Source organism: Pleurodeles waltl, chromosome 10, assembly GCF_031143425.1.
Source record: "Pleurodeles waltl isolate 20211129_DDA chromosome 10, aPleWal1.hap1.20221129, whole genome shotgun sequence".
In the NCBI taxonomy this organism is placed as follows: Eukaryota; Metazoa; Chordata; class Amphibia; order Caudata; family Salamandridae; genus Pleurodeles; species Pleurodeles waltl.
The window spans coordinates 1,057,356,408-1,057,500,586 of record NC_090449.1 but is presented as its reverse complement, the minus strand read 5'-3'; positions in this window follow the sequence as shown (position 1 = coordinate 1,057,500,586).

Below are 144,179 nucleotides of genomic sequence, written 5' to 3'. Positions count from 1 at the left end.
TAAAAGTATTTTGCCGGGGTAACTGTTAACTTTTGCTGTTGGTATCTGCAGCATTTTTAAAGTTTATTTAATATTTCTCACTGTTTCCATTTCCCTGTACTGTTGAATTTATTGTTGCTGTTTTACTTTTGGTTTACTAAGGCCCATGGCTAGGCTCAGTCACCTTTTGTTTGTATATTTGTGCAATCCTGCAAGTTGTTGTTGTTAAATGGAGATTAAGGGTAACCAATCACGGAAAGGTAGGCATGTGCTCTTTGTTTTCCATGTCTCCTTGGCTTGGCATGTGGCGAGGGTCATTTTCTGGAGACAGTGTAGTTGTGTGTGTGTCATAGGCAGCCATTTTGACTTTGTCCTTCATGCCTCCTTCTTTGCTGGTCATGTAGTGAACACCATTTTGTGGAAACAGAACGTGTGTGTGTTACTGGTGGTCATTTTGTCTTTGTTCTCTATGCCTCCTTCTTTGCTAAATATGCAAAGACAACCATTTTGTGTAGCAGCATGTATGTTTGTGTGGTGATGGTTTTGCCTTTGTTTACCATGTCTCCTTCTTTGCTGGCCATGCGGGGCCCATCATTTTGTGGAGCCAGTGTATGGGTTTGGGTGCATGTGTGTGGGTTTGTGCATGTTTGTTGTATGTATGGGTGCATGTTTTTGTTTGTAGAAGCCATCTTGTCTTAGTTCACCATGTTTTCTTCCTAGCTGGCCATATTTGTGAAGCTGGCGCTTGTTTCTAATTAATAATCATTTTATTTCACTTTTAAAAGCATTTTCTAGAAGCATTGATGTTATAAGAAGCCCATGTAATTTGTGTTATTTTTTTGTGATTTTGTTTTTACCTGATATATCTATATTAATATATTTACTTGTGCTTAAGGCTGAATGCAATGGTCTGTAGTTAACAGTTGCTTTATATTGATTGATTTTTGTCTGCATTCCCCCGCCTACCATAGAGCCCCACAGGCTCCTAATTTATTTGATTTACTTGTCTTTCCCTACACCCTATAGGGGCCCCATGGGCAGCAGTCTTTCTGTATTAAGTTATTCGTTTTTTACTTGCCTCTCTTTGACTCCCATAGGGGCCCATGTTCCTGGAAGGGCATTTGGTTATTTTATATTAAATTGTTGGCTTTTTGCTTGCCCTTGCTTCCCACTGGAGCCTCATGAGCCCTGAGGGACACAAAGCATTCTATTTTTTTTGACCTGTGCATACTTCCATGGCCTACCCCATGGCCCATATTACCCTGAAGGGGCACCAGGTAGTTTTACTACCCCTGCCCACTCCCTCTGTTTTTCTCGCTCCCGATTGCTGCTCTAATTCCAGCTGGTTTCCTGCCCTCCTGCCTCCTTGCTAGCCCCTCCCATGACTACTTAGGGATGCTGCTGCATGCCCTCCAAGGAGTTATCCCTTGACCCTGGTCTTGTGTGCCACTCCCCGGTGGCCTGGCCTGAGCTGCAGTAGCTCAGTGAACTGGATGACGACTCCTTGGTCCCAATCGTCAATGCCCTCCTAGATTTGATCCCTGCCGACGCTGATCGCTATTGTTGACATTCAGTGTTTGCCTGATTTCGGCTGTATTTTTGACACTTTTTGACACTTTGTTCGTTTTGTGCTTGCTTAATTTTCTTGTTGTTCCCTGTAGGTTTTGTGTCGGCCCCCACCCTGCCTGCTCCCGCTGTATTTCCCGCTAGTGATTCCTGCTGGATTCCTGCTCGCCCTCTCACAGCTAGCCCCTCCCACCTCCCAGGACTAATTATGGAGGCGGCTGTATGACCGCGCACAGTGTGTGCTGCACTGGTGCAACACAGGTGCACCAAAGGCAAGCCGATCTGTGCCTGTCCACACATGGGCTGCGCCCAGCGCCAGAACCCCTGGCTGTCCTACCACCCATCCCTACACCACATCTGAACCCTGGCCCCCAGAGGCTGCAACAACAACTGCTGCATTACATCGCTGAGACAGACGGAAGAACCCTTCGCTTGCCATCACTGCCAGTTCACCTGCAACACCAAAACCCCCCACCACGCCTACACAGCCGAACTCCAACCCTTTGACCCAGCTCCAGTGCATGCTGCTCAACACCTGATCCCTCTGCAAGCCCACCACCGAAATATGGAATACCGTCACCACCTCCAGCCCTGACGTGATGTTCATCACGAGACCTGGCTCACACCATCCTCAGCACCCGACTTCGCAACTGCAACGCCCCATGACTACAAGACGATACACACAGACTGCACCAGCAAACACGGAGGAGGCATCAACATCATCCACAAGGAGACCCTCCAATGCACCACCCCCGAGGACGACATCTTGTCAATCATGGAACACCTAAGCTTCCAAATCTGAATCGACACAAACACTACTGTCAGAGGAACCCTAGCCTACAGACCCCCGGTCCCCTGACCCAGCTTCTGCAATGCCATCTCCAAACTCATTGGCTCCCTGGCAATCAACTCCGAGCAATACATCTTCCTTAGTGACCACAACTTCCACCTCGATGACCCCAACGACACCAACTCCGCCAACTTCCTGGAAAGCATGAGCAACAGCGGACTTGCGCACATGTCAATTAGCCCTACACATTGCGCAGGACACACCCTGGATCCAATCTTTACAGCCAGTGAACAAATCTAATTCAGCCACACCACCGAACTCACCTGGACAGATAACAGCATCGTCCACTTCACCATCGCAGGCTCACCACAACCCACCGCCTGACCCACCACCCCCACCCACAGCAGATTGAACAAAATCACTGAGACCCAATGGACTGCCGCCCTCAACACCACAAGACCTCACCACACCAAGAACCTTGAGCTAGGCGTTCAAAACTTCTCGGACTGGATCTCCAACTCTACCGACACAATCGCACGCATGAAAATGACCAGTACCAGTAGACCCAGCAAACACAGCAGCTGGTACACCCCCGAACTCTGGGCTTTCAAACGTGATTGTATGTGATTGGAGAAACAATGGCGCACCAACAGAAACCCCTCAGACCTCACCTCCTTCAAAGCTGCCCCCTGCAAATACACCACAGCCTCAAGTAAGCCATAAAAGTCGCCCTAACCACCCGCATCGAGGCTAACACCAATTGCACAAAAGAGCTCTTCAGCATCCTCAGAGAATTCACTTGCCCATCTGCCACCTAGACTACGATTCTCCCTTCTCAAGTTCTCTGCGACTTCCTGGTGGACTTCTTCTACAACAAAATAGCAGACTTCTACAGCAACTTCGACCCACAACCAACCAACCTCAGCCACCTTGTGACATACCGACAACTCCTCCAGCCACCTCACCAGGGGTGGGCAGTGAGCTCCATTCCACTGGTGGAGCAAATGGAGTTTTTACCACTCTGCACTCCACTTGGAGTGCGGAGTTCAACCAAAAACTCCGCTAGCCCCGCCAGCAAACAGTGCCAGCGCAGACAGTCTGCGTTTATGCTGTGCGGCCCATAACTGGGCTACAGTGTGCACACAGCCCAACGTTGGCGATGGAGGTGCTCGCTGTCACCAGCAACTCTAGATCCAGGCCTCCCTTCCCCAGCAGCCCAGACAGCCCAGGAGGGAGGCAGAGTGCTAGGCCGCTGGCAAAGAGGACCCCCGGAAGGACACAGGTAAGTCCTAATTTTTTTTCTTGTTTGTTGGTGCACACACTAGTGTACAAGAGGCCTGCTCAGGCCTCACGTGCACCGGCCTGCACAGGGCTGGCCGATGCACAAGAAGCCTGAAACTGCAGCTTTCGAAGCCTAAGCTGCAGTTTCAGGCCTATTGTGCACCGGCCTGCCCCTTGTGCACTCACTGACTGTACACAGGACAAGACAATGCACAAGAGGCCTTAAAACAGCAACTTTCGCTGCTGCCTGCTCTGGCGTGAATGTGCGTTTGATCTTGGAAGCGTTAAGCAGGGCTGACCCTGCTTAGCACTTCCGAGGTCAGATGCATTCAGACCAGGATAGGTGGCACTCTGCCTCTCACGGAACACTGCTGAATTACACGGAATTGTAAACCAACTCTGTGGATTTCTGCATAGTTGAACTCTGTGAGCTCTGCCCAGCCTTACTCACCACCCCAGTCATCTCAGCGATCATGAGCTCCATCCACTCTGGAGCACCAACAGACCCCTACCCCCATGACGTGTTCACTCAGGGATATAAGGAAATCAGCAGCTCACACACCAACATTCTCAGCTCATCCATCACCATGGCCACCTTCCCTGATGCCTGGAAACACGCAGCAGTGAAACCTCTCCTGAGGAAACTCTCCGCCGACCCCAGTGAGCACAAAATCTACTGTCCCATCCAATTGCTCTCCCCTTTCCAGCCAAGGTCCTGGAGAAATCCATCAATTGCCAGCTCATTGATCACCTGGAAGGAAACAAACTACTCATCACTTCCCAGTCTGGCTTCCACTCCAACCACAGCACTGAGACCGTCTTAATAGCCGCAACTGACATCACATCCATCCTAGACCATGGTGAGACAGTCCTGATCCTCCTTGACCTCTCATCAGATTTCAACACTGTATCCCACCACTCCCTCATCACCAGACTCCACCACATCAGCATCAGAGGAAATGCCCTTAAGTGGATCATCTCCTTCCTCACAAGGCGCACACAGAAAATTCACCTACCGCCCTTTAACTCCGAACCCAAGAGCATCATCTGCAGAGTCCCCACAGATCCTCCCACAGCCCCACCCTCTTCGATGCCCACATTACTCCAGTGGCCGACATCGCCCGCACCCACAGACTCAACATCCTCTCAGCTGGTGACACCTAATTCATCCTCTCGCTCACTGAAGACATCGCCACCACCAGATTCAACTTCCAGAATGCCATGACCAGCATCGTTGACTGGATGAGATCCAACTGCCTGAAGCTGAACACGGAGAAGACGGAAGTGCTCATCTTTGGAAAGAACAACTCCTCTTGGGACGACACATGGTGGCCCACTGCACTCGGACCCTCACTGACCCCTGCCAACTATGCCTACAACCTCAGCATCATCCTAGACAGCAATCGCTTCATGAAGCGCCGTACCAATGCAGTGGCATCCTCTTGTTTCCACACCCTCCACATGCTTCGGAATATTTTCAGGTGGATCCCTGCCAGCACCAGGAAGACAGTAACTCAAGCCCTCATCACAAGCCAACTGGACTACAGAAATGCACCCTATGCCGAAACCTACACCCACCACCCAAAACTACTACACACCATACAGAACAACTCAGCCAGGCTCATCCTCGACCTTTCCAAATGGACCAGCACCACTCCCCACCTCAGAAGCCTACACTGGCTCCCCATCCAGAAGAGATGGCAGTTCAAGCTGTTGATCAACGCCTACAGGCCCTGCACAACGCCTAATAGTCCTACATTAACCACCGCCTAACCTTCCACCAGCTGACCAGGCTACTCTGATCCACATCCCTCACCCTTGCACACATCCGCCGCATCCAACAGAGCCGCAACAGAGGTCGTTTTTTTCCCCTACCTTGCCGCCAAGTCCTGGAATGACTTCTCACTCCACCTCCGAGCCTCACCTTCCCTCACCCACTTCAGGAAGGGACTCAATATCTGTCTCTTTGACTAAGGCTCAGCATTCCTTAGCACCTGGATTCCCCTCTGGGGTGATAAGCCACACTTTATAAATACTGATTTTAATTATATATTTTTGCAATCTATTTTTTATTGTTATGATGATGATTATTTGTGACATGTATTCCATTGATAAAAAATGCCAAGTTTCACTCTCTTCCTTTTCATTTTTTATCTCCTGCAGGTGCACAATAGGATGCTGACTGAGACTGAGAGACGTCAGTGACTTAATTGACACCAGAGTCCATAAATTACTCTGCTACATTGGTTTGCTCATTCTGCTGACCCACACCCAGAAGTAAAGAAGCTGGCCCCAAAGAAGGAGATTCCTGCCAAGAAAGTGGCCAATGAGGGGAAGAAGACATCTCCTGCAAGTGCCACAATGGCCTCAAGCCCTCATTCTTTATCCAGCACGGTGGTGTACCTGCTGCACTTTACTCTAGCAAGGGGGAAGCTGTGTGGGGGTGGGGTGGGCTCACCCCTGAACCAACAATAGCAAACCAAATCTTCAGAGAAAGCTTGAAAGCAATCACAGCCTGCTACACCTGATTTTCCAGAGGTAGGAGCAGAGCAGGAATTTAGGAAGCTAAGCTTGCTGCTGAGCAAGATGTTGTTGTTACTGCTCTTCAAGTGGAGGAATTGGCTTAATGATCTGTAAGGAAAAGACAAAGCACTCCTGCAACTTCTCCAAGCCCCCTTTCTAATGAATTCAACATGGATTGGAGCCCGACCAAGACCTGCTATAAGAGACAAGGGAAAAGGAAGGTTCCCAAAAGCCTTGGTTGAACCAGTGATTGTGTCAAGAGAGGCATAGAGCAAGGGCAGATGACCTATATTTGACCTGCTCTCTGTCATGTAGTACCACTAACACTACCTGCTTCCATTTTTTCATTAACCCAAAAACCTGCAGAAACTGCTATATATCTACCACAGTTACAGCCAGCTCTAAATAAAGGCAAGCATGACTGCCTATCTTCCCCTCAACGGGTTCTTCAGGCAATTGTTTGATAGGAAAGGTCTCTTCTCCAGTTTGGGACTTCTGCATATGTAGGCCATATGCGAAGCACATTACAGAATGCTCACTTTGCTGCAAACCAGTGTGTGATGGTAAACCAGGTGGACTTTACCATACCTGGGCCAGTTGGCCAATCTGAAAAATAAATATGCAATTATATGGGAGGAGCAACTCACAAAGATAGCTTCTGGAGAGACAAGGAGGTGGTATGAAGAAGATGCCATATGAAGCAGGGTATGACAATGCTCATAGTGTGCAGTCATCACCTGCAGCAACCTTGGCATAGCACAAGGTAAAAAGGGATACAGTCACCCCAAAGCGTCCAAGCAGATTGGCTGCCAACTTGTGGAGGTATTCTCACCAAGACAACAGTCACAACAACCTACTATCAACTTCATGTGTTCATGTTCAGCAGGAGGAGGAGGAGGAGAACAATGAAAGAGATCAGTGTTCAGTCCATCCACTTCAAAACAGAAATGTGGACCTGTTGTCCAGCAATAGACTACAGGTGCATCACTGCATACTGGGTCTCCTTCACAGAAGTTTAACAATGGCTAGCTGCTAGTTTCACTGCTGAGGATGCTTTTTGAGGCGTTCCACGGCATGTAGCAGTTGCATTGTTCTCCAAGGAGAAATCACATCCAACTGCTAATATCATGGAAGAATTTAATCCCAAAGCTGACAAATGGTTTCAAATACAGAGGTCTCAGCATTGGATTTGTTGACTTTGCAAAAGCAGTAATATTGTCAAAGCCTTGGTTGATGGATAATATTCAGAGTCCTATGTCTAGCACGTTGCATTGAACTAATTGTGCCAGACTTCCTAAAAAAAGAAGCAGCAGTCAAAACCATGCATTTCACTCATTGTCTCATACCCAGAAGCAGCTGAGGATCATTCAGCATGCTAATAGTGCCCCTGTGAAAACCTCACTCAGGAGCTGTCAACCTGTTGGAGCTGCAGCTTCTGTAGATTGCAACACCTAAGCAGTACAGGTCTATCAATGACTACGTACTACAAAGGAGAGGGAATGCCCCTACCAAAGCCAGTAGGCTGGCAAATGGGGACTATCAGAGTGCCTGATCCAAGTGCTAGGGTCTCTTGAGAATTTGACAGGGGGAGTGGGCAAAGAAGATTGTACCAAGAACCAAGCGATCCCGTGGAGGCATATGCTGCAGGAATATTTGCAAAAGGTGGAACAAACTTTTAGCAGTGTTAATGAAGAAGCAGCTACTTTTTTCAACACCTTAATCCGTTGTGAAAACACAAATCAAAGGCTGTAAAAAGAAATAGTGTCCTTCGAAGAGCACATTGGTGCTATGATACTGAATACACTGTACCAAAGAGTGCTGGCCACTTTCCTATTCCTTTCTCAACTGTTAATGCCTGATTTTACAAGAACTGGATAATCAAGAAAGCAGGTGACATAGAAGAGGAATGTCGCAAATTTGAGGCCAGAGCAGAATGGAAGTGCTATCTTGAACCTCTGGAATTTATATAACAAGGGGATTGGATCCTTAGCACAGTTGGAGCACAGTTAAAATACAACAAGGAAACCAAGTACCTCACCTGAATGGCTTACAAAAGTGACTTTATATATAGATCAAGACATTTAGGGCCTGATTCTAACTTTGGAGGACGGTGTTAAACCGTCCCAAAAGTGGCGGATATACCACCTACCGTATTACGAGTTCCATAGGATATAGGCGGTCATTCTGACCCTGGCGGTCAAAGACCGCCAGGGCGGAGGACCGCGGGAGCACCGCCGACAGGCCGGCGGTGCTCCAATGGGGATTCCGACCGCGGCGGTAAAGCCGCGGTCGGACCGGCAACACTGGCGGGCTCCCGCCAGTGTACCGCCGCCCCATTGAATCCTCCAAGGCGGCGCAGCTTGCTGCGCCGCCGAGGGGATTCCGACCCCCCCTACCGCCATCCAGATCCCGGCGGTCCGACCGCCGGGATCCGGATGGCGGTAGGGGGGGTCGCGGGGCCCCTGGGGGCCCCTGCAGTGCCCATGCCACTGGCATGGGCATTGCAGGGGCCCCCGTAAGAGGGCCCCTAAATGTATTTCACTGTCTGCTGCGCAGACAGTGAAATACGCGACGGGTGCAACTGCACCCGTCGCACAGCTTCCACTCCGCCGGCTCGATTCCGAGCCGGCTTCATCGTGGAAGCCTCTTTCCCGCTGGGCTGGCGGGCGGCCTGAAGGCGACCGCCCGCCAGCCCAGCGGGAAAGTCAGAATTACCGCCGCGGTCTTTCGACCGCGGAACGGTAACCTGACGGCGGGACTTTGGCGGGCGGCCTCCGCCGCCCGCCAAGGTCAGAATGAGGGCCATAATGGACTCGTAATACGGTAAGTGGTATATCCGCCACTTTTGGGACGGTTTAACACCGTCCTCCAAAGTTAGAATCAGGCCCTTAATTTCATGATCAGCATTGGTTATTGTTGTTTCTTTCAATCCACTGCAAAACAATTAAAACAAAATCACTGGTTAATCGTACACGGCCTTATCCATTGGTAGCAAACCATGAGTTAACATAACCTTGATGTGCACAAACAAACAAAATTCTAAATTTATGCTATCCCAACACCAACGTGTGAATGAAATGTTTAGTTAAATAACACAAATCGCAATGACACAAAAAATAATGAGTTTGGTTCATTGCAAAATGGTAGTGCGTTCAGATGTCCATGATCCAGTAAATTAATGTCCATACTTTGTCTTCTGTACCAAAACAGTGGCAATAAGCTGTAACAGTGCCTTTTACTGGGAGAGGCCTGCTTTTTTTTTTTACACAATCCCAGATTTACAAACATCTGTAGACCTGGGAATGTGTCAAAACTGTGTGCCTTCCCACAGGAGGGGTAACAAGGAGAAATAACTTTATTTCTCCTGGTTTTTATTTTAAAAATCGACCATATGGTTGTCCTTCAAGCTACATGGATGATAACTATCACAGCGTGGAGTACTGTTTCTATGTGCTGGCTTTCTGTACACATTTGTGGTCTATCTCTTCTCAATGTGTTTTACCTTCACATCTAAAAATGTAATCAAGTTGGTGTTCTTATTAATATTGAACTGTCTGGTGTTTGATTGTTCAACCACTCATTGAATTGATCCAATGTATTTCATCAGTGTATCTCAGTCACATGATGATTTTTCCAATAAAAGGACTGTTGTTCTATATGAAGCTTTCTTCTTCAATTTGGTACAAAGGATGAATGAATGAATGGATGCATCAATCAATCTCAGCCACATGGTGATTTTTTCAAGAAAAGGATTGTTGTTACATATGAATTTCTCTTCCTTAATTTGGTACAAAGGATGAATGAATGAATAGATGAATTGATCTAATGTATTTCATGAATGAATCTCAGCCACATGGTGATTTTTTCGATAAAAGGATTGTTGTTATATATTCATTTTTCTTCTTCAAGTTGGTACAAAGGACAGAGTACAGACATTAAGTTATTGGATCATGGAAATATGACCGCAATATGATTTTGCAATGAACTGAACTAACCTCAGTGTTTTTTTGTCAATGCAATTTTTTTTTATAACTAAACATTTCTGGCCTCATTTACAAGATGATGCTTTTATGATGCTCCGGTGGTGCAGGCATCTCAGTCATATCTATTAGACGACGCTAAGCCACCCTGGTTTTGCATGGCCTCATAGACATGGAGCAACGCAAGAAGGCATTCCATGTGTGTTGCAGTGGATTTGCCCACGCAACACCTAAGGGTTTTGACACAATCCCAGATTTACAGACATTTGTAAACCTTGGAATGCGTCAAAACTGTGCGCCTCCCCACAGGAAGGATAACGAGGAGAAATAACTTTATTTCTCCTTGTTTTTTACCTCTTTCTATGTGTGTTGTATTCTGAAGCACACATAGAAAGAGGTAAACTCGTCCATTGATTGATTTTGTGCAGGAAGGTGTCCCTTCCTGCACAAAAACAATCATGCCTGGTGCCTGCGTTGGCGCTAGGCACCAATTTGTGTGCCGACGCAGGCGGAAAGGACAGGAATGTGCTGTGTTTCATTAATACCATGCATTCCTGCCCTTTCCTTTTGATGCAGGACAGCACAGCAAGAAGCCTTGTGGTGCTTCCCTGTGCCAGAAGTTGCAAATGAGGTCCTTTGTTCACAAATGGGTTTGGGATAGCATAATGTAGTATGTTGTGCCTATCAAGGTTATGTTGACTCATGATTTGCTACCAATTTCCACGTAGTGTACAATTAATCAGTGATTTTGTTGTAAGCATTTTACAATGGATTGAATGAAACAAGAATACCCAATGCAATCATTAAATTAAATTTCTTGATTATATCTAAAGTAATTTTTGTAAGCAGTTCGGGCAAGGTACTTAGGGCCTCATTATGACCCTGGCGGTAGAGAACCGCCAGGGCCAACGGGGGCGGGAGCACCGCCGACAGGCCGGCGGTGCTCCCTTGGGCATTCTGACCGCGGCGCTTTGGCCGCGGTCAGAACGGGAAAACCGGCGGTCTCCCGCCGGTTTTCCACTGCCCCTAAGAATCCTCCAAGGCGGCGCAGCTCGCTGCGCCGCCGAGGGGATTCTGACAATCCTTACCGCCATCCTGTTCCTGGCGGCTCGCCCGCCAGGAACAGGATGGCGGTGAGAATTGTCGTGGGGCCCCTGGGGGCCCCTGCAGTGCCCATGCCAATGGCATGGGCACTGCAGGGGCCCCTGTAAGAGGGCCCCGCTAGTATTTCACTGTCTGCTTAGCAGACAGTGAAATACGCGACGGGTGCAGTAGCACCCGTCGCACCTTCCCACTCCGCCGGCTCGATTACGAGCCGGCATCCTCGTGGGAAGGGAGTTTTTCCCTGGGCTGGCGGGCGGTCTTTTGGAGACCGCCCGCCAGCCCAGGGAAAAACTCATAATACCCTCCGCGGTCTTCTGACCGCGGAGCGGTATTATGGAGGGCGGCATCCTGGCGGGCGGCCTCTGCCGCCCGCCAGGGTCATAATGAGGCCCTTAGTTCCTTTGTTGTATTTCAACCTCCAGACAGTGTGGTGTTGGGCCAGAATCCACAAGCGTGTCACAGCCACAGCAGCAGCACCCACCACTAGTAACATCATCACCTGCTACCAAACCTACAGCACCTTCTTCTTCACTTCCAACATCTGCAATAGCTGGGTTTATGGATGTGGGAGGACTAAAATCAAGTGTAGAGGCACAAGCAATGCAGAAAGAAGTGTCAGCAACAGTGACACTTGCGAATTTGGTACAGGACTATTTAGATGATCTAACAGAGGTCTACCTGGATCAAGACCCATTGACATATTGACATAGGAAGAGGGAGTAGTGACTAGCAGGTGGGAATATCCTATGGCCAGTGTATTTTCAAAGCATGCATTTAGTGCAGCTGGGGGAACTTTCACAGAGAGAAGGACCAGTATTTCTCCTCAAAGAGTGGAGAGACTGATGATAATTAAAATGAATAAACATATCTTAGCCAGAAATTATAAGGTTCCAGAAGACACAACTGTGGATGAGGGGAGTTTCTTAGCCAACAAAAGTGTAGTGAGTGATCATACTCCAAGATAACCTCCTGCCCCTGTGCATGTTCACCTGCCCACACACAAATGTGTGTCAGACATTATTATGTATATATAATCAGTTAAACTTACCTATGATGTAAATATTACCAGCTAAAAAAGTAATAACCACAAAATGAAAACATTTTAAACATCACTTACCTGTCTCCGCCACCTCAAAGCCCAGCATGTGAAGAAGGCCTTCCTACTGGCTGTGGGAGACTTGCTGCTGCGGTGCGTGCCACTCTCTTCCAGTGCATGGTCCTCTTCACTAAACTGCAGCCCCTGCCAGACCTGCCTCCTGCTGTTAACATGAGGGGGAGGTGGTGATGAACGCAAAATACCACTGTAAAAACCTCTGAAAAAATGTCGGGTGTGGTGGCCATGGTGCCCAAGTGCAGCATTGGAGGGGTTCAGCTTCTTCGTCCTATGGCACACTGTTTGCCTCTGTCATAATTGTCGGGGTGCGGGAATAACAAACAAACAAGTGAGACAAATGGAGGAAATTAAAATAAAAGCACAGGGGCTTGAAAAAGAGACAAAAAGTGAAACGAAAGCTGAAAAAATGTGAGAGGTTGACAGGAATGTGATATATGGGGTTGGATGGGTTAGGGATCACAGTTAGGAAGGAGCAGCTACAGTCACAATGCCACTTCCTGATAAAAATATTCATGCAAACTCATTGTGTGCTATACAGTTTTGGGTTATTTTTGATGTGGACTGATTCATCACACCTTTTTTGCAGAAGAGCAGGGAGACACATGTTGCATACATTTTTGGGAACTTTAAGTAATTAAGTTAGCAGTAATTACAGACGTTTCGTGCACCCCTAGGTCACCTTGCTGTGCTTCCCTATGTCAACGGGAAAGGGCTGGAATGTGCCGTTTCTATGCAATACAACGCATTCCTGTCCTTTCCCACTGTGATAATGTTGTTTTGGCTGCCTACCGCCAATGCAGGCACCCCAGCACCATGGCGCAAGGGTGTGTGTGTTGTAGGCAGGATTGTTTGTGAACAGGAAGGGACACCTTCCTGCATAAAAACAATCCTGGGAGGCAAAGAGGAGACAACGAGGAGTAATAAAGATATTGCTCCTTGTTGCGTCGCCTCTGGGGAGGCATAAGGTTTTGGCACTTCTGCAGGTTTACAAGCTCTTGTAAATCTGGGGATGCATCAAAATGCATGGGTGCTGTGTGGGAACACCCACTGCAACACCCAGGGAGCGCCTCCCTTGCGCTGTCTTGCCTTACTCCATATCTATGCGGACATTCAAAGCCACACAAAGTGGCTTTGGATGGCTTGAGGATATGAGTTCAAGGTTTGCACCGCCGTTGTGTCACAAGAGGCTCAGACATATACCCCACTTTGCTCATATTTTGGTCCATTGTGCTCCGGTGGAGATCATGTGATGAAACTGCCAAAGGAGTTACAAAGAGACAAGAGTCTGAAGTTATGTCAAAGTATGCAGATGGCCTTCAAACAGATGCAGAAATGTAAAACCATGGACATTGAGCAGGATAATCATACATTTCTCACTTCATGAGCAAGACATGGAAATGAGGATTACATTGGCACAAACTGAACGCACGGCTACAACTGAGCAGAAAGATGGATGGAGCCATCACAGTTACGCTAAGGCAAAAAAATAAAATCTCACAGTTGCTCTATAAAATATCACAATAAAGAAAGAAAAATGAGAAACAGCCTGCCTTGTTGAGTGACCACACTGTTCTTTCTGAACATATTTGATGGCTTCTTAGACCTGCCAGTCTGCACTGAGGAGGACATTCATTCCCAAAGGCAGGAATCTCTGGGACTTCTCACTTGGAATGACTACATTGCATGCAGGTCAGCAAACTTAGCTTCATACTTTTCCAATATATGTTATATCAGTGATAAAGCAAATAGAACATTGAGAGACTGTAAGTATGGTAAAGCCAAGCACGAAATGAATCACAGTGAGGCCTGGCCCCACTCACACTTTAAACTTGAGAAACAAGCTGGTTTGTTTGACTGCATCTCTACCTCTCCTGCTAAAGGCTCTGTCCAGTAACCAGGGCTGCATAACAGCTCACCTGGTTACATCCAGGTGTATGGTAAAAGGTATGGAAGGCAATGAGTAAAGAAGAAGGGCTACAATGAGATGCATTGATATGATAAATATATACAATAAACAATTTTGGATGGGTTGGGATGGTGACAGGGTGGAGATGGATGCCAGGAGTCTCGGAGGAAACAAGGTATTGACTTCTAGTTGGAGAAAGGTACCAGTGGTGAAGGTAAGTCACATTATTATTAAGTACTAAAGCTAACACAACGGTTTTTCTCAGTGGACAGATAGGTCTCGGGTGTGTTTCCGAGGCATATTTACTATGTTTTCATGCAGCGCAGTCACAAAAGTAGTGAGAAAGGGAGAGAGCAGAGCAGCGCTATATCTATCAAGACGTGGCGCTGCTTGTCTGTGCTCCTGTGCTGGCACACTTTAGGTTGCCTTGCGCCAACGCACACACCCTTACACAACAGTCCAGGGGCGTCTACATGATGTCAAGCATAGGATTTTTACCTGTACCTTTAGAGTACAAAATACTGTACTGGGATGTATTTTCCCACTTTGTATGTGTGCAGTACAGTGCAGAACACATGCAAAGCTGGAAAGGTTTTGAGAAATAAAACTTTTGCCAAATGTTCTCCTTGTCTGGAGGAGGAGTATATTTTTGGCACAAAATCCTGTCTACCTGTTTTAGTAGATAAGGCTTTGCATCAAAATCCTTATGTACTACCCATGGAATACTCTCTTGATGCAAAGTAGCACAAAGGGCTACTTTGTGTTACTTTAGGGCTACTCTTGATGCAAATCGGAACTTGTGCTTCAAACAAAACCAAAACAACACTTTGAGCAAGTATGCATCACTTTTGCGATGCAAATTTAGTGTAATCTGTTAATAACTCTGCTGCTTAGTGTGTCAGTCTCTGAAACTTGAAGGCTTTTGCTATAGATTGTGTTGCCGGGGTGTGGTTCTCATTAGCCACAGGTGCACTATACACCCCCTAGGGAGGTCCAGGTTGGTGTGGACCTATACAGGAGTGGGCACACTTCCTAGACCCTGTGTTAGAGTACTCCAGGGTTGTGATATACTCCATACAACTCCACATGCATCTGTTTTCACATCTATTGTCTCCTCTTGGTTGATGGCTATGTCACACGGTCCAGGCGCGTCAGGGAAGGTTTGCATACATATAATTGAAGTGTTTCACCCCAGGCCTGTCTCCTGCATGGTGCTCATGTAGGATCTTTCTTCTCTTGTCATACTTGGTGCAGCTAGGGTGGAGATCATCAGCATCAACTTCTGGCTTCTCCTCCCTCGCCCACAAGTTCAGGGCTCAGAGTAAGTGAATCATGGTCTATTTCAGCAATTGTTGATGTGGGGATGAACATCAATGTAGTTCTTTGAGGCTTTGCTGCTCCTAAACTACTGGATCATCTCAGCTGTAACTTTTGCAAAGCCCTAGAGCAGGCTTCTTCAACAAGTAGCTTGTGAGCTACTGGTAGCTCTCCAGCTACCCGTAAGTAGCTCTCTTATGTGCAGCCCAGCCTACTAAATGTAGAAACGTTTTCTTGGTTGAATTAATGAAGGTATAACAAAACAGAGATGTATATTTGAAACAAAAAATGTGTTTAATTTCAGAATTTATAACTGGTATTTGGAGAAAAGTGGCTGAATTTCCAAAATATATTTAAAGCTGATATTTGAGCGATACATTGTGACATTTTGGAGACTTTTTACAAATGTTATATACTTGGTGCCAGACGTATTTGCTGTTGTGGCTGTTATGTATTACCATGTAAAGGCATTCCATATTAACAAAGGGCCAGATGTATCTAAAAAGGCATTTTTCGCTTCAGAAATAGCGATTTTTAAGAAATCGCTATTTCTGAATCGCAAAATGCAATGTTTCATATTTGCGATTCGGTAATAGCGATTTCTTAAAAATCACAACTGCTATTACCGAATCGCAAATTGCGTTTCCGGCCCCATTCGCACCTATAGGTCTGTAGGCCCATATTTGCGATTTTTTTGCATTTCCCAAATTGTGAATTCGTAACTGGAATTCGCAAATTTGGGAAATGCAAACCCCAGGGTGCTGGGGGCCTAAGGCCCCCTCTGCTGCACCCCAAGAAGTTTTTTCAGGACATGTAAGGCGCACTCATGCCCAAGGGCCATGTGTGCGTTATATGTCAATTTTAAAAATGCATTTTTAAAATTTGCACATGGTTACCACCAAGTTATACTTGGTGGTAATAGTGATTCCTTAATGTCAAATTCGCATTAAGGAATTGCTTGTTACATGTGGTTTAGAAATCGCAAATAAGGATTCCTTATTTGCGATTTCTTATTTAGAGAATCGCAATTTGCGATTCTCTAAACGGGCTCGCAAATTTAAGGAAACGCTATTTTAGCGATTCCTTAAATTTGCCTCTTGAATGCCTTTCATAAATACTGAAAGGCATTTTTGCATTCGCAAACGGGCATGCGCACCATTTGCGAATGCAAAACTGCTTGATACCTCTGGCATAAAGTCTTGTTTAGATTGCTGCAGGAACCAAGCCTGATCACTGGTAGCGATCTTGCATGTGGACGTTACTAATGTCATCTTGCCTGGTCTGGTCAGAGTTACAACATTGATAATATTAGTAGCTCTCAATGAGTTTCACTGAACATAGGTAGCTCTTATTACAGAAAAGGTTGGAGACCCCAGCTCTAGAGGATTCTGTGCAGTGCAAATTTCTAATTGTATTAACTTGGAGCTCACCAGCTCCATATCTGCCTCAAACCTTTTGATCTCCATGGCATTCCCTCTTCCTTGAGCTCTGACCCTATGTGGAAATTCATAGGTGCACAACTGATCCTCACCGTGCATGGGCAGGATTCTGAAATCGCTCAGGATAAGCATCCCAAATTGACCAGAGCAGAAACAGACAATTCCTAAATCATTCAAGCTTCATCGTCTACTTCCTTGTGCCTCAGTGGTGGGCTTCTCTGTGGGTGTTTCACCCACTGCCAGTTCCTTTGTGGGTGCTGCAGTTTTCAGTTCTCTTTCACTTAGGTGTCGCACTGAAGCGGTGCTTACATTGTTCTCTTTGGATCCGCTCTGAACTGTTCTGACCATCTCGGCCTTTGTTTCGTTAATATCTGATCTTTATTACATAGCTTTAGACAGCCTCTGTTGCATCTACAACACCTGGCCTTCAGTGCCATCTTCAGTCCTGCCTGACGACAAGGAAGGTGTAGTGGCCGGAAAATGTCCTCTTCTCCCTCTCACTAGAGATATACCTCCTAGAATACTACAGCACTCTGTAATGTCCTTATGTGCCATTATCTGTGTCTGAGAGATGCACACTCTCATTCTGGCATCTCTTTCACAGCCTGCACTTCTGCATCACATGCCCAGGGCTTCCAGTGAATAATAAGCTGCTGATGACGTGTGAGTAACTTGTAATACCCCTACAAACTATGTACACTCTAGAGATATCCAAGTACACTTCTTTCAGACTGCGGGGTGCATTTACTGAGGTTTCACAGAATGCAGAGAAGCAAGCAAAAAGGCTCCGCTGCATTGCATGAATTGGAGAGAGCAGAAATGTGCCATGTCTACCAGGATATGACGCACTCCTGCTCCCTCCTTGCGCTGGTGCAATACGTGCTGCCTAGCGCCATCGTAGACACTCTTGCACCATGCTGCAAGGGTTACAAACAGGATCGTCTTTGTGCAGAAAATAAAATGTGCAGGAAATGACACCTTCCTGCACAAAAACAATCCTTGAAGGCATGTTCCTTTTTCTATGTGTGATGCCAAATGCATCACACATTGAAAAAGGAAGTAATGAGGCGAAATAACAATGTTTCTCCTTGTTACTCCTGAGTTTGTGAGACCCAACAATTTTAGGCATTCCGAGGTTTACTAGCTTTAGTAAATCTGGGTTTGCGCCTCACTCCAACAGTGGCTGCATGTAAACACCCGTGATCCATGCATGGAACGCCTTCCAATGCAGGGTGACGCTATGCAGCCTTGTGGTACTTTGTATTTACTAAACCATGCAAAGCCATGCAAACAAGCTTTGCGTGACTTATTAAATTTCGGACAAGAACTGAAATTGCCTTGTGACGACTTGCGTCACCTAAGAACAATGTGAGCCCTTGCTAAATCTGGGCCCCAGTCTGGTTCCATGACCTGGCCTGAAACACACATCTCAGCAGAGTCTCGAGGCTTGCCTCATGGAACACTATAGACCTCAGTAAGGGAGCACTACTCTATGTGTGGATCTGTCTAATGATAATCTCTACAGGAGTGGGCACACTTCCAGGTCTCTTCATTACTAGACCTTGGAGACTTGATATTAGTGGTGGGTGGTGAACTCAGCTCCGCTGGTGGATTTGGCAGAGTTTTGGCACTCCGCACTCCAAGCAGAGCATGGAGTTCGGCAAAAGAAACTCTGCAAGCCCCCGGCGGAGCGGAGTTCACCAACACACCGCTCACCCACCCCTAGTTTTACATTAGTTGCACCCAATATACACATCAGCAACAAATGTGAATGGAAGGTAGCATGTGACTGGAAGAGGAGGGGTTCCAATAACCTCAGTTCCATGAGGGGTCACATGCTCACCTGGGGGAAGTGGAACAAGGAACTGGCAACAAATGGAACCCTTTGTCCGAAGAGCCGGCTTGAAGGAGATGGCTGCCAGGAGCTGGTGAGTGAGTGTGTGGATGTAGAGAACTAACAAGAGGGAGACTGAAAAAATCAACTTGAATTGAAGGGGAGAATTTTTAAAGAGGCAAAATCTAAGTTGTGAGTAAGCCGCTTAAATCGGGAGTGTTGGCACATATTTTGTGACAGAATGGAGGGGATGCCAGCAACTAGTTTGTACATAAGGGGTGAGAGCGACACACCGAGGACTGTATGGGGCTGTGGTAAAGTGCTCTATGTAGTGCCTGTGATGAAAGGGTGTCAGACAGTGTCAGACTGAATAACAATTTAGATGCACTCACAGACTAGGTGTGCTGCTAGGGTATGCAGTGATGGGTAGTAACTCTGCGAGCTCTGCCCACCTCTCCTTGATATACAATTCCATTTTGGTGTGCTGGTCCAGAAACCCTCCTCATGTATCTCCCAAGGTACATACTTACAAGACAGCTGAGTGCCGTACTCAGAAAAGCATAGACACAACCTGTAACATAGCAGGAAGCAAATTTAAAGAAGGCAATCTTACGGAAAACCAGATACAAAAATGCAGGTATTGTACACCTCTCTCTCAGCCCTAGTGGTTCATGCACAGTAGCACTGACCACCATCCCACGCATATGGAAAAACACCGCCGGAGGAAAGTCCTTCACCTACCTCGAAGCAAAGAGCTGGAACAACCTACCCATGCACATCAGACAAAGCCCACTGTTCACCATCTTCAGGAAGAACCTCAAGACGTGGCTCTTCGGATGAGGCTATGTCTGTCCTCCCACCCCAGCGCCCTGAGACCCTCACGGGTGAGTAGTTGCATTCTACAAAAACGGATTGATTGATTAAGGTAGTATCACTCAGTCTTCCTCATCCTGGGCAGGCGCAGCTCAATCCATGAGTGTAAGAAATTCTTGCTATGCATTAAATATCAATATTGGATCAATAAATGGCGATGCATGACTAATCTTCTGAACATGCGCAGGGATGATCCTCCCATGTTCTTGTGGTTCCACCTAAATCTTGGGTTGTGCAAGTGAACCCCACCTGAGAAGTGCAAAGAAGTGTGACAGTGACTGGAGGCCAATAGTTGATATGATCTTCCCTTAGGGATCTATACTCTGCTCGGTGCCGAGTAACTTACCCAAAGATAAGGAAATCTCTCCCCTCCTCGAGGCAGTCTTGACACAGCATTGTTTCCATTTCAGAAGTGACCATTATGTAACCATGTGTCAGACCTGCCAACTTCACCAAAAGCCTCACAGTGTGCTGAGGGGGCGGGCCTTGGAGGGGACTTGGCCTCATGTCAGGAAGCACCTAAGAGGCACTTTTGACCCCCCCCCCCAGCCCCAAACCCCCTCCTAAAAAAAAAACATGGTTGCTCAGGCTACTGCCGATGTCCTGGGATATTTTCACACCCATTAATGGACATTGGCAGTTTAAAGCCTCCAAAAAATGAGCTGAAAACCGCTGCCACTGTGTGATATTGGCTCATAACCTGGAGACCATGTGAGGGGAGTCAATATCGCGTGTCACTCAGCGGCACTGTGTGAGTTCACAGGTCTGATGTGTGCAGGAGGCACATGACAACGGCTCCTCATTATGTTAGTCTCTAGCCTCGGTTTCTTTCATTCGGAGGTGTTGGTCTTTCCACATTGAGAGGAGGCTGCAGAGGAAAAGGAGAGCTGAAGGGCACCTTTTATGCACAAGCATCACTTTGTCTGTTTGACCCTCAGCTCAGGCTACACCCAGAGTGTCTCACGCCCATTATATCCCTAGGTTTACAATAGTATGAAAACCTGCTCCATCAAAGTAATATGAACACGCCATGTCAGGGCATCACTGCTTCTCCAACCCTATGATCGAAAGTGAGAGGCTGTGGCTGAGGCCTGATGTGTGTCAGTGTCATCCATGGTATATCAAAGCATCAACTACAGAAACACCGTGCAACCAAAATATCATAGCCAAAATATTGAGGACCAAAATATTGAGACGGTAAGTGCATATAGGTAAGTATAAATGTAGTATTCTTAGACCTTTTAACAGGCGTCTTAAAAGTGAATATCAGATTTTCAGCCGTTTTATATCTATTTATGTTTTTTAAATTATCCTAACAGCTGCTTGTTACCTTGTCAACTACAGTGCAGCGACAGTTTGTTCTTGAGGGCAGGGGAGCATCACCACCCTGCCCGCTGCAAGCCGCACAGACAAAAATAAAATGGCAGTAAAAAGATTTAATTGCTATTTTATTTTTACTGGCAGCGTGCACCAGCCCAGAGACATGCTGGGCGGCTCCTCTGCTGCTGATTGTCAGCAGAGGACTGGAGCAATGACAAGTGCGCATCTCACTTTGGCCCACTGTTTTGCTCCGGTCAAAGTGACATGCACACTTTGAAGCTCTCCAATCAGCTGTCTTGAGACAGCTGGGTGGAGACCAAGCACAGGCCCTTAAGGGCCTGAAGGAGTGTGCAGCGAGGCTGCTCCATCCAATCGAGGCATTTCTCTCATGCTGCTTTACAGCATGAGAGAAGCATCTGGATTGGTTCGGGCAGCTCTTCGGGCATCAGAGAAGAAGTGCACAGAGGAGGATGCATAGCCCGTGGGTAAGTGCCTTTTTTTATTTTAAATGTGTAATGCATATGTGTGTAATGCATGTAAGTGTGTAGTGCATGTAAGTATATGAGGCATGTAAGTGTAGTGGTTGTGTTTATTTTGTTGTTCACTGGCTCCCCATAGACAAGAGAATCACATTCAAGATCCTCATCCACACACACAAATCCCTCCACAACACCGGCCCAACCTACCTCAATGACAGAGTGAACTTCCACACTCCCACCCGCAACCTCCGATCAGCCGACCTCGCCCTAGCCACAGTCCCCCGCATCCAATACACCACCACAGGAGGCAGGTCCTTCTCCTACCTCACCCCCAAAACCTGGAACACCCTCCCCACCAACCTCCGCAAAACCAAAGACCTCCTGCTCTTCAGAAAGAACCTCAAGACATGGTTGTTCGAACAGTGACCCTCCCTGCACCCCCCCTTGACCCCACCTAAGCGCCTTGAGACCCTCACGGGTGAGTAGTGCGCTCTATAAAAATTTTTGATTGATTAGTATTGTGGTTTTATTTGGGCCTTTGGAGGGACAGGTGGTTTACCTTGTGGTGTTTTCATTTATTTTTTTCTGAAGTGGTGGGGCACTTCACCCGCCGCACCACTTTCAAATGGTACACGCCACCCCTGCTACTGTGACACTTTATATAGAGTTGTTGCATTAACTACTAGGTGTGGCTCGGAGGATCCACAACAGAGCGCAAAGACCCCTATTACAGCTCAACTATTTCACAGAGCCGCTCTGGGTCTAGAACTCTTCACTGGCTTCGGGGAAGAAACCCATTCGCTGTAAAGCGCTGTATCCCACTCGCTGTGTTTCCCACATGAGTCGGGCTTTCTCAGGTGCAAACAGCTTCTAGCCTCCAGAACACCCAGATCAGTGTCCCATCAGCCATCCTCTCTAGCAGTCCTGCCTCTCTACCAATCACCAACAATGGGCAAACTAGAATGTTGCTTTGTTTGATGACGCGTGCCATGTATTGTGACGTCAGTCACCGTATGGATCCTTCAGGCAGTCATGTTGCTCTGGTCACACCTCTGTATTTGTGCCACAATTTTGGTCCCAACTCACTGGCTTTATCAAGGACCTCAAGTTACATGTTGGGATCAGAAGAGCTCTGAAAACAACTTTTTATCCCATGTCCCACTGACAACCAAGCAAGCTGCAGATCAATATGCGTTCACAGAGGCACCTACTTAACATAAAGTGACTTATTTGAAGAATAACACCACCGCTGCAAAGAAAACAAAACAAAATAAAAATGGTGTATAGACTATTCTAAAAAAAAAAAAAAAAAGGGATGGAACAAAATAAAACATATCATAAAGCAAAATTTTAAAATAACATATATACACCACGAATAATCCAAATAATTTGCATATCTTAATTTATCAGGCTAAACATGATGAATCTCTTGCTAAGGATTAATGTTGGCTACAATACCCTGTATGGTAAATCACTGATACACACCGAGTGACATGGTTTTGCCACACAGTCCCTTATAGGAAACCTTGTCAGTCACGCGGTGACAAGTTATGGGACAGTGATTTAAAAGAATAAATAAACATGCTGCTTTGCAGGTGTCCAGGGGTCTTGAAAATGGACACCACTCCTAGACCTTCCCAGTCATCTTTCAAAAAATTTATTATAGATATTTGTGTAGCATAGATGAGGCGCCACAGAAGAGCGGAGGTAGGTGGCAGATGCGCGTGGTTACAGTACGCTACAGAGATGTCTGTGTAGCTCAGGGGTGAGTATATAACATAATTCAATATATTTTGAGAAAGAACAAAGGAGAGGTTGGGTAGTGGTGAGTTTTGAGGCTGGTGAGGTCAGACCATGTCCACGATGAGGTTTATGATGACTTGTTCACTTATCAGCAAGACCTTTGCAGAAAGGGGAAACGTCTCCAATGTAGGTGGGGGGAACGATCTAGATCCTCCTTCGTAGAAGGCAACTTTCTTATCGTTCCCTCTAGGCTCTCCCCAACAAAAGTCATACGAGCGATGTGCAGAACAGTATGGAGAGGCCAGTGAGATGTACAGCTTGTCCCCAAGGTAGTATAGTTGTTTTTGAGTTGATGACTGGAAGGCTCTAAGGAGTTCCCAAGGTTCTACTGAAATTTGAGAAGGACTCAAATACAAAGAGTTCTTGAAGGTTGTTCACAGCTTTTGATGAGTGTCCTTCTCTGTTGGTCGTTCAACGTTCTGACTGGCATCCTTCGAAAGGTATCAGCAGCCTTCCACTGACTCTCGCTGAAGGACGGCCCAAGGTACTGTTCCTGATCCATGATCCACTCAACAGCTCTTCTCCTTAACCTTGAACAAGACAAGGATCTCACTAGCCCAAAACGCTAGCCGTCTCAGCTATTGTCCACATTTCTTGATCTAAAGTCCTGCAAACTTAATATTTATGATTTGTTGCTTTTATACTGACTAAAATCTAAGGTCTGGCATTTTGTACTACTGTTAACAAGAGGTGTTTCTGTTACCCTCAGCTCTAAGCTTCTTGTTTCATCAACACCAGGAAACCTGTTGCTGGGATCTGAACGATTGGCCATTGTGCTCCACCAGATCTCTTCGGTGAATGTTACATTGACTGCTGTCGTACTGTATACAAGGCACTGAAAGTTCATCTGTTGAGGTAATGGCTTCCAGATTCTCTTGTTACAGCCTGTGACAACCACTTGATCCTCGCACCATTGTATGCCCAGCCTATCAAGAGTCGCTTGAGCGCGATAAGTGTAGAGTTGGTCTGTCTCCGAAGCAAGATGGTTCCCTCCCAGGATCCTGACAGAATACGAAGCAGAATGCAAAGTGCCTCGAGAGCTCCCTGTGCAGCGAAGCCATTCCTCTGGCAACTGGGAAATTTGACAAACACAGTACTTGCTGCATTGTGTGCACCGAAGACTGAAGATAATTGATTCTCTGACAGCGATGGGCTAATTTGCCAACAGTATAGTATAAAACACATTTTACGCAGTCAATTACACCCAAGTGCATGGCCTATTTGCTGTATAATTTCATAAACTTGCCAGCAATTTAAATAAAAAAAAATCCATTAAATTATCGTATCATGTGATGGAGCGACAGTGCCAAGTATATTAAACCATGTGTGTTCAGCCAGAATTAATTAAATATTATTGCTTTTTTTTATTATTAACACAGTCAACCTACCCATGCAGCTCAGAAGTGGAAATAGAAAGCTATGAGCTCGCAGAGCAAACTCCAGGGCGCGGGGTGCTGGATTCTCCCCAGGGGGTGGCTTGTTAAGGGATGAGCTCGTTAGTTTAAACATTTGACTTGGTAAGTGCCCTTGTGTTGGGACAATATGTCATGCCCACCTCTGCAGTGATCCTGCATGGTAGCAAGAGTTACAGCGAGAGCACAGCGCGCAGAATATTCGTTTACTATCTACTCCTGTGTCAGAGGTAATGGCAGTCACTGCAAATCCGCCATTTTGGGATTCCCTCCTGCATTCACAGCTAGGAAAATGACAGCAGGTGTCCACATTCTTCCACTGAAGGACACAGGCTGCTTCAAATCCCCGCTTCCTGGACCACTTGCGCAGGACGACTTGTGCTTTCATCACACAGGCCAGTCCAGGGAGGTGTGGCTGACCCAGCTAATCACATTCTCTGCCTAGTAGCCAATAAAAATAGTCTAAACACAGAGACCAATTATGATTGGTTGTAAAGCAGGCTATCAGAATTTCAGAAACAACATGCTGTTTTCGCCAATCTGATTTGCTGTCCATCTAACAATTGAAAAGGGGTTTCTGTCTTTAGATTATTGTGCAGTGCATCTGAAGAGCTGTCATATGCATTAAACAAAACACACTAATTTATGAAGACATATATGGCGCAATGTACACTCCTCCTTTGCCCTTGCAGCCCTCTGCTATCTCTGGGCAAGGAGATATCTCAGGTTATGTTACTTGTTTAGAGATAGGGTCCCCTTTATCCTCCCTAGTGACACCCTTGGAGGGTCTGCCTCTGGGAACTGCGCTAGTTCAGCATGGAGATCAAGGCAGGGACATATGAGAAGGTGTTCAGGTCTATCCTGACTATATCCCCCAAGGATCTGCTGGGTTGTGTAACATGCCTAGAATCTCTGCCTGGAGAACATGTGCCAGTACATTGGTGAGAGTGATGTCGGGAGCAGGGCCTGTTGCAAACAACCCCTCAGATCCTGTTCACCTTCTCATGCTGTGAGGTTGTATGCCCCAACACTAGGGATCAGCATCACGTTTTTCACTCACTAAGACTTAGGAGCCTACGTTTTGCTCAAACTCCTTTTCATCCTCTGTCTGTCTCTGTTTATAAAGACGCTCTCAAGACCATAGTGGCCCTGGAGAATTTATCCACGGGTAGAGTAGACCTATTCTTTTGTGAAACTGTCCAGCTCATTGTTTTCCAAGGGCTCTGGTCAATCCGTTGACTAGTCCCATCCATGCATGGGCACTCCCATAGGAGATATTCCTTTCCCTGCTCCCTGTGCTGCAGCACAGGACTGGGACCCATCAGGGATCTCTCCCTGGCAGCTCCTCTCTACATGCAATCTCAACTCACCAGGAAGTTCCAGAAGACTCTTCTTTCCTTAATTCTTACCGTGGTCGCATCTCGTGAGCCCCGCGCCTGCAGGGACTGCCACTCATCCACAATCTTAGGCAAACCTAAGAACCTGTTCCTTCCTCGCAGAGCCATAATGTTCCAATTTCCTAAGAATGCTAACTGCGTCAGTCGGAGAGACATTAAACTCAGACCTGGTCTCCAAACTTACTCTCTCACACCAGTAAGGAAGCGGTCCTTACACTGCCAGGGTCACATTGTGGCACATGTTATTTGCACTTTTGGAGGCCTGTGGAAAGTTCTCAGCCGTTCACACCTGAACTGGCAAGCGGTACTATGGCTTGTTGAGGCTGCTGCTCATGAGGGCAGGATCTGCTAGAATTGATGGGTCCTTTAGCTGATCCCTAGTGCCACAGCTCTACAAGTGAAATTTCAATTCCATGTTCACTCACTCATATTCCATGGTAAGCCCATGGGGCACTTCACCTGCTACAGTTGTGGTGTGATCTCAACCAATATGACTTTATTGAGGTCCCTTAGGGTTATTTCAGACCCTTACTCACAGCAGAGCGGTAGACCAGCCTGGGCAGGGATGGAGGTTGAAAAGAGACTGGAGAACAAGCCTGTGGTTCTGTTTGTAGAGTCAAACAAGTCAGAGAAGTAAAGGATATAAGTTTAAGGTTTCATGGGGAGCTGGGCTTTGCCTGCTGAGAGGTTTCTAGCGGTGGCAGGAGACGGCATGGATGAACAGGCAAAGCGATGTTCACCTGCAAGCAGCTCATCAATAGTTGGTTTTATTAGCAAGAGGATCATTTAAGTGCAAACCAGCTGGTAGAGTGATCGAGGAACTTCTTGCACCACAATGCCAGAGGAAGCTCCTCCGGTTTAAAGTTTGCTACCACAACAGGAGTTGTTTACCCCCTGAGGCAGCTACTGCCGGCATGGCGGGGGCGCCTCATGGGGAATAATGCCCTGTGTTAGTATTCCCACCCTGCTTGAGTACAGGCTGGGAATTAACCCAAATGCTGGGAGTACATTGTCACTGTACACAGGACAACTGCTGGATGTTTCCCCCAGTATGTAAGCAATACTTTCTGGGCTGTCTGTACAAGTTCACAATGGTTTAGATGGTGGTCTTCCATACAAAGCCACCACCAAAAATTATTGTGCACCAGAAACCCTATGTTATGTTATGCTATGTTGTGCTATGTTATTTGTACTTGGCATATTGCACAATTTACTCCTAAAAGAGTATCTCGGCGCTTCGCTGTTCAGGAACTGGGCATATTAAGACATCCATGTTTTTAACAATTTCTTAAATTTAGTGAACTCCAGGCAGGTATAGATATGAAAAGGAAGTCTGTTCCAATGAAAAGGGGCCATATGGGAGAAGGATCTGCCACCGAATCTGGGTGTACACATACGTGGAGACTGCAAAAAGGCTTTATTAGCAGACCTGAGCAGTCAGGTGGGCTGGTAATGGCAGAGTCTAGCATGGAGAAAGGCCGGAAGGCCTTGTCTAGTGCCCTGGGTGTCAGGCAACATAACTCAAAAATTGGCCACTTCCTGATAAGAAGCCAATGCAGGGTTTTTGGAATGGGGACAGGAGAAGACCAAGTGGGAAGATTACAAATTAACTGACTTGTGCACAATTTCCAATTTCGCCAGCGAGGTGTCATTAGCTGCTACCAACAGTGTATTCCCATAGTCCAAAAGACTAGTGATAAGTGCCTGTACTAAGGGATTTCTGGAGGTGGAAAGAAGCCAGGGGAAAAACTTTTTAAAGAGTCATATTGTAGCAAAGCAGGTGCCAAAGTGTGCCACAAGCCTACATTTTTACATTTGGTCTATTGTCTTTTTTGGTGGTGGATGACCCCTTGATTGTACAGCCAGTGGTGCCTTTGGGAAGGTTGCCCTACTGCACATACATAATAGAGGCAGCAAATACAGAGAACATGGACAAGATCTTTCATGGTGCTAGTTGTCTCCAGTTATAAGCAGTGATTCATTTGAAATAAAAATGTGCCGGTGCCCAAAGCTCTCCTCTGAAACACACGGCTGCTGCATTTAAATGTGCAAGTACAGGATACTAAGGAAGCATAATCTTAAAGTGATTTTGGGCCTCTTTAATCCATTTACAGCTGCTCCTTGCCCCTTCAGCTCACTCTTGCAGCTTTCTGCTTTCTCCCTTTGAGAAGCTTTTCCGTCTTTCTTTGCTCCGTCTTTCCCATATGTCTTTTTGCTTGCAGTAATTGCTGTTGCAGAAAGATAAGTGCCGTGCCCCCCACTGGAAACCTCTGACTCAAATTTAGCACTAGTTATGAGGCTCCAGGCAGTGACAATAGGAATAACTCTTTGAGGAGATGTGCCAGAGAAGCTTGAGGAAATGGAGCACTAGAGCATAGAGAGACCACAGTGATCTCTACACCTTCAAGGAACAGTGTATGAAATGTTGGAAAGTAGGTAATTGGTAGTGGTAAGTATGCACCTACCACTGGCAAAAAGGCCACTAACACAATACAGGGTCAGTAAAGTTCTCAATAAATTAGCCCCTTGCTCAACCCTTGGTAGCTGTAACCAAGCAGGCAGGCCTCACTTAGGAGACAAGAGTGTAAAGTGTTCAAAAACACCAATACAGTAAATAAGTAAGACACAATAAAAATTCCACACCAATTTATAAAAATAGGTTATATTTTTATGGGTAAATATACAGCAAAACAACAAAATTCCAATGTAGGGAACCAGGGATTTGATTGTTTAAAGAAAAAACACTTTCTAGTGCTTAGAAACACAAAGCACCAAATCGGGACATCTGGTTGCGGTAGACCAGGACAAGGTCAAAGGTTGAGGCTGACCGCAATGGAGCCGAGAGCCGGATACATTAAGTGGGAGGCCTTGGTCAAAATTTTACCTTCACACTTAGAAACTTTTCTGGAGCTTTTTCTTCCAAGGGCCTTCGCTGCTCTTTACCAGGCTGAATTCAGTGAGGGTTCACCGGCTTGACTTTCAGTAAGCTCCCGGTCAAATCCTGGAAGTTGGACCTCTGGAGCTTTTCAGCGGGACTATCTTGAAATCCAGGCCGGGTTGCGGTGATCGTTCACCGACCTGACTTCCCAGTCGAGTCGGTCACCTCCTGGACCTTTTTCACAAAAGTTCTTCAAACTTCTCCAAACTTCAGGAGATGCTTACTAAAGTCCTTCTTGCAGGTGCAAAGGGTCCAAAACACAACTACAAGGGTCTGGAATCTCCTGGATGTTCCTTGAGAGGTTGGGACCACAATTCCCACAATGCATCTGGCCAAATCCTTAAAAGTCCCCTGGGTGCACACCAGGCTGGAGGCTCTTGCTGGAGATGATGCAGGTGAAGCTCTGTTAACCTGTAACTGCAGAGAGTCCACTCCTTAGTCCTTGAAGCAAGACACAGTCTCCAGGGCTGTAGTACCAGATGTGCAGTAGGCACAGTCCACTCAGACATGCAGGCCAAGGGTGCAGATCCAGATTTCCGCAGGACAGTCCTTCATTCTCTTGTAGTTTCAGGCAGCAGAACTGAGAGCAGGGGCATGAGGAAGGGGCGGCACCCCTGACTAATAGAATTTGGGGTGACACACAAGTGCGTGGCCTCTTCCTCCAATGTGCCATATTCCTGTCCCAGAAAGCACCATTCTTCCAAAATCCATGATGGCTGAAATTTCAGCAGAGCAGGCAGAGCTAACTAAACCAACTCCCATTGTGGCTCATTTCCATAGCCCTCCTCCTCCTGCCATCTGCAAATTCCTTCCTTAAGCCTAGTATTTGTCTGAGGGGCACAGGATGTGGGGTCAGATGACTTGGCATACCATGCCTGTCGTGCTCTCCTTTGAGGCTGGATGGTTTATTAACCCTCCCCCTGCTCTGGCATTCCTGTGCAGCTGCAGAGCTTCCTTCAGCAGACAGGCTCTCCCCTGGACAGCCACTTATCACCTAATCAGAGCAGCCTTGCTAATCCCGTTAGCACTGACTAATCAGGGACCTCCAGAATGCTGGATTTTGGCGCAGAGAAAAAAAGACTCATAATTTATTTTCTGTACAAGTTATTATAAATTCACCAATGGCAAAGTGAATCAAAACAAATCTTTTGGGCACTGGCATGACATTTCTATGCCTTTCCTGACAATATTTACAATCAAATACAATATGGCAATGTTAGCCAATGGAGACCAGTATCTACAATGAGCAGTTTCCCTCACTAGGGTTTATAAAACATCTTTTATAAGGACCCTGCTTATAGTTACATGGCCCCCATCCCTGTGAAACCTAGGGGATATCCTGGGGTTACCTAATATGTAAACATAATGTAGATTGTCACTTTCTAACTGCCCATAGCACCAACATTGAATTGGGACACCATTTTCATTCAAATGCAGTCTGCATAGTCAGGCTGCATTTAAAAATGACAGAAGTGCCCACATGCAAAGGGCAGCAAATCGCCTGGGCCTCTATCTTCCATGCCCTATTATCTACTAACGTCTTATAGGTAGTTGGCACCCCCTTGCCGTATTATCTACTAGGGACTTAAAGGGGTTGCCATGTGCACACAAATAAGTGCGGAAATTCTGCTGAGTGTCTAATCTCCATGCCCTATTATATAGTAGGGGCTTATAGGCGGATTGCACCCCCTTGCCCTATTAGCTACTAGGGACTTATGGGGACTGTCAGGCCAATTGTAAGGGTACCCTAATACATAGTGTATTCTACTACATGTGCGTGTTTTAACATGGCACTGGCCTGGGACTAGCTAGCAGGGCCTAGAGCACAGCCAGAGTCAGTTACCATCAGCACCTGTAAGCAAATAAATGGGGTGAACAGGGCAAAAGGATGCCTTTGCAACAGTATGCTTTGGACTTAGGATTGTGTTCATAACCTCTCTTTCATACCAGTTTCCCTTGATACAGCTGGGAGAAGAGACTTGAAAAGAGAAAAGTAATCTCTATTCATTTTTGACCATCTGGTGGCCAAATGAGTGGAGAACCTGGTTGCAAGTTGTTCATTTGGGTGGCAAGGTGTATGAGATGGGGTCAGTTGATGCTTGCATTTGGTGAGTTACAGGATAAAATGGGGCACCAGGGGCTTTATTACAAAATACAGCACATTTTCTTTGTTTGCATAGGGCACACCTTTCAAAAGGTGCATCTGTGCAAACAAGGAGAGTGCAGCATATTTCATTGAATGCGCTGCCCACCTGGCAGCCAGGTACTTGTGCTGGGGGCAGCACATTCAAGTGAAATATGGAGCAGCTTTGAAGCGGCCGCTCTGTGTTTGACTGTGCAGGCAGCACCTGCCTGCACTTTTAAGAGGGGCTAGCGATCCCCTTGCAGGCGGGTGAGTCACTTCATCCACCTGCGAGAGGACTTCTTTGGGGTCCATAGGAGCCCCTTCACCCCCTCCAGACGGCTGCCATCAGGGTGTCCGCAGAGAGTGCGCCACCTTTTTGTGGCTGACTGTGATTGCGCCTTCTGATGGCTTCTTTGCCTTTTTGCCCGAGTCTACAATATGGTGCTGGCACAGAGGTAACGAGGTTCCCTCATTTGCATGAGGCCACTCCCCAGTGCAAATGAGGAAACGCTCTCTGGTGATTGCGCTGGCACTACATGTGCACCTGCACTATCTGTATTACAGAAGGGGCGTCTTTGGCCCCTTCTGTAATATGGAAGTGCCCAGGGGATGCACAAAACAGGCACAAAAGCCTGTTGTGCCCCCGGGGCACTTAGTGTACTACGGCCCCAGATGTGTTAGTGGTTCACTTGGGGGGAATGATTTGGTACAGGCACCAGCTCTGCTTTTTCTAAGTGACAGGTAGAGGTATTTTGGAGAAGTCGGGTCTCTTTGTTGGGTAGGTAATGCTTTGGATGTAGTTGTTACCCAAGAAAGTACAGAGGGGGCTTTCGAGCCAGCAGCAATCTATAAGGTTAGGATGAAACTCGATGTGAGGTGAGATGCATTTGTAGAAAGTGAGTTCAGAAACTATTCCAGAGGACGAGGGTTGCTCTTTATTTTGCACATAACAATTGTCATACCTGAAGAATGTGGAGGGGTGTTGGGCTGGTTGCTGTAGTTTATGTGGAAGACTTGGGGTGGGGGACAAAATCATTGCTGGAGGGCTTTCCTGGATGCGGTAGAGTGCATATTTACCATTAGTGCAGCAGGTGCATTGGCGCAGGGACACAGGAGTGTAGGGACTGAGTGCAACCTAAGAAGAGCTGCTTTTACCTCTTACCCTAGGAGGGAAGACCCATTGTCCTTGTTTACACTAGGGCTTGCAACGCCCTCACAACGCCACTGCGCCGTGGTTGTTGGTTGAAGATTGTAGGAGGGTTTTTCTCTTGAAGGGAAGGTACAGGGTGGGTCCCCTTGACCAAGGAGTGCCTACTGGGGTAGGGTTCAAGAATAGGGGGTGGCAGGACAAAGAGGGCTAATGCACTAGGAAGTTGCACAGTCATCATACAGGCAGAACCTGCAGGTATGAATGGGAAGGGTTAGGTAGGCCCAAATGAGTGGTTGATTGGGAAAGATTGGATAGGATTTATTGTGCATGTGTTAATTGTTCGGATTAGTTCTGTGGCTCAGCTGAGAATGGTGTGGCTTTGTAAGTGGGGGCCTGTCACATTAAAGCAGATTTTTAACACTACAGCGTGTGGTTGATTGTGCCAGCCTTCCTCGGGTGCATCAGGACAGCCACCCAACATATCCTGCTTAGTAGAACACAAACACCCACCACCCTGAGACTCTGTTAAAGCACAGCTTGCAGTGTTTGCTGTAGGATCAGGCCTACCACACCATAATTTTATAAAATGGTGTTTTAAAATAATACCAAAGAGATGTGCCAACCAATGCCCAGGTACAGTGACCACACACTGATGTATGATTCCTAACCTGCACTTATTTTAATCAAGGAGTGCGCTGGAATGAGAATACTGTAAACATAGCTTTTCCTCAAGCAGCCGTCTGCCAGCCAGCCTTTGATATAAACAGATTAAATGATGTCACTGGTGAGAGACTTTACAGACTCAGCTGCCAGATGTCTCTCTAGCAGGCAATTATTTTTCTGATTTTTATTTGTTGGCTGGTTTTAATGCATATTCATTATTACTATCGCACTCTTCTCCCTCTCTAGAGGACACCCAGTTGCATGTAGGAGATGCCAGTATCTGCACTAGCCTCTGTAGGAGTGGATACACACGCTAATTCACACGTGGAAGTGTGTTCCAAGTGCACCCTCCTGGGTTGCACTACTGAATACCAACATTAAGAATATCGGTATACAAGAGTATCGAGGACATAATATCGAGGGACAAAATATCGAAAGTTAAGTGCATAGAGGGAGATATAGATTTAGGTCCTGATTTAAGAAAAGTGGCGCTGCAACTAGTGCAGCGCCACTTTTCATGCGCTCCTTATCGCCCCCCCAATGCCACCATGTGTGTGCCGTATCTAAGAACTCGCGCACCATGGCAGTAGTTAGGAGAATTAGCGTCAAAATATTTGACGCTAGTTTGGAGCTTTGCAGGAATAGCGTAAAAAATGTTGACGCTAATCTTGCAAAGCCCATTGAAGCCCATTGTAAATCATGGTGTGCCTCCTTTTAATGCCTGCTCAAAGCAGGCATTAAAGGTGGCAAAAAAATTACGCAAAGAAATCTCTTAGATTTCTTTGCGCCATTTTTTCAGCCCCCCTAATAGGGGAACGCCCCCTTTGCATTCATTATGCCTGCTGTAGGCATAATGTAGCACAAAAGGTTACAAAGTGCTGCAATGAATGCATTGTGCCACTTTGTAAATTTGTCGTGGCGATTTTGGCCTTGTTGGGCCACAATACCGTAAAAAAATAAATATGATGCTAATGTGGGGCAAGGAGGCGCTAGGGGCTCTTAAATCTACCCCTTAGTACTCCTAACACCACATCTACGTACCACATACTTGCATATATGTGGAAATTAGGTACAGAGAATCTAGACTTACTTACATATCAATGTTTTTTTTTCAATATTTTGTCCTCATTATTTAGTAGTCTCGATATTCTGACTTCGATATTTAGTCTGCACACCGCCTCATGTGTACTCATTGCTGGTGTAAGCATCCTCGCTTGTACTGTCCTCACTAGGTAAGCATACGTGTGCCTCCCTTGCATATTACTATTGAGGAACTCACACTGTGTTCACCAATCATAAAGGCTCACATCCATCTTGCTGGGCGCTGTACTCTGGTCTTTATCCCTCACACAGAAGGAGTTTACGAGCCACCCAGCTGCAAAAAGCAAACAAGGAGATCCAACGATGCTTGGTACACACCATGGCTCCCACTAGAGGTGGGTAAATGCAGAATCCATGTTTCAGTTTAGAGGGAAATCATTCACAGGAGCTCTCTCATGGTCCTGTGGCTCTCTTGCACTCTGACGTTTCTCAGTGACATGTCTAGTCCTCACGTCAGGCCTCAGGTGACCCTCGAGACTGTGAAGTCATATTCCAGGAAAATCTCCTACCTCCACTGGGGGAGTGAGGTCATGGCGTAAGTTGAGGGCAGAGCAGGAGTTAGCACTGGTGCCGCCCGGTGCAACAGTCGTTTTTGGTACCCCCGCTGCACTACTTTATATCGGGTCAAAACTGCCACTAGACAAAACTCAGATCCCTCTCTCTAGCAGGAACATTATTCATAGAGTTATCTTGAGATTTCCATTGCAGCCTGAAAGCTGAACGTATAAGGAGCTCTGCAGGAGGTGTTTTGAATTGTAAGTTAAGCTAAGCACAGCAACCCACTGAGGTCAGTGCCCCCCCCCCTCCAGGCTAGCGCCCTGTGCGGTCGCACCAGTCGCCCTGCCCTAAAGCCGGCTCTGTTCGTGGATGAACGTGAATGTAGAGTCCTCCCACTATTTTTAGAAAGGGGACTCCGTTTCCCTTAGCCCTAAGCTAAGAGGTATCACTTTGAGCCCCAGCACTGGAGCCGGGTGCATTTACAAACACTGAATGCAGGGACGGCTCCTCCGCAATGGCGGAGGAGCGTCGTCCCACTGGCTAAGAGTCAGCAGCAGAAAAATAAACCAATATTTGCATATCGTTTTATTTTTCTGCTGCTGGCTCATCCAGCTGCTGCAGAGAGGGGTAGGGCTGGGCCTTGGGAGGTGAGATGAGAACTTGTGTTGACTAAGTGCGCATGTGTGTTTGGACGGCCTAAGATGGCTCTCAAAACACACATGCACACTTAAATTTCTCCAGTCCGGCTGTGTACACACCCGGACTGGAGAAAGTGCACAGGCCCCAGGGTTGTGTCTGAGTGGCACTCACTGCAGCTCAGTCTAATCCTGACGCTGCTTACATGCTATGTCTAACATGTAAGCAGCGCTAGGATTGCTGGGGAGCCTCTTCTGGTGTCCCAGCAGATGCTGGGACACCAGAACAGGAAAGGAGGACGAACGAGCCATCAGGAGAGAACAGCAGCGGCGACGAATGGTAAGTTTTAAAAAACATTTATTTCCCCACCTTCCCGACCCCACTGTCATTTCCCCTGCTGCTCGCCTAATATCTGCGGCAGCCGCCACTGACTGAATGTCTGTAACCTGGCCAGAATGTTTGTAAACCTCCACCCCACTGCCGACACCCCCTTCATTTGTGAGAATGACTCGAAGAGGTTAACTTTTAATCTTTTTTATATAAGGCTCAAAGAAATTGACAAAATGAAACATGCTATTGCTTACTGAGCTGCAAATGGGAAGCACTTTTATGCTTTAGAGCTGGAAGAAGAACGCCAGCAGCAAAGACACCCATTAACAGCAAGTTTAAAGTTTAAAAAACACTTCCAGCACATTTTGTTTGCTCACTAAAAGCCATTTAAACATATTATTTCCAATTTCTACCTGTCTGTTTAATAATATTGCCACTTTCAGCTATTTCCAAGTATTTCCAAGCGTAGTTGCGAATTGATATGTATGAAAATGCATGTAATGTATAAAAAGGAAAGCCAAAATTGTTCTTTTCACATTTGTAGGAAAGTCATCCTTTACTATGCCCTAATTACCGCCATTTGTTGACAGAGTTTGGTGGTTACTGACTCGAAAAGGACCCTGGGCTTTGCTTACCAGGCTCAGACCCAGTGCTCTGTCCTCTAAAGGTATATGGCAACTGGTATAATTCTAATTGACTAAGACAACCTACCTGTAAGTCCCTAGTATTTGGTAAGCTGTTCAGGCTTAGAGACCCCAGTGGACTCAATGGACTCAAGTGTGCACTGCTTTGGTGTCCAGTGTAATTTTAAACCCAGACCTGCCTTGCAGGCTGGTTTTAAAATCAAACTGTGTCCAAATTTGAATTTGGAATTAAATGTACTTTACAAATTAAACAAATTAAAAGACACCCCATCAACACGAGAGAACTGACAACAAAACGCACCTGAGGCACACTCACAGACTAGGGAAGCATAGTGCATGCATACAGTGGGCTTACCACCTTTTCTTCCCCCCCTAGTTGTGTCTTCTTTCCTCCCCCTCATAGTTCCCCCCTCACCGGCCAGTGGTTGTAGGTGGGCGATGTTGTATTGTTGCTCTTTAAATTTAATAAAAGAGATTTTAAACATCCAAGTACAAAACTACCTTTTTATAACTTATATGTCACCCTAAGGTCTGCCCTAGGTGCCCCAAGGATAGGGCGTCTTGCTATAAAAAGCAGAGACGATATAAAATTTGTTTTATGTGTCCTGTTAAGGAAAAAGAGCCAAAGTCGTTTTTTCTCTATTGTAATGCTGCTAACTCCATAGGCTAACATGGGAAGGCTTTATTAAACCTAATAAAGTCAAATGTTTGATTGGAATTAACTAGCAATATCATTCAAAGAATGAAAATAATGCTTACAATAAATCCAACAGCGTGCAAAGGTCGGATTTATTAAAACAGTTACAGAGATGTTTTAAAACTTACTATCCTGCAGTTACCTAAAGCAGCCCTGTAGCAGCCCTGTAGTCAGCCTTTTACAGCCTGACCCAAGCTGCTACTTGAGTAGGTGTGAAGAGGCCTGGGGCTCAAACAATACAGCCATTTGGTGGGAGAAGATTTGCTTCCGGAGAAGCCAGGTAGAGGAAGGGGACTAGGGGGATAAGCTAGACTTCAAATGCATGAGAACAGCTGTCACGGGACCCAGGCCAGCCCCCCACTTCATTGATTCCCATTGAGATGGGAGCCCCCCTAATTATATTAGGAAGGGGGCTGGAAGGGGAGTGTAGTCAGATATTAGCCACACCTCTGGGTTGGAGTACATAGACACACACTCCAAGGAGAGAATGTCTCCATTTTGATATTTGTAAAAACAGTTCATTCTAGGTCACAAATATGCCACGATTCACAGGAAGTGGTCATAGCAGAAGGTGGTAACTTTACCCCCACTGGTTTGGGTGTGCCGTCCTCTTGCCAGCCAAGAATTGAGAAAAGATATGGGAGGGCTGCAGGAGCTCATAAGATCGCTGCTTGAAACATCTGTAGAAAAAGGAATACCTTCCTGAACACTTGGACTGTACCAAAGAAGGCTTGAGTTCAGAAGTGCCACCCCTAGAATGCACCTGCTGCACTCTCAAGGCTCCACAAAGAAAGGACTGTGCCTTACACAAAGAAAAGGGGGTGGACACCCAGACCAACAGATACATCAGAGCTGAAAGAAATCACCTGCAAGCCCACAAATTGGATCGTCCATGCTGACCAGTGGTAACTGATTTTTTCTTGGAATGTGCATGTGCATTGTGGGAAATTTAGTCCTAGCCACCAAGAGGCAATCCAGAGTCTTTGAACCCTTGGATGGAGCTACTGGGCATCTCCCCCCCCCCGAAGGGACTCAGAACCAACCAGTTTTAACTGTAGAAACTTTTTACAAATTCCGGCTCGAAGTTACGAGTCAAGCCGCCATCATCGATCCGCGAATTGGCCTGCCCTCGCTAGTTTCCCCTGTTAAAAGCTCCAGAGCTCCTTGCCATCAACGCCATGGATAAAGACTTTCAGTGGCTCACCGATGCATTGTGCTGCAGCAGGTTGCCATTGTCGAATCAAACTCCAGATCTGAGGAACCTGAGGACTGGATGCTGAGAGAAAAGCTCCAAGAACGACTAAGTCCGAAGGTAAACTTTTGACTGGGACCTAGTGCTCACCCTATCCGACCTGTGCTACATTGGGGTCGGCCTAAAACATTGACTTTGTCCTGGTCCAGCATGACTAGATAGTCGCAAGTGGTGCTTGATGCTTTTTGGCACTAGAATGAACTTTTTTAAATGTATTCTTTGAAAATTCATATCTCCAGTTCCCTACATTGGATCTTTTTTTGTTTTGGTGTCCTTTTAAAGATAGAAATATACTCTATTTTTAGAAATTGGTGTTGGATTTTTATTGTGTAGTGTATGTTACTTATTTACTGGTTTGGTGATAATAAATGCTTTACAGTTACCTGTCTCCTTCCTTAATCCTAACTGCTCGTTGCCAAGCTACCAAGGGTTGTGCAAGGATTAATTTATTGAGACTTGACTGAACCTTATTAGTGATTGTGGTATTATTGCTAGCTGAAGGTGCATACCTCCACCTACAAAAAAGCCACTCTCCTACAACATTTGTGTGAGATTGATAATTTGTTTTTGTTTTTTTAATAGGCCACTGACCTTTTAAGTGAGAATTATTATAAGGGCTTGACATACCTTCTTGTGACATCACTTCCTGAAAAGCCATTGTGATGTGTATATGATAATTAATCCCTCTGCTGTTTTCCTTAGCACTTGTGAGCTGGTGTGAGGATCTTTCCCTCCAACACTCTTGAAGGTTCATTCGAGTCCATGGCTGTGAAACCTATGCCTTAGTCTGGTATGGAACACACGTCTTGCACACATGAGGGGATCCCACTTAGTGCCCTGTATCACCCACTGAAGTATTAAGCCCTGACCAGCAGCAAATCGCCCACTTAGAGCTGCTCTGAGTCATCATGTCTTGTTTTCCATTCAACTCTTCTTCATCTTCGGCCTCACTGAGGATGAGTATTAGCTTGTTCCACATACCAGCAAGAAACAAACACCATACTTTGTTTTTTTTCTCTAACTTTTTAGATTGGAATTTTGGCATTCTCCTTAGAGGAAAGGGGAAGAAGATCCGACACTGTGACGTGAGCTGCAGTAAGAACAGACAAAGAGGTTTGGGAGTGCCTCGGGAACCCTATGGGCATAATGGTGGCAAAGTACTGCGAGCCAGCCGTGCTGCAGGGCACCATGGGGGAGTGGGGCTGAGGGACACCAGGGGACAGTGGGGCTGTAGGGCATTAAGGGACAGCAGGGCTGCGGGGCACCCCAGGGCTGTAGGGCGCCATGGGGCAGTGGGGCTGAAGGGTGATTTTTGGAGACTGTGTGAAGAGGTACAGCTTCTGCTCCATTCCTTTGTTGTGTGGGAAAACTGTAACAGCCATATTGCCCTTATATGCTGGGCAATGTCAGCTGTTAAATGCCCCCTCAGTATGCATCCTTGCCTACGACTTGGGCCCATAATTGCAGAATGTCGCATAAACTCAACTTACTCCATGAATAATCAATATCTACTATAAACAAAGGATGTAGGTTAACTCCTCAGCAATATTTCTGGCACATACCATTATGCAGAGCTTTAAGTGGGATGAAAAATATGTGTGTGTGTGTGGGGGTGTCTAAAAGGAGAGTGGCCTACAAAATTAAGGGAATGGTTAGAATAAATAAATTACATTTCTGTGATTCCAGTAGTGTGCTGCCCAAGTGGTATTTTAGTTTCTCAGTGAGCTCTCTGTTAATGCATCCAGATTTATAACACATGAACTAACATTGACCTAAAACCAACTAGAGCTATTGGCATTTTCAGTCAATAAATCAATCAAGGGGATTTATAGAGTGTGAACTTGTCACCCCAGGGTGTCTCCGGGCACTGGGAGGAGTCCGCGTACCTGGGCTGGCTGGTCACGGAGGTCGAAGAGCCAGGTCTTGAGCTGTCTTCCGAAGTCTTCCAAGGAAGAAGAGGTGAGCAGGTGGAGGGGGAGGTTGTTTCAGGATTCCCTGCGAGGTAGGAGAAGGAGCAGCCTCCGAGGCGTTCCTGACAGATGAAGGGGATGTAGGCCAGGGTGAGGTTGGCTGAGCGGAGCTCTCTGGTGGGTCGGTGGAATGTGATGTGTTTATTGATGCAGGCAGGTCCGGTGTCGTGGAGGGCCTTGTAGGTGTGTGTGAGGAGCTTGAAGTGGCATCTTTGCTGGACAGGAAGCCAGTGGATGGCCCTGAGGTGGGGAGAGATGCTGGTTCTTCTGGGAAGGTCGAGGATAAGTCTCGCTGCCATGTTCTGGATGGTCTGGAAGCGGTTCATGAGGTGCTTCGTGGTTCCGGCATAGAATTTGTTGCCATAATCGAGAGGCTGGAGATGGGGTCTGGGTGACTGTCTTTCAGGTCGCGATCGGGATCCATCAGAAGATCTTGCGAAGCATGCAGAGGATGTAGAAGCAGTTGGGACAGCCTTGATCTGTTTTCTCATAGTGAGTTGGGTATCCAAGATAATGCTGAGGTTGCGGGCATGGTTGGTGGGAGTGGGAGGGGGACCTAGGACGGTGGGCCACCATGTGTTGTCCCGGGAGGAGGCTTGTTCCTGAAGATGAGGATCTCTGTCTTGTCTGAATTTAGTTTGAGGCAGTTGGTCCTCATCCAAGTGGTGATTTCTGTCATAGTGTTTTAGAAGTTCATTTGTGTGGTGGAGACATTGTCAGAGAGATAGGACGAGCTGGGTGTCATCGGCATAGGAGATGATGTTAAAGCAGTGAGTGCATGCAATATCAGCCAGTGCAGTCATGTAGGTGTTGAAGAGGGTGGGGCTGAAGGAGGAGCCCAGGGAAACGCCATAGATGATGTCTTTGGGTGCAGAGACAAAAGGTGGGAGGAGGATCCTCTGCGTTTGGCCGGAGAGGAAGGAGGCAATCCAGTTGAGTGTGTTGTCTTTAAAGCCAATGCTGTGGAGTCTTGTGATGAGGGTGGGGTGGGTGACGGTGTCAAAAGCCGCTGATAGGTTGAGGAGGATGAGGGCCTCTGTTCCTCCTAGGTTGAGGAGGTGTCTCATGTTGTTGTTTGCTGCGATCAGGGTGGTCTCGGTACTGTGGTTGGGCTGGAACCCGGATTGGGAAGGGTCAACCAAGCTGTTGTCTTCGAGGAAGTCCGTGAGCTGGTGGTTGATGGCTTTTTCCAGGACGTTGGTGGGGAAAGGCAGGAGTGAGGTGTGATTGTAGTTCTTAAGCTCGTTAGGGTCAGCTGAGGTCCTCTTCAGGAGGGGCTTGACCTCGGCGTGCTTCCAGGCATCAGGGACGGTGGCTGTGGAGAGGGAGATGTTGAGGATTTCAGTGAGGGAGGCTCTGATTACTTCTCTTCCTAGGTTGTAGAAGCGGTCTGGGGATGGGCCAGCAGGGGATCTGGGGTGGATAGAGGTCCTGATGGCGATTGTGTCTGCGGCAGAGAGCTGTTTCCATTCAGAGATGTGGTGGTTTGGGGAGCTGTGAGTTGTGGTGCGGGGTAGTCGAGGTCGGTTGCTGGGACTCGAAGTTGCTATAGGTGTTGGCGATCTTGTGGTGAAAGTAGTCTGAGAGGGTGTTGCAGAGGGCTTGGGAGGGGTGGATGGTTAACTGTTTAAGATAAATGAGTAGCAACACGATTTTGTTGTCAATAATGAATATTGAAAATGTTTCAGTTCTGAAACTGAGAAACTGAATTAAACATCACTGTTACTAAGGACTGTATGCTCTACAGAGAGGCCAACGATTAGATGATAACATGTATTCTGAACCCCTTTACAACCCACTCACCAGGTACTGTGAGAAATTCTCACAAACTTCAGCCTCAACTCCAGTGCTCTTAGTCATATACACCAGGAGGCGACTCAGTTCAAAGTATGCACTTTACAAGAATAATATCCTACATGAAAAAATAGACGAACACAGCATCCTGGAAATAGGTAACCTTCTTGGGGAATGCAAACTTAAGTAAAATGTGAAATATAAAGAGGAATTAAATGACTGACATGACTTACCATAAATGTTTTTATATGTATTGATCAGAAATCGATCTGTGTTTTTGCATTAAAGTTAATGATATAAAAATAGGGCTTGATTGGGACCGTTTCAATGTGTGTTTTCAATTCGGATAGAACCATCCCAGTTAATGCCTTGCCAATGTGTCGATATGTTTACTTTATCGTATTAGTACTTAGGCATTGTTTTTCTAAAGTTGAACAGACTATTACTTCAAACTAAACCCCTTGAACTTTCACTCATGCCCTCCCAATATGCTGTTTCTAATTTAAATTTGATGCAATCCAGTTTTTCATTGTGTAGCATTACCCTAACGTTAATGCTAGCCCTAACTCTTAATTACATTTCTTTAATTTAAAAAAAATATAGTAACCTTATGCTAGCCCTAATGCTTAAGTTGAATTGAAACATAACCAACCTGTCTGTAAAACCTAGGGCTGTAAACCTGTCCCCTGCTTCTGTTGTGAGTACAAGTAGTGGGTGGTGGCTGCCTTGCGGCTGGGGAATCAGTTATAAAGAATTAGGCAGGGTAGCAACCGATGGCCATATAATAATGGAGCGAGGAGGATCCAAGGGTGAGAGGCGGGACATCACCAGAGTCAGAAACAGAGGTGTCCCTCTGAGTAATGCTCAATGTCTGTGGCACATGTGGTTCCCTCCCAGGGTTGAAATCCTTTACTTCATGGGTGAGATTGGGAAGAGGTTCCCTCTATGCGACCCTCACACAGCGGAAGGACAGCCGAGGGCATCATCCAGGCTGATATTGCATAAAGACCTACATGTGAACAGCCCCAATGATGCCCAGAAACAGAGAGGTTCTGGTTACAGAGGTCCTTGTGCCTTCCTGTTTCCAGGCCAGTGCTTAATTTGTAAAAAAAAATAAGTACCAGGGCCCTTGTTAGGAGGCCATTACAGCTTGCACCACCCATTGCCCTCCCAGCTCTGACAGACAGTACCAACACACCTACTAGCCATCACACACCTACAAGTCGCACACCGAAATGACGTCACGCGGCCGGCCTTATAAGGCGGCCACGGTTGACGAGCGCGTCTTTCTCGCGCTCACCAATCCAACCAGGGGGCCGCAGTGGCCGCAACAAGCCATTTGGGCTATTATTCTCTCGTCTTTGGGCTATTTTGATTTTATTGGGCTACTTTGGGCTGCTTTTGGACAGCTTTTGGGCTATTTTTACAATTTTTCTTTTCTGTGCATGTTTTGGAACATTTTTTTAATTTGCTCTGTGTTCAATTTTACAGTTTGCTTTTACAGCATTTCAGGGAAGAAGAGGGTGACGCGAGTGGCCCAGCAAGCCTCACGGGGGCCGTACAGGTTTGAGCTTAGCTCACCTGACCCGAGTTACTCTTGGTGGCGGCTCCTGTGGGGTTCCTGGGCTACTAGGTGAGCGGCCACCTGGCCAATTTTGTGTGGGGAGCGTTAGTGGTCCTGTTTTTTCTTGGTAGATAGGGTGGGGGCCCCCTAGATTGAGGTAGAGTATAGGGGAGGTGCCTTTTGTCATACCTGTTGGGGTCTATGGTAAATGGGCCCTTACATTAAGTGCTTTCTCTGTAAGGGGAGTCCCATTGGGGTCGGAGAGCGAATTCCTGTTTTGAGTTTGAACATGGCAGAGAAACAGTTGTGAACAGAAGAGCTCCTTGAGGCCCTGATGCTTAGGATGGAAGCTATGGACCAGGCCATAGCATCCTTGAAGGTGCATATTTCTTCTTCAGGGGTGGTTGCGTCCTCTAACGAGGATGTGCCCCAGTGGGCGGGAATACCATCTAGCAAGGCGATCCCCGCAGCTCCGAAGAGGGTGCAGGGGCAGAGGAAGGGTAAGGGCACTGGGGGGAGGCGGACGGAGGCCATCCCTGTGCAGGTTGGGAACGGTGTCAATATAGCTTCAATGCACCCTGAGATTAGTGCATCGCTGGTAGTCGATGCAGGCACGCTGGAAGGGGGGGCCAGAATCAGACGGCAGAGCAAACTGCGGGCGTTGTGGTCCCTCCACAAGACACAGTTGCAGGGAAAGACACTGGGGAGGCCAGTCAGCAGGATCTTGTAAGCCACTTGACGTCTGTATTGCCGTGGCTGTCTGAGATGGGCTTGCTGTCCACCAATTTAGTGGGGGGTCCATGGTCAGGGGCTAATGACGGAGACGTTAGGGAACAGGCGTGACAATTGGTTTCCAGGTTGGGCACTGCAAAGAGTGCCCAGGGGTCTCAAGAAAAAGGGCCAGAGTCTAACACTAGTGGGGGTTCAGGGTGCCAGCACCTTCTCCCCAACACCTACAGGGAGGTACCAGTTGACTACTAGTGCGGCACAACCGGTTACTTCTGCGCTAGGCGCGCCGGCAACCCAGACAGTTAATCCCCCAGTGGTGGTGACCTCTACAGCAACGACTTAGGTGCCCCGGAGAAGCGCAAGTGCAGGTACTGGTCACCCTTCACCCCTTGCAGACTTGGGGGATATCTGCTTGGAGCATGAACAGTCAGGGCTGCATGTACCGGTTGAGGTGAGGGAGAAGATTTGGAAGGGGGCGTACATCGATATCTTCGATTTACTGGTTGACAAAGCTGAGAAGGAGGAGGGGCAGCATTGCAAAGAGTGCGTGCATTCGAGAGACTGTGGGCATGGGCCACAAAGAAGGAGAGTCGAGGAGTCTTAGTCCAACTGGGTTAGAGCGTTCTCCATTTATCAGGACATTTTAGCTGAACGTTTCAGCGACTTAGGTGCGCAGTTAGCTTGCTATCAGAACAGGATCGTGGGGGTGCACGATGAATATGGTGGCACGGCATGGAAGGAATATGATAAGGAATTCAGAAGAATTAAGGCATAGAAGCCTTAATTGGCAAGGGATCATACACACATAATCACTTGGTTGCGTTATACCAATCGCACTCGGGCCAGGTCAGCAGCCCTTTCGTGGGCCTACAGGAACGGGCTCAGGAGCCTCAGGGGGTACTGGGGACAAGATGGGGGCCTGCAGGGATTTCAACCGGTGCACTTGCTTGCGTTCCCTGGGACATGCGGTTTTAAGCACTGCTGTTCCTTTTGTGGCCAGGCCTCCCACCCAGAATTCAAGTGTTTTAAAAAATCACGAGATAAAGGTGCCAAGAAACAAGATTGACGATTTGGGGTGCGTGGGTCGCACGGGAATTTTTGATAAGGCTTTGTCCCTCGTTAATCTTTTGGCTATGGTCCCTTGGCTTAATGTTTATCTCAACCAAGCAGCTGTGCAGGTGTTGTATCTGGGCTTTAAGGATGGTTTCAGTATACTAGCTCATGACTATGTTGGCTTGCCCCATTGTAAGAATCAGCTGTCTTTGCGTTCCAACCCCGGAGTGGAAAGTAAGAAAATCAAGAAGGAACTGGATTTGGGGAGGGTGCCTGGGCCCTTTGACGAAATTCCCATGCAGGGCTTTGTTTGTTCTCCTTTAGGGGTAGTCCCAAAGAAAGAGCCAGGGAAGTTCAGACTGATTCACAATCTGTCCACTCCAAAGGGGCAGTCAGTGAATGAGGCCATTGATGGGGCATTGTGTTCGGTTAAGTATGCTTCTTTGGACCAGGCGATTCAAATGCTGCAGGAGCTGGAGCCTGGGGCTTTGATGGTGAAATCGGACATTGAGTCTACATTTCGGTTGTTGCCAGTGCATCCTGAGGACTTCCGTTTGTTGGGTTTCCAGTGGGAAGGAAAGTATTGGTTTGATAGGTGTATGCCTATGGGCTGCTCTGTGTCATGTTCCTATTTTGAGAAATTTAGTACCTTTTTGGAGTGGGTATTTAGGGACAGGGTGCAGCATAGGTGGGTTTTACACTACTTGGATGATTTCCTTTTACTGGGGCCCGCTGGATCTAATCAAAGTGCTGGTGCGTTGGACGTATTTAAAAAACTCATGTGGGAATTTGGGGTTCCACTTGCGGAAGGAAAGACAGTAGGCCCCTGTTCCATGATTGAATTCCTAGGGATAGAGCTGGACTCAGTGGCAGGTGTGTCCAGATTGCCCTGGGAGAAAGTGGTATATTTTTCACACGTGTTGCGGACTTGTCTAAGGGCGCAGAAGGTGACACTTCATCAGTTGCAGTGCTTGGTCGGGCAGCTCAACTTTGCGCTGCGAATCATACCCATGGAGTGCCCCTTTTCTCGGTCAATTGCCCAAGCCATGTCGGGTTTAAAAGTCAAACATCATCACACCAGGCTTTCCAATGAGGTCAAACAAGATATGAAGATTTGGGAAACCTTTCTGCATGACTTTAATGGGACGGTGGTGTGGCCCAGTCTGCCGAGGTCCAACGAGGAATTGGGACTTTTTACTGATGCAGCTGGGAGCGAAGGCTTTGGGGCTATATTTGGTACAGCATGGTGCGCTCAGCGATGGCCCTTATACTGGGTCCAAGAGGGCCTAGTGGCTAATATTGGTTTCTTGGAGCTGTTCCAATTTTAGTGGCTTTGTCTATTTGGCCGGAGGGATTTCGGAATCAGTCTGTGATTTTCTGGTCAGGTAATATGTCAGTGGTTGAGTGCATTAACCAGCAAGCAACTAAGTGCAAGATGATCCTAAGGCTGTTGAAAGAGATAGTATTGTTGTGTTTAAGGTTGAATGTGACCTTCAGAGCTAAGCACGTACCTGGAGTGTTGAATAACACTGCTGACGCACTCTCCCGTTTTAAGATGCAGGTTTTCAGGTCTCACCTCCCCGGAGCAGAGGAGTTCCCAGCGCCTTTTCCAGAGCATCTCTGGCAGATTGGTGCCAAGGAATACCAGAACTCGTGGCAGCCAGCTTAGCACCCAGAATGCTGAAGGCTTACCAGGGAGCATTTGCAGCATATGTTGATTTCAGGGGTGGGGCGGTATCGTCTACTTGTTTTGATCCGGCCTCAATCTTGGCATTTTTAGAAGTTTTGAGGGCTGAGGGGAAGTCAATTGCGTGCGCCAGGCGTTACACCGCTGCTATTTCTTTTTTTGCACAAATATGGGAGCGACCCAATGGTACAAAATCATTTTTGGTAAGAAGGGCCCTTAGGGGATGGCAGCGCATTCAGGGCTCTAAGCCGGACGCTCGGTGGCCCATTGATGAAGCAAAGTTGGGGGCCTTGCTAGTCACATTGGATCATGTTTGTACTCCTCCCTGGGAGGTTACCTTATTTAAGTCAGCCTTAACCCTTGCTTTTTATGGTGCTTTTAGATTGGGTGAACTGGTCGCGCGCAATAAAAGGGACACCTCGGGGGGTCTGCAGTTGGCGAGTATTCATTGGCCGGAGGGGACCGGGTGTCTGGTGATTACTATTCCCCGCTCTAAGGCGGATCAGGATGGAAAGGGGTACCATATTCTGTTGCATAAAGCCCCGGCTAATGCATGTTGTCCTATACAGAACTTAGAGGTCTTCCTAGGTCAGCGTGCTCCAGGGGAGACGGGTATGGTTTTGGTGCATGCGGACGGCACACCACTCACTAGGAACCAATTCTCACAGGTACTCAAGCGCTCCCTTCTGGCAGCGGGTTTGGATGCCTCCGATTTTGGCACTCACTCCTTTAGAATAGGGGCGGCCACAGTGGCAGTGGCTATGGGATTCCCAGGAGCAGTGGTTAAGAGAATTGGAAGGTGGTCATCGGATTGCTACAAACGATATGTGAGACTGCATATGCTATGAGTTCATGTCCTTGACACCTCGCTTTCTTTGTACCCCTTTAGACACCCACTGCAGGTATTTGATAGTTCCAAAGACTCCGGTGCATGCAGGAGTTGCTGGTATCCTCGAGGTGTGGGTAATCGGGCATTCACATGTCCGACATGCAGGTGAACTATTTACAAGAAGTGCCATTGCGTCATGCGCATCGGAGGCTGGTGTACGCATCTCTTTCTTTGGCTGAGGCGGGCTGCGGCTCGCTCAATTAAGGACATTCCATAGTTCAATGCCTACATTAGGATACCCGTCACCGGACATCATAGGGCTGCACCTTGGGGGGTAATGATCTGGTTGCTCTAGGACACCGGCAGCTCTTCGAACTGGTAATATCTAAAACTGGTTGGTTGGCCAAAAAATTACCTCAGGCTGTCCTTGCTTGGTCGAACATGATTCCTCGTTCTCTCTGGAAGGGCGGGATCTCAGTGAAAGCCCTCAATGACTCAGTGAGAAGAATAAATAGCAAATTGGCCAAGTTTTTTCGGACTACAAGGTTGGCTGTGATCTCGCATGGCTGCGTTAAAGGAGACAGGTTTTTTCTGCAGGACGGAGTTCATCTTTCACGAGTGGGCTATGAAATGTTTTTAGAGAATATACTCACCTGGCTCTCTCAGGATGCGGGACCTCTTCCTCGGGGGGAGGCCTCATTGTCGGGCAACGTTGTGGGCCTGTGGCAGGGTGAGATCATGACTGGGAAGATAAATGGGTAACTTTTTTATCGCAAAATTGGGTGACAAGCTAATTGGACCCTCCAAGGGGTGCTGGCTGGGTAGTGTGGATGACACACAGGGGCACCGGGGGTTGCGAGCGGTCGCTGGCATCTGGCCCCTTGAGCCAACCACCCACGCATGCGCAGAAGGTCGGAAGCAAGCACTGGCCCTTGGGGGGGGGGGGGAGTCTCAGGGTGGCGGGGCGCCCAAGATAGATATCCTAGCGGGCAGCCGGGCCCCCTCCACAGCAATACAGTCTGGAAGATATGAGAACACCCTGATGGAGATCCTACCCCTGGGGTTTGTAGCGTAAGGAGGGGTAGGGTTTGGGGTATGGGAAAACAGTCATGATCTCATTCACAGCCACCAGCATTGGGTATGCAGGATCAAACGTTTTTTTAGTCAGTGACAGGAATGTGGATGTATTAGAGTACTCTGTTAAGGCTAGGCATCCCTTGAACTCTGTAAATACTTTGGGAACATGATTGTGGTTACTGCGTATAATTTTGATTAACAATATTTTGTCAATAAAATACAGCCGGGGGGTTACGACCCCTAATCCCAAAGTGAAGTACATCTAAGGTTTTAATTCAAGCTTGCGCGGGGGTGAGTGGTGTTTGGTGGTAGGAGGCCTCGGCGATACCCGGCCATAAGTATGCGCTGCTCCGGGGAAACTGACACGCCCCTTCACAGAAACCATTTTGCCCACACAATACAGTCACATATATGTCTGCACACACACCTACTTGTTTTATATATCCCTTTCTAAAACAGTTTTGCAAGTAAGCAACTTTGTTAATGTGCCTTCTCCACAGCACTGTAAGTACCCAGCAGTTCACAAGTTCAAATCCTCGTAAAACTCAGTGGGTTCCAGCGTGTGTTCTGTAATCTGCAGATCACAAATTTCAAGTGAAGTAAATAGTTAAGCGGGTCGAGCACCTAGTGCACACCTCTGCCCGTGCCACGCTGGACATATGTTTGAATTCGTGCCGGGCTCAGTCAAGCATTCATTCTTCTGGAGTCAATACAATGCAAGCTATTGATTCTGTTAGTAATAAAGGCGTATTACCCCCATTAGGGTTCCTTCTCGACCCTTCAGTTGTTAGGACTAGGAGGAGGAGAGGAGGACGCCATGAGGAGGTACTGGCCTTGGGCGCCTTTTTTCCGTCGACTCATCACTGGTGTCTTTAGTTGCACGAAGCAGGCAGAGCCTGTGAGATTTCAACAACCGAGGCCGCCGCATCATGCCCTCTGTGGCATGCCCCTCTGGCCTGGCATGAAGGCTAGTCTCAAAGTTTTAAAATGAATAATCTAGGCAGGGGCGTTTAGGACTGTACTATACTCAGTGATACTCAAAGTATGGCCTGGGGTTCGCATGTGCCCTTCTGAACGCCCACTGCAACACCCACTGCACACCCCTCTGATGCAGAAAACTATGTCGGATGGGCCCGTATTTACAAGGAGGCGTAACGCCACAAAAGTGGCATTACGCCTCCTTGTAAATATGGAGAAATGGTAAGCGCCACTGGAGCGTCACAAAGAGTAACGCTCCAGTGGTTATAGGGCCTTGTAAGTCTGGATCCAGGTGTCCAGCACCACTTAACTTTAGGAACGCAATCATTTTTTAAGACATTCACCACAAGTGTGGAAAAATAAGAAAGTCTCTTCAAAATTCAAAAAAGTGTATTTCATGAACATGCAGATAAGTTCACCTTAGTATATCACATTTTATCAGTGCATTCAGAAATGTATTTAAAGTTGATAGTTTTAAAAAATGAAAGTAGAAACATTCATGCCTCCCCCCACCCTGCTAGCAATGCCAGTAGTAAAATAAGAGGAAAGTCAGTTGTCACACAGAACTTCCCGGTGGTCTGGGTTGTTAATATCCATGGACAACCTTATAATTTATTGAATCAAACACAAGAGAAGGTTTTTATGCAGCTCACATCCTTAACTCCGTGTATTTCAAGGTGCTGTTACATATTGCAATGAACAAAACGGAGGCAAGGTGAAATTAGACAATTGTCGAGGATCACACAGTTTGGTCTAGTGGGGAAGTCGGGATGATCCAAGGTTTTCTCACTTCACATTGTGTAATTCTATTTCATTCAAATTCATTAATGAAGTTACTTACTTTTGCACTTGAATCTCTCGAGCTGCAATAGCACCCACCTTAACCTCTACCCTCACAAAGCCTTATCCCAACATGCTGGCATTAGTGCAGCCCTCGGGCACACCACAGACCACACTTTGTGGCCCCTGGGAAAATGTTTGTGAGCACCCATGCATACATCAATATATGCAGAGCAGAGGCAGGGGCCCAGCTTGGCATGTTCTTCGTGCAAGTAATGAGCACAAGTGAAATAAGGACCTGTGTAGAGCTCAGCTCACCTGTCACTAACTAGCGCACTGAAGGCTGAGAGGAAGCGCTATTACTGATATAGAGCGACCAAAGTACTGCAACATGTGTAATATGCGTGCATTAAATACTTTGCATGAAGGAGCTGACTCCTAAAATGCGCTGATCCAGCATTGGAAAGTCCTTCTTTTCTAGAGAGGTCCACTGCACCAGATGCTTGGGATGGATAGCGCCCAGCAGCCTATAAGCACTTTATAAGCCATGAGTAAATGGGAGCGGTAAACTATGACAAAGAGTTACTCTAAATAATCTTCTTAAAAATATTTGATGTGGAGGGAGGGAAACTTAAGTTACCTTTGATTGAGTGTGGCTGTATTTTTTCAACAAGCCATTTTGTAGAGACAGTATTTTAAAAATCTATTTTATAAGATGTACTATTATCATTATTATTATTACTAATCCTTTCTTTGGCGCTATAAGTCACTGGGCGCTGAGATCTCTCGCAAGGGTGACGTTTCATCTATTGACATTGGCGACCACGGACCCACGGAAGTGGCCACAACACAGGGGCTTATTTACAGGCCCGTGCGCTGCCGGAACATCACTTTCAGTGACAGTCTGGTGCTGCACACTGCAGAGCCACATCTACAAGGCCACGTAAATCTGCACTCTGTGGCTTTTCATGGCCTTGTAGCTATCGACTAAGGCAACGTAGTGCAAGTTGCTGAGTTGCCTCAAACTGCAGTAGGGAGGTGTGCCATAGGCATTCCAGTGGGTGATACCACATAATACCCAGGGGGCCAAACTAACAAGGCCCTAGCGCCTCCTTGCACCACATTAGTATAATTTTTTTTTTACGCTAATGCCTGCTCCAGGTGTAATGTGTGCAAGGGGGGCGTTCACCCACAGGGAGGCAGCAAAAAATGGCGCAGTGAAATCTGCAAGATTTCACTGCATATTTTTTTCTGTCATTTTTAATGTCTGCACATTGCAGGTGTTTAAGTGAGGGGCCCATTATAACCTATGGGCCCCCCTAATGGCTTGCTGAACTAGCACCACAGTAGCATCGTAAGTTTAGACATTATTGTGGTTACGTGCGCCATGGTACGCTGTATTGTAAATATAGCGCTACCATGGTGACTTTAAGGGGACAGAGTGTGGTGCAAGAAAAGTGGCACATCAGGACTGATGTGCCACCTTCTTGTAGATCTGGCCATCGGTATTTGACACATTCCTAGATTTACGAGATTTTGTAAACCTGGGACTGCGTCAAAAGCTTACGAATCCCCAGGAAAGGCGTAAGGGAGGTGCAATGAGGAGAAATAGTATTTCGCCTCGCTCTTTGCCTTTTTTTGTGTGTGCTGCATCCTGCAGAGCACACAGAAAGAGGAAAACTCTTCTCGTGATTGTTTCTGAGCAGGAAGGTGCCCCTTCCTGCACAAAAACAATCATCCCTGCAACGCAGACACACTTGCACCATGGTTCAAGGGTGCCAGTGCTTAATTTGTAAATTAAAAGGTGCCGGTGCCCAAAGCCCTCCTCTTAAACACGCGGCTGCTGCAATTAAATGAGAGAGCACATAATACTGAGGCAGCGTAATCCTGAAGCCATCTCGGGCCTCTTTAATCCATTTACAGCCACTCCCTGCCCCTTCAGCTCGCTGTTGCAGCTTTCTGCTTTCTCCCTTTGTGACGCTTTTTCGTTTTTCCCTTCCTCCGTCTTTCCCATCTGTGTCTTTTGCTCGCAGCAAGTGCTTGGGGCAGAAGAATAAGCCCCGGCCCTCAAAAATAAGTGCCGGTGCTCAGCAGCAGAAACAATAAGCCTAAATTAAGCACTGGAGGGTGCCTGCACTGGCGCATGGCGGCTGATTGTGCCCACAGCAGGGGAAAAGGGCAGGAATGAGCCTATTCCATTGACACCTTTTATAACGCAGGGCGGCGCTGCCCCTGCCCCAAAAACCTCGCAAATGACGCCCAGAGTTTATAAAGAGCCCGTGACTTCCTGCTGATTCAAACAGGGGTGGGATGGAGCGAGGTGGGGCCAGGGCCGGGCCCAGCACTGATTTCATAGGCACTGCGCCTCGAGGCGCCTCTGTGCCGTGAAAGGGCTGACTCCGGCCCATCAGGTGGGACTCCGGAGCCAGGCGCAGCATCTCTCAGCAGCGAGAAATCTATCATCTCTGTAAATATTACACACTGTTATTAGGGAAACAGCAGAAAAATAATCACGTACACGGGAGTTAATTAAGGCTTAAAGAAATGCTCGCTTTCTCTGGCAAAAAAAATGTTGTTGCAACAAGGAAACGGAACACGAAGAGGGCGGTTGGCAGCAATATTGAAATGCTAATGGCTAAACATGCTCGTTTAGGAAAAACTAATCAGCAAAGACGCGGCTAATGGAAAGGCGCGGGGAAACCGCTAATGCGGCGTTCAGAAGTTGCTCGCCCTCAAATTAAGAGGTGCGCGACTCTGGGTTAGTAATTGTAACTTGGGGGCTCAGAGGGTGTCCCGTCGGCCTTTCCCTTTCAAGTGGGGCATTTCATTTTAAACGCTTCTTCTGACTCGCCCTGCTGCCGATCCGTCGCTCCCAACCAGGACGTAGTTGCAGGGGTTGATGGGTAACTAATTTCCACGGCTGCCCAGGTCCATGGGTTAGGTGCTACTCCAGGCCAGGTTTTTTTCCTTTGAGTTCTGGGACTTGTAGTCCTGTTTTCTATTGAAATAAACACCTACAACTCCCAGAATTCAAAGAAACAACATGGACTGCAGCAGCACATAAGGCATGGACCTGGGAAACTTGGCAGGACTGTGTGAGGGAGGGGCGCTGTACCATCCTACCCCTGGTGGCTGTGCTCTGACCCAGGGCAGCAAAGGGGAACCAAAAGTATCCCTGGCAAAAATGCTCACCTAAACCCGCCATCTTCCACTTCTCAAGCAATCTCTCTCTCTCTCTTCTCCCTCTCTGATCGCTTTTTCTCTACCTTCCTCCTCCACTCCTTTCTAGAAGCTTCCCTCGCCTGCTTCAGTTAACCTCAGAGAGCCAGTGACAGAGGCCCCAGCAGAGACCCTGTGACCTAGTAACTGCCCTCCGGGCTCCAGGGGGAAATGCCCAGTGCAATAAAAGGCCTGTTCCGGCCTGGTCCGTCCAGTGGTGTGACAAAACTTGAGGGGGCCCCCTTGCAAAGTACATGGTGCCTCTACTTCCACCGGACCCAGTCAGTGCTGAGGGGGGCTGCTTGAAGCTTGGAGACCCCTCTGCACCACAGGGGTTGCGGGGACTAATGTTACGCCACTGGCTCTGACCTGAACTGTTATTTTCGTCCAGTGATATCAACAAATTGAGTCCACTCAAGGTGAGCCACGTTTCCCAGTAAAACAGGAGGATGTTTTTGCTTTCAGGGGCGCACAGGTGCCCCCGACCACAATTGAGGATATCAGTTGCCTTTTCCAATGAGGTGTGGTGGCTGAGCGCTGGTGACCGCTGATTCTTGTCTCAGTGTTCTCCCATTAGAATTGTCTGTCCATTTAATGCATGGTGTCAAGCGAAGATGTGCGCTGGTACAACATGGTCCATCCATGCAAAGTTGACTTCAGCCTTCCACGGAGGCGAAATCTGCACATAGACATTGTTCCCTGGGTCTCTCCGTGGAGACTCCAGAGGTGCCCTGTAGACTGTGTGTTGACATCCACTCCAGCCAGTCCCTGGACACTACTTTAACCCTTTAACAGGAAGGAGGCTCAGGCACAGTGCCATCAGGGTCATGGTCTACCAACCCTGCAGAATCGTGTCTGACCGTATTGGCACTGGTCAGATGGAAAGGACAAGACCCTTGGCCATCTCATACCAGATGGTCTCCTTTTGTTGCTGCTCCGTAAAAGCCAGTGAAGACGCGCTCTGGCCTGGGGGGCTTGGGGGGGTAGGTCTGCAGGGCGGGACGAAGGTCACTTATTTTCCCTGTCCGTGCCTGCCATTCAGTGTGGACTTTTTTTTTAAAGTGAGAATTGGGTGTTTATTTTCACAATAGAAAAAAGTTTGCAGAGCTGCAGGGGCTTTCAACATGTACACACTCAGCAAGCCTTTGAGCTGTGAGGAGAGCTGTGGTGGCGACGCCCCCTGCTCAGCATAAAGGTTCCTACCAGGTAGCCAAGGATTACTTGGTGTGGTGGAAGGTCCTTCCCCAGGGTTGTGGAGGTCACAGGCCCTCCTCTGTCGCGGGCTGTTCACCCACATTTAAATGACTCCCTCAATCAAGTCAGAGATTGCATAAAAAACCCTTGAGCAGCCGATACCCATCATGCCTCTTGGCACCCTTCGGCTCTACGAACTCCTGGAAAGATGCACCCTGGCCTGTCTAGGACAGGCTTTAAACTTTGAAAAGAGTACATTTTTTGACTGTTCTAACTGGTACTCAATCTACAACATAAAGAGCCTCTGCACATCAGCCAGGAGAGACATTCTACCAAAGACAGGGTCATGTCAGCTACTGTCCCTCTCTGACAGTCGAGATCAAACCACAGACACTTGATTACTCTGCTAGGACTGCTCGGAGAAGAGGCAGCTGTCCTTACTCAGTGTGAGGGAAGGGACTGATTGCCATGAAGACGAAGACCCAAGCAAGACCAGATTGACCGAAGCCACTTGTCAGACTTTTGAAGATAACCAACCGGAGACTCAATCTTGAATCAGTTGTAGGCTTTATACTAAGAGATGACCTAGGTGCGGTGCTCCTTCTCCAGCCTGTGGATAACTGCCTGGCGATGGAACACTCAAGCCATACATCATAAGGCACAACAGATCACTCCAAGGCATTCTGCATCACCTAAAACATATCATGCTTAAAGTTACAACATGAACATACTACATGCATGTAGTTTTTGTACTGGAAGGGGTGCCTCCCAGTAAAGAAACTATGTTATGTTATATGTGTGCTGTACAATTTAGCACTCATGCAAAGTAGGAAAAACAACGAGAAATTAACATTTTTTTTGCGCTGCACCTGCCTCAAGGAGGTGTAGGATTTTGGCACATATCTCTGTCTATGCTTCTTTGAAGATAGAGATTTGCATCAAAACCTAAGAATGGTTGCATGGGAACGCCCAGGCATCACCCATGGAGCGCCACCTTAGCACAAAGTTGCACAAGGCAGCACATTGCATTACTTTGCATGAATTTAGGATACTATCCAAAGCAAATACAGATTTGCATTGGAGAGTAAATCCCACCTCAACTCCTTACACTGGGTTTGCCTTAGAAAAGTAGATCAACTCTGGGGTAAAACATTTGTAAACCTGGTTCTAAGTTTTTGGACATCATGATTAGGACTATACTATATCACAGTTCAGCACACAAGGCACTCATACCTTAGTGTATCACACTTCAGCATCCCAGGGCTTTAGACAATTATTCCTTAGTACATCAGAATTCAGCGCACACATTTGTTTGGACATCATGCCTTAGTATATCATACATCAGCACACTAGGTATTTGGACATCATGTCTTGGTGTATGAGTCTTCTACATACTAGGCTTTTGGGCACCACTCCTTAGTATATCACTCTTTGGGACATTAGGATGCTTTGCCTGTACGTATGTATGTATTTTATGAATATATGTGGTATTCCTGTAGAGCGACCTAGCCAAAATGCAGTGGGGTGCTATACATGTTTAAAGAAAAACATAGTCAACTAGTGAAAAGAGAGGTAGCTGGTTTGTGGACTGCTAATCTGTAGTGATGTAGTGTTCTTTAAAGAGGAGTGTCTTTAACACTTTCCTAAATTGGAGCAGAATTAGGGCAGCCCTGATGGATACAAGTATTTTGTTCCAAATCCTGGGTGCATAGATGGAAATGATATGCTGTCTTGTTTCTTCTATTTTACACACTTTAGTCTGCACTCTGATGGTGCCTTGCTGACAGGTGCGCCAAGAACTACCAGAGATTAGCTTGTTTGGAAGTTATATTGGGCTGCTGCCCACATTGGCTTTGTACATGAAGCAGCAGTTTTTGAAGATGGTGTGAGCCAGCAAGTGGAGCCAATGGAGTTCTATCAGGATTGGGGTGATGTAACCATATTTCTTAAGGCCTTGGATGAGACGTGATGCTGCATGTAGGCTGTCCCTAATGGGTGTCAGTGGGACATTTGAGAGGCCATGCAGGGTTTACCACAATCCACATGCAAGAGTATGAGGATTTGAAAATCAGCCGTGAGGAGGATTTCCAGAAGAAATGGCTTCACTTTCTTTAGAAGAGAGAGCTGGTAGTGTCTGTCTTAGTTTTTGTTTTGGCAATGTGCTCCTTGGTGGTGAGGTTGATATAAAGAGTGAGTCCAAGTGACATAGCATCACTTTAAAGTTGGGGTTTGAAACTATGAACGTTCATGTCATTGAGCCAGGTTTGCACTGTTTCTTATTTGTTGTTCTTGTCAAATAACAGGAATCCTGTCTTGGTTGGGTTGAGCTTCAAGCGGGTGCTTGAAATCCAGATCTGTATGATCTGTAGGCAATATTTGATTCCCTGGATATCTGAAGCAGGGGAGGATTTTAAGTAGAGTTATGTCAGAATTATGGTGACTCCTGATACTGTTATCTGTGAGTACAGCACCAAGTGACTCCAGGTAAACGTCTCAGATTACAGGGGACTCCATGGAACCTCAGGGGGTGGTGATATGGTTTTCTTTTGACCTAAGGTGCTCATTTTAACAAACTGGAGTCAGCTGGAAAGGTAGGAGGAAAACTTGTGATGTACATTGCCGGTGAATCCCATTTAAGATTCCAGAGTTTGTATGAGGGTGAGATGGTTGACTGTGTCAAGGCAGCTGAGAAGTCCAACAATATCTGATGGTAGGATTCATCTTCATGTGAGGTCATAAGGGCTTCCATGATCTAATGCTAAAACAATCATTTTAGAGAGCAGTGACAAGACTATTTCTCGCAAAGGTGAGAGAGAAGTTTCTATGGATGGGGAATACAGACTCCCTAAATAATACTTTGATACAAAAGGGTACACTCTACCCGAAAGTAGAAAAAGTTGTGAACCAGACATCAGCAAACCCTAAGGTTTTATCGTTAGACCCTCACTCATTCTGTTAGTGGCATGCATTCTCATTGGTTCTCATCCAAGTCCCTTAAAAACAGAATGGGCTCAACCATATTCCAGGGAGCACTTTGTATAATACCTTTGCTGTTTGACTTAAAAGAGATAAAAATACCTTGAACAACCCAGGAATCCCTTTAATAACGGGTGTCAGATATGGATAAAAACAAATGCGATGGATAGGCTCAGGGATATAATGATTCTATACCCTATTAATTAGTCAAAATGTTTCAGCCCTATCTTTCAGAGCCCCTTGGGGCCAGGGCTTTCATCAGGACTAAAAAGTGCCCAGGGTCACTTTTGTGTGTTTGTTGAGGTGGTTGGTTTGTCAACAGGGACATACAACATATAACACATAAACATAACTATGTAGGGTCTACTTGGTCACTAAATGAAACCTTTTATCCATGTTCCCTACTTTAGGGACGTAATGTGCAATATGGAAGGAGATATGCCCCTATAGTCAAGCAGTCTTTAAGGGTGCCATGTCAACTCTGGAACCTATGACGGCCCGTTCGCCTTCTGCCGCAAACAAAAAAACCTAAGATTTCCTCATGTAGGGTTCACATCCTTTTTTATTTCCGGGGTATGATATACCTTTTTCTGCTACAGCATGCATGATCTAGCCATCTGGGATTGTAACATAGTGATCTTTATACTGCAGCATGATAGGGAGTCAGACTGGTAGTCATGCAGAAGATGCTTGCATTAAAGTGCTCTTGGAGTTGAACATAGACTGCTTTTTTAATGATCTTACAGATGAATAGTACGTGAGTGATGGATGGGCTGGTATTTGGCATGATCTTCAGGGACTAGTGAGGTTTCTTTAGGATTGGGGGGATGTGGTCTGTCTTGAGAGCTTCTGAGCCTTGAGTGAGGGAGGCTTTGACAATGATGAGTAGGGGTGAGAGCGTCCTCAGAGAGAACTTTAAGGAAGAACTAGGGTAAGACATCATGTTCATAAGAAGTGGCTTTGAGGGAGCTGAGTATCTCAGTGGGATCTGCATAGGGCTTTAAAGGGTGAATATTGCAAGATTCTATGGAAACTGATGAGTGCAAGAGATGAAGCGGACTTGATGTTGTCAATGAGCTGTCAGATCTGCATCTTTCCCCTGAAGAAGTTGTCACTTAGCCACCATTCCTTAGCATTTCTTAGCATGAATTGGCATGTTTTTCCTGGATCCATCAAAACGTTTTGCTTTTTCATCTTTATGGGGAACACATGTGATCTCCATTGTTTGCCAAACTGCGAGCCTGATTCCCAAAGGGCCTCTGCACTTGTGGCACAAGGCCCAGTAGTCAGGTGGAAGTCTACGCACTCAGGGTTAAGTCTGCACAATAAGAATCCTCATTGCTGAGATTTCAACCCAAGTGCAGAGACTCCTCAATGACTGCGGGGCCTCCAGCACGAGTGCGAAGGACCTTTGTGAATCAGGCCCACAGTTATTTTCCTTAATCCACCTCTTTGGCATGATCCCCTTGTTGTAGGGCGTTAGATGGCTTAAGTCCTTTCTTTCGGATAGGATCCGGGCAGTTACTTTGCCAGCTTATGATTTTCTACAGAATGCCCTGGAATGTATTCTCCCACCTACCTCCTTTCTTACTCTTATAGTTTTGAATATGTATCTGGCTCTGTTTGCTTAACTCAGAAGATCCTTAGATTCCTTATTCAACATATATGCTGATAGCATAAATCCTGATCTGTTGGGCCAACCCTAAAGCAGACCTCACCTTCAACATCCAAGCCTGCATGTTGGCGGTTTCCGCACAACTTTTGGATAGCTTTTGGAGAATGCCTTGAAGTTGAATTCCTACAAGAGCAAGGTGCTTTTGATGGGTGGACCTCCCACTATCTGGCCCTGGTGGTCAACGGTACTTGGACACCCTCCTACTCCTACCCATGAGATATGAAATCTCAGAGTACTTTTTGACAGTTGTCTGTCATTCATGCATTCATTCAAAGGAGTGCCCACTACCTGTTTCTCTAACCTCTCATATGATTCCTGCCGCTTCTCCCTATGGAAGGTAGTAGTGCATTAGTACACCTTGCTTTCTCCTCTCGCTTGGACTAAGAAGCACACTATATAGGACTTCCTACGTTTCTTCTCTCTAGGTTGCAAATCTTTCAAAACAATACCCATTTTCTGCCAGGTCCAACACTTCTGTTACCGCTCATCTCTCTAGGTTTCACTGCTTGTTATTTGATGAGAAACTCGTGCTCAAATCTCTCAGCTTTCCCAACACTCACTTCACTCCCTCAGCTGACTTTACACACATAGAAATGTATTTTCTTATGTGCTGACACACCCTAGGATCTGTCTCTCTAGTACCATTCCTTGGTTCCACAGGTCCCATATAGGAGGACTCTCTTTTTGGACAGAGCTGGCAATCTGTGGACTTTCTTCTTCTCTCTTCCAGAATCATCTTTGAACTTCTGCTTTGAAAGAACCTGAAAACTCTGTGTCCTTTCTCCTTATTCTTTCTATTTCCAGTCTGTGTCAACTGCATTAAAGCACTAGGAACCCCTAAGCAACAGTGCGCTCTACAAACTCATTATAAATAATCAATTAGTTCCTTGTTCAGCTATTGTTTGGGCCGTGTGAAGCTGCTTCCAGTTGTCTTCAAATACAAGAGCCCCCTCATGGTTAGTGACATTAGGGAGCACCTTCCTGGTCTTTTTTGATATCCTAGGATTTCCCACCAAACTAGTCTTAGGGCCTGATTTACAACTTGAAGAACAGGTTACTTCATCACAACGGTGATGGATATCCCATCCGCCGAAATCGAAATCCCGTTGAATATAACAGGATTTCTAAATCCCATAGAATATAATAGGATTTCTAAATCCCACAGAATATAATGGGATTTAGATGTTGGCGGATGGGATATCCGTCATCATTGTGACCGAGTAACCCTTCTGTTGAGTTCTAAATTAGGCCCTTAGTACCTTTAAGCCTAACACAGTCTTTCATAATTTAAGTAGCAGTAACATGTTCCATTTGTAACTTTGACTGTGAAAAATGCACACGGGTCTGCCCCAGGTACCCTGCCTGCATGTTGAGCATTGGTGCCATTTTTGTACAGATGCCCATCCCTTCAATGCGACATGTAACCTAGATACACACAGATACCTCTAACACCTGCTCACCAACAGTTGCCCTAGTTTTCCAGGTGTCTGCTAACTGAAGTGCCTTAACAAGAGGATGCTTGTTTTTATATAGAGCTTCATACCACAGTTTTTTATATCTAAGCATTTTAAATAACAGTTGGTACTTCATCCTAAATTTATTAGAACTTAATTTAGTGACCTTGGAAGAATGAAAGGCTCAGTCAGCCTTACTTGAATTTAATTTTGTGATTTACAATTTACACTCAGATGTCACTAGGGAACAATTAACCCTTATAGGAATCGTGAGGGATAATTGTACTACAGGTATCTTGGGCAGCATAACTTAGAAGATGTACACTAGATGGAAACATATAGTTGATTATGTTTAAACATTTAGTACGAATACTGCAGACAATAAATCCTGATCAGTGATAAATAAATTGGCTGGCATATCAATTGTGGCTGAGATTTGTCTCTGTTTATCGAGTACAGTATTTCTTTTAAAAGGTGTAAACATAATCACCTCTATGTTTCTTTCTAGTGTATGTTTTCCAAATGTGTCAGTATGATAGTTCTGCTGTGATCAGTTAAGTGTGTGCAAAATGTTTAATCTTCTGGTGGAATTGGGCGAAATAAATTATTTTTCACTTCGTTATATTTCAGAAGACTTATTAATTTATCGCCTTGCACCACTGGGAAAATGAACCAACGAAATGTTTCTGAAAAAACAAAAGTCATATAATTGTTTTCTTTCTTGCAAAATAAATAAAAAAACTGTTAAATATTTGAAAAATGTCACTCTGAAAAACCCTATTTTCTAGATTCATTCTCCTACGGTTACTTTTCAGGTCTGGTGCTAGTCAAGACCTTTTGATTTAAAAAAATATGTATATATATGTATAATAATAGACTTACTATTAGGTGTGGCTATTAGCCATGCCCTTTTAATTCTAATTAAAAATACAATAAAAATTCGTAGAATAGACTTTGAGCCAGCTGGTTCCTACACTGTTGTTGGTATGCAATTCACGTTTTGCGTTCGCCCATTACAACACTGGGCATCGGGGCAGCCCACTTCTACCACTGGTTACCTTCACTGTGAGTGACTGCACTGTGCTCTTTCACAAGGAGCACTTCCGCAAACAAGCTAGTTCTCTTCAGTGCCATTGTTTTTGCTTTACTTAGTTGCTTTGGTGTTGCCTTTATGTTTAGAGTCTGATGTGATAGAACTACACTCTCTACCAGTTTACAATGTTCAGCAAAGGGCTCATTCTAGCTCTATCAGTTCCTGTCTCCTGCTAATAATGTTGACAATTCTTTTGAGTGGCCTCTGTTTCTCTGACTGCTGCTAACTTACAACATACCAAATTGTGTCCATTATTAACTGCTCTTCACAAAGTTGTCCATTTTCTAGTATGCATGTCTTGCTAGTATACATTTTAATTGATGACTACAGTTATACGTGTAAACCAGTTTAGTCTGTTCTGCTTGAATGGCATTCTGGTTCATCTTCAGTGCTCCTATATGCCCTGTTCATGTAGACATTTAACTATTACATTGTTCATTTTAGCTCTGTAGTCTATCTATCTATCTATCTATCTATCTATCTATCTATCTATCTATCTATCTATCTATCTATCTATCTATCTATCTATCTATCTATCTATCTATCTATCTATCCAACTGTCTGTCTGTCTTATCTATCTATCTATCTATCTATCTATCTATCTATCTATCTATCTATCTATCTATCTATCTATCTATCTAATTATCTATCTCCTGTCATCTATCTATCCATCTATCTACATTTGCAGCTCTGTCTATCTACCTTTACAAATCTATCTATCTATCTCTCTATCTATCTATCTATCTATCTATCTATCTATCTATCTATCTATCTATCTATCTATCTATCTATCTATCTACGCAACAACACTATCTGTGTAACATGATTTATTCAGCCCTCTCTATATATCTGTTTCTTTGCAAGCCTCTCTGTCTATCTTTGAATGCCCCTTTGCCTTTCATTGGACGCCTCTCTGTCTACCTGTCTTTGCAAGTCTCTCTATCTATTTGTAAGAACGTTTTACAGGAATAGTACTAAAAGCATTAGCAAATGCAAGAGGCTTGCTGACAACACCTAACCAATTGGCTTTTTAGGTCTGGTATTAGCCAAATAGATTTTACTGCAATTATGTGTATAATATGGTTACCTGTAGGGGTTTTCAGCCAGACTTCATCCATTATGGACTTCATCCATTATTCTGTTGTTGCGCCATTCATATGTTTCTTTCAGCCGCTGCAGCATGAATCGTGCAGCAGTGGGTTAGCACACTTCAACCACTGGCTGATTTCACTTTGAGTTACACCGTACTGCCCTTTCCCAAGGCGCACATCCCCACACAAAGTAGTCCCCTTCCCTCTCAGGGACTGCTATGGTAGTGTGTGCTTTTGGAAGCCACCTTATTCAATGATTTTTTGTATAGATTGATGATGCCCCTGTTGCCTCCCCAACAATAAGGGTTTGAACAAACCTTAATGGAATAAACAAGAATTGCCGAAGGCTTGACGGCCAGTGCCAGATGTATTGGCTTTGGCAATGCTTGTTTAACTTTGCAAATGTCAGTAAATTTGCAGTTCTTCACACAGTTTCATGAATTGTGCAAAGTAAAGACCTGCAGTTTTACAAACCCCAGACCTAAGCTGCACATTTCTATGTGTTATCTTTTGAAACACAGCCATGTTAAAAAATATGACCATTAAGTTACATTGCATTTGTTATGTAGGCCACTATGATTTCAGACTTATACACATAGTTTGCACTGTGCCAGTGTTCAGAGCTCATCCCTCATTACCGGCATCTGAAAGTGAAATACGTGACACTTTCTGTGCATCCTCCCTTAATGGGATAACCCTCTCACTGATATGAGGGTATTTCAAGAGTCAAATTTAACTCATGGTTAAACTTACTTAAGAGTGCAATATATTTCTTCTTTTTTGATGAAACATTTGAGAAAAACACACTCTCAATAACCATATTTAAAGTTGATATTTTTTAACCTACTTTGAGGAAAGTTTTACTCAGAATATATTTATACTTGCACCTTGTTTCTGTCCTATTTTGTCCTAAAATGTCCCCTGGGGGCTGCGATAAATATCCCAGGATCACCTCCAGGAAGTACCTGAAGGCTGCTCAGTGTGTCCAGGTTTGTGTGCTGCTCAGGTTGGCAGATGATGTCTTTGTAAACTGTTAGAAATGGGGTCTCTAGTTGGCAGTGGTTTGCACCCTGTCCAAGTAGGGACCCTCACTCTAGTCAGGGTAAGGGAGTCACACACCTAAGACAACCTCTGCTCACCCCCTTGGTAGCTTGGCATGAGCAGTCAGGCTTATTTTGGAGGCAATGTGTTAAGTATTTGTACACACACACACACACACACACAGTGAAAACAGCACACAAGTACTCCACACAAGTATGGAAAAATAGCCAATATTTATCTGAGTAAAACAAGACCAAAATGACAAAAATGCAACATACACAAGTGAAGATATGAATTTTTAAAGATTAAATACCAATAAAGAGCTTAAAAACACAATGGTTCCATCTGGGGCTATCATGACGTAGTTGACGGAGTAATTACCAACAGTCCGACGCCACTCGCAAGGGAGTGAGGCGCCGGTCATGAAGTTGCACGGACCCCCAGGTACAGTACCTTTGAAAATGATGAAACAAAGATGTTGCAAGGAGTCTGGGGAGGAGGGGTGAGGCATTGCTGAAGCAGGTGTGGTGTCGGTGAGGTGAGGTGTTGGTTCCGTACTGCGAGGCAGGGGAGGTGAGGTGCTGGCTCCTTATGGTTGCAGGGGAGGTAATGTGGTGTCAGTGGTGAGGCATTGGTTCCTTATGATCCGGCGGGGTCAATGAATCTCGCGGGTCAAGGTGCCGTAGGGCAGTGGGGCGACCTCTCGGGGTTGCTGTCACAGCACAGGGCCACAGGTGACATGGCAGAGATAGGTGTCACGGACATCAGAGACACGGCACTCGGAACTCACAATGTCGCAGGACTTTAGAGGCGCTGGCAGATGAAGTCTTTGATGTCCCTGAGACTTCTAACAGGAGGCAAGCTCATTTCAACTCCTTGGAGAACCATGAAAAGCAGGATGCAAAAAGCAAGTCCAGTCCTTTCACTCCCAGGGCAGAAGTAGCAGCAGCAGCAGGCCAGTACAGCAAAGCAACAGGCAGTTCCTCCTCAAGCATCCAGCTCTTCTCCCTGGCAGAACGTCTTCAGTCCAGAAGTGTTCTAAAGTTGTGGGGTCAGGAGTCCAATACTTATACTCATTTCTGCCTTTCAATTAGGCAAACTTCAAAGTAAAGTCTTTGTAGTGTACAAGACCCTGCATCTCCCTGTCCTGGTCCCAGACATACTCCAGGGGGTTGGAGACTGCTGTGTGTAAGGACAGGCACAGCCCGATTCAGGTCCAAGTGTCAGCTCCTCCATCCACTTTAGCCCAGGATGACCCACCAAGATATGCAGGATACACCTCAGCTCCCTTGTGTGACAGTCTAAAGTGAATTCACAAACAGCCCAACTGTCACCTTCACCTAGACATGTATTCCACAACAGGGCAGACGCACAGAATGGTTAAGAAAGAAAATGCCCACCTTCTAAAAGTGGAATTTTCAAACTTACAATTTAAAAACCAACTTCACCAAAATATGTATTTTTAAATTGTGAGTTCAGAGACCCCAAACTCCATAGCTCTATATGCTCCCAACAGGAAATTACACTTAATGGATATTTTAAGGAAATCCCCATGTTATCCTGTGGGAGAGATAGGCCTTGCAATAGTGAAAAACAAATTAAGCAGTATTTCACTATCAGGATATGTAAAACACACTAGTACATGTCCAACATTTTGAATATACTACACCCTGCCCATGGGGCTGCCTTGGGCCTACCTTCAGTGTGACTTATGTGAAGTAACAGGAAAGGTTTGGGCCAGATCGAACTGGCAGTTTAAAACTGCACACACAGACACTGCTGTGGCAGGTCTGAGAACTGTTTACAGGGCTACTCATGTGGGTGGCCCAATCAGTACTGCAGGCCCACTAGTAGCATTTGATTTACAGGCCATGGGCACCTCTACTGAACCATACTAGGGACCTACTAGTAAATTAAATATGCCAACCATGGAGAAAACCAATCACCAACCAATTTAGACAGGGAGCATTTGCATTTTGGCACTGGTCAGCAGTGGTAAAGTGCCCAGAGTCCTAAAGCCAGCAAAAACGAAGTTCAGCACAGGATCATAAGAGGAGGTCAGAAGCCAAAAAGACAGGGGAAGCCACACCAAGAGTTGACAGGTCTAACATAAACCTTTTGTGGAGACACCTTCTGTAGCAGAAATAAAAGACTAAAAAATGAAAAGTAAGCAAGAGGGAGGAGGGTAGAAGTGTGGGGTGTGGGGGGATAGTGAACAAGAATTAATGTGCTGCAGGAATAGTTACTGCGATGGAAGAGTTCCCCTCAGGCTGGGATAGTCACGTACATGACAAGAGATTAGGTGCCGAGGAAAAGATCACTTGAAACAGCAAGAACTCAAAGGGGAAAATGACATTTTGAAAATGGAAGCCACAGGGGACTCAATATTCCCAGTTTCATGTTTGAGTCAGTATCATAGCAAAGATGCCATTGGTCCTGACGAAAGCAAGGAGAATAGCCCAAATGGTGGCTGTTGAGGTAGAAAAATACAGCATTGTCAGGGTTCAATGTGTCCCTGAGGGCTCTGAGCCCTGGTGCCACTGCACCTGTTTCACCAATAGCAGCTACGCCCCTGAGTAGCTCATCCATTGTAGTTTTGTCATTGCATTTTGGGATTTGTAGTCCTGTTTAACCTGTTATTAATATAGGACAACAAGTTCAGGGCCTGGGGTGGCACTGGATGTCAGTTTGTAAAGGCCCAGGGCCTCTGCTGTTGCCTCTGTCACTTTCTTCAGCTCCCCAAGGTTGAATACAACAGACACAGGGGGTAGAGAGACAGAGAGAAAGAGGATGGAGAGATATACTGAGGATGGATGGAAACAGAGAGGAGGGAGAAAGGGAGTGGGGCTGGTTTGAACATTTTGCCAGTTTGGACCTGTACAAGTCTTAGAGCTCAAAGAAAATATCTGGACTGAATGCTCAGGCAGGGAGCTGGGAATCTTCCAAGCTTTGCAGCCCTCTTAGTATGTATTAGTGCTTAATTTGAGCCTGTGATTGCCAGTGAGGCCCACCAGCACTCATGTTGAGGGACCGGCACTCCTCGTTGGACATTTCCCAAGGGTAAGAGAGGGAGAACGCACAAAGGTGAAAAAAGGACAAAGATAGAAAAATCATCACAAAGATAGAAAAAAGGAACTTGCAAGAGTGAGATAAAGGGGCAGGGACAGTCTGGAAGTTGATTAAAGAGGCATGAGGTGGATTCCGGACTACAAAGCCTTGGTATTCGGAGCGCTGTTGCTGCTTGCAGGCTTCTAAGCAGAGCCATGGACACCATCACTTACTCTTCTACAAGTTAGGCACTGGGCATGTTTGGGTGTGTCATTGTGCAGGCATGTGTGTGCGTGCATGTGTGCAACAGCTGGAGGTGGTGAGCAGGTGTCCAGAGTGATTGTTTGTGGTGCTAGATTGTGCAGGGAGTTGAAGGAAAGAGGTCAGATGTGCTCAGTTTTTTACGTCTGCTTGTGGCAGGATGGGGAGCAGAGAGTGCTTGAATGCATGAAGGGTGTGGGTGCAGTTCAGTGTCTAGGCTAGGTGTGTACAAGACATAGGGGTGCCCAGGGTGGATTTGTGGTGGAGGGGGAGCAGGGGTGCATGTAGCCTGAGAATGTGTGTGTAGTATATATGTGTAGGTAACGCATCTGCTAAGGCCAGTCTTATATGATGCCCTACACTCGCCTAGAGTGTGTATTTAATGTGTGGGCAAGAATTACATGTGTGTGTGGGTAGGCGTATACTTAGGGTGAATGCACAATTTTTAAAGGGTTGTAGTTAGGAGGAAAACAAGAAACAGACATCCACAGTAGTTTGCTTCACAAAGAGGGCACAATAAAAAGACATAGGGGCATATTTACAAGAAAGTAGCGCATCGGTCCCAATGGGCCACTTTTCTTGCGTCATCCCTGCCCCACCTAACAACACTATGGTTGCGCTGTATTTACAATACAATGCACCATGGCAGTCGTTAGGACAATAGCATCAAAAGTTTTTACAGTATTGCGGCCCTTTGCTGCACTAATGTCACAAATGTTGACACTAGTGCATTAAAGCACAGGGAGGACCATTAATTAAAATTGGTGCAAGGCATTAAAAATTATGGAAAAAATGGCGCAGTAAAATGTTATGAATTCCACTGCACCATTTTTTCAGGCCTCCAGGTGTGAGAACACCTCCCTTGCATACATTATGTCTGACACAGGCATAATGTGGCGCAAGGGGTTGCCAAGTGGCGCAATGCAAGAATTGCACCGCTTTGTAAATACAACGTGGGGGGAAATCCACCTTAGCACTGCCTTAGCATAAATAAAATTATGCAATGGTGGTGCAAGGTGGCGCTAGTGGCTTGTAAATACGCCCCATAGGTTTACATGGATGGAATGAGAGCAATTCACAGGGGGAAGAGAGAAGGGAAGAAAAAGATAAAGAGGAGCAGGGAACGCACAAAGGGGAATAGATGGAAAGAAACGGAGAAAGAAAGAAAACTGATAGGGAAAAGGTAGTAGAGAGAAGGGCAAGAAATGGGGAGAATAGAGGCCAAGACAATATGGGAAAGAGGGAAAGACAGAATGAGAATACAACACAGAAAGAGAGAGTCAGAGTTATTGAGAGTGAAAGTGGACATTGAGAAATAGAGAATGGAGGCAAGAGAGACCGGGATGAGAGAAAGAAGACGGAGAGAAAGAGAGATTAAGGGGATACGGTGAAAAAGAAAGAGTGACAGAGAAGAAAGAAAAATTAACAAGAGAAAGAGGTTAGGAAACAAGCTAGAAAAAAGAAAGGGAACAATAGAAAAGGGTGGGAAACAGATAAGTGGAAGGGGGACAAGTAAGAAATGGAGAAGGAAAGATAAGGGAGAGAGAGAGAGAAAGAGGAGCGAGAGAGAGAGAAAAGAGTTTATTTGACAAATAGATTGCCACTAATATGATCGAAGATTCTAGAGTCCTTGATTTTTTTGTCAAGACTGGAGGCTTATTATGCTTCTCTAATCTTGATTTATTTCAATAGCAGCAGTCAAGAAAACTACAATTCCCATGAGGCTAGACCACAAATAGCCAATGAGAATGGAAAACGTATCGTAAGACGCACCAATCATAACATAGGGTATAATACAATCACCCTAGTTGACTGTGAACAGCCCTCTTTTCTTGCAGCTCGCAGTCAAGATAAGTACTTCTTCACATATTTTCCTGATTAATAATATTATCGTATTTCCCTTGTTGTTGTTGTAGGCTGCTTTGTAACATTCAGCTTAATACCATTGCGCTCCTCCGAGCGCGTTTCCTTTGGCTTGCGGGCGCGGGCCCTCCACACTTCACTAATGGCTTAACGGTCGCTTCTTGTTGCAAAACGTAACTTCCCCAGACCATTGCCCAGCCGTTCACTTTCTCGGACCAGAAAGACGCTGCTCCTCACGGTTGCTTCGCATTTCTCCTCAGCTTGGGTTTCCTCCTTCGGCCCTCCTCCCTGTTGCATAGCCGGGGGAGCGGCCTGTGACTCCGCCTTCTGCCCTTGCCTCCCAGCTTCAGTCAGGAAAGTTTCACGCCCTGTGGATGACATTTTTGATAAGGACTTTAGTTCCTATATTCATAACTCTGTGGAACAGGCCATTGTAGCCTCTATGAAAAAAAATGGGAAAAAAACCTGGAAACCTCTGTAAAGAGTATGGTGACAAAATCTTTACTGGCCCATTCTGCAGGGGATAGCAGAAAACGTAAACTTGAAGTTATGTCATCTTTCAAATCCCACCTTAAGGTCACTCCTACTGCCACTGCATTGTCTGGTGAAACTTCTTCACCCCAGATTGAGGATTTGAATCCCCTTAGGCCTCCTTCTAAGAAGGGGAATTCTGTAACTACCCACTCCAAATGTAAGTCCAAGGTTAAGCATTTACTAAGCATGCCTAAACAAATTGTGACTTCACACATTCCTGATATTGATGACGATATGGGTGACACGGGATATGGATGATGCTTTGGATATTTGGGGATCTAATGATCCATCTTCCCCTCCTTCTAAGAAACCTAAGTTAGCCTTTTCTTCTACTGATTCTTTTGCAGCCAAAGCTGTCCTAGACTCAGACGGCACACCCATGTTTGACCCTTCCCTGCTTCACCATCCCAACTCAACAAAGTGGTTTCCTTCTTCCCATGTGGGTGATTATATCGCTTCCAGGCTAAGACTTCTGTTAGAGAAGCAGACAAGGGCTAAATTAAAATCTGAATGCCGTGGACCCTCGTTGTCTTCCATCATTACCCCCGCTCCTTCCACTATTCCAACCTCTACTTACCTTCTTTTCGAAATTTGGAAAGGATCCCAGTAAGGGGATAGACAAGGCCTGGTCTAATTGCCAGGACAAGTTGCTGGACTTGGTGGGTCCTTTGGCCCGTATTTTTGATATGGCAGAGTCAGCCAGAATAGAAAATTCAGACATCGATCTTCTGGACCTTTCTCTATGGATTCAGAGGGCTTTTTGTCTCCTGGGAAACATAAATGCTGCTATCACACATGAGAGAAGGAAAGGTCTTTTACTAAAGCTAGATCTCAAGCTAGCTAACTTAGCATCCCTTGACCCTGGCATTAAAGTGGACGGACTCCTTTTCAAAGACTCTTTCATTAAGGATCTTAGCAAATATGTCTCTACTTTTGCCTCTATTTATAAAGCGCAACAATCTGTGAAGAAAGTTTTTAACCAGCGAGTTTTTGCAAGGGCCGATAGAGGCAGGAGCCACTTTACCAGCCGTTCCTTTTGTTCGCAACGATATAGAGGCTCCTTCAACTCTTCGTATGGAACTCAAACATTCAAGCCCAATTCTACCTTCAGAGAGGTAGAGGTTACCGGGGTCGAGGACAATGCAGCTCCAGGATCAGCAATCTGCAAGGTAGGTCCTGTTTCTGCCCTTCCTCCAGTACGGTTCGTCTTCAATTGTTTTTGGAAAAATGCAAACGATAACAGCAGACCCGTGGGTGCTGAATACAACACAGGGTTATTTAATAGAATTCTACTCCACTCCATTTCAGAGGTTTTTTTCCTCCCCTTCACGCTTTGCGACAGAAATGTACACCCTCATTTTAGAAGAGATCAGTTCTCTTCTCTCAAAAAATCCATCCAACTCACTCTTTCAGACCCTTCAGGTTTTCTAAGTTCCCTCTTTCTGGTACAGAAGAAAAACAGAAAAATGAGACCGGTGATCACTCTCAGAGCTTTCAATCAGTTTGTAGTCAATCTGCACTTCAAGATAGAAACAATAGTACATCTAAGAGACGCTCTCCTCCAATTCAATTTCATGGTTCGCTTGGATCTGCAGGACGCGTACCTTTCCGTTCCTATTCACGCAGACCACAGAAAGTTTCTCCAATTTCAGTGGCAGGGAAAAACATACCAGTTTTCTTCCCTTCCATTCAGTCTTTCGTCAGCACCTTGGTGCTTCCCAAAGATAATTAAACCAGTGGTAGCACATCTCAGATCTCTGGGCATCAGGTTAATTATGTATGCGATGGATTAAACCCAGATCTGTCACTGGGGGTGAGTGTTTGAAAGTTTCAACACTCTGTCTATCATCCTTTTCTGTTGCTAAAGTTGCCCTAAGTGGGAACGGTATGCCCAGTCGTGGGTCCCTTGTTCACTGTGCCACTGGATTCAAGCTAGAACGGCTGATGAAGGGTGATACCCTGAAACCGTTCCCAGGATGCTTGTTTCCGGTCCAGTGAGGACCTGGCCTGGCAGTTCGGGCTGGACTGTTCCTAGGGAGAACAGGGTCAAGACTGATTTGCATTTGGCTGGGGCCAAACTGGGGTGGCATAGTGAGAAAATGAACGATGGATTAAACCCAGATCTGTGACTGGGGGTGAGTGTTTGAAAAGTTTTAATACTCCATCTATCATCCTTTTGTGTTGCTAATTATGTATCTAGACAACATTCTTCTAATGAACTGAAATCATCATTCTCTGCTATATCATCTCTAAACTACATTTTCCCTGCTTTCCCAGTTGAGTTTCATAGTCAACAAAAAAAATCTGTTATGATTCCTACTCAACAAATAGAGTTTCTAGGTTTTTTGGTGGATTCCTCTTCTGCTACTCTCCATCTACCTCAGCAAAAAGTAAAAACTATCAAGGCAGAAATCTTACAAACTCTCCACAGTACTCAGATTTCGCTCAGATCCCTAGCCAGGATTGTAGGGCTCCTCTCTTCTTTCCCTATCCCCTTCACTATCGAGCCCTTCAGCGCTTAAAGATTCGTCACCTCAGGGAGGGCCTTGCCTATTCAGATGTGATCAAATTAGACCAAGAGTCCCATTCAGAGATTCGGTGGTGGACAGACTACTTTGATACTTGGAACGGCAGAACTATCTTTGCATCAGCCCCAGATCTAGTGTTAGAATCAGATGCAAGCCTAAGAGGTTGGGGTGCCCATTGTGGTCCAATCTTGACTGGAGGTTCTTGGTCTGTAGAGTCCAAATTGGATATCAATTGTTTAGAGATGCTTGCGGGCTCCTTTGCAATCAAAAGCCTGGCAAAGGACAAAGTTCAGTGTTCCATCCTTCTCCGCATGGACAATGTTTTAGCTGTGTGTTACATAAACCATTTAGGGGGAACCAGATCAAAACCTTTGGCCGATCTCTGGGAGTTTTGTTTCCACAATAGAATTTCGCTTACAGTAGAGTATCTACCGGGCAGGCTCAACAAGACCGCAGACTGGCACTCCTGTTTCCTTAGAGATTTCAGTGACTGGAAACTCCATTCCTTGGTATTTCAGTCTCTCCTCGACAAATGGGGTCCCTTCAGCATAGACCTCTTTGCTTCTCGCCTGAACGCCCAAATGATCTTGCTTCTTCAGCTGGCAGCCAGATCCTTTGGCATTGGCCATGGATGCTCTCCTTCAGGACTGGTCCACTTTGGTCAAATATGCTTTCCCTCCTTTTCTTATGATCACCAGAGCTCTTGCCCACGTCAGACATCAGAAGGCGACAATGGTGATAGTAGTTTCTTTCTGGCAATCACAGGTGTGGTTCCACCTCTTCTGGAGCTCACAATCGACTTCCCAGTCCTGCTTCCATCTTTTCATTCCCTCCTTCTAGATCCCTCTGGTCAGGCACACAGCCTAGTACTCAACAAATCTCTCACCCTTTCAGCCTGGAAAGTGTCGGGTCAGGCCAACCTGCCATCCCTATTTCATCAGAAGCTTCAGACTTTATTAACAAAGCGTGGGCCCCAAGTATCAGAAAGGCGTACAGTTCCGCTTGGTCTCTTTGGTCAAGATGGTGTATAGGAAGGAATCTCAATCCCATGTCAGCCGATATAACTTATGTTTTACATTTTTTAGCTGCGGAAGCCAGTGCTGGTAAGTCTTGCAGAACAATTAACTTTTACAGATCGGCAATTTCTATGCATCACATTTACACCAATGGGAAACCAACAGGAGGACATCCTCTTATTTGACATCTATTAAAAGGAGTACAATTTTATGTTCCTCCCTTACCCAAACACTCGAAATTATGTGACGTTAATGTTGTTTTGAATTTGTTTTTATCTTGGTAAGATAATACAGATCCGTTATTGAAAATGCTTTCTGCTAAACTCACTATGTTGTTATGCTTTATTTCCATTAAACGGTTGTCAGATGTTAAAGCTTTAGATATTTCCTCTCGTCACTTTATTCCAACTGGGGTATTGTTTTCTATCAATAAGCGTACTAAGACCAACTTACGTACTGTGTTTTATCCATTTTTTCCTAATCAACCTAAACTTTGTGTAGGACAACGCCTTAAGATTTATGAAGACCGCACAGCCAATCTCAGAATGTTCTCCTATTCACAACTCCTCATCTCTTTCCGCAAACCTCACAAGCCCGTAGCCTCCGCTGCCCTCATGAAGTGGGTTTGTTGGGTTATGTCTTTGGCGGGAATTGACACTTCAATTTTTGGGGTTAATTCCTCTAGAAGGGCCATGGCCTCCAAGGCTTTCTGGGTGGGTTCCAGACTCAAAGACATTCTGAGATCGGCTGATTGTTCCAGTGATAATATTTCAGGACCTTTTATTGCAAACCAGTTCATACAGCAACATCAGTGGTGATTAACATGCTTTAAAAAAGCATAATAGGAGCCTCCGGTCTGACATAAAATGTAGATTTTTCTAGTAAACTATGACAGAAAGTCTTAATTTTATGAAAGACACTTAGGCAAGTAGTATCCTTCCTCAACTCTTATCACTGTTGTTGTTCGTTTCCCTCCCTAACAGCACCAGCAATTCAACCTCCACCTTCCTCGTAGGGTTTCCGTTATCGTCTTTTTCTTCAGTGGATCCATCCCGTTTCCAGCTGGACTTGCTCCCAGATTTCCAGATTTCTTCCTCTCTCCATTCGTGGTGAGAATTTTGTGGTCAAGAACTTTTTTCATTGTTGTTGGCAGCTACTGTTGTATTAGCTATGTTTCCTATGTTTTCTTATACTTACTAGCCTCTCGCATCAAGAAAAGAGGGATCGTTGCAGTCAAGTAGGGTGATTATACTATACCCTATGTTATGATTGGTGCTTCTTACGATACGTTTTGCATTCCCATTGGCTATATGTGGTCTAACCTCATGGGAATTGTAGTTTTCTTGACTGCTGCTATTGAATTAAAGCAAGATTAGAGAAGCATAATACTTGCCTCTGTGTCTTTAATAAAATTAAGACTTTCCGTCATAGTTGACTAGGAAAATCTACATTGCAAACCAGTGCACAGGAAACACTCTTCTGAAAGTCTGAGATGATGGCCAGAGTAGGGTGTCCAGATTTCCCAAAACAAACTCTGGGCCATCCCACAGACAGATTCAAAGTGAGGATGCCAAGGGTTCTGCCCCCGTAATATTAGGTAGTAAAATACAATTATCAGAGTTGAACAGGCCCTCAGGGATCTGGGCTCTGGCGCCACTGTGCCTGCTGCACCAATTGTAGCTATACCACTGGACTGAGTTAGGACTAGGCTTTATAGGCAATTTTGGGTAATCTTGCATGGATGGATGAAATGCAAATGTGTCACACGTTCACAGTCATGCTGGTCCACTCGCTCCCTGCTTTCTGGTCATGAACCAGAAGGAAGAGCGAAGTTTTAACCAAGGTGCACATGCCTACTGGGCCTGAGAACGAGGACATGTAATTTGTCTACATACTTTTTTGGGATACCAGGATGGACATCTTCAAACCATGATTGGCATCTCAAATCTGGGGTGTGTGGTCTCCCAGAGCAAGGCACCTGCCTGGCCCTTTTCTGCAAAGTTTGACACTGTTGGTGCCTGTCCCTAACAAAGTTATCTCAGCAGACTTTGCTATCCCACCTGTCATCAGATCAGTCAGTTCATATCTGCTAAATAGCCAGAAAGCAAACCAAGGCCTTCTTGATACTGCTCAACTAAGTCCGTTAGACCTCTGGTGTCCACCTGAACTCGCCACTGTTCCAAGTGATGCTATGTTATAGAAATTTGTAGGGCTCTGTATTGTCATTTGCATGACTGGGTATTGCTGGTGGATTTTAGGTGCCTTCATACCCCTGGTCTCGCTGTTTCTATCACGGACAGCAGTCTGTTTTCTGTTTCTTTTTAGTTGGATCTTCTGTAGAGTGGTTGTGGTTAATTTGCTGCTTTCCTATAACTTTGTCCTGATGGTGCTGCTTGGTGTGAGTACCCGCTCTGTCTACCTGGCTCTGCTCTCCTCATGATTCCAAACGTTCCTGTTCAGAGTCACTCCTCTGGAAATGACACGCAAGCTGACTGAAGGGGTGCAAAGATGGCTTTTGACAACTATGCAGAAGCCATTACAGCTCTGCAAGTTTTCCCAATTTCTCAAAAGTTACTAACATTAGAAAAGCATAGTCAGTGAAGTACCAACAAATGAGTAGGTATTCCTGGACACAAACCCTGCAGAACCTACTTATATGTGGGTAAATGTGTCACAGGCAAAAGTTGTATAGAAGCAAAATAATGGCAGAATTGTAATTTTGTGCACACCAAATGTCAACCAAATAGGACATCGTTCTGCGTCCTGAGAGAGTTTCTGCCCAAATCACACTTACAACATCAGGGACGATATTGCATTGTTAACTCACGTGTTCTGCCTGTTAATACCTGTCAGAATATTTGCATGGAAAACTGCTTTAAGAGGAACATATGCGGTACTACTGCATTGCCCGTTCACCTCATGTTGTTGTCTGCTTGGTGTAACCTTCCACCTCCCATTGAGGGCTTACATTTCACATTCCAGTGCACAAGGGACTATTTTACATCTCCAAAGTACATTGAATCATCATACATTGCATTTTTCATCTCACAGATGCATTGTATACCGAAAGCAATTGTTTATTTCTTTTTTTCCCGCATCGGTTTTTACAACACATTCTAGGCAGCACTCAAAATATAAGCCAACTCGATTGGCAGTTCCAATGCTTGTTTGCTATGTTTGCCCACTCCACAATTTAAAATGTGTTTATGCGGACTCCCAGTTCAAAGCTGCTCCCACGTTATTTATTCTGTATTTGTTTCACTTTTTATAATCACTCCGAACATGTTGCCAAATAAGCATTTCATTAAATTGATGGGTTGTGCATCTAAGTTAAATGCTTGGAGGGCGGAGTCCATGGGGGCGGGAGTCCATGAGACAGCATCCCAGCACTGAAACTGTCAATGCAACAATAATAATGACAAGTTCAGGATCCCCTACGTCTTGTTAGGATTCTGCCACTGCCGAATGCCAATGTCGCTGAATACCAAGGCCACCTAGAGGTGGTGGGGGGGGTGGGGGGGAGGAAAAGCATCAACTTTTCTAACTATCATGCTGCATATCACATTAAAAAGAATTACGTGAGAAGCAGCGAACAAGGGGGGCTTGAGCGGCAGGGGAGAGCAGTGTGGATTGTTAGGGGTATCTAAAACACAATATTTTGCAAAATAAGCAATATTTTTTAAGACCTTCAAAACAGACAGGAAAGCCAAAGACTGCAATTGTGTGTGATTTTGTCTGTGTATGTAAAAAAAAACAGGTGAAATCTGACACACACTTCACCATACCCGACTAAAAACACCTGTACCCAACTACTAACTAGATAATATATTAACTAGGGGCGTACCACCCCAAACACCCCTCTGAAGCTCTGCCCTTCTCATTTCTTCCACCAGCGTCCAGTTTGTGTCTCGTTAACTCACTCTTGCAGGTTCATTTTCACTCCTACTTTCTCCTTTTGACATTGTTTTTGATCCTTTCCCCTCCTTTCTCCATTTCCTGCATTTTGCTCTCTTGCTCTGGGTCAAAGTCTGGTGACAAAAAATAATTCCGGTCCCCAGAGACGTTCTCACCACCTGCAAGCACTGGCACAAATTAAGCACTGCAGCATCTGTACAAATTGTGTACCAAGTGATTATCTGCCCTGGGTTATAGTCGTTCACTGCCAACCTATTGCTTCCAGGCCACTAGATGGCTCCCGCTTACATACATTTGGCATGGAAATGTGAAATGATTTTATTAGCAAATTGAATTCCACATTGGATACAATGGTTAGCTTTTGTTTCCTGGTATTGAACTGTCAGCAGAAACACACTTTTGAGACAAAAGGAACTAGTTTCTTCTATCTCAGCTCTCCCAACCCACTATTCTCCCTGATCCCTGTGTAAATTAAATATGTATGTAGTCTGTGGGCCAGGTTCACATGCCATTTATAGCTGCTGTAAACCTACACTTCTGGAGAAAAATGACTCCATTTACTACTGTGAGGAATCCATACAAGGCAAACAATGGAATTACTACTGCACAATTGTGTGCAATGGCTGTGTACATTTATAAAGTAGTGAATTCTACTCATGGGGTGGGGAGTGAAAGAAGCCAGTAACATAGGCCCCCTCAGGCCCTGCAGGGTGGGGGTTGGAGGTGGGGGTCGGGCTCCAATACCCCCTCAGCACAGTACCCTGGTCGGAGAGCTCCTGACTAAGAGTCTGATTTAGATATTGGCGGACGGGTTATTCTGTCCGACCGGTGACGGCTAGTCCGTCCGTCAAAATCTAAATCCCATTATTTCCTATGGGATTTACTTTTCAGGGTATGGGACATCCGTCACCGTTGAGACAGAGTAACCCCTCTGCCAATATCCTAATCAGGACCAAGTCCGGAAGGGAAGGGGGCCTCCATGTACCTGGCAAGGGCGCCCCCTTACGTTTTGTTATGCCCCCGTATGGGCTTGTGAACATCCACAAACCTGTGAGTTTGTACACATTCAAAAAGTCCTTTGTCACCCTTTCCTACTCTGGAAGTAATTAAAGATTCACCCCAGCAAAGCGCAGGGGTAACTCCCTTGCAGGATGGGAAGAGGAATGCAGCACCCCAAACTTTGAGGGAGTGAAATAGAAGGGGTGTGTCCGTGCGGGGAAAAGTTTTCTCCATCTAGAAAAAGGAAAGAAATGAAGAATTAACAGCGAACTACATTCCCCTAGTGAGGAGATATTCCCTGCATGTAACTCTGCATTGGGGAAACACCACACCAACCTTCAACTGGTTGGCTTCCAATGTCTAGTGTTGGGAATGTTAATGAATCCCAACAAGTGGTATATTTACATACAAGAGTAGGAGAAAGGGTGTAAATCAATGAATGTTCTTTGTAAATCAGGCCATGATTATTTTATTATTAGTCGTTGGAAATATTTATATACTGAATGTATGTTATCGTTACTATTTGCAATGTCTCTCAAGCATCATATACATGCCAGAAACCCACCTTATCTCCATTGTTTCCTCTCAGTCTGCACTGTGACCTCAGGTACTGGGCTCCTGCTGCTCTGTGCATTGCTTCTTGTGTTTTTACTCTGTTCAGAATTACGAATATTTCGGTTCAGATACGAAGGATGTTGACTGGGGGGGTCATTACCAGCACTTAATTTAAGTAGAAATACTTCCTGGGTATTGATATCACATACAGTGCTGCAGACTGGCCATTAAAATACCAGATCTAACCATAGGGTAACTCCAGGCAAGGAGATACAATCTCCCTGCAAACAGACATGTTAAAATAGGTCCTGGGTGTCAGCTGCTAGTTTAGGGACTAGTCAAAGAGAAGTCAGGCCTCCTTTTGTATCTCAGGCGAGGATTGGCTGATAGCGGACTAGGGTGACTTCCTCAAATCTGATCCTCTCAGATCTCAGGTCAGACAGTCAGGATTCCCAGTGGAATATCTGGGAGCCTGGCAACTAGAGACCTGATTCACGAAAAATGTCTACTCACCTAGGTCTTCTTAAGTGCACCAAAAAGCAATTTGCAGTGGTAAGTTAAATCATCCTGATTCGCTGAATCACAATTTGTAAAATTGCATGATCATAAATTACACTAAGAACGGAAGGAAATTTGCTAGCATGGGAGGCGGGTTTTAGATGTGGCAAATTTAGGAATAGGAGTGCACGAGACTTTTCATGGCCATGAAAGGGGTAAAAGTTGTGAACAGCATCACATCTAGACGTACTAATATTAGGAATATGATTTCCTAATTGTGATCCTTTCCGAACCGTAATTAGGAAATTGGTATTTTAATGTGTGAAACTCTTTTGAGTTTCATTAGCGATTATTAGTGAGTTGCAAATAGACCTACCTCATGCATATTAATGAGGTAGGTCACAATTTGTGACCTATTCGGTGCAGCAGCCATCAAAAGGATTGTGGCCTGTTGAGGTCAGCAGACCATGATGTCTGTGATTGCTTTTTAATGAACCAATCTTTTTCTTTAAACATGCAGCCCGTTTTCCTTAAAAGAAATCGGAATGCGTTTAAGAATAAAAAATGAAACTTTGTAGTTTAATTTTTTAAGAGTGGGCAGTGGTTCCACTGCCTGGTCTTAAAAATAGTATTATTTACATTCTCAAAAGGAAATGGGTCCTTTCGGGACCCCTTCCCCTTTGTGAATGGGTCACCACCAGTTTTAAACTGGAAGTAAAGTATTACTATTACCGGAATTCGGTCACAAAACAGTAATACAAACCATATTGATTTGGTATTTGTAAGGGACGCACAAAACACGCCACTTCGAAATACTAAATTGTAAATGCAAAATGCAATTCGGTAACAAGTTACCGAATCACATTTTGCATTTGGTACATTAGAAAAAGCATTTTTACAGTCTGCAAATCGGGCTGTGTGCAACCAGAAAAATGCTTTGCACATCTGGCCCTAATTGGGTGTTCACAAACATTATGACGATATCTATTCTTGACATTTACTCATATGAAAGGTGGCAATAAGCACCCAATGGTCATGCTGTCTGTTTTTATTGCAATTCCTAGAAATAGTTTTTCAATTCTTGCACCTCCAAATTCTTTGTTATTTGTGATCTATTTTACTGAACTTCGGGCCTAATTTATACTTTATTGCGCCGCATTTGCGTCATTTTTTTACGCAAAAGCGGCGCAAACGTACAAAATATAATTGCATTTTGTAAGTTTGCGCCGCTTTTGCGTACAAAAAGTGCCGCAAATGCGGCGCAAAAAAAGTATAAATCAGGCCCTTATTGAATTGTCTGTTAGATTTCACAGGAATGTCGATAACGTGTTTGGCAATCAACACTTTATTTTCAGCATCACTACAATCAACAGCGTAATGTCAAAGTTTGAAATGTTGCCCTGAATGCATCCATTTTTAAAATCATTGTCCCAGTGTTCCTCCATTTGCTTTATTTAGTTTAGCTGTATGACACTATATCGAAGTTAATAATATCGACGTATAATTCTATTGCATCCAGTGCACTGTGTACTATGTCAGCATCATGGCAAGTCTATTAATATTTACCTTGAATTCATCTGCCTATCCAGGGTCATACTAAGCATTTTAATGGCCACAAATGATTTGACGCACTTCGTGTTAATGTCCTGCAGGTCACAGGACAACTGGCACCTGCTAAATCTTCCACAATTTGGGCAAGGCACATGGATTGCATTGCCATTGGAAGGATGGGGAAGGCAGTGTAGCTTGAAACTAGAAGAACTGCTGCATGGTCAGGGGACTTGAGGCAAGGCAAACTATGTACTACCAACAACATAGGGAAAACGTGGGAAAAATAGTTTAATAAAAATAAATAAAAAGGTGCCTCCTTCTATTAATATGCTTTCTAAAAGCTGCTTTTTGAAGAGACTTGTAACACAAAACACTAGGAGGGACCTTCCACCAAAAACACCAAAACAAATTTGGTTGTGTTAGTGATACAAACATGTGTAATATGGCACGGTCCATCGAAAAATGCAGAGTTGGTATAAAACGATGAAAGGGATGAGAATATTGTAGAAAAATAGTTGGCGGCAGCATTTACTTTATTACTTTACTGTTATTCGAAACAGTAAAAATGACATTTTTTTGGGCTACCCACGACTAAGTTCTTGCAATTACTATTGTTTATCAATATTATACTTTTGATCCTTCAGGATTATCTTTATTAATTTTTTATTGTGACTGTTCTTATTTCATTTTTACAAATTATAATTCTACAATCAATACTGATTTATAATATTAGCTGTATCTTTTCATTACTGTACACGATTATTCTTACACATTCATTTTAGAACGATACAGTATATGTTTTTAGTTTTGGGATAAGAGTTATATGTACATGTTAATTATTGAAATATTTCTATTTATAAATGGGAGTGTTAATGGAATTTTTGTCTCAGTGCTCACTACTTAATACAATATTTACTATTTAGAATGCATAGGCTTGATAGTTCTAATTGACTTTTGCTCTGAAGTGGTTATTGACTCAAATAATCACAATTAATCAATTATTAGGACTATCTTGCTATTTTCACTTTACTGTCACAAAGCAGTTACACATGCAAAAATACTCACTCACCTGGTTTATGGAAGCTCACTTTATCTCAAAGTTCCAAAGCCCGGAGGCTCAGTCAACTAATGCATCCACGTCAATGATCTATGATTGACCTCAAGGTCACTTGTTAAAATTCTGATGGGTTCAATCTGCCTTTCATCCTTCTGGCGTCATCAAAATAGGTGTCATTGAGTTGGGTAACAACAAAAATCTGTTATCTGTGAATAACACCAGCAGACCTCTGTGGGGCGAACACTGCACTCTTCAAATACACATTTTATTTTATGTACCTGATGGCCAGGTGCAGTTTGCCCAAAGTTCAACGGTGCATCTATTTCTTAGCTTTTGTAGTCAGGAGCACATGATTTCTCGTTGGATTACATTGGCTTCTGTTTGTTAGGAGATCTGTTTTTGAGAGCCTTTGCAGTGTGCATTTGGGCATTCTACAGAAAAGACCCGTGTTTCTTCAATCAATATTTTCTCTCCTTTTTCCCAGTAGATCTTTCTTGTCCTGTTCTTCCTCTTTCATAGTAATTTCCTGAATTTGCAAGGTTGAAGCTAAAGACTATTCTTCTTGGTTCCCTACGGTCAAAGACCAGACCCAGCAACCTCATCACATACGTCTCCAAGACAACCATCTCAGGTTCTGTAGAGATGGATCTAAATTTCAACTTCTTGACCTTCTTTTAGATTTAGTGATTTAAGTGCTAGAAAACCATTATGGGCAATCATGTGCTCTACAAAACCTTTTCAATCAATGTACCAATCCATTCCTTTAAGATGTTCCACCATATCGCTCTGGAAATATGTTATTTGCTCTCGGTGTTGTTCCCAACATATGTCTACTATGAGGAATTAAAAATCAGTGTTAAATGTACAGTTTTGCCCACATTTCTTGTAGAAATGATGGCAAATCCTTCTGGAAATTCTCAGCTTGCTTTAAATTTTGCAGTGTTTAATGTTTTACAGAAATACTAGCTGTTGGGTCTGACCCTGAATAAATTATTACACCCAAAGAAGTTGGGTATTGACCATTTTGACAATTACCCTACAGGGTATAAATACTCACCTGTCCACCTGAGTTCTCCACCAATTCAATAACAATCACTCTTTAAAATCTCATATAGTATGCCCCTTTTGTTTTTGATACGTATGTAAGTTCCCCTAATTATTGAATTGTCTCCTTTTCACAAACATAAAATTACAGTGTTTCACTTTTGTTGACAGTGCAACAAGTCCTAGAACAGTATTTCTCTTCTGCTTTGTAGCAATAAGCTAGTGCTTGTTTATATCTAGTAACCCACAAGTAAAAAACTCTCTGCTCATATCGGTGACGTACCCCCATCTGCAGGCACATCAGAGTTCTACAGAATGCTGAATCTTATCTCTTTAGACTGCGCATGCAAATACGCCCACGCTCAACCCAAAGCGGGCCTGGGAAACTCCGACAGTCAAGAAAATGTGGCATGCGGTACCACCTCCGTACATAAAAAGCCTCTGATGTTTTCATGCATGGCTAGGAGATAGCTTATAGTATGTCTGTTGGAATGTGCCACTTGACAGACTAAGAGATGTCTCATGCCTGCCAGGATACAGTTGGCCTAGGCCCCCACATCACATGCACGCCTACACACCTAACCACAACCTACATACTGTAGAAACACCTGTCACATCTTGCGGTTGGCAGATCTACGTAGATTGCAGGTATGTTTGGCTGACAATAGGATGGGCGTACTTCTGAATGTGAAATCTGCTTCTGCACTGTGCTTTTCTCTAGTCAATTTACTGCAACCATGTGATTCATAGAACCTGAGAAAGGTAGAGCAGACGTGATCTCATTGATCAATTATGGTGAAGAACCAACTGCTGCTGTCCCAAGATCTCCGCCATCACCACATGTGTATTGTGTGCAATCCACCAATTTGATGCATTGCCCCTGTCTGACTGTTCTTTGTGTCTAACATGAATTTCTTATGTTCTACTTAGAAAGCATTATATCACCTGTGAGAGTCTATAGCGTAAACTGTGAAAAAACCCTGTTTGCTGAATACTTCCCGACCTTTGTTCAAAGTCCCACATCATTTTCTTTTGACAACTAAACACTCAAAGTTCTTTCATTCTCCACCATACTTTCCTCAAATTCTCTTCCTAAGTTTGTGAATGTCTTTCTAGTATCACGGTGATCAAAACTGAACATAGTATTGTAACCTAGATCTTCGAGGTCTTTTCATGTATCTATCCACATTCCCAATGCATCATTTGAAACACCATGTCACTGTGTCTCTGGTTTCTTTTCTTTCTCTAAGCCCCTTTGGATACTAATATCTAGTTTTTTATCTACTGCCAAATCCACTGTCACACCCCAAATCCGTCCAACGTTTTTATCACTCAACCGTTTCTGATCCATTTTTAGTTACGCTGTGGATTACACCATGTCTTGATATTTTCATGAATTACACCACATTTTATTTGTACCAGCCCAACTTCCTAGTCTATTTTCTGTTGCCAAGTCTAATGAGTTGTATTTGCATATTAAATAAAACGTTACAATGCATATTAAAATATAAATGGACAAACTACTGTGAATTAAAAATATTTACAATGTAAAATTCAAACTCTTCTATGGGTGATTCTATCCACCAACAAGCACCATCTAAAAGTCCTCTATCCTTCACCTTTATCATTCAATTGAGGGAAGACTGTGTACAATAACTCAATGAAATTCACAACTTTTGGTTGGAGTGACCTTGACGACTTAGAAGATAGAGTGTCTCAACCATTTGTATCAAATAGAGGTTCGCAATTGTGTCTAAAAAATATTTTCTTGTAGCAATTATTCCAGGACAGGTATATAAAGGTTCATGTGAGACTATTGGCCTGGTTCCCAAATATGGCAAGTAACCATTAGGGCTACCAAACTCTGAACACCATCAACTTTTCTCTGAATAGTGACAGTGATGTCATAGATACTGTGTGCAAATTTTCTGTGTCATACCAACCTTTGAGGATCTTCGGGGTGCTAGAGTGGTAAGAGTAGGAGCAAATATATGCCCCAATTCGGTCCTCCGAGATAAACTGTAATCTTGATTGACACCATGGACCTTTATTGTGTGTTTGGCCCAGCGTAAATTAAAGAAGGCGGGCTTATCACACAGAGTGCACAAAGAAGTAATAACAGATTCTAGACACAGAGGTCCTGATTGTGACCTTGGCAGCTGGGATACTCCATCACAAATGTGACGGATATCCCGCCCGCCATTTAGCAAGTTCCATAGGATATAATGAAACTTGTAGTACTGCGTCGGGAAATCCATCACGTTTGTGAGGGACTATTCCATCCGCAAAGGTCGGAATCAGGCCCAGAATCTCCCATGGGTTGCTCTGGCATCCCTCAAAATAGGCTCCCCAAATATGTAGCCTCCAAGTTATCCAATTCTGCGTTACTTCCCCATGTATAGATAATGGAACCTAACGAGGGAATTAAAAATCTTAAAGTTACAAACTTTTAGGGTTATAGAACTGGGAATGTGTACTAATTCCGGAAAAATTGTTTTACATCAGTGTTGGCTTTATTCACTTAGTTAATAAACCTGTTTGTGATTACCGAGATATATTTGAGAGATGATGATTCCGAAGTAGACATAGGCTTCAGTTCTTCCTGGGCATCTGCTGTCAATAATGTTAGGAGCATAAGGGGCATAACCAGGATCACCTCTCAATGTATAGGTGTGCAAATTCGACAATGGCAGTGTCATGGGTTCTAGTAAGTGCTTAATTTGTAAAACATGTAGGTGCCAGGACCCAAGGTATTTTGAAGAAGTCCACTGCAGCTGTCACCAACCACAGCTCCACCACTGTTGCAAATTGCCACTGCCAGCATTAGCCTTCTAACTACCACACTCTTACAAGTGTGACATGTTGGACTACTCCAGGTCAGCTGTATCAGAATGATGACCTGGATGTGATAGGTCAAACATATTTGTAAATGTATATTGTAATGTGCTATTAATATGCTCCGGTCAAAATAGGGTAGACAGCGCCATCATGTGTTAGACTGATTAAAAAGTTCAGGTGTTTAGAAATAGGTGGAGATACTGAGCACTGGCAAACACCAGCACAATTTAAGCTCTGGTTGTAGTTGGTATTCAAAGACTTCGATTTGTTTGTAGATTCATGACACATTAGGTGTAACCCACCGCTGTAGAAAACAGGCCTGCGACATGCCATGACTTGAAACTCCATCTACAAAAACTTTGAGGCGACACCTCATCGGAGGAGCTATTAGGGTGGCTGTAAGCCTTTATCCCCCACTCACAGACGTCTCACTATTGATACACTTTGCTGTCACTGTGTTGGCAGAAGGTTGGACAGGCAGTGGGTATAAAGCCTATCCACACCTATCTGTGTTCCATCTTAGGTACCGACAGTGGGCTTCCTGCACACTAAAACTCCCTGCTCCTGTGATCCATCTCTTAATGTAGGGCCATGCGGTGAATGACCACTTACCTGTTAGTGTCCTCAATAGTAAAAGGTGAGAGTAGCTGAAATGTGTTGTAGCTACTTCACTTGTTTTAAGATGGTATGTACTGGCACATTTTAAAAAGTCGATCAAACTTTAGTGAAGAAAGAGAGGCCACATCTAGCTACTCGTGAACATGATTTGCCAGGTTTGGTTCCAGACACATGGGAGAGGTTTGTATCAGTATGTGAACATGTTTCCCTGCGCACAGTCCCCTCAAAATATCTGTAGAACCTTATCAGTTTGCATCCACAACACAGGGTGCACATTCCAAGCTTATCTCCTGTATATTTATACCATTGTATATTTATATCTGTGGAGACCTGGGGGATGCAGGAGAAGACAAGAGAATGGCAGATCATGGTAGAAGTATCTGGCAGCTACAGCTACCAGCATCACCCTAACAAGGATAAGATCCAGTCCCAGTCTAGCATCACAATAATCCATTTATTTCCCTCCAGTTCATGCAGGCCACACTCACTTCTTCTAAGTGTTTATCAAAAGCAAGTAAAATACCTTAATTAAGCAACCACAAAAAGACCCATGACTGATGGAGAGTCAGCAGTTACCCAAGACTATCAGTCAACACACAAGCCTTTGCATATCTATGGTTTGATAGCTCTGGTCGTGCAACTTCATGAGAGGTGAAAACACCCCATATCCAGAAACCCACCAGGAAAAGGAAGAAAAGGGACTCCTCATAAACCCTCTCATGGCTTCCTTTAAATGAGTGCAAGAAGTGGTCAATCGTTATACAGGAGAAGCCGAGCTTTGTATTGCTTGTGCAAGCTCCTATCTGTTATCCTCTTAAGCAGTCACCAAATTATTCTGTGCATCATAAGAGAGCCTCTACCATTCCACCCAGAATCCAACCAGCACGAAGTACAGGCCTGTGCCATTCCGTTTGTATTCTGGGTATCTGTAATACAACCAGCCCTGGGTACCGTAACCATCCTGTACCATGCCATATGTGTTCTAGATATCTGTAAACCAGCCACTCCTGAGAACCATAACATCGCCTGTACCATTCCATATCTAAAATTCTGTTGCTCAAAATCTTGTTGGTAAGCTCCTAAAATGGGCATTACGTTTATTCTTTGGCTGGATACCTGTAAGCCAGCCAGTCTGGGGCTCCATGACCCACATGGTAATAGTCTGTATTTGCTCTTGAATTCTGTAATTCAGCCACATATAGGAACTATTAATCCAGCTAATTTGAGTTGTTTTGTCTCCAAAGTACTCCCTGTCCACTTTCATCATCCTGGATCTCCTTAACCGAGTCATTGTGCCTTTCTTATGCTAACCGTGTCACCCATGTCCACTGCTAGTTCTCCAGTTATCTTTAATACAACTAGAGGTCCTTTGCTCCTGGCCATCCTGGGTGCCATTTTGATCACAACTGTTTTTCACCCTATTTCTGGATGGGATAAATCCACTTCATCACCTGACATAAGCTTCACTTTTCAAAATATTCTTCCTTGGGCAATGTGGTACGTGGGTGCCAATCACTGCCACATGTTGAAGTGCCAGTGATTGCCACCCAAAATCTGATTCCAGCTATTGCCACACCATATTTCTGTTCGCTACTCTTGATGCAGCTGGCTTTCCCAGTGTCTGCTTTGGTGATCCGCAACACCTTAACCCAAGTTCTGTTGAATCAAGAAATTGCTACTGGCACCCAGAGTACAGCTCACATCCTTCCTTCAAATAGAGAACCCTTTGTGTCACCTCCTTAATTAACCCATTGCTTCCACCCCAGCATCCTCATAACGCCTTAGGGGCATATTTATGAGATTGTTGCGTCACGTTTGCACCGCACAAAGTGGTACATGTGTGACGCAAGGCTCTAAGTCAGATTTATGAAACCATGCAAAGCCAGTGTGCGTGACTTTTAGTGGCCTCATAAATCTGGAGTAGCACAATGCAGCGCAAGTTGCTGACTGGAGCTACTCTGCCCTGGGTAGGCGTTCCCTGGGCGTTGCAGAGGGTGTTCCCATGCAACTCTTATGGATTTCGATGCCTCCCAAAATGTACAAGACCATGTAAACCTGGGGATGCGCCAAAAACCTTGCACCTCCCCAGAAATATCTTTATGTCCTCTCGTTTCTTTCTGTATGCGCGCTGCATTCTGCAGCACACATAGAAAGAGTAGTATAGCACCCAGAATTCTTTTTGTGCAGGAAGATGCCCCCAAAAAAACAATCCTGCATGCAACTTCGTCTCTTTAAACAAAGCCATTTGCAGCTCATGTAGACATTGGGCCCTTTACAGTTACTAATAGTGAGGAGGAAACATCTTTACTTGGCGCATTGTTAGGGATAAAACCCTGCATAAATGTCCGAGCCCATCATACAATAGGCATCTGGTCAACATTGATTTAAAACCAATTACACATCCACAAACATGTCAAAGACTGACGCAGTCATGATGTTGTGACCAGCATTACCTCGGTGAGGACATATAATTTGTGGTGCATTCATTCATCATTGTATCAATCAAACAGCTCTCTTCAGAGGACGATGCTTCTGTAAGCAAAACCAAGAGGCAAGGCTGTGGTGCACTCCGAGAAATTCAGAATAAACATAAAAAAATAAGAATAAGGTCTAAATTAAAAAAAAAAAATGCATTCAAAAGCTGAAACGCAAAAAAACTTTTTGTTTACCGAATTCCCGTAAAATAAGGTGATAGTGGTAAATCGGTAACAAAGGTCACTGACATCCATTCATAGCATATTTTAAACATCGCTTGTAAAATACTGGGCGGAAACATTGTCTCTGCCAGTAAAGACTGGCTAAGGAGCCAGGGACAGGACCAGAATATAACAGGAATTTGTTTATTATTCCTGCACATCTCCTTTTATTATGTAGAAGTATTTATAGGGTGACTGATGGGAAAAAATCACGGTGGCGCCCAAGTTGGCTGACGTTTTCCCCTCTGTAGAGCAACACTAGGAATTTTTAAAGACCGCTCCTGGCAGGTGAGAGGTCAGAGGCACACAGTAAAAGTGACATGCAGTAACCCCAAAATAGTCAATACTGGGATGAAGTCAGAAAGGGCAGAAAAACAGGAGAAGGTGGTGGGGGAGGAGTGACAGGATAGGGCGCAAAATAGGGCAGGGTAGGGAAGAAAAATATATACACCCCCACAAAAAAAGGGGATAGTCTAACTTAAAAGTTTCAACCTATTCAGTTAAAGAATATGTCATTTTCATCCAATTAGCTCAAGCATTTCACATGCTTTCAGGGGACTACTTATGAAGTGACCAATAACAATAATGACATCACAAACCCCATTAAAAACTGTTAACTCTGAGCTTAGTGAATATAATTTCAAGAAGGTAGAAATACTTGGACACCAACCTTCGTGAAGATACACAATGGTATACTCTGTGTTGGGACTATTCACAAAGATTTCTCCCTGCGTAAACTAGACCCACGCATCAAACATGCTAAAATCCATGCATGCGTAAATTATGTATCACAAAATCACACTGGGTGTATGTAGTGTATTGCATGTGTGTTTAAAGTATATAACACCCAGTTATATCACACACACGAGAAGGTGCGAGTTCCGATTGGCCGAAGCCTTTGCAAGGCATGGTGACCATGTGTATATGGGCACCTATCGTATCTACTTCCGAATTAACCTGGAGCGAGTAGTGCACAAAGAGCAAGGATGTGAACAAGTTTAAGGGCTTAAGTCACTAATAAATAAATAAATAAAAAATAAGAGCCCACCGCTGCTGTCGTATGATAGAAATGCCCACTACCAAGGCTGACTAGTCTCGAGTCCACCTCATGCTTCTTTGTTCCACCACACTGTACTTCTTGAGGTTCACTCTTACATGCTCCTTTCATCCCTACTCTCTCCCTTTATCACTGTACTCTGAGCTGTCTCTTCTGCCTACCTTTTACATTTATGCTTCTCCATCTCTTGCTCTGGGCCACAGTCTGACGAGGAAAAATAAGTTACGGCCCCTTCAAATTAGGGGTGGGCAGAATGGTTCATTCCACCTGTGGGATTGCCGGAATTTGGTGACTCTCTGTTACTCTTGTAATGCAGAGTTCCAGACAAATTCTGCCAGTTGTGTGGTGGAATTGTTTCCCCGTGATGCACCAGACTAATGCGAGCTGGTGAGCACAACCAAGATTTGGCGTCCCCTAGTGTGATTTCAATTGAGGCGCTCATGAGTGGTTGTGGTCAGAGGACTGCTTCTCAAGTAGATATGCTGCCGCTCGGATAGATTTTCTACTCGAGCGGCAGGGAAATCAATTTGAATGGCTGCATGCTCTTTTACACTGCATGGTGCTGTTCGCATTGATTTTACAGCACTACTCGTGCTACCGGCGCTATGTTGGAGTGCAATGTCTATAATTTCCGCCTGTTGTTGGAACTATGTGCAATCTCATAACAATTTTATTTAACTCTGTGGAATTCTGTGGAGTGAAACTCTGTGAGTTCCACCCAGCCATACTAAAAGTGCATGTTATTGGCTACCACCCACAGCACTGGCACAAATTAAGCACTGCCTTATGTTCAGGTGCTATAATAACAATGTTTCTGAAGAGAGAGGAAAGATTACATTATCCTTATCTTCTACAGGTTGTGTGGATGATCTATTGAGGAAATAAATCTCTGTTTCATTTTAATGAAACATGGACTGTGTTCCCCTTAGCAGTTATCACTTCCCAGAAGCATCCTGAGTATATTGGCAATGAGTTGGAGCTTGGTGGAGAAAGTGAGAATCCAGAGGCAAATTCTTCAATGGAATTTCCTCAACATGGTGGTGGAGGAATTCCATCACCGGACTCTCCTCTGACTTCACCTTTTTGTCCACAATTTAGAAGACGTCCACTACCACCGTAATGTAAACTAGTCACATAGGCCCTCATTATGAACACGGTGGTTGAAACAGCCGTGTTCATGCTGGCGGTCTTCCCATTGTCCACCAGCTCTCCTGGAACCCCGCTGGCCTTATAATGTACATTCCTCTGGCCCGGAGTGCGAAAACATTGTTTCCGCTGGCCGGCCCAGAGGAATGCCTCACCGGGACATTGACAGCGGCTCCACTTGGAGCCGCCGCCAATGCCTCTGTGCGGCGGGTGCAGCTGCACCCCCTCACGCAGATCACTGCCCGTAAATCGTGCAGTGACCTGCGCAATGGGGCACTGCACAGGGGCCCCTGCACTTGGCATGGGCAGTGCGGGGGCCCCCAGGGGTGCCTCGGTGCACCCCTTCTGCCAGCCTTTTCTTGGTGGGAAAACCCACCAGGGAAAGGCTGGAGGCTAAGGGAACATTATAAGAGGGGCAACACCGCTGCCCTGTCGGATAATTATGCCGTCCACCGCAAGGCTGCCTGACGGAGGCAGCCTGGCGGTGGGTGAGGGCCACCTATGGCGGCCCTGTATGCCTTCATCATGTGGCGGTGTGGGCCACCATGCCTGCTGGCGGAATTTCCCGCCACCGCCTGCATGGCGGCCCACACCGCCAACATCATAATGAGGACCATAGTGTTGTTGAGGCCAGATCCCAGACACCAGGATGTCACTGGGATGTCTCAAAACATGGGTGAGAACATGTAATTGTGGCAGCACACTGTGCAGTTGGTTCTGCTCATTTACTATGCACAACCACAAGAGCTGCTGCCCTTGACACAAAATGTCCAAAAGCACACATTTGTATGTTTTTCAAGTGCCAAAGCCAGGATTGGAACCTGGGTTTCTGATCAACAACTACACCACATTGCCACGTGCCTCTTGCTACATGGAAAGGAAATACAGTGCGTGCCACATTAAGCCTCCTAGTGTGTGTACACAGGAAGGAAGTCATCAGTTGTTCTTCTCACCTTGCAACACAGGAAGCTCACACTGCCTCCACCTGCTCCCGCACACAGCCCTGATGTGGTGAGCCCAGATGCAGCACTGTCTTGTCTCTTCTGTGGCTCTGCCTGCTGCAGTTGCTAAGAGGCAGCTAATGAAATGGCGCTGATGTTACTATACATGATGACAAGTGACGTCATTGGTGCTATCATATCTGATGTTATCAGTGTTGTCATGTATCAAGGATGTTACTTGAAACGGAGTTGCAAAGGACGATACTTTCCCACATTTTCTTGAAAAGTGCAACTTTTCAATCAATTCATGCTACAAATTCCTTCAAAATAAAGGAGCATATTTGAGAAAAGTGTCGGTGCACACAGTACAGCGCCATTTTTCTTGCGCCCTTTACCGCCCACCCTACCGCCACCATGTGTGCGCCGTATTTAAAATACGGCACACCATGTTGCAGGGTAGGGGGCAATAATTTCATTTTTATAACACTATTGATGTACTCTGCAGGATTAGCGCAAAAATGTTGGCGCTACTCCTGCAGAGAATAGAGGGGCCCATTATAAACAACGGCGTGCCCCCTTTTAATGCCTGCTCTGAGCAGGCGTTAAAAGTGCTGAAAACAGTGAGGCAAGGAAATCTCTTAGATTTCTTAGTGCCATTTTTATGGCTCCCCTAATATGGGGGAACACCCCCTTGGCATACTTTACGCCTGGTGCAGGCATAATGTAGGGCAAAGGGTTACAAAGTGGCGCAATGCAAGCATCGCACTACTTTGTAAATATGGCGCAGGGATTTGGCCTTGTTGGGTCACATTAAAAAAATACCCTAATGTGGTACAAGGAGGCGCTAGGGGCTCTTAAATATGCCCCATGGTTCTGTTCCATATCTTGGGGAGGAAAGCATTCCACATTGGTAAATCAGTTTATGAAAGGACATTGACTTTGCTTAAGGATAAAATCTTCTGGACTCAGTGGTTCTAAAGGGACTAGGTATTGGCTTGGGTTTTATTGCTGATGAAACACTTTAGACAAATATTAACTTTAATTTTTTGCTTATGTTCTTAACTAGTAAGATTTCCCAAATCCCTTGGTTGGAGCAAGCCACCCTTACCTGTTTTCAGATGGTTGGTTTGGGCTACTTTTTGTAACATGGGGGCCCAATTACTGCCTTGTGAGGTGGAATTCTGAACTTAACTATTGACACTCAGGGGGGTCATTATGACTTCGGTGGATGATTTACACCATCTGCCGAAGTCCCGACCGGCATGTTGCTGCCAGTGCAGCTGCCTTCCCATGGGCCCCATTGCAAGCTTCCCGCTGGCCCAGTGGGAAACAGCCTATAGCATTGTTGCCAGCTCGTAATCAAGCCGGCGGCAATGCTGTAGTGCATAGGGTGCACCAGCACCCGTCACAAAGTTCACTGTCTGAAGAGCAGAGCAGACAGTGAACTTTGCAACGGGGCTGCCCTGGGGCACCCTGCACCCCGTCTTCGCCAGCCTTTATGTAAACGCTGGCAGAGAGGGGGGTCATAATCCCCAGGGCGGCGGTGCTTGCAGCACTGCCCTGGTGGATTAGGATTGCCAGGATCGCCTGACAGTCCTGTGGAGGGAAACTGGCGGTGCTGGCGGTCTGACTGCGGCACGAGCACCGCGGTCATAATGTGGCAGTCAGACCGCCACCAAAGCAGTCGGACCACCGCTTTGGCAGCAGTCAGACCGTGACCGCCAGGGTCAGAAGGAGGCCATAAGTTTTGTATTGCCTGAGCCCCGCAAGAAAACCTTCAATACCTCATGAATCGCTCATGTAGTTTGGAAATGACCCTGAAAAGGATCCTATTAAAAGATATAAGAATTTCTATAATTTTATAATATGCTCTACACTACTTTTTGCGTTTGAGATAAATTTGATTAATAGCCTTCTATCCATTTCTAATTAAAGGCACCGAAGCACTGGCTTAAAATTTGTACTTTTAAGTTGGAAATTGAGAACGTGAATTGAATTCCTTATTTTTTCACCAATTTCTCGTGAAGAGTGATATGTCTTGTTGGAAGCATGATTCACCTACAGTTATTGCCACATAATGTGCCTCCACCCTTTTTGTTTGTCAATAACTATAGTTTTTGTTTCCTACATAATTGATGGAGACCTGCTTTTCTCCAGTATAACATTTTTAACTTCATATAAAGTACTTCTCAGCTCATTATATACAATACTCACTAATACAACCATCCACTCCTGGAGATTTATTTTCCTTTAATGCTGGTTATTGCCCACAGCATTTCATCTTGACATATCTTTCTCTGGCTGATACCCATCATTTTCTGTTATTTTGGTACATTCAACTCTGGCAAAGATTGCCACACAGCATCCATTGTAATTCTTTTTTTGACCAAAGATGTATAAAGTTTTTGAAATGATCATTACTGGATTTTTTAGGCCACGTCTGTGATTCTTGGCTTAAGTGAACAAGTTGAAACAGAATGTTTGTCATCCAAGTAAGCAATCTTTGCGCTGGTCATTCATGTTTATGACAATAGAGAGTATGTTCCTGCATCACTTTGACTTTGCAACCTGTTTTCTTCTCAGATTGCAGATACATCTCAACTAGCACATACCACAGTAATTTAATGTTGCTTTCCATGTCACTTCAGACTAGTCCATGATTATGATGACGTAGCTATGCACTTCAGAATATCTAAGAATTAGAGGATAGATTTTGGAGCTACAAGAAGAATGACAAGGCTCTGTCGCTTAGCCTTCAGGGGTATATAAAGAAATACACAGTCAGCCTCCTTAATATCTGTTTTCCTGTAGCCACATGGACCTTCAAAGAATATGTTTATTTGTCCTGTCTATCTCCAGTTTAGGCCATAATGGTTTTATATGACCAATGCTGCAGCTATAAAAGGTTCTCTTTCAGCCGAATGCACAACATCTGCTGCACTCTCGGCACTTCTGTTGTCACTCTCATTCACATGTGCACCGTACCAGGTATTCCCACTACATTTTCCCAGGTCAATATTTTGTTTATATTTTCTACAGCTCCAGTGACATGTAGGCTGCAGGACCTCCTTCACTCTTCTAAGAATATATATGTTGTTTAAGTCGGAATGCCCTACAAAGATTTATCACATACCTGGATAAGCAAGTATAATCTCTCCATTATTCACTTGTGTTATTTTTAGTCAGGTCCTGGTTCCTGAAGGATATGTCAGGTGTAGTAACACCCAGATGAAGAGTGACCTTTGACACTGTTAACTTACAGTTAAATGCCCCATATTTGTAAAATAGCACCTATGTCAACATTAATATTACAACTTAAGACTGTCCTTGGAGTTCACAGATTCTTTAGTGAGGACAATCTTTCCATCTTATTCACTTTCATGCTGTGGCACGGGTACAGATAGTAAGTAGTATTTGTACAAAACTCCCTACTCTGTTTCTTATCCATTTATTTGTTCTACCTTCCAGGGCGTCCTCAAATCCCTCCCCATCTCTCCTGCCCCTTCTCCTTTATTTCTACTTGTCCTCAAATGACTTTGGTGGTCAATACAATTTTGTCGGTCTCTTGACCACCAGACTCACGGTGGCGTTTGGACCGCCGCCAATGTGACACTCTGCACCACTTTATGACAATGGCGGTCGGACCGCCAGCACCGCCATGATTAGTTGTCCTGGCGGTTTGGCGGTTGTAGCAGTCCTAATCTGCAAACAGCAAGCAGTAAGCAGCGCTGCCCTGGGGATTACAACTTTGTTCTCTGCCAGCGATTTCATGGCGGTAACACCACCATGAAAAAGCTGGTGGAGAACTGGTGCAGGGGACCCCAGGGGGGCCCCTGTACTGCCCATGTACTTGGCATCCGACAGCATGATGAGCTGGAGACAATGCTGTAGGGTGTTTCCCACTAGGCCGGGGTGCAGAAGCTCAGGTTTCTACCTGCTGACCTAGCGGAAAACTCATAATGGGCCTGGCGGGAGGTAGCCACTATGGCCACTATGGCAGCAACCTCCCCGTTGAAAGTTTGGCTGACAGGCAAAACCATCTGCCGAACTAGTAATCAGGCCCTTTATCTTTAGAGCCTGTTTAACATTCTACTTTGATGCCTGTTAACAAAAGTCTTGTTAAAAAAATAATACTGAACTTGCACCTTTATACCTAGGGACTGTTAACAAGTGGGCATGCTTCTGCAAACACGGTTTGTCCTGAAGCAGGCTGCACTAATCATTAAGGAAGGGATGAAACGTGGGTAGACTTAAGGATCACTGCTTAACTGCCAGCTTGGTGTCATAACCAATTACAGTCTCCAGGGAAAGGGCAGGGATGGGTGATGAAACTGATCTAAACATCTATATCTGTTGTCCAGATGTCTTATAATCACCCGTTCTTGTTGTCATGCACGCACCTTTTTAGAGCCGTTATTATATTGTCACCTAAAGGATATGTTAATGACTGCTTTTGACTATATGATGCTAAGATCAAATGTGGTATTTCCTCTACACAAGCCTCGTTTCTGTTCTTTTTTTCATCCAGTTCTCTCTGACCCCTTTCATGTTGGATGATATTGATTCTTTTGTAGTCAAAATAATTGCACAATGGCTATGTCAGCTCTGAAGATGTAGAATTGAAAAAAATGACTCACCAAAAGGCATCGCATATCACAGTACTTCACCTCGTTGAAACTTGGGCTCCCTTTTTTAATAGAAAGTTAGCTTAAGTAATTTGCAGCTTGATATGCATTACATTTTACAATAGTAAAAAAAAAAAAATCTCATGCAAACAAATCCATGTATCACAATTAAATAATAATAAAACCAAAGAAAAAAATGAGCACGGTAATGTTTTCATCCTGTCTTCTGAAGAACAGATAGGTTAAAGACACACATAAAAGCAGGATGCCGTAGAACGACTGTGCTAATGTTTATTTTTGCAGTCCCTTATATTTCCAGAGTAATATGATGCAACTTCATAAAGCTCGTGTTTACTTTTTTTTTAGGGTAAGTGGTCCTCCCATATGTATGTTTCTGCTTACAAGATGGGCCATATGAGGTAGACTGAAGAAGGTCAGTGGTATCGTGTACCCATTACACCCCCTTAACTCACAAACACACATCAATTAGTTACTATAAGGGACACCTAAGTAGTTAAATGGCAGCTTCTGTAATATGAAATGGACACTAGGCTTCAACCTGGGCCTTCGGAGGTGAGTGTTTCCTCATTCACAGGGGGCATTTCCTCATTCCAGATGAATGACTACCAGCCTTGCAGTGGTCGATATTTAGGAGCATATTTCACAAACTACCCTTTGTACCATTTTTAATAGTACTACAATACTAGTACTCACATGCTACAAAATACTACATGGGGAGACCTCCGTCTGTCCTATCTTTTATATGTGGAGGTCTCCGCCACATGTGCAAACCATACATGTGTACGTTTTAGTAGTAAATGAGGAAGGAACCTGAGGGAGTGATTGGCAAATGGGAAATACATCCTACTAAGCTGGAGGGGAATAGAGAGGGGTAAGAAGGGGCTCGGGGAGGGCGGTGAGGGGTTTCGGGAGGGGCATGCACTTTCAAACACTCACCCACAAATGAATGAGTCTATCTATGGCTGTTCATAAACTGCATTTCTAAAATTACTACAGCAAAAAAGGACCCAAAACAATCATAATGCATCCAGCCCAGTATTGGAGTAAATCCAGCACCACCCATGGTCACTCACAGGTACTGCAACACGCTCCCTTAGAAAATAATGTAGACATGGACTTAAAATAATGTTAAAGAAAACTAATTACATCAAATTTTAAATTACATGCACACACACATACATATGTGTGTTAAGTTCGGCGTAAAATATTTTTTATTAAATAAATTAATATTACATGTTTATTTAAAAATAATAACATTCAGGTTTTAAACTTTTAATAAAAACAAAATTAATTAAAATTAATTAAAAACGTGTTTTAGTAAAATGTATCAAATAGTGGTTAGATTAAATATTACATTTAAAATGAAATATAAAATATAAAATAGTAGTGAGGGTGAGGTTGCTTTTAATTAAATTAAATAATGCTAATTATTAATGAAAGTGATATATTTTATTTATTTTATGTATTTCATTATGTATAAAACATTTAGGGCCTTATTACTACCCTGACAGAGCAGTTTCCTCCATCACAAATGTGACAGATATCCCGTCCGTCGTATTACGATCCTCATTGAATGTAATGGGATCATAATACGGCGGACGGGATATCCGCCACATTTGTGATGGAGGAAACCCCCTTCATCAAGCTCGTAATAAGGCCCTTTATGTGATGGGTTAAAGGGCTGTAACGCTTTTTTAAATAGTTTTTTCTGATACTGTACTATAGGGAGATCTTCACCCTGGTGGCCCAGACCTCCATCTATGTATGAAGTGAGGAGTACTAACATTACATTCATAAATCGTGTTCTAGCGGGCTCAGCCCCCCCACCCCCCAGTTTTCAAGGGATAAAGAAATGTAAGTCTGCACCCAGTAGAAACTTTACACCCAGATGTGGTGAACAGCAAAAAAGTGTAAAGTGCAGTAGTAAGTTTACAGGTGAGTAAATTTACATGTGTAAATTAACCTTTATGAAAGTGGCCCCTATGTCCCACTCTGGGGGAGGAGAGTGTATTGGAGAGGGGTGGTGGATCCCAAGTACCCGATGAGGCACCCCTTTAGGGGACAGAGAGACACAGAATGGGTAAAACCCTTTGCTACATCTGGCCCTTAGATTCAGCATCTTAACATGCAAACCAATGACACCAATCCTCACTGCAGCTTCAGTACACTGTACCATGATCTCTGTTCTGACAGAACCATGATTCTGGGCTAAGTCCTGTGAAGCACTCCATGTTCTTGTCATCTGTGACCCTCTGGATATCTCTGTGAAGCATCTTTTGGTTTGTTTGGGGTTCAGAAGAACTCTACTGGTCATTGTGGGCACAAATGTGCTTGTGTTGCTCTGGCTACATCTCTGATGCTTAGCTGCTGTGCCTATTCTGTTGGGATTGGAGGTTTGCAGTTCAATGTTGTGATCCTTGTAGCTCAATATTTAGCAAAATATCTCAGAGCCAAAAAACGTCAGTGCACCTAGCTAAGCACTTATTGGACCTTCTCACTTCTTGAACCAATGAAGGGTCTAGAGTTATTCTTACACTCTGCTAAATCCTACTACACTGATACTTCTGAGAGAAAAATCATTTATTGAGGCTCCCTAAAGAAGAAATAATTATCCTCTCATATTGCCATGGCCAAGAATACCATTGTGAATGGTTTGAGACTCCAGAGTCACTTGCCTCCCTTCTGGCATTTAGTAAACAATAGAGCCTTCCTAACCCCTTCTTGTCTCATTATCTTATTTCTTCAGAGATAAAGCATAAATTATTAGAGAAACAATCTCCGCTGAAATAATTCCCAAACCAATGGGCCTCTCTTTACAAGAGAGTAAGAGTTGCCGTGAATTCCCCCTGAAGCTGAATTATAGTTCTGCGTTGCCACCTAACAAAAGCTTTAAGCTTCTGGCCCTGACCAGGCCGCCTGGCTTACCAGTGGACCTGTGTCCATCTCAGTTGTTGATCATCTGCTCTGCAGCCCATAAATACCTTACTGTCCTTGAATCCTGTCCCGGCCTAGCTTATGGCTGCCGTCGTCCACCCTGTGTCAAAGAAGCTGCCACACAGCCCATTGTGATTCCTCTCACTTGGCTCACTTCTCTTCCCCCTTTCTTATTAAACCTTAAACCCACCAGATTGACTCACATGCGACATGGAATTGATTTTTACATTTTCTCTATACACAGATGATACCCGACTCTTTCTTAACATAAGGGGTAAGAAATTTTTAACATCACAGTGCAGGAAGAGTTGGGGGACCCAGCAGCTCCCCAGGGCTATGCAGTTTAGCGAATGAGGGATTCGCTCAAATTCCCAGAAATCAGATGCATCTAAGAGATTCTTATGACAAACAACTCTTCTAATAGATGGGACTCCAGTATGTGGCTGTCAGTATATGGGACATTGGCAGTGCGATGGATGGCCCGTAGAAGAGGTGAGAGAGTTGCACTTGATTGTAATTGAGTCAGACCTTTTCTTGGCAGGCTGCTGGGGTTACTGAAGCCTATTCCCTCTATCTACTGCTCAAGCATAGGGAACTCCCCAAGTTCCCTGTACAAAAAGGGATTCATTTTAAAGTGCCATGCCTTATGCCCTACACCTATTGTGAGTCATCTCCCATTTTGTCATAGAGAAATTTATTGGGCTGGACTGTTCCCATGAAGAGCAGGGTCAAGACTGATTTACATATAGCTGGGTCTGAACTGAGGTGGCATGGTGAGCAAAAGAAGGAGGGGTTGGGATGCTACCCCAAACAACTGTCAGTGGTTAGACTTATGTCAACCAGCCCCCATCACCTTTTGTGCGTTTCAAAGAAATGTGTTAAGCATTTTCCACCTCAACACATATGATCAAACATGAAAAATATTCCTCTGCAGCCCAAATAATTAGATATAAAAGGTATCATGGGAGACGTTTTAGAATCTGGGTTAAGAGTCTGTGGAAGCCCCTACTGACTTTCAAAATATTAGAGCAAATTGTCTCAATTTTAGGAAACATTTGAAATTTTACTTTTATGACCAATGATTCAAAACATACAATTTCTTTCTTACAATTTGTTTGTCTATAGCACTGAAAACTGTTTTTCTGGAGGTGACATGTGTGCTTTATACATACAGCAATAAGATAGATAGAGGCAGAAGGTAGAGGTATTGTGAGGTCTTCTCACTTTTTATGTGATATGATTCAGAAGACAACAGGAAATCCATGAACCTGGAAGAGATCTATGCTTCTGTGGGGCAAACATATTCTACATTGCAAGCACGTGTTCATGTACAACAGCCTATAGGCAGTCAACACTGATGTTAGAACAGTTCTTATTGCCTATAAGGCTTGTTGGATCAAATGGCAAGTTAAGCCCCTCATCAGTTTTTATAAATCAGCCTTACATAAAACACTTTGTGGGTGATTTTATGGAAAATGAAAACCCAGCCCAATTTGTAGATTGGTACTCACATCCGTTCAGGACCTGTGCACCTCCATACAATTCCATTGGCCACAAGGGTCCAGGAATACTATTAAAAGAAAATCCCTCTCAATGCAAATGATACCCCCAAATTCTGTACATTCAATCGCCAGCTGATCCATATACTGTAAGCACAACTGTTTATCATCAAGCCATTGTAACCTCACCTAACAAACCACTGTAACCTGTACGCAACTTGGGAGTGTGATATTACATGTGTTAACGCGTCCCTCTATGTTAATTTTATACACATCAGGACTCGTTTTAGGCCGATGAATCTTTTGACCCAGTGGTGAGACACCGTAGAACAAGATAACTAATCAATATGTCGAGTAATATATCAATAAGGTCGCTGATATTTATCACCACAATACACTTTACTTTGGATAAAGACATTAATCAAATTGTCGACGCAACCATGACCTTTCAGCCATGAATAACCACACCTTGTGATAGCATTTTATGAGTTTTATTCCCTATTGATTACAATCTACTAGCAAAGTATCAATCTCAAAAACCAAGAAACATATAAGCATAGTCACAATATGGTAACTGTAATAAGACTTCATTAATGCAAAAATCACAAATAGGAGAGCATAACATAAAGTAAACATAGATCGGAACACATAGAATATCATGTAAGTCTTTGTTCAGCATGGCATAATGTCAGTCATGTTAGTTCGTGTCAGTCAGGGTGATTTACCTAACCTAGCCTCTAATTAGCATCGGCATGTTGGACTTCATGCAAAATAATTTAGAACACCAATTTGGAAAACATCTAAACCATGGTCTCTAATAAAAAATACAGCAGTTGGTACCTAGAAAGGAAAAGCAAATAGACAAATTACAATAGCATTGTCATAATTACCCTCCAAGGATTTAGTCAGCACACAGGATCAGTCTTCGTCTTCAGGGCATCAGTCGTATCGCCATCAATCTAACTCAGTCTAGTGGAGAGGGGACACTTCCCTCTTAGGAGGAGAAGCATAAGACAGTCTATGGGTGAGGATAATTTATTAGGTCTCAAAAGTCACCAAACAGAGTGACAGAGTTTCTGGATAAAATCGATAGCATTCCCTACCTAATTCCTCGACTCTTCTGTGTCATGAGTTTTTATCCCTTTTTCGCAATACCTTCCCCCAAAATTCTATTGGATATTCGCTATACCCCACTATCTTTAACCTATCAAATTATACATTAGGTAATCCAAAATGTCACCCCACGATAATTTATAACACTTTGATTGGTCTTCGTAATTGACGTCTTCGTAGGTGGCACATCCGGGTGTCGTGTCATCATTCTTGGAACGTTTCTCGGGTCATGAGCTTCTTTATCCATGGTCAAATGGCCTTGCACATTCCTTTGGTATATTTTTTGTTTCAAATTCTGTATAAAACGTATACTAAGGCAGCTAGCATGCGGATGGGAACAGGATGAGTTAGCAACATAAAACAAAGAAAAGGAACAAACGGTGGGTCATGGCCCTTTACGAGTCAGCACACTGAAAAACAGAAAATATGCTTTAATAGGAGAGCTACACAGCTAAAAATCTTCAACTCACGCTAACTTAAGGCTTATGGGTTTTAATACAAATGCAATATTCGTAAGCGTTAATATATTATTCAACATTAGTTTATGTGCACAATAGTAACTTCACACTTATAATCATATTGAGAATACACACTAAGCAACTAATATTTATGGTTGTTTTTCATATGCAACATTGTTAGGCATTTATATAAGCATTTCACATTTAATATATGTAATATTTAAAGTGCGCTCTCTCAGTCCCTCCGTTGATGACGCGCGTCATCACACAAACCTTTCCCTTTGACCTTTCACTTTTCATTTTTCACCTTGCGCATAATACGCATTTCAACATCTTGCCCTTTATGTGAACTCTCCCAAATTTCATTAAACATTTTCTCTCTTTCACTTTCTTCGTTTCTCCTGGTTCTTTTAGTCCAATTTCTCTTTATTTTGTCATTAATTTTGCATGCCCCCCATAATCCTAATAGACAGACCAAAACAATTAATAGACCCATCAAGATTTTTGCAAGTACCCCATTCCAAATGTTGGTAAACCAGCTCCCAACTCTGGCAATTCCCTTTACAAATTTCTCCCAAACACCTATTTCTTTCAAATCTTTCAAATCTGTACTATCTCTAGTAAGGTTAGTAAGCATACTTCTAATATTTTTACTGTTATCTGGAATGAATGAACAACAATGACGCTCATTGAGCATCTTGCAGACTCCTCCACTCTTAGCTAAAAGAATGTCTAAGGCAAGTCGATTTTGAAGAGTCATAGTTCTTTCTGCAGCAAGTTCAGTATCCATCAGGAGTATAGCCCCTGTAAAATTTGTCAACATGTTGTCCACTATAGTAGACAACTTTTGAATCTTCATAGAATTCAAGATAACCCCTACTGATGGGATTATAGCTCCAAATATATCACCAATGACAGCCGCCACTGATTCTCGTTTTTGTCTAGGATGTTGTAGTTCAGACATCTTAGGTATCTGTTTTAAGTCATCAATTTTGTAAATCTTTGGGAATACTATTCCCAAATAACATGTCCCGTACCATCCCCTAGGGAGACGGTAATAAGCACTTAGCCCACAGATATAATAGATCCCAAGAATCGCTGGATCTTGTCCATTTAGCATAAAGGTCCATTTACTCTGAAATAAAAACACATGCCTGCATTCACTCGTTCCCACAAACAAATTATCCTGTTCAGTTTTTGGCCTATATATGCAAAGCCTTCCTACATGTAATGCATCTATAGCTAATTTGCCTTGTGTCTTGATTGCAGTGTAAGCATAATCATTTGCGTATGTGCGTTTCTCTAATCCTTTTTCTAATCTTTCTTTCAGTGCTTTGCGTCTATCATCTGTGTGATCTAAAAAGCTTTTCTCTACAGGCGATAGTAAGCAAGTTAAATTGTTACAATGTGCATAAGCAGTCCCAAATGTAAGTGTCGGCTCAAAGAATCCCCTAACTATTTTTATATCATGTTCTTTAGCTAACTTATTTAAAAATTCAATCACAGGTACAAAAGAAAACACAACATCCAAGTTTGAATAGAAATATTGCACATGCTCTTGATTATAGAATCTTGTTAATAGCAAGCTACAACTAATCCCATAAGTAAGAGGGAGGCTATGATATGTGACTCCCTCCTGTACAGATGAAGGAATTTTAGTGCATACATAACAATCTTTCGCATCCAAAGTTTCCAAGTACTCATTTAGTAAGCGATAGAAGACATTAGTAGAAAGTTCCCCTTTTGCATTAGTTCCCTCATGCATATGTCTTGCATCCTGCTCAAATCTTTCCCATGGTGTTAGTGTGGTAGTTTCAGGTTTTAAAGTAGCGTTAATAGTTTCTTTCTCTATCCATGGCATTCCTACAATCACTCCCACAATTATCACTGCGCACACAACACCTATTATAAGTCCTAACCAACCACACACCTTGCTACTACCTCTATTATAAGCCATGTTTGTATAGAATCAGACAGTAGAGCAACAATCAACTAGAGGATAGTTCAAACTCTCTGGCTTTCTGCGTTTATTTACAGCGTCTTCACTTACTCCAGGACCTTTTCTTGTCAAATCCGGTTAGCAGCTTGTCGTAATCAAGTTTTTCAATAGTCAAATCCGGTTCTAGTGTCACTTTAGGTAATTCATAAAGTCTCTTTTATTTTTCAATTTTCAGTTTCAGATTTCATCCAAGATTTTCTTCAGATTTGCTCAAGTTCCGTAGTATTGACCTGGTCAAAGCAGAATGCTAGGAATTCTTGTTACCATTCCGATGTTGTAGCATACGCCCATTCAGGACCTGTATATCTTCTGTTTGCGATTCTTTTTCGTTTCAGCCTTCGTTTGCCCTGTTGTTCTCCTTCACTTAGTTCTTCCACTTGAGAAGTATCGTTCTCTTCTATTATTGTGTCGTTTGATACGTCTCTTATCTTGAACAGTGGTTTATCTGGCCAATTGTCACCTTTATGTATTCGTTCAGGACCCTGGACAGCACCCTCCTCTTGTGATATGGTGTTTTCTCTTGATAGACCTGCAGCTGGTTCAGGAGACTCTGATGCGTTCTGTTCCCTCTCTACAATTTCTCCTTCTTCTTCTTCTTCTTCTTCTGTGCCGGGTTCGAGTTCTAATCCGTACTTATCTACTTCTGGGAGAACTTCTTCTTGATTTAATTCTCCTGCCGCCTCTACTGAGATAGGCACTCTGTCACCTCTCTCGAACTCATTGACTGTTAGAGGGACAAGGCTGTTCTCAGTGGGCTCTCCGGTAGTCTCAGTTCCTTCTTGACTGTTTTCTAGCCCTGAGACTTCTCTTTCTAAAGTTGTTGTGCCGGAAGCTTCAAGTTCCTCTTCAACAGGGCACGTTACCCTTTTTGTGTGACTAGCATGTATCCAGTTGGGAACTCCAGCACACTTTACAGCAGTAGTAGTCGTCAAGATTACTTGATATGGCCCTTTCCAACGTGGTTCTAGACACGATTTTCTTACGTGCTTCTTGACAACCACCCAGTCACCAGCTTGTAGAGAATGGCCTGGATCGCCAATCGGTGGCAATGTGTTAGCTTCCACCTGGTGAGAGAAAGAGCGAATCACATCAGCCAAATCTTTGCAGTAATCCAACACCATATCATCTGTAATATTTACTAGCGCATTTGCAGGCACTGCTGGAAATCTCATAGCTCTACCCTTGAGGATTTCATGGGAGGACAGTCCCGTTTTCTTGTCTGGGGTGTTTCTCATTGACATCAGCACTAGAGGCAAGGCGTCTGGCCACTTAATGTTAGTTGCTGCGCACATTTTTGCCATTCTCGATTTCAAAGTAGCATTCATTTGTTCTACTAGTCCTGATGCTTCAGGGCGGTAGCTACAATGCAGCTTTTTGCTCGATTTCAAGTGCAGCACACAAGAGTTTGATCACCTCATTGTCGAAATGTCTACCCCTATCTGACTCTATAGAAACCGGAAACCCGAATCTTGGTTTGATACGAATCTTGGTATCAGTTCCCTAAGTAGTAGTTTTGCTACTGTAAGACTGTCATTTCTACGTGTGGGATATGCCTCGATCCAATGACTGAAAACACACACGATCACCAACACATACTTCAGTCCTCCACAAACAGGCATTTCAATGAAATCCATTTGCATCTTGTTAAATGGACCTCCAGCTCTCCCAATGTGGCTCAAAGTTACCACGGTTCCTTTTCCTGCATTCATCTGTTGACAGATGATGCATCTGTGACAAGTAATTTCTGCGGCATTCCTGAATTTCGGGTTAAACCAATCAATTTTGAATGATCTAATAATGGCATTCCTTCCCAGGTGAGCCTGTCCATGATAGAGCCTGGCAAATTGGGATAAAAGGCTGTTTGGCAAAACTAGTTTCCCTTCTTCTAAGACCCATAGATCATCTGCCCTTTGTACACATTGCATTCTTTGCCAAGAGCGTTTTTCTTCTTTGCTTGCATGGCTTTGTAATGTCTTTAACTCATCTAATGTGTCAACCACCCACAATGCAAAGTTTAAACATGTGTCATTTCAGTTTGTGGTAACAATTCCCATTGTTCCTTGAACGATATACAGTTCAATGCGCAAAATCTTGCGACTTGATCTGCATAACCGTTTCCCGTGGACACAAAGGGGGTCATTCTAACTTCAGCGGGCGGCGGAGGCCGCCCGCCAAAGTTCCCCCGCCAGAACACCGCAGCGCGGTCAAATGACCGCCGCGGTGATTCTGACTTTCCCGCTGGGTGGGCGGGCGACTGCCAAAAGGCCGCCCACCCGCCCAGCGGGAAAGCACCAGCAACGAGGAAGCCGGCTCCGAATGGAGCCGGCGGAGTTGCTGGTGTGCGACGGGTGCAGTTGCACCCGTCGCGATTTTCAGTGTCTGCCACGCAGACACTGAAAATCAATGTGGGGCCGTGTTAGGGGGCCCCTGCAGTGCCCATGCCAGTGGCATGGGCACTGCAGGGGCCCCCAGCGGCCCCACGACACCCATTCCCGCCAGCCAGGTTCTGGCGGTGAAAACCGCCAGAACCAGGCTGGCGGGAAGGGGGTCGGAATCCCCATGGCGGCGCTGCTTGCAGCGCCGCCGTGGAGGATTCCCTGGGGCAGCGGGAAGCCGGCGGGAAACTGCCGGCTTCCCTTTTCTGACCGCGGCTTTACCGCCGCGGTCAGAATGCCCCCGGAAGCACCGCCAGCCTGTTGGCGGTGCTTCCTCCGTCACCTACCCTGGTGGTATATGACCGCCAGGGTAGGAATGACCCCCAAAGTCTTGTGATCTAATATGAGCACTGCATTTCACCATGGCAAATTCAAGAGGTAACTGAATCGCATGTAACAAATCCTTTATTTGTTCACCATTTTTCACAGGAGAACCAGATGAGGTCATAAAACCTCTCTGTGACCAAAGTTGGCCAAAATCATGTACAATTCCGAATCCGTATCTGCTGTCAGTATAGATAGTGACTTTCAAATTTACAGCTGCGTGGCATGCCTTAGTAAGGGCAATCAATTCTGCCACTTGTGCAGAAAACACTTTTTCGAGCCAGGAAGCTTCAACAATACCAGTTATGGTACATACCGCATAGCCGGCTCTCAGTGTTCCAGTAGAATCTTTTAGACAGGACCCATCAACGAACATGATACAATCATTTTCTTTTAACTGGGTGTCCTGTATGTCTGGACGGGGTTTGGTACACAGCTCTGTTACCTCAAGACAATCATGTTCAAATTCTTCCTCGTTTTTGGTTTCAATATTTTCATTGAGAAGTAAAGTTGCCGGGTTCAATACACTGCACCTTTTAAGTGTTACATTTGGTGACCCCAGTATGATCGTCTCATACCTGGTGAGACGTGCATTTGTCTTAGTTCGAGTCAACAGTATTTCAACTGAATGTGGAACCATTACTGTTAGAGGGTATCCCATGACTATGCCTTCACATTGTGTAAGGCTCTGACCAACTGCTGCGACTGCATGCAAACAGCCCGGTAAGGCTGCTGCGACAGGATCCAAGGTAGCTGAAAAATATGCTGCAGGGCGATTTGCACCTCCGTGGACCTGTGTTAAGACAGACAAAGAACAAGCATCACGTTCATGACAAAACAACAGAAAAGGTTTCTCGTAATCTGGCATTCCTAGTGCTGGTGCCCTGCACATGCATTCTCTCAATTCCATAAATGACTCAAGCTCTTCTTTTTACAAGGTTATAGTATATGGCTCATCCTTGATTTCTTTTCCTGTCAGTTTTATTAATGGCTTTGAAATGATCGAGAAGTTGGTTATCCACTGGCGACAGTAGCCCACCATTTCCAAAACATCCTGACATCTCTTTTTGTTGTTGGGGGGGGTTCATTTGCAAAACAGCTGTTATTCTTTCTTTTTATATTCTCCTGGAACCCTTCTCGATCAAATGTCCTAAGTATTTCACCTCCTTCTGACAGTATTGTAGCTTTCTGGGTGACACCTTGTGTCCATTCTTTCCCAGATGATTCAGTAATGCAATGGTATCATATTTACAACTGTCCCTTGTTTTGGATGCAATTAGCAAATCATCAATGTACTGCACAAGAGTTGAATTAAAAGGCAGCACCAGAGGCTCCAAATCCTTCTTTAATATCTGATTGAAGATGGACAGTGACTCAGAAAATCCCTGAGGAATTCTGCACCAACTGTACACCTTATCCAGGAATTTGAAACTGAACAAAAATTGGCTATCCTCATGAAGTGGTACTGAAAAGAAAGCTTGTGATAGGTCTACTACGGTAAACCATTCAGCATCACAGGGACCTGAAACATGATTACTGCTGGGTTGGGCACCACAGGGCAACATTTTATCACAATTTCATTTATTTTTCTCAAATCTTGCACAATTCGAACTTTTTCACAGGGCTTATTGGAGAGTTACATGGACTGCTCAAGACCTCTTTCAGAACTCCCTGCCTGAGAAAGTCTGCAATTATTTGTGACACTTCGATAAGAACATCTTGGGTTATTTGTCATTGTGGCACTTGAGGGAACACTGCCATTTGTTTTTATCTGAACTTTAACTGGTTCCACTCCCTTTATCAATCCTACTTCTTTCCCGGTCAAGTCCCATACTTTCTCTGTTACTGTCCCTTGTAGTTCGACAGGTAAATCGATCAAAGTATGCATTGGGAATAAAGTAATCAGAGGATAGTCTTCAGTTGTTCCCGTTTCTTCCTCTAAAAACTGACTTTCGTCACCTTCATCGTCACTATTTGTCTGTACTTCAATTCTGTCATTGGAACAGGTAATCGAACATTTTGTTTTACACAACAAATCTCTTCCCAGTAGGGATACTGGACTCGAGTCACAGACTACGAACCTATGTAGCCCCTGGAAGTTACCAATCTCCACCTGCACTGGATCTGTAATCGGGTTAGTCAAATATTGATTTGCTACTCCAACCACTCTTATGGTACGCCCTGACAGAGGCAATCTTGGAACTTCCGCACTTCTGACTGTGGAGCGTGTGGCTCCTGTGTCAACCAGAAATTAAACCTTATACCCCATCACCTTTCCCTCGACATATGGGCCTCTCTGATCCACCTCTAAGGATGCTGCAAGCCTGCACTCTTTACTTTCTGAGCTATCATCTGACCACTCTTCATTCATGCCATTTTCACCTCGTAATGGGAATTGTTGTACAGTATTGTTTTGATTTGTTACCTGGCCTGTGACCTGCTGAGGAAGCATCACCTGTTGCTGTCCCATTGGGGCCATTGGTAATTGCATTTGCTGTCTAGGCACCATAGGAATCTGCTTCTGTACGGGCTGTAATTGTATTGACTGGAAACGCGGCATTTGCATCTACTGCATGGGCTGTACCCCTTGCATTTGCACCAGATTGTTCTGTAAGTTCGGGTTCTGATGTCTTATTTTCAGGCCTCGTGAATTTTGTAATGCACCAACATTAGTACCTTGCTGAACAACACCATCCTGCACCATATTCGGGCACTCCCGTTTCCAGTGCCCCACGCCCCCGCATGCGTGACATGGTGACATCTTTTTCGCCCCTTGCATATCATTTTGAATTACAACCGTATTCAAGTCTGACCCGCGATTCACAAACCCTCGACCTCGACCCCTCGGTTGGGTCTGAAACACACCGTTCATTTGTGGTTGCTGCTGTATCATCTGTTGAACTCCATTTCCCTGTATTCCTGCCTGTGCAGCCCTTATCTGCATCACCATCACCTTTTCTTTCAACTTTTTCTGCTTCAACTCAATCTCGTCACTGCAGTATTTCGCATACTGTAGCACCTCATCAATCGGCTTAGCTTGCCAACAGATCAAATGATTCTTAATCATCTGGCTAACCTCTGGTCGCAACCCTTCAACAAATCTAAACACGAGATGGTTCATATCCTTTGGTTCAATTGTCTCAGCACCACTATAATGCTTAAACGCCTTTAGCAGTCTCTCATGACTCTTTAACCTCTTGAGAGGTCTGATCGATTTTCTGCCATTCATTCACTTTCGGCAACACCTTTTGTTTCAAAAACTCAATCACTTTATGATAATACTTCATCACCTCTTCTGAAGGTGCCCCAGTCACCTTATCTCTTGCTATAATCATATTGAGAATACACACTAAGCAACTAATATTTATGGTTGTTTTTCATATGCAACATTGTTAGGCATTTATATAAGCATTTCACATTTAATATATATAATATTTTAGGTACGCTCTCTCACATGACATGATCAAATTTTAACATTGAATCCAGCGCACACACCCATTGAATTGTCTGACTACCCAGACATCTTCAGTTCCACCAAAGCTGGCTGATTTCCACATTGTGACCCTACAAATGGGCCATTGTTGTCCTCCATAACACTACGGTTACAAGAGAACCAATCAGTGCCCTCATAGGAACACAGACATTGGAGCCTTTAAAATACACCGATATGAACTTGAAGAAAGTTGTCATCAGACAATATTGATCCCTGCAGGAGCTTTCATATTCTTTGTCTTTGAGTCACATCTTAAAGACATTAGAATTACCTTAAGGTACCACTCCATAAAGAACCAGTGTCTGCTCCCCTTAATACATCAATGATGTTCCTGGTGTATGCTCCACTGAACATTGAAAGACTTGTAAAGATCTAAGAGCCAACGGAGGACCCAGTGTTTGGTGTTCTTATGGGTTGCTACCAGACTAAAGGGCCATGATCTTTTTATGATAGCAAAGAGTCTTCTGAAGAGATAGTACCAGAGGGATTTGACTGCCCACTTGATTGCCAAACACTCTTTCTGTGCTGCGGCTGTCAGACTCTATTCAGGGCATCACGACCCAGTAAGGGGCTAATGGGACCCAACTGTAGTGGCTGAGATCATTTGACACTGATGCTCTACAGTCCATTCTACTACAGCTTTGTAAACTGGGCCAAGAACAACACTTTCCACTCTTGATTACTAGGCCTTGGTTCACAAAGGTAAACGTATACTTTTGTGTAAGTTTAGTATTTCTTTGGTATTCACAAACTATGAGCTAACAGTAAGTATACCTTTGTGAATCAGGCCCTCAGAGTGTAGAGGGTGAAAAGCCACAAGAATCTCACGGATGTTTTATGGGGAACAAGAGCTCACAACTTAACAGCTAACAAACAATAAAGTACTGTCCAGTCATTTGCTAGCCGTTTTAGTAAAATATAATATTTTAATATATTTTAATCTTTGTATTTTAATCATAAGGTGCTACTAAACACTACACATTCCAAATATGCTTCATTAAGGGATTGTATACCCCCTACAGGATCTATTGAAATGCAAGGATCACCATGGTGGGCACTTCGCCCCCCTTCTGTTTCTTGTGTGATTCAGGCAAACGTATGGGGACATGTATTGGCTAGGCACAGGTACAGATTGCCAGTGATGAGTAAAAGAATTGACCAGTTCACTAGTTCATTTTTTTGGCCCAACAAGTTCATGGCAGTAAATATTAGCATTAGCAGCAACGGTTTCTCTTTGCTCTTGTTTAGGCACGGTTACTCAGTTTGTGCAGACACAGTACAGCATTACCTCCTTGCTCAGTGATGCTGATGTGTCCTAGGCACAGGCCAGTGCGATCTGAGTCTTCACACTCTTGAGCTTCAGAGCTGGGTGTGAGACCACAGATGGCAGTCTGGTCCTCTTCGGGATCAGGGGCACTGAACAATGTGCTCAGCAGGCTTGTGGGGAGTCGCGGCCTTTGACCAACCCAGGCATGTGTTCATCTCTAGCAGTTGTGCCATTGGGGCCAGTGTAGCAGATGCTTTTCTTTGGCAGTTGAGGCCTTGGAGGCGGATACAGGCAGGCGCTCATCTTCAGCAGTTGCAAGCTTGGAGGCTGATTCTGGCCTTTTTTTGAAGTTGCAGCCCTGGAGTCCAATGCAACAGTTCTCCTTGGTTGGGCACCTCGGGTGGCAGCAGCAGCACTACGTCATTGGGGTTTATGGTTAGAATGCCAGTCTGATTAATGCCGGGAGCTGCAGTGGGAGATGGGGGACCCAGCAGACTTTGGGTCAGGACCGGCTTTGTTCTCTCTCAGCAGTCAGCTGCTTCTAGATGCCAAAAGCCCTTGGAATTTTCTGGGCTTCTCTTATTGGACAGTCTTTCCTCACCTGGGCAGGCATTGACTTTCCTTTCTGAGCAGGTGGCTGGCTTCTGGTCAGATCCTCAGCTTCTCCAAAATATTGCAGACCTCAGGTGATGTCCCCTCATCTCTGGGGGACTGGCTGTCATGCAGACACAGGCTTTGCAGACACAGACCTCGGAATCATCTGATGAGCACTTCCGTTCTTGGTCATGACTGACTTGGAACTGGAACAAAGTGGACTGGTTTGGATCCTAATTTTATACATATTTTTCTGACAGGTATATGGATCCACTGTCTTAGGCTTCAGAATTGGTTTGAGTCAGTTTTCTTTCAAATGTCATTTCCAGGCAGCTCCTGGGCCTTTCTATAAAGTGATGATCCTCACAGAAGGTAGAAATGGAACTGACTCCAAGCAAGGTTATTCAGAACAAAAGCACAATGAAAAGTGAGTTCTCTGCACCAGGCATCTATTACTCTCTTGAAGCAGTAAACAGGGGCAGACAAAGGAGAAAGCCCACCTTATAGCGTCCTCACCCAGAACAACAGAAACTGCAGGTCTAACCCTATCCCTACCATCTACAAACTGGGAGTGTTCACAGAAAACTAACCAGCAGCCTTTTGCTAACAAGGTTCTCGTGAAGGTTCTAAAGGTAGCCTTGTCTCCATCCTCCTCACTTCAGTGTCTGGGCCGTCATCCTCTAACCTCAGGAAAGGAGGCAGTATGTTTCCATCATCCAGGAAGCTATCCTCACATGCTAAACCAGTGCTATCCAAAATGGATCCAACTGGGGCCAGTACTCAGGCTCATACAACACAGGGAGTCCTACTATTGTACATATATTGCACACACAGTGCATACACACAGAGGAAATACACACAGAATGACAAAGCAGGTTTCTGGGTTTCACATAACAGCAGAACTTTACCTGAGGGACTTATGACACCAATGAAAAGTTCTGGTCACACTAAATTAAAAACACACAGTATGCTGTCACCACCTGGGGAAATATGGTAGTTTATTGCCTAATTTGAGGGCACAGTTGGTGGTAGGTTATTTGACAAGCTCTGAACACCACATTGTCAGAAACAGGCCTTGCTACCTGCACAGAGGCTTGATAATGTAATGCCAGTGCCAAAGAAATATGAATGACACCAGCTTCACATGCAGTCGGGCATTCAGGGCAAGGTTACATAACAGCTTTGCCAAGAAGGTGACATTCCCATCCCAAAAGAATCCCATCCTAGATCAGGCTTTCTGAAATGTTACTCCACCGTTGAGGAAGTCCACACGTCTGATTGCCAAAACCGCCAGAAAAGCCCATCTGTATTTCTATGATTCAATCCAGCTTTGTGGTCCACCGTGAAATGTGGACCACCTCAGTGACCATCTCAGATTATCACCCTTCTTTGCCTTTATTCACTTCAGTAAGTCTGGACCACAAACGGGGTACCAAACAGGTAATGCTAGAAGGTCTAAAAAAAACACACTATCACAAAGCATTCTTTTTCAGTGGACACCCAGTTCTGATCTCTAGAAATCAGTCAGGAACAAATGAAGGTGATTGGATGCTCCTTACTCTTGCAATCCAAGTGAACTAGTACAAACTCTTTTACATGAAGTATCAGTCTGTACAATGAAGGGCTGAACGTAGGCAGATGCCTTCATCACAGGTGCATTATATTGGTGATACTACATGGTCCCAATCAGATGATTAGGCTGCTTCTTGGATGTCAGGGCTTTCAAGTGTACAACTATTGACCCACAGTTAGCCACAAACTTTCTGTAATAGTCAGTGATCAGTAAGAGGGCTCAAACTTGAGGCTGGTCAGTACGAATCTCCCACTCCAACCCAGGCTGGATCTTGGCATCTAATGGGCAGATCTTCCCTGATACCCAAAATTGCAGAGGCCTGTGTCACCTGGCACTTGGTTGCCTTAATGGTCAATTTCACTCCCTATATCCTGACCAGCACCTGTTCTAGGTGTCTTAGGTAGTCCACCCACAAACTGCTGAAGATGGCAATGTTGTCAAGGTAGGCTATGCAGACCTCTTCTAGCCCAGAGAGACCATATTTTACCAGGTACTGAAAAGTGAAAGGAGTGCTCTTGAGCCTGAAGAGCATGACCCTAAAATTGTACAAACCCTCTAGCAAAGAGATTGCAATGTTCCCCTTGGCACTAAGTGCTAATTCAATCTACCCATAGGCACTGGTCAGATCAAAGACCAGTTTGTAATTCTCATTATACTCTAAGTCCTGGTGATGAAGAGAGCCCTAGGTGTGGAGTAATTGGTGATACTGTAAGGCTGTATCTTTTTTGCTGAAATTACTTTTTTAAACACTAATTCCATCCCCAATATATTCAAATGTATCATCTATCACATTTCAGTTCTAACCTAAACCAGAACTGTAGTACGATTCTTAGTGTTGGAACTATAGTATTTTTTTTAGAAATATTTCTATGAATACTAACTTCAGCAGATGGACTATCTCATCATATTCTTTGTAGATTTTATTGTGAAACCCAGCATAAATAATGTGGGAATTTGTAATTTGCGTAACATGTCTAGTTAGCAGACCTTAGATCATGATGGTCTGTGACATTCTTAATTTCTTGGGCAAATTCATCAGATAATGAGGAGCTGGTTCGGAGTCAAACCAAAAGCAAACACCACTGCTAAAACGGGTATTGCAGTGCGCTTCTTCTTCAAATCAGCACCGTAGGCTCATTTAGGCACCAAATTCTAACATTAAATGTAACTCTGAACTACATACGAAACACAAGTCATAATCCAACCTCTTATCTATATGCTGAATACTCCTGTTGATTCTAATTCTGACCTGGATACCTAATGCTAGCCTTAATGTGATCTCTGATCTAGATACTGAATTGCCTGTATTTCTAGCTCTGATCTAGATACCCAATCCTAGCTATATTCTGATCTCCAACATAGATGCTAAATCCTAGCACAAATATGAGCTCAACTTAGATTCCAAATACTAGCTATAATCTTAGTTCTCCTCTTTCCACAAATATTTGCCCCAACGCTAGCTCTGATATTGATACCCAATTCCAGGGTTAATCCTAGTTATGATCTTGACACAGAACCTACCACCAATCCAATCTCTGTCATTGGTACCAAGTCCGAGCTCTGATGTAAATACTGAATTCTAGTTGCAATCTTATTTATGCCGAAGATTCTGAATCCTAGGTCACATCCCAGCTTTGATCAAGACATCGATTGCTAATCCTATTCCTAACCAGGAGGTAATGCATAGTTAACTATTTTTCTGTTGGAACTCCTTCCAGTTACCGCTGGCCTCGCCTGTCTCCTGGCCGACAAGGAACTCATCTCACATTGGCAACCTTCATCCATGGGTGGAAGGTTAGTGCAATTCTTCCGAGAGGGACCTTGAGAAGCAGCTAAGCGCCAGTTACCCACCTCCGTGCAGCAAATGCTTCACTACAAAACAAAAAATAAAAGACGCTTCCACGGCTTCTAATGTCCATCTTAACAATGATAATGGGATGTGGCATCATTAAAGGTGATTAGGGAAAAATGAATTCAGATGCAAATTGATGTTTAGAAGAATGTTTTCCATGGGGGATGAGAAGGCAAACGCAGCAACCCTGGGTAGGTCATTTTGATGGCACGCATCAACTTTGTACAAGATACCACTGAATGACGGACCTAAGGGCTGACCTACCATGTAAATAGGGACACCTTTGTCCACTCACAATATAACACTGCTGACCACTGGGAAAGACGGCTCTATGCTCACCCCCACCTCACCCTCCGCTGTTCATTTGGACTTTTGGCTCCTGCGAGAGAGGTCTGTTAAAAAAAGATAATTAGCACTTTATAATGCTAATTATTATAATTATGTCTGCGGGAAAAAGAATCATTAGGGGGTAGGGCTGTTCAATGATTTTTAAATTGTCCCTTCTGTTTAATAATAAGGTCATTTTTTTTCAATGCGTAGGACACAGGAGCTTATGACTGAGAGACCCGGTGACAGGAACCCATCAGGCTCATTCCTTCTGCACTTCTGTGGCTGTGTAATGCAAAATAAAAAATCCTTGTGCTCCAAAGAGGGCAACCGTGGTGGATGGAAACTAGTTTAACAAGATCATCAGTATATAGCGCCTTTGGCAGGCTTTCTGCATCAGGTGACAGGAGGCCATCTTGGAATGGGCAGTGGTCTGCACTTAAACAACCATATGAATTCCAGGCAAACCCCATGTTTGTGGTAATAACATTACTGCCATTGGTAAATGTGGTGTTATTCATAGGCTTAAGTTATTCTGACCATTGTTGAAGAATTCCTTGCAGTAATGCCTTAGGTTTACCACGTTTATCCGGATCGATGTATGACTGGCTTTTTGAAGGCAGTTCTGTGTCAAGATTTTTCCATGCTGTTATGTGGTATTATCATAATTTTATGTGGATTTAGTGCACATTCTTCTCCTTTACTTTTCCCTTTAAATGAGGCGGGTGTGCTAGAGGCCGTGTGGGGTGCTTTAGGGTAGAGGTAAGGTCTGTAGGAAGAGCTGTAGTGTAGAGGGGAATGGTTATCATGACAGCCGGTGGAATCCAAGGCAGGAATTGTGGTCTAGGCAGGAGTTGTGGTCTACAGAAGGAGGTGTGGTCTACAGAAGGAAGTCTGGAAGTATGCAGTCCAGGGGGCCATGGAAGATTAATGATATGCTCCAAGATCAGACAGAGAGTCAAGTAACACCAATATTGGAACCTACAGCATCCTGATAGGATATTGTCAATTCCTAAAAGGCTCCTTGTTCCCAATCCTTTATATCAACCCATAGACTATATTGACAGGACCATACCTTTTGTCTAGACCGCTTCTCTTACCTTGCACTCCATCTCCTGCCTTAGAGGATAACACCTACCTTGTACCACACCTGCAGCCTAACACATCTAGTTGCTCAAATTACATATGCTGCCAATGTCAGTGTCTAGTCTGGACCATGCCTCCTACGTTGGATAATTTCCATTGTCCTTGATCACACATTCTGCTATAGACTATGGGGGTCATTCTGACCCTGGCGGTCTTGGACCGCCAGGGCAAAAATGACGGAAGCACCGCCAACAGGCTGGCAGTGCTTCATTCCCTATTCCAACCGCGGCGGTAAAGCCGCGGTCGCACCGCCGGGGACGGCGGTGTCCCGCCGATTTTCCCCCAGCGGTGATAATCCGCCAGGGCAGCGCTGCAAGTAGCGCTGCCCTGGGCATTATGACCCCCTTACCGCCAGCCTGTTTCTGGCGGTTTACACCGCCAGGAAGAGGCTGGCGGTAAGGGGTGCCCTGGGGCCCCTGGGGGCCCCTGCACTGCCGATGCCACTGGCATCGGCAGTGCAGGGGTCACCTAACAGGGCCCTGGCCTGCTTTTCACTGTCTGCATGGCAGACAGTGAAAAGCGCGACGGGTGCAACTGCACCCGTCGCACCGCCGCCGGCTCCATTAGGAGCCGGCTCCTGTGTTGCGGCCTCATTCCCACCGGCCCACCGGGAATGTTGGAATGGGGGCCGTGTTATTGCGGCCGCATGGCGGCCGCTTGGCGGTAGCCGCCCGCCAATGTTAGAATGACCCCCTATGTCTCCTTTGGTAGACCATACGTCTGTCCTTAAGAGCACCTCTTGCCTCTACCGTGCCACATTCTGAAGACTACACATCTGGCCTAGACCATAGCTTGTTCTCTAGAACACACCTACTTCTTTAGACCAGTCCATGTGCCTAGATCACATCTCCTGCTTACATCACAACTCCCTATATAGATTACATTGCAGTCTAGGCCACACCTCCTTCTGTAGGATATGCCTGCTGCCTATATCACATCTTCTAATAGATGCACCTGCTACCCACATTACACCTCTTCTGTAGACCACACCTCCTTCTGTAGGACACACCTGTGGTCTAGACCACACCTCCTTCCATACACTACACCTCCTACTTAGAATGCATGCCCTTCTGTAGACCACTCATAAGGCCTATAGTACACCTCTTCTGTAGACCACACCTGCTGCCTACCCTACAACTCTTCCATACACCACACTTCCTTCTGTAGGCCACACCTCTGGCCTAGACCACACCTCCTCCAGCCCAGCCCACAACGCCTTCTATAAACTACACCTCCACCTACATTACAGCTCCTTCTGTAGCTCATCCCTCAGGCCTGGAGCACACCTCGTTCTTTAGACCACACCCTCTGCTCAGTCCACACCTTCTTCTGTAGTTCTCGCCATCTGCCTAGACCACTCCTTCTGTCTATAAAACACTTCCTTCTGTAGACTCAAATCTGGCATAGACCCCACCTATTTCTAATGACTACACCTCCTCTATGGACCACAGCCTAGACCCAGTGCTTAATTTGTGCTTGTTTCCGGTGCTGAGCACCGGCACTTATTTTTGAGGGCCAGGGCTTATTCTTCTGCCTCAAGCATTTGCTGCGAGCAAAAGACACCGATGGGACAGACGGAGGAAGGGAAAAATGAAGAAGAGTCACACAGGGAGAAAGTAGAAAGCTGAAAGAGTGAGCTGAAGGGGCAGGGAGTGGCTTTATATGGTTTGAAGAGGCACGAGAGGGCTTCAGAATTACGCTGCCACCGTATTCCGTGTTAACACATTTAATTGCAGCAGCCGCGTATTTAAGAGGAGGGCTTTGGACACCTGCACCTTTTTAGTTACAAATTAAGCACTGCCTAGACCACAGCTCCTTCTACAGACCAGACCTTCAGCCTAGACCACACCTCCCTCTACAGACCACACCTCCTTCTACAGACCACACCTCCACGCTCGACTCCGGTGCTGAGCATCGGCAGGACCTGGCCCACTTAAAGCCCTGACCACACCTCTTGCCTAGATCACACCTCCTACTATAGGCCACACCTCATTCTGTAGACCACACTTCCTGTCAACACCACATATTCTTCTGTAGCTGTTGCCACCTACCTAAACTACACCTCCAGCTTACGCTACACCCCCTTCTCTAGACACACTCCTGTCTACACCACACCTGTGTGAACCACAACTTCGTCTGCACAGAGAAGGCATTTTACAAACGTTTCAAATAACAGCCTTGGCAGTAAGGGTTTCTTGATGCTCCCAGTGCACAACTGAGCCATATTATATTTGTGTGCTGCAACCCAGCAGCTGTTAATTTGTAAATAAAGACTTGCGGGTGCCCAGAGCTCTACTCTGAAACATGCGGCTGCTGCATTTAAATGTACGAGCACGGAATACTGAGGCAGTGTAATCCTGAAACCATCCCGGGCCTCTTTAATTCATTTACAGCCACTACCTGCCCCTTCAGCTCACACTTGCAGCTTTCTACTTTCTCCCTTTGTGAGGCTTTTTCGTTTTTATCTTTCTCGGTCTTTCCCATACGTGTCTTTTGCTCGCAGTAATTGACTGATGCAAAAGAAAATGTGCCGGCAACCACTGGCTCAAATTAAGCACTGTATCCCTGACATCAATTCAAGGTACCTTACTGAATTCACCAAGGGAACATCCCGGAGCCAGTGTCCCTCCAGCAACCAGGAAGGCACTGAAAATGCCCTCTCTCCCCCAACCCCGTGACATGAACAGCCAGACCCTCCTTCATCAGTTGTGCCATCGGCAACATCCCATCTTGCCGCACTTGTTTAAGGAACAAATCCGTGACCCGCCTCCCCTTTAAAACACGTAAAGCCGAAGAGAAAAAGTAAAAGTAAAAAAGCACAAAAGGGGCCCCGCCCGGCCCCGTGTCCCTCCATCTTCCTTCCCACCCTGCAGCCATTTCCCGCCCTGCATTCCACTCATCAGTCATTAACCAGGATTTTTTTGGTGAGGGATCTTGTCCGGTCCCCAGCGGCTAGAAGCCTCCCTGTCATACAAGACATCTGAATATTCACGAGGAGGCCGCAGCATCTTCAGAGGCGTCACGCAGCCTCTCTGCTTCCAGGGCAGAGGGTGCCAACGTGCGAGCGCCTAGAGGCCGTCAGATAGCCCAGTGGGTGGTGTGCGCTCGCTGCAGACATGCGCCATCTCCCGCAGGTCACAGGTCACAGGTTCAGATCACAGGACTGGCAATGCAGCCTTTCCAGCTCAATAAAATGAGTACTTCTGAAGCTGGATAATGATAAAAGCTTATCATTAGAGGCACTGACAAAACATTTCAGGATGCTGTCTGTGCTTTATAATAATATTGCTGCTCTTAAACCTCTTAACACACACTTGTCCCTTCATGCACGTGGTAAAGCTTCATTTATTGCCAAGTATTGCCGTATATTATTTGTATATATCACTCTTCATACTTATGTTCTTTTCTTTATACTTTCATTCTTGGACTGAATTCACAATGTTTTTAGTTAGTTTTTACTATTGCATTTTTTCTTTCGCATTCTTCTCCTTTTTTCCCTTTGCTATTCTCTTTTCTCCTTTTCTAATTTTTCTCAGGATCACCTCCCACTGACAAGTGTTTTAAGACAAGTGTTATTTTATTTTCGTTTTTAGGGTCGAGCGTATCAATGGGGATTTTAACCACGCCGATGTTTGGTTTGTTTCAGTTTGGTAGGTTCGTGGGCTTACCTTTTAAAATTAGCTTGATTTCCTTAGTGGAAGGCATGCACATGTCATGCCTCTTACAGTGTTTATCCCGCCTCAAGTGCACCGGCCAACTACTGAAAACATACGAGGCTTGATGTTTTCCACATAGTTTCTGAACTGCTTTTTATTTTTATTTTGTAGGCAGCGAGATCTCACTGGGCAGTAATTGAACGCTTTGCATGACATCTATCCTGTTACATGGATAAGTGCACTTTTGCCAGTTACATGGATAATTGCACTTTTGCCGGTTACATGTATAATTGCCCTTTTGCCAATACATTTCACTGTGAGGGAACTTCTGTTGAGTATCTAACTTCTAAGTTTATAAATTATTACTCATAGATTGGCTTGTGGAAGTTATGTATTATTTTTTCACTCCTTTAATAAAAACATTAAACTAAAAAAAATACTATTACATCCTTTTTATTTATAGACCTTGGGAAATGGCGGTCCCTGGACTGTTTTGTTGGGGGGGTTGGGGGCAGGTGCCCCCCTGAATCCATTTTATTTAAAGCCCAGGGTGGAGGCGCGCTCTGGGAATGTGGGGGATAGCCCCAGGGAGGTGGCAGTGCAAGGGCTGTGGGGGTGCACCATTTTATTTTAAGCCCCGGGTGGTGGCGGTCCCTGGGGCTGCAGGGGGGCCAAGCGCCCCGTACATTTAATTACACACTAGCCCCGCGGAGGTGGCGGTCCCTGGGGCTACAGGGGGGCCAAGCGCCCCCGTACATTTAATTACACACTAGCCCCGCGGAGGTGGTGGTCCCTGGGGCTGCAGGGGGGCCAAGCGCCCCCGTACATTTAATTACACACTAGCCCCGCAGAGGTGGCGGTCCCTGGGGCTACAGGGGGGCAGGGGGCCCCCTGCATTGAAAATGTAATATCTAGAAAACTACTGAACAGATTTACACCAAATAACAAAAAGGGTACGTTCTAGACCAACAGCTACCTTTCTACCGAAGTTGGTGTAATTCCGTCCGGTGGTTCAGGCTGGAGACCTGTTCAAAATCCCCATGGGAATTAACATTGGAAACGCACCTTTTTAAGCCCCCCACCCTCCTTTTCTCGACCCCTGCTTGACGGATCACCCCATAACTTTCCAGACAGCAGGTGACATGAGCGTCGAAGTTTTTTGAAAAATTTTGTAAAGATTCATCAACCTGCGCCAAAGATATAGGCAAGTAAAAAAACGCTTTTTCTATAGAAACTATGTCCTAGCTATAACTGCCTAGTGGCGACCGCCATCTATCTATCTATCTATCTATCTATCTATCTATCTATCTATCTATCTATCTATCTATCTATCTATCTATATATATACACACTCACACACACACATTTACAAGGCTCCGCACAGGCCGGATAGAAAAGTGACACTAAAGGCTTTAGTCCTGCTTTTATGCAGTGGTGTAATGAAGCTGAAGGACCAGTAGTGGGGGGGGGCTCCCACCTCTACCCAGTCTGGGCCTACCGCCCCTGCACAGTGTTCTGTGCTGAGAGGGCCCCCTGGAGCTCAAACCCCCCCACCACCACACTGCGGGGGCCTTTGTTACACCGTTGCTTTTATGTCTGACCTGTCCCGGTTTTGGCCTCTCTAAATCTGGTCACCCTATCTAGGTTATCAAGTGTGGAAAAAAACACAGTTTGTGGTTAGGGGCGGCACAAACACTTACTTTGTAATAGGAGGCCAATCTACCTTGAGTCAGGCCTGTGTACTAACCTGACATCAGTCGGAGTGCGAGGTGCTGCACGGTCATGCAAGGGCCGCTGACGTCATATCCTCCAGATGAAGGGGGTGAAGAAAGTTACAGGGGGAGCTGAAACTGCAAACAGGCAGGAGGAGCGCGAGAGAGGGCCGCACCTGTCTAGGCTGACCTACATGGCAAACACAGGCCACTGATCTGAGACAGCTGAGAGGTTACAGTTAGCATTGCCCCAGGTGTCCCCGGACTTTCAGGGGTTGTCCTGCTGTCAGTATCCGCCACCCCATCCACCTCACTTTCACGCAGAGGCCTGCAGCAAGGTCGCCCCAGTCTAGAGCACAATGCCCTGCTTCTTGTGTTTTTTAATAGCTTTATATAGCGCTAACTGGGCCCGAGTGCATTGGAGCGCTTTACATGAGCACCAGATCTCCTTCCACTAGGTTAGATTCATTTTTTAGGCATGAGGAGATTGTGTGGTTTGCCCAGATTCACAGGGCGTTAAGACGACGCAGGGACTGCACCAGGTTCCTCAGTTCCCCAAGTCGCCAGCTCTGGCAGTAACCAGCCTTGACTTGTGACTTCACAGTCCCTCTACCGACAAAAGAAAGACAAGTTTTTCAGCTCCCTTGTTCTGAAAGTGCAGAACTATTGAATGAAAAGGAGATAGTTGTAATTCCGATAAGATCTGACATTACAGCGCAGCTGTCCGCAAAAAGTATTGTTACCAGTTCTTTAGATCTGCATAGAATGCCCCATATAAGACGGTCTGCGTCCCGGGGCGAGGAGAGCAGGCAGAGGCTGCCCCGGACGTCGTGTCGCGGGGACCCGGGCGCACAGGGTGACTCGCCTCGTCGCCATTGTAGTGTGGGGCCCTGCGATGCACGACACTGGGCCTCGAGCCACGTTTTAAAACAGCACATCTTTATTCATTAACTTGCGTTACAGGCTGCGCTTCCTAAACTAACTTTCGCGCCGCCCCCAGCTCCTATATAAGCCCTTCGACCAGATGTCAGAACAGCACTACCACAGCTCTTCGAGAGAGGAGGGGTGTGTCCGCTCTGACCCCTCAAGGGATAGACATAATGGGTTAGCCAGAACGCAGGCAAACACTACATTCCTCCCCAGCCAAGAAAAGAAAACATCTCAAAACAAAAGGTTAGGTGCAGTCAACAAAAACATAAGTATAATAGTAACAATGAGGGTATTCAATCAAATACGAAGTCTGGTAGCATCGGGAGGGGCCCGGATTGGACCGGAGATGGTGCTGCCCACTTCTTGACCTTCCAGACAGCTCCCCTTGACTGTCACTGGGATGTCTCAGGCTCCTGGCAGTGAGTGCGGCTTCTTCTGTGGCTGGGAGAGTCTGCCGTGACGGGGCCGCCTGCCCAGGTGCAGCTTCTTCCACTGCCGAGGGCTCAGCTTGTCGGGGGGATGTGGAGGAGAAGTCGGCCCTTTCCTGGACACTCACCAGGGTGTTGTCTCTGCACCCCTCGCTTGCCTGACTTGATGACAACAAAGTGGAAAACTTCTTGAAATGGGATACATTTCTTGTGATGCTTTCGCCGTCTTTTGCTGCAGTAACCATGGTTCCTTTGACAGCGGTCACCGTCCATAGCTCCGCTCCAAAAGGTAAACTGAACTTTCCGCCCGGATAGCGGCCCTTCACCAGCCCCATGTCCCCTATGCGAATAGAGACTCTCCGTGCTCCATGTCTCCTGAACGCATAGTCGTTCTTGCGAGACCTCTGTCTCATTGATTGGCTTTGAGGTCTGGGCTGAGTGGTCCAAAGAGTGTGATGAGGTATTCCGTCCGTTACGGTTCTCCCAAAGCAGAGTTGACTCCAGGGAGATGGCTGTCGTAGCATGAGGGGTAACTCTGTATTCTCTGAGGAAGATGTAGATACCACTCTCAACATTTTGAGACTCCTCTATGGCGATACAGATCGTTTTGCACAATGCTTTCATGAAACTTTCCACCTTGCCGTTGGCTTGAGGCCACCGAGGCAAGATCCGGCGGTGAACAGTGTTTCTGGACCTCAAAAAGTCAATCCACTTACGGCTGTTGAATGGGAGCCCGTTGTCTGTGCACAGCTCCCCAAAGAGGCCATGAGTGCCCATCAATTTCTCCATCTTCGGGATAGCTATATGGGCTGCTGTGGACGGCACCAATTCTACCTCGGGATACCGAGAGTAGTCATCCATCACTACAAGCATGTGGGTCCCATCGGCGAGAATCCCGAAGTCACTACTGACCCTCTGCCAGGGGGCAGTGGGGCCCTCTTTAGTGATGACGGGTGCTGGGGGTCAAGCGCCCCACTTGCCTGGCAATCTAAACATCCTCTAACAACGTCCTCCACCTGTTGGTCGAGCCCAGGGAACCAGACCTTACTTCGTAGCAGGTTCTTTGACTTGACGATGCCTTGGTGAGTGCCATGCTAGCAGGACAGCTCTATGTCCCAGACAAGCGGGCAGCATGAGACAGGACCCTCGTAGGAGGCACTCATCGTCACTCAGTGAGAGCTCATGCCGGACATGGAAAAGGGCTTGAAGCGTGGCTCTGGCCTCCCCTGTGCGGAAGCTGACAGGGTGTTGTAGCAGCCGCCAGTCACTGGAGTGCACAGCTTCCATGGCCAACAGCAGGCAGTCATCACGGCTTGTGGCTTCCACCACCTCAGCAAGGGGGATGGGTAGTGATCTGGGCTGGTCGACTACAAGCTTGACATATTCTTCTTTTTCGAGGGCCTCTTTGGCCTCTTGGGGTGTGGACGGTCGGGCCTGGTGCGACAGAAAGTCTGCTGGATTCTTAACACCAGAACGGTACTCAGAAATCAAACTCCTGAAGCTGCAGTATCCATTTTTCAATCCGTGGTGGCGGTTTCGATGATAAACCTTTGAAAAAGAAAAGCAACGGCTCATGGTCGCTAACCACTGTGAAGGCTTTACTGTACAGATAAATGTAAAAATGCCGGCACCCCCAGAGGATGGCAATGGCTTTTCGTTCTATTTGGGAATAGCGCTGCTCCGTGGGATTCAAAGTCCTGCTAGCGAATGCTGTGGGAGCCCACGCTCCACAGTCCTGTCTCTGGGCTAGAACTGCACCCAAACCAGTGGGGCTGGTGTCGACGGACAGTTGGGACTCCTGCCTGGGGTAGAAGAAGGCCAATGTGTTGTCAGCTTAGAGAGCTTTCTTGGTGTTCTCGAACACTCGGTTTTGCTCCTCATCCCATGCCCCGGGGAATCAGCTTTGGTGAGATCTCGTAATGGTTCAGTGAAGTCTTGCAGGTTCCTCATGAACCAGCCACAGTATGTGACCATACCCAGGAAGCTTCTGACCCCAGAAACGGAGGTGGGGGCCGGGGCCTCTTGGATGTTCTTCACCTTGGCTGGGTCGGGGCCAATCCCTTGCTTCGAGAACCGATACCCAAAGAAACTGATGTCTCCTTTTAGGAATTTGCACTTTTTGCGATGCAGTGTCGATCCATGTTCCCGCAGTCTGGTGAACACTGCATGCAGGCAAACCAGGTAACTCTCAAGTGTGAGGGTGTGTACTAGGATGCCGTCACTTATGTTCAAAATGCCCGCAGGCCCTTCCAAGACACCTTTGATTGTGTGTTGGAAGATTTCCGCGGCACTAGATATGCCAAAGATATGCAATGCACGACACTGGGAATCGAGCTACGTTTTAAAACAACACGTCTTTATTCATTAACTTGCTTTACACACTGCACTTCCTAAACTAACTTTCGCGCCGCCCCCAGCTCCTATGTAAGCCCTTCGGCCAGACGTCAGAACGGCACTACCACAGCTCCTCGCAGAGGAGGGGTGTGTCCGCTCTGACCCCTCTAGGGATAGTCATAATGGGTTTGCCCGAACGCAGGCAAACACTACAGTCTCCACTGAGAGGGGTATCACCCATTTACTTCATGCTATGGTCTATTAGCTTTATCATTCCACCTTCTACAAAGTGCTAACATTGATACATGAGGAACTATGTCGCATTTGAAAATCGTACGCAACGATTACACACATCGTCATATTTTTTTTAATCTCCTATATGCATCTTATCCAGAAAACAATCCCTTTTTTTACTACTTCTCCACAGCATTGACAAAGCCAACAGGACAGGCATTAATGTGCTAAACACCATTTATGCATGACACACATGTAGGCAACATTTGTGAATGCCTATGTTTACATGCATTGGCACATTAAAGCCAAATAAACTGGCTCAGCCAAAGCTTTTTCGTACTTATGATACTTCTAAATTTCACCAAATAAAAACTGAATCCCAGCTGAATGGTACCACACATTCAAAACTACAAGTCATCCTTTAAACGTCCTTGTATCTAATTGCTTTAAATAGGTTTGCACATTACAACAACAACCGCAGAAACTCATTCATGACATGTTGGAAGAGACCAAAGATTTAATACTGAGTGGGGAGAGAGTAATGATGCAGCCATGTATTATAAAGAATAAAATACCCCTATTGTACATTAACAGGATATATAGCGCTATGTACTATAAAAAGAAACACAGTTTTCTGCCTTGTTCCTCTATTGGATCACAAAACTCCCTGGTGGTATGTCCTGTCCTTCAAATGCATGATAAGAGAATATTATCCCATTTATCATGATGCTGACAGCAGTTCCCTTCGGTTCTACCCAACAGCCTCAATAAAATGGTGAGTAAATAGAAAGGGAAAAGCATGTGGTATTATGTAAAAAAAATAGTCCCCATTAATGAACTGAAAAATGCGCAGCCACTCCCACTCAAAAACCACGTGCCCACTACAATCTAAGGGGCAACAACAACTTGTGGTACACAGGTAGGACTCCTCCCGGTCGTGGACAGGTGGGCTGATCTCTGGGATGAATGAGCTAAGGGATCTTCACCTTATCCCACCCCAAGCAAGTGGCACTGATTTTTCTTATGTTCATGATTTGCTGCTAAAGTGAAGTCATAGCAACTGGTTTTGTGCCAAACCCTGAGGAACTGGACTCATTTAGGAGTTTCTTTTCAAAACAATCAATTTGCATGTCTTTTTAAAGACTATACATGGCAAATTGTGGTGGACAATTAATCTTTTAACCCGTTGTTAAACAGATAATTGATGGGGTGTGGAATCTCCTTCACCAAATACCCCTTAAAAGAAGTCATGATCTTTTGTTTAGCTCTCGTGGAGCAGTATTACATTGAAATTTAGAACTTTACCATGGTTGCTTTTAGCTCTTGAGGACAAGCCCTGATACACTAAAAAAAATCTGAAGGCGATGAATGCAAAAGTTGAATTAATAATAACTACTTGCAGTTACTATAGGTCCATCCCTTTCAATGGTTTGCTTACTGCAGTATCATAGACATGGCCAACCATACATGCACAACTAAGTTATGGGCCCACCCAAACATACATAGTACGGCCCACACAGCTAGTCTGTGCCCCCTGTTAATGAGAGCACAGGCAAACCCTGAGGAATACCGGCCTCAGTGAGGTGCTGATTGAGTCCTATGACATAGCGAGCTGGAGGACTGACTACTAGGTGTACCCATGCTATTAGGGCAGAGGTCTTCAAACTGGGAGGCCTCAGGTGATCCCAGGGGGGGCGCGAGGCTCTGGCCAGAAGAAGCATTATTCAGATAACAGGGTTCTTGGTTTAAGCAGAAGCATGTTATTGCATTTTGAAAAAGTTAACAGTAGTTAACTGCAATGTTTAAATAGGTCTAGACATATTTAAACATTGCCACCTTAATAAAATAATTGTGAAATATTCTGAGGGGGCCCAATGATTTTTATTTTTCATCTGGGGGGGGGAGGCATTGAAAAGTTTGGAGACCACTGTATTAGGGCGACTCAGTGAGAACTCAAAAACTGGTGGAGCAATGCCTGAATTAATCTTAACCACTGGTGATTTACTCTGTGTGTATTACTTTCCCTTGTATTTTTGCTCAGTGTGCTATTACATACAATCAATGAATTTCATTGATCGTCTCCAATAATCCCCAAAACCTAGATTGCAGACTTTCACAAGGCACCAAACGCATCACTTTGAAAATTATTATGATCCTGTACCCTCACCCCAATAAAAAAGCCCCCAAAGTATTATATACTGCCAGGGCAAACTTTCAGGTAAAGATGCAGCCAGAGTTTTACAGGATCACCCTTAGGATGGCAGGACAACAGGGGTATTGGTTCACAAAAATGTTGCAATCGACGCTTGACATGAACACTGGTCCCTAGTGCAAACACAATACTACTGCCTTCAGATGAGTAAAGCTTTAAATATTCACTCCAAATTCAATCTTAAGTTTTGAAAAGACTTACCTTTCAGATTTAGGACTTTCTAAACCCCTGGCAATATCAAAACAGTTGTGTGCCATCCACACAAGTTGGCGCGGTGATGCTGAGGTTTGCAGGATCCCTCAGCAACTCCATGGACTTAACTATTCAACCATAGAGCATTAATACCTTGACCCCATGCAGTCATGCCTCTGCTCATAAATTAATACTATTAACCTGCTAACTAATTTATTCATTTTTCAATTGAACTATTAACTCATTATTCAAGAACTGGTAAACTATGTCTGGCATAAAGTCACCCTTGGGATAATGGGGACAAATGAATGGCATGAAAAAGCCTTAGGGAAGATTAAAACACTTTGGTCTCTTTAAAAATATCTTTATCTCTTGAGTTGAGTTTGTTCATGAACAAAGTAAAATGAGTTCCAGAGCCCCAAAGATGTCCTACACCCTTCCACAAAATGTCATCAAGGTTTCCCCATTGGAACATGGCAGATGGAGTACCCCACTGCCCTTTTCTTTGCTACAGTCCCTGCTTTCATGAGCTGGACTTTACATTCAGGGCAGAAAATAAAGCTACTACCAATGAGAAGGGGGTTCCACCCTCCTTAAAAGGAGGGGGAATCCCTACCATACCCAGAATCCCATTGAATGAAAACATGCCTGTTTCTGAGGTGATTTTCCAGTCATTAGCAAGGAAGTGTCTGCAGATTCAAGGGAATGGCCACAGATTCAAGGGAATGGCCACAGATTCAGGGGGATGGCCGCTGATTAAGGGAGTGACTGCAGGTCCATGGCAGAATACTTTGTGAATGTTCCATGAATAAGGCTGCTTCAGGATAGCACATCTCTATGCACATTGGTCTCCCCGTTCCTGGGACTTAATGTCAATTATTCACTCAGAAGCTCAAGGTTGTGGTTGCTGTTCTTCTACCTTTCCTTGGGAGTTTCATGTGGGATTCGAACAGATGCCAGTAGTCTGGAATGGGGAAGATTTCTTGGAGTGCAGGGAGTCCGGGGACCGTACGCCTACCTTGATGGAGAAGATCATCTAACTGGGGGGTACCAAAGGCAGTTTTCTATATTCTTTGCTTCTTCCCCCATCAGACTGAGAAGAGATCTGTTTTCAGATAGGACAAGACAAGAGAGTGGCTCATGAACAGCATGGGAAACTTGCAATCACAGCCTCTAACATAAGTAGTTGTTTCCCTAAGTCAATGGACATACTAGGATCACATCCACTTATCTGTACCCTTCAGAGGAGTGGACAATGCCCAGGAAGACAGGGTCAGCAGGATATGCCCATCATTTAGGATTATGATTGCACATGTGTTCGTTGTTCCAGGGTGATTTTTTTCTTCCAAGGCTCTGCACTTGATGATTGCCCCGTGCATGGGGTTCAAATGTCTTGTTTCTGACTGCGATGAAATTCCCTATTCTTTCACTCCGATTCCGCAGGGTCCTCAACAGCATCTAAGGAACGGCATTGATGGAAGTGATGATGGTCCCATTATCAGTCAAAGAAGGGATGGTTTCTCCTTTTAGATCAGCTGGCAGTGGCTCCAGTCTGGGGGTTGCTTCTTTGTCCTTCCTGGGTGTGCCAAGTATAAGTTGGGGCATTTGCCCAACCAGAAATTGCTGGCATTGTCATAGAGAAAAACAGAAAGATCTAGAGAGAAACCCATTGTCCATGATTGCAATAAGACTGTGTGTGGGTTCTGGTCCCAAATCTGACAGGTCTCGACTAATTCTATATTTCATGCTGCAACCGTAGTACTCTAGTTCTTCTTCTGTGCTCTCTAGGGACCAGAAAGTGACATTTAGAGATGTATAAAACTCTTAAGAATGAATCGCCCTGGTGCTAAAGGGTCGTATTTGTTGGTCGGGCCAGAGGCATAGATTTTTAGACTAGACCCCCAGCTTCCACCTCAAATGTTGACAAGATTGCATATGCTACAGGAGGTGTTCTTCCTATATTGTACCAGGAGACTCCTCGCTGGTGGACCTAGGCCTTCAATTGCTGGATATCTGATGGGCAGTAGGGAATTATTTTGAGAGATATACCTCGTTTAGGCTGTCAGACCTTCTATTATTTGGATTTAGTGCTTGAAGACGCTGTCAAAAGTCTTGCATACTCATGGTAAGGAGATGGGTGCATTCTATTATTACTCTGGCAAATTCTCTGAGACGGGTTCCTCCCAGGGCCCGACATGCAAGGAAGAACCACTAGGATATGTCTTTCCCTTGGGTAGACTTGAGGGTTGCTCTGCTGGTAAACATCTGCAAAGATACTGTCTGGGCTAATCCTCACACTTTTGAACAGTGTAAAATACTTCAAATGTTAGGCACCAAAGCCCCCACGCCTTGGGACCCTCACGGGTGATTTGCCGCACTTTATAAATCCTGATTGATTGATTGATTGGTTGACTAGGAGTTTAAAGTAGAACTATTGTTCTTACAGCTAGTCTATTCAGATGTGAAGTTTGGTTGACAATAATATACTTTGCGTTGCATGATTGTGCAGCAGTTTGGTCCTTTGTGACTTAGCTCTAGGTTATGGGTGGAATGTAGGTGTGGATTGATATCTCTCGTGAAGGGAAGAACTTTAGGAAGAAGGACAACACCAGGCCAACAACCCCATTATATTAATCATCAGTTATCCTGTTCCACTCTTCCCCCTCCCAGCCCTTACATACCACTCTGCCTCTCTGCCAATACGGGGCTCTGGCCATAACACACTGTGTATATACTGCAGTGGATTCTGGTACTGGTAGTTCATCACTTCTTCCAGGAAGGGAGGGCCCCTTTTAGTTGATACTAGCTTGATAAACCTTCTTTTTGTCCTTGCGTGCACATTATGTAAGTCAGGACTGGGATGAGGTCAGTCAATACTAGAAGTAATGAAGACAATCTTGAGCACTCAGTGCATGTTTATGTATGATTCACAATGTAGTCTTATTTCTATGTCTTCTGCCCAGGTGGCTGGTAATGACCAGCGGCGTAACACAGGCCCTGGCAGCCCCTGAAGTTCCGGGGGGCCCAAATCTTCAGGGGGCCCATTCAGTCCAAGGCCAATGGATGTCTGTGAGATAAGGCAGGCTCAGGGGCCCTTCATCACGTTCTTCAGGCACGTATCAGCCCTGGGCATGGCCAATAATATGTTGCTTGTGGCTGCAAAATGGCGCGGACTGGGTGATGACCCCATGGCTCCAGACCTACCATTCCTATTGCAGAATTACGTGTCCCAACCCCGCCCACTGGGCGCCGTGGCGCAGCCTGTAATCGCGGGGGGCAGTGATTGGTGTCACAGCTGCTGCCTCCGCTGAGTGACAGCGCACAGCTGGATTGCGGAAGCTGGGATGGTGAATGCCTCGTTCCGAGTGCGCAGGGGATGCTGATTGTCTGGCGAGATGCTCGCATGAATGGGCCTGATTGCGCGCTAATTGTCCGCGCTTCTCAATGCTGCGGCTATTCCGGCTAAACAGGTGGACGTCCCGCCACGGCTGCTTGACGTGCAAGGGGTGGGGTATAGGAATAATAATAAACTTTCTGCGCTTCCTCCCGAGGCGAGAGCCACTGTCTCAGGGACGAGCAGCCATTGGTGCAAGGAGTGTGGACTTAGATTGCACCGTGCGCAAAGATCACCGGTTCTCGCTCCACCTGAACTTTTACCAAGTCAGACAGCGTTAAGGGGCAAGTTTACTATTCCTTCACGCAATGCAACCAAAGTTGCCGCACTGTATTTTGTTAAAGGAAGGAGCTGGAAAGTCCCAGTTCTACAAAATATGGTGCTTCTGCCTTCTCCCCAGGCGCTGGTGCACTTTCTGTCTGTCTCTCCCCCCCGCTCAAACCTTTGCACTGTAGTGCAAAGGTGCCTGCATGAGTCTAGCACAAGTTTTGTACTAGAAGAGTATCTTGCCAGAACAAAATACTAAGGGCCTAATTTGGATTTCGGCAGATGGGCTACTCCGTCACAACGGTGATAGATATCCCGTCTGCCGAAATATAAATTCCTTTGAAAATAATGGGATTTATAGTTCGTTAGACGGGATATCTGTCACGGTTAGAGTAACCCCTCTGCCAAACACTAAATCAGGCCCTAGGTCTAAACATTTGTTTAAACGTTTCCCACTTTGCATTTGGGCTGTACTCAACCACACACATGCAAAGTTAGAAAAGTTTGGAGAAAAGTACAAGTTTCTCCTTTTTTGTGCCTACCTCAGGGAGGTATAATTTGTTGGTGCATAAGCTCTGCCTCGAAATGTTAGTAGATGGGATTTACAACAAAACCCACCAGTGTTTGCACGTGTACCACCCATTCGAAACCCGCTGATGCAAAGTAGCAGAAATCGTCACTATGACTTACTTTAAGGAAAATTCCAGCGCTGAAAAGTTTTGCACTAGAAAGTAATTATCAAAAAGCACTTTATGTAACTTTTGGTAACTTTGCCCCAGTACAAAGGGCTGATAAGTGTGGTACTAAGTATTGACCATTGGCTCACCCTAAGGTAGAGTACGTCCTGCTTTGGCTTAGATAGCAACAGCTGGACGTAAGTGCCGTCAACTGCACCCATGACATAAGAAAGTTTGGTGTTGCATAGAAGATGTCCTTGAAAACATCCCCATCTCATGTCAAGGAGAGAGTGGAGCCATTTGATACCTTGTTCCAGTGCCCTGATGCCACACTAGTGGAAATTGTTTATTATACCAACACCGACCAGTGATAACATGCCATAACAGTGCATTCATTTTCTGCTGCACTTTAACTGAACTGCGCAAACATCACATGCAAAGTTTGCACAGTGGTTGAGGACAGTTGATAGCTTCAATAGCATAGCTATAGCTGTCTTAATGTTGGTGGTGACTTACAAGTTATCCACGATGAGGACCACAATCAAAATGTTGCTGCCCTGTCTAAATGGTTGACATTGAGAACCTGATGGGCTGTCAAGTTTATTGGGTGGAGATCCATCCTGGCAGCCATCTGATAGTGAGAAGCTGATGGACCGTCATGTTTATTGCGTGGAGAGCTGTCCTGGCAGTTTCTGATAGTGAGAACCTGTTTATTGAGTGACGTCTGGTGAGGTCTACCCTGGCAGTCGGTCAATTGACAGTGAGAAGCTGATGGACAATCATGTTTATTGGATGACGTCTGGCTAGATCCACCCTGGCAGACATCTGATTGATCAACAGCGAGAAAATGATGGACAAACATGTTTATTGGATGACATCCATTGAGATCCAACCTGGAAGCAGTCCAATAGCCAGAGGGAAGCTGATGGGCCGCCGTGTTTATTGGATGGCACATGGTGAGATCCCTTGGAAGCAGTCCTCCTCTTCTTGCCCTGTTGCGGCAGCTGCTTGATACCCTGCTTCTTTGCATGTGCCAGCTCTGGAGGCGCTGCATCTGATTTATTTTAATTTGTCATTTACAGCGCACAGTGTGCCAGTGGTATGACACTGCAACACCTTTGGAACTGTTCTGTGTTTTATTTGTGGACAGCAGTCTCATTTTTCTTGAAGAATATTCCAGGTGCACCACACTAACAGCAATAGTACAGCATCATCAGTAGGACATCATGAACAGAGCATCATGAGTAGAACATCTTCAGTAGAGCGTCATCAGTAGGACATCTTCAGTAGAGGGTCATCAGTAGGTCATAATGAATAGAGTGTCGTTAGTAGGACATCTTCAGTACAGCATCATCAGTAGGACATCTTCAGTAGAGCATCATCAGTAGGACATCTTCAGTAGAGGGTCATCAGTAGGACATCATGAATAGAGCGTCATCAGTAGGACATCATGAACAGAGTGTCATCAGTAGGACATCTTCAGTAGGGCATCATCAATAGAACATCTTCAGTACACGGTCATCAGTAGGACATCATGAATAGAGAGTCATCAGTAGGACATCATGAATAGAGTGTCATCAGTAGGACATCATGAGTAGTGTGTCATCAGTAGGACATCATGTTCTGTGTTTTATTTGTGGACAGCAGTCTAATTTCTCTTGAAAGAATCTTCCAGGTGCACCACACTAACAGCAATAGTACAGCATCATCAGTAGGACATCATGAACAGAGCGTCATGAGTAGAACATCATGAACAGAGTGTCATCAGTAGGACATCTTCAGTAGGGCATCATCAATAGAACATCTTCAGTACACGGTCATCAGTAGGGCATCATGAACAGAGAGTCAACAGTAGGACATCATGAATAGAGTGCCATAAGTAGGACATCATGAGTAGTGTGTCATCAGTAGGACATCATGAATAGAGCATCATCAGTAGGACATCTTGAGTAGCGTGTCATCAATAGGACATCATGAATAGAGTTTCATCAGTAGCACATCATGAGTAAAGTGTTATTAGTAGGACATCATAAGCAGATTGTCATCATTAGGACATTATGAATAGTGTCATCAGTAGGACATTATGAATAGTGTCATCATTAGGACATTTTCAGTAGAGCTTTATAAGTAGGACATCTTCAGTACAGCTTCATCATTAGACATCTTCAGTAGAGCTTCATCGATAGAACATCACCAATAGAGCCTCATCAGTAGGACATCACCAGTAGAGCATCATCAGTAGGACATCAGCAGTAGAGGGTCATAAGTAGGACATCAAGAGTAGCATGTGCTTTTGGGTGCTGTAATAGCTGGACAGTAGCATGTGTAGGCTTGTACTGGATGCATGTTAAAGATTCAGCCTTCATATGCTCTGATGTAAGGTGTGTGTGGTTTGTCCTGGTGGAGAGTGCTGTTGTGAGTGTGGTGATGCTCACTTCTGTACCACTTTGGAAGTGTCTACAGCTTCCCTTTTTACATGATATTTTAGGTTATATGCATTCACATGGGATTGGGAATGTGTGTTGTTATAAGCATGATGGAACCTATAGAAGGCATATCTGTGCTGTGTAGTATGTTGCCTAATATGGTCTGTCCAACGTGTACCAAGAGTTTAGTAATGAATGTGCAATGCTCTTTCTAACATGCACTAATAATGTCACAGTATATATAAATTTATATCCAGTGAAAAAAACAAAGGTTAAAGTAATGTTAAAGTTAGATGAAATGTTCAGGACCAATGTAACTTTTCAAACTATGAAAAACACAGAAATTCACCACATATAGTTAACTCAAGGTTCTATAACTTGTGCCCTAAAGTAGCTATAACTCGTGACCCCACCATGCCCAGTTTTCTCATCAATAACTTAATTGCAAATATTGCAGTGATATTATCAATGATGTCATAGAAGATCCCATGAATGATGTACTATGTGTGGAAACTAGCAGTGCATGTTGAGGGCGCCAGTTATTGTTACCTTAGGGCACGAGTTATAGTTACTTTAGATAAATATAACTGATGAATTTCTGTATTTTTTTAGTTGAAAATGATAGCTTGTTACTGAACATAGCACCTAACTATAAAGTTGCTTTAACCTTTGGATTTTTCAGTGAGTTTCTATGGGTAATATTTTGTTACCATATGTAAAGCCAGACCCCCAAAGCGCACAGTGTTTGGCCGTGCACCACGGACAGTTGGCTGCAGGGTCTGCTTCCAACCCCCAGAGACAACCAATCTCACGCTGTGAGGTTGGCCACAGGTCCTGGCCTCTGACCATGCTCTGTGTACATTCCCTGTGGCAGATAACCCCCCACAGTTTGCCAGCCCCACGCCATGCACAGCCTTTGGTGATATGGCATAGAGGTTGGACAGCAGGCCCCAGGGGCTTAATCCCCCAAAGGCAATACATATATATGAAGGGGAGCCACCCTCCCCTCCTTAGTAGGCCACATGAACCCCATCCCCTGGGCCAAATTCAACAAAAAAGGGAGGAGGGGCCGAGAGGTCCCATGCAGCACAGCGCAGCAAGCCACCTTCCTGCGCTGCACTGCGTGAAAAGAAAAGGTCAGGAACACACCGTATTTACCATTGTGTGGCACATTCCTGTTCTTCTCTTGCGCTGGCACACAATATACTGCCTAGCACTAATGCAGGCACCCTTGCGCTATGGTGCATGGGTGTTTCCTATGGAGACAGGATTACTTTTGTGCCAGAAAGGTCACCACACCTGCACAAACACAATCCTCTGAGGCATATTCCTTTCTCTTGTTACGCCTCAACTGGGGAGGAATAGTATTTTGACCCATTCCCAGAGCTAGTAGCAATGGTAAATGTGGCAATGTGCTATAATCCATGGGTGAATGCGTGGGAGCACCCATGCTCCACTAATGGAACACCTCCCTGGGGCATAGTAACGCTATGTAGTGATTTACACTGCATTGCGTTACTCCAGATTTATCAAGCCATGCAGGGCTTTGCAAGGTGATCTTGCATTGCTTGATAAATCGGGCTTAGTAGTTGTGTTACTCTTGCGCCCCTTTGCATAGACAAGGTTAATGCAACTGACTCATAAATCTGCCCATAAGTCTCAGAGTCCTGTAATGGCTGCCAGTAACTTTTTTTCTCATGTTGCTGGCAGCCAATCAAAGCAATCGCTCCCAAGAGGAAAAAATCTCCCTGGGTCAATCAAAACGCTTCATTTTTGAGAAGGCACTTCCAGAAGGCTCTCTCAGGAGTTCCTTGGTCCCAACTGTCCAGATATAAAAATATATTTGTACCTTAATTTTTCAAAAGCTACTGAATGGATTTACACCAAATCACAAAAGGCACAACCTGTGGACCATCTAGCTTCCTGACAAATTTTATGCAGTTCCATTCAGCAGTTTTTGCTGTAGCATTGCCTAAAGATGTCTATGAAAAATGCATGGGGATTTTGCGTTTTGGGAACCCCTTTTGTTCTCGGGCCTTGCTTGACGGATCACTCCGAAACTTTCCATATACAAACTAGGCAAAAGCCGCACCGTTTTAAAAGTTTTGGGGAGATTTGTCAAACGGTGCCAAAGTTATAGGTAAAACAGAAAAGACATTTCCTGTGGAAATGCTGACCTAAGTAAAATGGCCACCACTGGGTAATATATATTTATATATACATTTACATACCTCCACATATAACACCTACAGCCAGGACAGCCACTCTGCTAAACAGGTCCTGCTAGCTTGACTCAGCTGTGATACTAGCGGGACAGCAGTATCCCAGTGCTAGGTCTGTCGATCACCTCAGGAGAGTTCTCTTTTTATTGTACTTAGCAGCAAAGGGTATTGTGTTATTTGGGGAGGGTGCTGGGGGATGCACTGAAGAGGAGTTATTGCTTGTGGGATCGAATGGAAGTGACTGGCAGCTCATGCATACACATGGGCACTCCAAAAAATAATGAATGGTTTAAGATGTTTACCTTTACTCTATGGTTAATGCATGCTGGCATCCAATTCTCAGCACTGAACTGAGTTTTGGCTACAGTGTTTGATATGTCCAAACTTTTCCGCTCTCCCACATTTCCTTTGTCCATTCCTCAGTGTGGTATGGGGAGATTAGACAATTTGCCCAGAAACACGGGGTGTTGAGCAGACATGGGGTTCAAACCTGCTTATTTCCCCACTTGTAATGTCGGTCACTTTGGCCATTCAGCCAGAGTACTTCCTTTCTGATTTATGTATGGCATGTGCGCATGCTAGAGTCCTAAAAATGACTGGTTGCATGATACATTTTATATCTAGTGGGTTAGAACAGTGGATCAAACATTGAGGCTCCTGTTTGTAGCAGGCACATTTTGATCTGAATTGCCTTCAAGCTGTGTGACAACAGACTGTCTGTTATCAAATTCAGGCCCTGATTTATACTTTTTTTGCACTGCATTTGCGGCATTTTTTGACGCAAAAGTGGCGCAAACTTTCAAAATACCATTGTATTTTGTAAGTTTACGCCGCTTTTGCGTAAAAAAATTAAACAAATGGGGCGCAAAAAAGTATAAATCAAGGCCTCAGTTCCATTATAGCCATTTATCCCTGCACGCTACTGAGTGGGTGAAACTCTGTGGAATCTAGCTGAGTTTGTATGTAACTCCATGGAATTCTGCAGAGTAAAACTCTTCGAGTTGCGCCCAACCCTCCTATTAACAAGCTCACTGTGGCCTGTAGAGCAATCTGGCAGTTTCGGAAGGGTTCATCTGACAGACCACTGTGTGGGCTGGTTTTCTAGGATGTTTGTGGGCCTGTTTTATAGTCTGGTGTGGCAGTTTTTAGGTCGAAGCCTACCACACAGTGCAGCTGTATGGTAGAGTTGGGCTGTGGGCTCTGCTTGGAGCGTGGAGTTTGGCCAAGGACCCTTTAGCCCAGCTAACGGAGCGCAGCTCACTGCACTAGTGTTATGGGCCACACAGCGCATGCGCAGATTGTCAGTGCTTGCCCATAACTACTCAGCAGCCCAGTTATGGGTCAGACAGTGCAAGCGCAGACAATCTGTGCTTGCGCAGTGTGGCCCATAATTGGGTGGCATGTTATTCTGCCCAGTCCGCATGGAGCTGCTACTGAGTGCCTACCCCGATGCCAGTTCCTGATCCAGGCCTCCTCCCTTTCACTGTCGTCAGCAGCCCTGGACAGAGGGAGGCAGAGAGCTAGGTCGCTGGCAATGGGGACCCTGGACCCAGACAGCATTTTTGAAGCAGGTAAGACCTGCCTTACTTCGCTTTTTCATTCTGTTTGTACATGGGGCCCGCGTTGGGAATGGACAGAATTTGAATATGGGAGGGGGGAGTTCTGTGGTTCAAAAAAAGAAAACATGCACTCAGAGCTGACTTGAAAAGAACCTGTCTCCCCAGCATCCCTGGGAAAGGAAATGGTGTTATGAGATACAGACCTGGGGCCAGCAGGAAGAACTGGAGTCCGGGGGGAGGGTCAACTGCCGAGTGGTAGTCTGGCAGCCCCGCCCGATGTGTGTGAAATGAGAGAGTGCCTTAGAGCCCAGTGGCAAGCAAGGCTAGGCACGTTGTGAAAATACCAGCCTGCTGGTGATGAGCTGGTTTGCTGCTGACTAGTGCTGGCTGGGCCCTAAAGAAAGGGTAGTCTGATGCTCTGTGTAAGTGCAGAGGAAGCGATTGAAAGGTTGGTGCAAGACATGGTGTGTGTTTGGCCCTCTATAGCAAGTTTATGAAGGAGGGCAGTTGGGGAAAAGAAGTGTGCAGGACAGGTGGAGACTTGCGCCCAATCTAGGAAGTGCTAACCAGGGTTGGCACAGGGTGGTACTGGTAACTAGGCAGCACTACGCTGCATGCAGAATTCCCCGGAATTCCACTGAGTTTTTAACCAACTCTGTAGAATTTCTTGGAGTAGAACTCTGTGAGCTTCACCCGGGCCTACTGTTTGGTTTCTAAAGACTTCTTGGGGGTACTCTGAAAGCTGAACTATGAATGCAATCCACCCATTGCTTACCATTGGCTATGTGGTTTGTAACTCACATTTGCTTGCTTTCCACTTACTGGCTTTACTTGTTTTAGGCTGTCCAGCATTTCGTTATCCCTTCCGTGGAGCATTTCCCATTTACAGTATTCTTTATGAGTATTTGCTTTCTATAAGCAGATCTTTATATGTTTTTCTTATCTTGTCACATTTGCTGAGTGTACGGAGGTCAAATGTCAGACTCTGTATTCCAAGGGAGCTTGGTGTTTACCTTTATATGACAATCTTAGGGTGTGAAAAGAAAGGCTTTTTTTAGAACACAACAAAATGTAAAGGCCTGTAAATGAACTGTGCACATATTTCAGAATATATCAGTATTACAAAAGAAAACATAAAGCACTTTTTTTGGAATTCTGAAGTGTGGTGGAAACAAATATTGTAATACGATCAAAACAAATCAATACATTAGGTTATCCAGTTTCCACACATTATTGTTTGTGTGCTTTATAGTTTTATTTGTAAACCTGTATGCTTGTGAAAATGTAGTGGTCATTTCAATTGAAAATGTGTTGTTTGTAATGGAAGTGAACTAACACCCCATGAAAACTGCACTCCATGCCACTCAACACTCTATTCCACTCTATGCACTCTATATCCCTCTACTTTACTACATTCTATGCCACTCCACTGTTTGCCTCTGTATGCCACTTTACTCCTCTGCATGACATTCCACCACACTCTATGCCACTTCACAGCACCCTACAAAATTCTACACCACTCTATTCTACTCTATGCCAATCTGCTCCACTTCACACTACTCTACGCTACTCCACTCCATTCTATGACTCTCTACTCTACTCTATGACACTTTACTCCAATCTGTGACACTTCAATCCACTCTGCAACATTTTACTCCGCTCTATGCTATGTCACTCCACTCTGTTCTACTGTACTGTATTCTTTGTCACTCCACACTACTACTACCCTCTCTATTGCACAACACTACTTCACTCTACACCACTCTATGCCCCTCCACTTTACAACACTTTACACCACTGTAATCTACACCTCTCCACTCTACGCCCCCTCCACTCTATGTCCCTCACTCTATAACTCTACTACATTTTACTCTATGCCACACTATACCACTCCACTCTACTACCCTCCATGACACTCTGTGCCACTCTACTGTATGCCACACTTATCCACGCTATGCGACTTTACTCCACTACGACACTTTACTCCACTCTACATTACACCACTCCAATCTACACCCCTCCACTCCATGTCAGTCCACTCTACAACATACCAGTCTTTGACATTTTGCACCACAGCACTGCACTCTATCTCACTCCACTCTGTCCCACTCCACTCCACACAACCCCAGTCTACAGCACTCCACTCTAGGACACTCCACTATACAACACTCCACTCTATTCTACTGTACCCCACTCTATGTTACTTTACTTTCCTCTACTCCACTCTGCTCCACTCCACTCACTGACCCTTCACTCTGTGAACCTCCACAATACTGTACGATCCTCCACACTACTCTACAACACTCTGACACTCTACTCTGACACTCCACTCTATGACACTCTACACCACTCCACTCTACGCCATTCTACGCACTCTACAGTATTCTACTCCACTCTATGTGTCTTTAGTCCACTCTATGATACTCCTCTCAACGCCACTCCACCCTATGACACACCACCCTTCTCCACTCTACGCCACCCTGCTACACACCCCTCTATGCCACTCTTCTCCACTCTATGCCATTCTACTCTACTCCACTCCACTCTAAACTGCTCTACTGTACTCCCTTACACTCCATGACACTTTACGACCCTCCACTCTGTGATCTTCCACACTACCCTATGACACACCACACTACTGTATGACACTCTACTCTCTGACACCTCATGCTACAACACTCCAATCTGTAACACTCTATGCCATTCTATGCCACTCCGCTCTATGTCACTCCAGTCTACAACACTTTACTCCACTCTATGCCACCCCATGACACTCCACTCCACTCTATACAGTTCCCTCTATGCCGTTTCACTCCACTCCACTCCACTCTACACTACTCCACTATACTCCACTCTACATGATGCCACGTCACTCTTTGATACTCTGTGCCACTCCACTCCTAAACACTCTCTCCATTTTACTCCACTCTACACCACTCTACTCCCCACTACATTACTCCACCCCACTCCACTCTATTGTACTCCTCTTAATTCTACCCCACTTTACTCCATGACACTCCGCAACTCTCTGCAACACTCCGCTCTACGACACTCCATGACACTTCACCCCAAGACACTCCACTGTACTTCATGAAGCTCTTCTTTCTGACATTCCATTTTATGACACTTCACTCTGCGGCCCTCCACAACACTCCACTTAAAGCCATGCCTCAACCCTTCACTGTACTCTGCGCCCTCCATTTCACTCTACACCACTCCATTCAATTACTCTCTACTCCACTCTACGTCACTCTACACTACAACAATCAACTCCACACCACTATCCTCTATGCCACTAACGTTTAGCCATGCTGAACAGCAGCCACACAGGTGTACAACATCGCTAAAGCATATTAGCAAAGCCAATAACTTTTGCAGAGGTGAGCAAAATTGGCTTTGCCAATGCTTATTATTCTTGATTGCTCTATCACTGCCTGCAGGAAGCACTAATGGAATGTAGTCTCCCATACATTGGAAACCACCTATACAACAAGTCTTTACAAGTTCAAAACTGCCCCGATTTGCACATGTGGACAATCTTTTAACTGTCTGATTCTCTAATGGAACTTACTTTTACTTTGGTGCCTGGGCTATTAATGGACATTTTTGTCACATTGCTGGACTCCAAACCAGTATGTTTTTTAACTGAAGTGAGCCTTGTCTTTGGGATGAAACTGCCTAGGTTCCTATGTTGTCCCTTAGGAGATGCCCAAAGTGTCCTAAAGTTGCACTAATCTGCTTTGCGCATCACCACTA